Raw genomic sequence first — 144179 nt, forward strand, 5'->3', positions numbered from 1 at the left:
TTTCCTACTTAGGGTTCTTGTTTTTTTTTTCCTTTCCTCCTTTTTTCTTCTTTTGCCAGCCATATCAATGAGAAATGGGCTGATTTTGTATTAATTTTAAAACTAAATATTTAATGGTTATAAATATGCCATGTGTCACCATTTCATTGGTTCATTTTTATTTCTTAACTATTAAGCTTTGTTTCTCCACCATATAAATTTCTTCATTTATCCATGATAAAATTGGATAAAATTCATATGCTGGACAAGTATTTTGATGGTGGAAAATTACTATTTTGCCTATCGGGTGGTAAAATTATCATTTTACCCATATACTTTGAAAAATATCAAAATTACAATTTTTTTCACTTCTAAACCTCAAATCATACTCCAATACTCAAATCATACTCCAATAAGTCAAATGGGGCTAAAAAAACCTTTTTTAAAAATTTCTATTTTGTCTCCAGGTGGCAAATGACCATTTTACCCCTAAATAGTGAAAAATTTGATTTGACTCCAAATTGATCCTCGAACTCCGAATTACCATTTTAAACCATTCTGGGACTTTAAAATTCTTCATTTTCTCTTAAATTCTCTATTTGATCTAGTTTGAGGTTTAAATCAACTTTATTGTACCTCTAGGTACGGTACCAACTTTTGTCAATTTTTCGGGGCTCTCCTAATATGTAAACATTCAGTCAATCAGATGTATGTCATGACAAGTATTTTACAGAGTCAGGCTTGACATCTTCTCCCCCACTTGGATCAACCATATGATCCTTCTTCATGACTGATTTAGACATCCGACTAAATATTAATATTTTAATATTATTTTATTCTAAAAATTTTAACTTTTCTCTTTGGTTCCCAAAGTTCCTTATTATGCCTCAATTCGCATCCGACCAACTTTATTTATCACCATATCAAAGTATGGGGCATTTCAAAGAACAACAACCTAGTTTGTAGTTTTTTAAAGTTGAGTTCGAGAGTACGGTTGTGCACGAGGAAGGATTAGCAGCCTTGTGACGCTCGTTGTACGAATAATGCCATTTAATCATACGTTCTCCTATTTTAACTTTAACCTTAACTTTTAATTTTATTATTATATTTCCTTAATCATTATTCATTATTTTATTCTTGATTTAATATATATATTTTTTCTTATCCTTTTTTTCTCTAATTTATTTTTATTATTTATTTATTTTACTTTTCAGTGCGTGAATGAAATTTTCATCTCGAAGAAATTTTTCAAGACCATCCTTACTCCTTGGTGAAGTTTCGGAATTTTTTCTCACTTGGAGAATTTCTCAAGAAAGCTCATCTCTACAAGCTCCCTTAAGAAGATCCCATCGTCGAAGATTGTCACTCACGAACCAAATATCTTATTAATGCACATGATGCAACTATTAAATGATGATATGATTTTGCAATTTTAAATAATGAAAAAAAATCTTGTATCAAAAAAATCATTCGTAGATCATTTTAACGCTTTGGTCAAGTCTAAAAGTTTTTCCTCACTTAAAAAATTTATCAAGAAAACTCGTCTCTACAAGCTTCTTGAGAAAATCCTACCATCGGAGTTTTTATACCCGTTTGCAAAATAATTAAATCGTATGTGATGCAAAATCATGAATGGTGTAAAATGAATGCATTTATAAATGTAATATTTGACTTTAAACTTTGTGATTATATATTTAATATTTTGCTCTAATTAAATATATGCCTCTTTTTGTTCTTATTAGATTTTAAAATATCGATTTGAACCAATGATGTTTTGAAATATAAAAATAGGACCTTCCCAACACTTTAGTGAAAATCCTAATTAAATTTCTCACCCAGGAAATTCAACTCTGAAAAACGACTCTTCACATTCCAAGAGAGATTCAATCCCCAAAGAGTGGCTCAAAATAATTGACCTCAACCATTTAGTTAACATTTAATTGAGTAAAGAAATTAACTTCAAAAATCTTTTATTTAGAATAATTACCTAAATTAATTATTGATTATTATATTAATTTTTAATTAATTAATTTTAAATAAAAAATAATGAATTAATTTCCTTAAATTATTTTTTTTTTAACATAATTGTTTGAATTAACATAGTGTTGGAATCTAAAAAGACAGGATTTCTTCCGACGCTTCAATGAAAATCCTAACTAAATTTCTCACCAAGGAAAGTCGGTTCGAAAATGTGACTTTTGCGTTTTCGAGTGAAATTCCATCATCGAAAATTAATTCAAAATAGTTAATCTCTTATTATTTATATATACATGTGTGTGTATGTGTATGTATATACATATATTTAATAAATTTATTTCTTTTTTGCTTTAAACCCCCTTTAATTATTTTTTTGGAGAAGAAAACGGTATTTAAAATAGTTATTTGAGTAGGAGGGTTATTGGAACATAAAATTAGGGTTTTCCCAACGCGTTGGTGAAAGCCTTAATTAAATTCCTCACCTAATAAATTTAACACTTCACACTCTCGATTGAAGTTCCATCACCAAATCAATTCAAATAACATATTTTCCATTGAACATTTTTCCTAAATCATATTTGTTTCACCACATAATAAACTTATTGACAAATATCTTACATATATATTTAAAAAAAATTAAATAATCATATATTATAAAAATATATATATTTAGACACTTATATATGTTTCATGTACTAACCTAGTGTTATTTTCCTTATTTTTATTATATGTGTGCATCTTTTTTTCTTCAAAATAATTTACTAACCATATTAACATTAATATATTTTTCCAGTAACTCCTTATTTTGGAAAGATCTGAGGATAAAGGAGCTCGCATATTAGAAGGAGAAAAGTGTTCAGTTTCTGAAGAAGAGAGTGCTAGACATCAACATGCCTTGTCTTTAATGTGGAAGGGTCCTTTTAAGTGCCATTAACACAAGAGTTGATGATTTTGACAAATTATATGTGGAACAACTTCGACTTTTGTTTGCACTGCCATCTACATATTTGTGGGTACATGTCACTGACGTGGGAGGCAATTAAATGAAACTATAATCTTTATGCATGGTGTCGACGTAAGCGGCACTTATCCATGAATGTGTAGATCGGGGTGCAAGGAAAGCCCAAGCAATTCAGTAAAAATTAGAGTCCAGGACACTGTGATCAAAACGTTACTATTTGCAACCCAATTATTTCATTATAAGTCAACATATTAATCCACATGCTAGTTGCAGAAGATTTGAAGTGTTGTAAAGTCTATTGTATGGAGAGATGAAGATTTCAACAGTGAGATGTTGAAGTACATCTATAATGAAGTCAGATGCATGGCTTAGGATGTAACACGCACTATGAATTTTTGCTAATAGTGTTCAAAGAGAACCTATATTGTTATCAGTTTAAATTTCTAGGTAGGGTTTACACTTGATTTACTGTAATGTTGAAGTGGTGTCTTTGATTTCTGTTTAGTTTAACCTCTTTTAAAATTACTGTAATGTTGAAGTGGTGTCTTTGATTTTCATTTAGTTTAACCTCTTTTAAAGTTTAGTAATTAATTCTAAACCATGATTTTTCATAAAAACAACATGACCAATATAATTTGCTATGTAATAATAGTGTATATTTACACATGGCATGTAATAACAACCTATATACAGACATGGCGTATAACAACACAGTACATATGCATGTCGAATGGCAATGATTGCCCATTAAGGCATGACATGTAATAATATATGTCAAAGTAGTCTTTGCGTGTAACAAAACATTCCATAGAGCATAGTGTGTAACAAATTGTGCCCAATGGCCATTTCAAGTAATGACTTATTATATATGGATGGCTTATAGCAACAATTGCCTACTAAAGAATCGCATGTAACAAAATATGCCTAGTACCCATGGCATGTAATAATAGATTATATAGGCATGGTGTGTTTTGTTATTATGTGCTTGCACATTTTTTATTTCTTTCCTAGACTAAAATAGTGAATTTTCCTTAGAGAAAGAAAAAAAGTCAAAAATTATTTCATTATAGTAAATTTGAGGATTAGAAAAATCAAGAAATGTGGGAAAAATACATGCCATTCTTTATCATTGTAATTTAGGTTTATATACATAGTTAATCATTAATCGTGGTACGAAACATAAATAAAACTAACTACTATGGATACAAGTGTAAAAGCATTCTTCTTAAGTCAGTTAAATTTGTTATTTTAAATTTGCACATGTTTGGTCACTTGCCAAGCCCACAAATAATTTTTGAAATAAGCTTCTAAGTATTATTAGATCAAATGGGCTTTTCATCATTATTCTTTATTTATGAAAAATGCCTTGGCTTTTTTTTTTTTGAAAATTAAATATGATTTGCATTATTTGAAAATTGCATAAAGTAAAAAACAAAAATACAAATTTAAGTCTGAAACAAAAGATAAGTATTTTCCCTTTGTTGGCAGCTGCTCTATTTCAATGTTGTTTGTAAAAATCTCAAAGGCGTATTGCTTCCTAAGATAAGGAATGTCAGAATTTTTCACCTTCAAGGTATCCCCTCTCATAATACATGTTATTTCAGCAACTACAAACATTTTGTAACTGTGGCCATCTTGCTGCACTAGAGCACTTTTTGTCTACACAATTTCATCGGATTATATCCTCGATCTAGATGCCTAAAGCTATGGAAGTAATTAGCCTTTTGGTATATGCTAGGCATTAGAGCCATTAGGCAACGTATCTGTCTCTGACGGTTTTCGATCTCCCATTTTGTCGCTCGACCTTTGAAATAGTCCAGCAATGTTATCTCCCACTTGAACAAGTTCATACGCACAAGAACCTAGTGGTCACCAACATTGCATGGTGTGAGGATCCAATCAACCTTATGCCATCATTCCCCTAAAAAGGTAGCCCACAGTCGCATATTTAGTCAAATCATGAGGAATAAACACATTCTTTGCATCTTTAATCCCTTGATTAGTGGGCCGCTCACACATTTCATGCTAGAGTATACACAACGTGTCTTGTCAATTATATTTTGAGTTGTTAAACACCATGTAGTAACCAACACAACACATTTGCATAATTGAAAAACATGATAATATACTTACATAAAACGTTGTGTCAACAATGCCTACATTATGCTTGAAGGACTTATTGTCCGGGCCACGACAACGCTTGCACAAGATGTTGATGCATGCGTCAATGTGTGCACCTATCATCCAAACATGCGGGTCTTCTAATCCTATGAAAAATTCAAGGCCATCTTCCCTTAGGATGCTAATGTTAAGCTTGCACATGTAAAATACTAGTGTTAAAAGGTCATTGGATTCAATTATTTCCAAGCACAAATGCACGAAATGCAATGTTTTCATCTTACCTCGCATCATTGTCATTTTTCAACGGTCATATTTTCTCTTTAGCTCCATATCCTAGTCGCACATGAGAGAAAACGGGTTAACATAGGGGTTGCTTAGATATATGCTGTTCAATCTCATCAACTTGATTACCAACCAACTTGTAGACGTCAGTCAAGTCTGATGCAGACCTAGCATGAGTCGGTTGTGTGGTTTGCACCAAAGGTGGATGTGGGGTTTGAAGAGGTATGTTGTAAGCGAGAGAGTTGTACAAGACCACTTGGAGTTGCTTGGCACTTGTGGGTGAATTCGCATGAGTTACCTCTTTACCACATGCCTTGTGGTTGCCAACACCTTCCACACTTTGCTCCACACTGGCATCATCCTTTTTGCCACGATCAACAACCCTTACAACACCAGCAACACTGTCACCAATGACATCAACCCTGTGGCCATCGCCATAATTGTTAGGCACACAATTGTGTTCAATTGTAAACTAACTCTACAAATGAGAGAAATTAGAACAACAAATATGTAAACCCTAAAAACAACTCAAGTACATCATTAACTGTACTAAAAAAAAAAATGACAGAAGACAGAAGTTTCATACTTATCAGAAGAAGAAGTCGATAAGCCAACATATAATCTAGTCCTCTATCACTAGTATCTCTTCCTTGAATTGCGCCTCAACTCATCTTAAATGACGTGTATCGTCATCATTTGCCTTCCACTTGCGCAACTGCATTCACAACGAATAAGATGTTAGTCGATAGTAAAATTATTAAAGTAAGGCAATGTTCATAGGTTGACAAAGACAATTTAGCGAGTAGGTCTTCTCTAGCTAATCTATTCATTTAGTGTTGCCTAATATGGCCTAATTTAGCATACCATTTTATAGAATTATTGTAAACATTATCATGAATAGCAATGAAAGAAATAGAATCATTGACATTATTATAGCTAAAATTATTAATGTCTAAAATCATTGAACCACCTTGAATAAGCCACAATCATAATAAATTCTTCCTAAGCAAATCACAACTTTACTATTCTCATAGGCAAATCTAAAATCTAAGTTTAACATGGTAATAACCAAAAATAAGTTTGGTCAGACACCTAGAGTATAAAAGACATCTTAGAGAAGCAAAGTTCAACTAGTTTAATAAATGTATCTCATACACTACACCAACTTATTTATTTTAAGGCCATTCTCATAATAACGGAGTTAATCTTTTAATAGAAGCATAATAAGTGTAGACTTTAAACATTTTTTCAAATTTATAGCCTAAAACAATATTACTAAACAAGGAATTGAAGAATTATGACTCTTCGCTTAATAGATCATCGACTATTAGTATAATTTTTCTACAATGTCACCAAATAATTTATAATCATATCATATATGTCATAAATGAATAAAATACCATTAAAGCATATATTATATATTTGAAAATAATCATTAATATAATAATTTATTTATATAATAAATAAATAATAAAATATGTTTTAAAGGGCATATGACTAACATATACTGGTTTAATTTTCTATGAGAAAGCTTCTACTTGAAAAGAGTCATTTTTCAGCTTCAAAGTTCTCCATTTCTAGCGAACTTTCAAGTATTTTCAAGGGAAAATATGTAGGCATAATATCTAAAAAAATCTCTAAATTTTTCAAGAAAATTCAAATAAGTTTTTATTTTTTTATTACATTCAATTAAGTCCCTATACTTTTATTTTGAACCAAATAAATTGTTGTATTTTATTTTTATTTTGAGTCAAATAAACCCTTATGCCCTTATGACTAATGATTAATTTAATTAAAATATCACTTATACTTCCATTCCATGTGATGTTCATGTGATATGTTTACATCTCATAATGGATGATGATATGGCATGTTAATGTGACATGATGACATTACCATGTGGTCATTTTTACCCTTCACATCAATGTCAAAAAACAATTAACATTTATTAGTCAAATATTAGTCATAAAGACTTATTTAACTTAAAATAAAAATATAAAAAACTTGATTGAACATAATAGAAGAATAAAGATTAATTTAATTTTTTTTAAATAATTTAATAATTTTTTCCATTATTATGTCAGATATGTGTTAATTAAATATGAGTAAGAGGGGTGGTTAAGTTCCAAATTAAGATTAAAGAAAAAGTTGTAAAGGACAGAGCTAGGAACCTTGATTAGAAATATGAAACGGATGAAGTGTCACAACTACAGCCATAAATTTTGGTACAATCTTTAAAAAAATTTGTTATAATAATTAGAAATCTAGTTTGGTTTTGAAAAAAATAATTGAATCAATCATAATGATTCGGTGGCACTCGAGCATTTATCTTATTGGTTGGTGCATAGTCTCTCTACCTAAAGAAAAAGGTTCGAATTCCCTCTCTCCCAATTATAAAAAAAAAAATCATAATGATTCGATGTACTATTCGTTCGATTTTCATTGCAATAACAATTTGGTTCAGTTTTTTATTAAGCAATTTGAGCTTTTTCGATTATTAAAATTTTAAGATCGAATTGATTATTTATAACCTCAAATCATAGATATCCCATTAAATCCAACATATACAAAAAGAAAAACATTTATGTTAATAGACATTAAACGTCCTTAAAAAGCTCAAGTATTAAGGGGATCATTTGAATTTTTACTTTTGTTATTCAAATCGGAACACTTTTAATTAGTGATACATAATGTATTTATGATATTTGAATTAAGTTAAAATTTATTATTTATGTAGGATCATGTTTAAATGAATTTGAGCAAATCCTCAAATAAAACGAACTTGGATTCAGAAGAGCTCAAGCTCATCTTTAAAATTGATTTAGATAAGGAAAAACTGCCCAACAAGTCAATTAGCTAGGAAAAGGATGAGGTGAGATAGAATTGGACCATAGTGGAAGACGAGTCAAGAAAAGAAAGACAAAACAAACTACTTATCCGTGGATCAGGTCTCATTGTTTTTGTTTAATCACATGCCCATACCTTGTTTGTTACTACAAGTTACAAGTTGGAACTGGCGTTCGCGTATAACTGAAGCAGAAATGGCGAGCTTGGGCTTTTGACTTTTGGTCAAAGCTTCATTCTCTCTTTAGTTCACGACTTTCTAGATCATGTCGCAGAGCCCATTGAATTGAATCCTACCAATCTGGGATTTCATTCCTTTCTCATTTTAAAATATTTTTGCCATTTTATTCTACTATCACCCTTCTCTACATAATCTAGAGTAGCTATTTGAGTACTAAAAGATTAAATAATTACAATTTTTTGAGGGTTTACCGACATGAGTATTATAGTCACCAAATTACAACTATACACATATTAATATATATATATATATATATATATATATAACTAAAATTTTAAAGAAGAAACTGGAGGAAAAATACCTAATAAAAGGTGGACAACCAAATTGCACTTGCTAGGAAAGCAACAAGCAGCTGTAAACGCCAACGTATTTAGACCAAAAGGAAAATGATTAGTAAATCAGGCAACTCAACAAGTATAGACACGGTAGGCGTCAGCTATATATGCACCATATCCATTCTCTCCTTCAGCAAGCTAAAGTTCTTGTTTTATTTCTTTTCCAATAGTCAAAAATCATTACAATCTTTTTCTGATTCATTCGTAGCTCCAGAAGCAAATTAATTAGAGCAGAATGAGTGTGGAAGTGTTAGACAGTGCTACAATCTTGGCCTTCATTGAAGATGAAGAAGCATTCCACGTCTCTATAAGAGATCATTTTGCTCTCCTTGACACCGACAACGATGGAATTCTGTCTTACGCAGAGATGTTGAAGGAGTTGCAGAGTTTGAGGGTCTTTGAAACCCACTTTGGCATCGATGTTAAGACAGACCCAGACGAAGTTACTCATGTCTATGATTCTTTGTTTGGGCAGTTCGATCGTAACTCCAACGGGACGGTGGATTTGGAGGAGTTCAAGACGGAGACAAAGCAAATGATGCAGGCCATGGCCAAGGGAATGGGATTCTTACCTGTCCAAATGGTGCTTGAAGAAGGCAGCTTCCTCAAGAAAGCAGTGGAGAGGGAGTCCGCCAAAGCTTGAATTATTTATTTCTTCCTTCACATGTTGTTTCAAAACATTTTATAAGTCTGAATTAGTTCCAATGAAAAGTTTAAATGAATTAAATGCACCCTTTTTATGGAAAAAAATGTATTTGAGTTGTTATTAATTTTCTGTTATTGGCAAATTAAAGATGGCAAGATTGATTATATATTCCTAACTATGCCTAATTGTGTATTGTATATTTTGTGTGTGGTCTGATAACCATTTCATCTAAGGATAATGATATGTGTAATTTCTTTTATGTCACTTTGTCATTTTATTCTCTTATTTAGAATCATGTAAAATTATTAGTGGATTAATAAATATGTAGCAAATTCAATTTGAAAATAAATCAGTCCAACAAGAAAAAGAATATTAAATTAAAAATAAACAACAATGTTGTCTCCAAAGTGAGTCCCATATCATTTTGTTCTCTATAATTATAAAAATTTACTTCTTAATCTTTATATTTTCAATGTTATAATGAAATTCAATTTGATCTGTCTTGTTAAATAAAATAACAAATTTAGATTTTATGTCTAACAAAATATTATGAAAAAAAAATCAAATACATAAATGTAGTAGCTTTATCAATCTTTCATAAAAATGTAAAAGCTAAAGAAAAAGTACTCTTACACCAAGTTTATAATGGAGTAAACACAAAAAAAAAAAAAAAAAGTATTTTTGTTGGCCATTTTTAGAATAGAGAAACTTTGAGCAATCAAGGAATATATAATATTTTCCTCATTTCATAAATCTCATATTTTATTTTAAATTTAAATATGAGGCATTCAAATTAAAACTTTTAAATTCTAATCTATGGAAATTTCTCTTTAAAAAAAATACTTATTTGAAATTTGCCATTTCAATTTAAATATTTTATTTATCTTTTAAACACCCCACACCCTAATGCAATCTGAAATTTATTTGTCTAAAAAGGAATAAAAATTATCATCAAATTATAGCACAGATGGTGATGCTTGACCTAGAGCATTGCAAAAGCAATGCCACATTATTGATGAAAAAAAGAAAAGCCTTGAATGGAAGGAATCTAACATTTTTGTGGTGGTGCTAGTAGTGAAGAAGACGCAAGTGGTTTCTTTAATGGAAACGAAGGGACAAATGGAAACAAAAGAAAAGAAAAAAGAAGATAGTACTACTGCTAGTTATAACTAGTTAGTTGTAGACAGGGTGGGTGGGTGGGTGTTACTTGAGGAGAGAGTAATCAGTCAATCTATGGGTCCTTGCTTCTCATTGTTTTTGAAGAGCTGTCTAGTTAGTCAAGGGAAGGTGACTTTCACTACCTGCAGCAATACTTGGAATTTTTAAAGTAATGATGGAAAAGTTGCACCGCTCGAAATTTATTATGCAAGTAAAGTTGAAAGGTGCCCAACTTTGGCTTGAAATTCGAGGTTAACGTTTCACCATAGGAGCATCAAGAATGTTCCCTTCTTTTCTCTTGGCTTGTGAGTTGCGACTTACAACACGTTGTGAGCCCATTGGATAATTTGCTTTTACAAACCGAAAGGCAACACCAAATCTTCATACAAAACCCATGTTCACACACAATAAGGAAAAAGAAAAGAAAATTCCTATATGCTTGGGGTCTTTCTTTTCTTTTTTATTAGATTAGATTCTATTATATTAAACAAGCCCGGTGAAGAGGAAATTCAAACTCGGGTTGCGTTGATCGTTTAAAAGGGAAATGGAAAAGGAGAAAACGAAACCGTGGCAAGAAAATTCAACTGGCTAGAAACTAGAAACTATTTGGCATAGCCAGCGGCAAGCATATTTGGACTAAATCGAAAGGACAAGTTAGTCAATAACCGTATAGCCGGTAGGTGTCAACTATAAATATGCTTGACGTCCAACTCCCATTTCACCAAGCTAAAAAAACAGTTGCTTGTATTTTTCTTCTTAATAGCTTTTGATTTACGGCCTGAGAAGCAAAAGAGCAGAATGAGTGTGGAAGTGTTGGACAGTGCTACGATCGTTAACTTCGTTGAAGATGAAGAAGCATTCAACGTATGGATATGCGATCGCTTTGCTCACCTTGACACAGACCATGATGGGCTCCTCTCCTATGCAGAGTTGTTGAAGGAGTTGCAGAGCTTGAGGGTCTTCGAAACTCACTTTGGCATCGATGTAAAAACAGACCCCAAGGAGCTCGCTCACGTTTACAATTCTCTGTTTGTGCAGTTTGATCATGACTCGAATGGGACGGTAGATTTGGGGGAGTTCAAGGCAGAGAGCAAGAGGATGATGCTCGCTATGGCTAATGGGATGGGATTCTTGCCTGTTCAAATGCTCTTGGAGGAAGGCAGCTTCTTGAAGAAAGCAGTGGACCGTGAATCCACTAAACTTGCTGCTTAATCTGGGTGTTTTTTTTTTGGTGGGAAGGGGGGGGGGGGGGGGGGGGGGGGGGGTGTGGTGTGGGGAGAGCCGCGCTGGGATCGGAACCTAAATCCTTCTTCAGAGTACTCATCGACGTTTTTGTCCTTTCGTATTTGTTTCTCTAATTTCCTATGTTTCACAAAACTAACTACTTTATGCTGAATAAATCTGAGTGAACTATTTTGTTGTTGCGGATGGATGAGTTTCATAATGAGATGAATACATACGGTTTTTTCAATTTGCTGGGGAGTACTAACGTTCAAGACAGAAAGTAAATTTACAGGTTAATCTTAGCAAGAACAGATTCATTTCAGATATCAATACAAAATTAAATTTTACTTGGACAAAAAAGATATAGTTCAATCAGTTTCATGGGTCCTCAATTTCCTACTCCCTGCACCAGCCGTCATGGAAGAACCCCAATATACACCGGTAGAGTCTGTTTAATTTTTGTTAGTGTAAACCGAGGGGTGATTGCATGAATGAGGAGATCATTCAGTTCATTTAGAGCGTGAATTGATGCAAACATTCCTGAGATGGAAGTGCCTGGCAAGTTTAGATGGAAAGTCGTATCTATGGGGGCAGAGAAAGAGAGAGGAACTAGAACAATGATCTCAATTATGATAGTGATGATATTCCTACACCAACAACAATAAAAATCAGCTACTCTACAACATGCTACAAAAACAGAGACATCTCAGGAGCTGGAATGAAGTATAGAATGCCTTCTCCAAACAGCTCAAACAATGATACCAATGTACGTCCAGAATTCAAGTCATCCTTCCAAATTTGATTAAGTATGGCTGACTTCTTCAAAACTTTACTATCTTTTCCACCTCTATTGACTGATCTTTCATCATTAGGCATCTTTTCAGAAGTCGATGGCTGGTCCACATCAAGGTCACTTGATGGATGTGGAGCAGCTGTTTCCTCTTGCACGGAAGATGGTGACGATTTGGCTGAAGCCATGCCAATTGGGCCATCTGTTGCTATTTTCTTCGAGGCTGGGTCATGTTCCAAGGGCTCCATGCTTGCTTTGCGTTTATCTTGAACATTTTACAGGAAGCAAGAATGAGGTTAGAATGTCACCTCAAGAAATACGATAAACACTGGATATCAAGCATTCCTAATTTGTGTGCTTAAAAGTGTTCGTTCAGGATTTTGAATGCAACAACAGAGACAAAAACAAAGCATGGGATCAAGCCATCTTGTGGAATCAGCACTTCCTAGTTGAATAACTTATCGATGACATCAATCAGAGAACATGTCGAGAGGCAAAAAGGAAGTGAACAAAGTCAAGCCAAATGAACAAGGCAGAAAGTTTTTCTTTATGGAACCACAAGTTCGCATCTTTCTTTTTGGGTTAGAAGCCTCATTTGTGTGTATCCAAGCATGTCAAAACATGGAGCTAAAAATGTTTTGTAGCCAGAAGCACATTTTATGGACGCCTGTGATTCTTCAAGCATTTTTTTCTCTAATCCTATTTGCCGTGCATTGTTTGAGCCCTTCATCATGAGAAATTTGTATTCACACTACTTCTGGTGGTTAAACATCTCTAACTAGGAGCATCTTAGAACAAAGGAGCTCTTACTTGGCACTGCAGTGACAATTTTTTCTCTGGACTTCCAGACAGCATGGCCTGGAGGTGATGGCAAAGGTGGAAAGATCTTGAGGCGATCATATATGCATTGACCCGCTGCAAGCTGGAAAGTGCACAACTGTGTCAAAAATTTCTGTGTTCACTATTTAGCACTATACAAGGACAATACTCACCAGTAAGGCCCCATAAACACGCCAAGCTTCATGTCTCTTCACCTCATTCTTTTGCTTCTCTAGTAGCAACTCTGGTTCAAGGAGTTGAAGATATGGCTCGAGATTTGGCAGAATAAGAAGGCGAACCTACTCGTGAAGTAAGATGTATCACAAATGAATAAAATTCCCAGAAATAGCAACAAGATGTTCAAAACTCAAACAGGAAACAGTTTGAAAGGGAATCCTGACAAGTCTTATCATGAAAGGACTTGAAGACAGACAGTAAAAACTTTGCATAAAAAGCAACAGCCACCTTTACACAGAGATACATCAGTCATATTTCTTACTTCTTTACTCAAATTCAGAAAAAAGAGAAAAATAATTAACAAGTGTTGATTCTAAAGCCAGTCTGGGATAAGCAATAAGCATTTATGGGAAAAAGATTATGATCATCTTCTTTTCCATATTTTGTCAAGAATTAATGCTTATATGTCATGGTTAATAATTTACAATTTGTTGATGGAGAGAAGCATTGACTATCTCCAAGTTGCTGGGAGAAAGTAAAGGACAGAGAAATATGAGGGAGTAATTCTTACAGAGATATTCAATTTTAATATTAGTTTCCAAAAACAGCAAAAATTTCACAGGAAAAGGAACAATATTCCTCAATTAATTATTTATATTCCAATCTTGAGTGTAACTTAAGAATTATAAAGAAGGGGAAAGTGAGGAAGGTGAAGAATGCGGAATCATTTCCCTTCTCTTCTTCCACTACTTTTACAATAAACTTTTAATAGAATTTAAATAGGTTCATAAGAAGTTATGCAAAAAAGAGGATACAAGAACACAAAGGTACACTTAACATGCACCAACAGTAAATGCAACATGTGATAAGAGAATATACCACATTGGGTCCTAGGGCTGCCAACCCTTGAATTGCGCCATAGTGTTGCGTCAATGCCCGTTTTGGGTCCAGAAGTGCACTGAGCAAAGTTTTGGTAAGACGTGTCTGAAGGGTATTATAAACATGCCCAAATCTGCAACAGTTTATGAAATCTAAATTCCATATGTAAGATTGACCCAAAAAAAAAAAAAGAAAGAAGAAGAAAAGAAATGGGATATTTGTATGGAAATTGATGCTAACATAGAAATGATATCTGTCTTTGTGAATAAGAAGCAGGATAACATCAAAACTGAAACTGCTGTGATCACCAAATCGGATAAAAATGTCATCCAAATGAATTGACTGAGCTTAGGTCATCTAACAGAGGTCAAGTATCTAATTCACTCTTTAACTATATGTAAATGTCAGGCACGATTAATCCATCGCGTGACAAATTTCTTAAGAGGATCACATTTTGTAGTTAAAGTTGTAAAAGATTTACTTCTTGCACCAGAAAAAGGAATGACGGAGAGAAGTTGACAAAAGGTTTTCAGATGATCCAATCTGGGTGCAGAGTTGTGTCAATGGCCCAAGGAATCAGGGCAACGATCAACCCACTGAAATTCAGCGATTGCCACAAGTACCTTCCTCAAACCTCAGTTTTACACAATTTGATATCATAGTTAAAGTCTAGAAATATAAGTGGATTTTATCAACTATTGATTGAGAGAAATTTTGATTACAGCTAAAACATCAACGAGAAGATGACTAGAAGTCAAAAAAAATTCCAACTCAAGACCTTTTCTTTAAATACAAAATAGAAAACACTTAAGAAGTTTCACCTTTTGCATATTGAAGCAACTAAATTTGCTGTAAAATCTCTAAGTTCCCAGTGGTTGTCAGCAATCCTGTTCCCTAACTTTTTTGAAACAAGGCAGGTCACTACAGATGGCATCAACTGGTGCAGCTGGCAAGACAAGAAAAAAAAATGTTCCGTCTTAGTTTAGAATTAGTAAATCCTTGACAGAAAGTACTCCCTACAGAGCTATGCCAAGAGAATGATTCACTTAGAAAACCAGTAGGTGAATATAGGGGTTTATTCCGTTAGATAGGAAGAGAATTAATCCAGTTACATGCAGCATTGAATACCTGAAATTTTCTCAGAAGCACCTTTTAGACGTTATTTTATTCAGATTTTGATTAGCAAATGAAATAAAATATAAAGAATGCTGTGATTACTAATTACCAATAAAACTGCTTGATCAGGTGGGCTTAGAAGAATGAGAAGCCCACTTCTTTCCTTTGGAAAATGAAAAGCTCTTCCCCACATTGATTCAGTAATATATGATTTTAAAATGTTTGGATTTTTTATCTTTCTTCCTTTTTTTTTTCTTGGGGGAGGTGGGTTTATTACAGAAGCCAGACAGATTCACAATTCCCAGTCTCTAGCACTAAGTGGTCATGACAAAGGGTGCCATTCAGGTGGGTTTGAATGTAATGCAGCTGCCTTTTAAGGACTGAGCAAGACAGAAGACACTGCTGCATCCACACTTACAAGTGCCACAATCACATAGCTCTTAGTCCATCCTAATGCTCAACTTAGTCAACAGCAATTGCAATAAATTTACCAATTTATATTGAATTAGCTTCACAAATATATTTCCTATCAATGCATAGATCCAATAGGACAAAGATTAACTTACATAAGTTTCTATGTGTATGTGAGGATTCTGGAGAAGACTCCAAACAACACGCATCAAGGCAAAAAGAAGAGAATAATCATTCAAACCACGAGAAACCTGATATTATTGGAGCAATGAACCAACAAAATGAGCAAAATATGTATAAATCCTTCCATTCATCTTTTCAAATCAATATTATTGCCTTAAATCCAAAAATTATTACCTCATCAGCTATGAAGTAAGTAAAATAAGGAACTAGTGGATGAAGTCCTGAATCTGTAGCCAAACTCACTAATGCTTCTTTAAAAAGAGCTGAATCAGACTTTCTGACAGTAAGCTCTGTGATTTTATCGAAGTAGAGCTACAATAGAAAAAATATAGACCAAATAAATAATGGAAAAAAATAAAATATATAATACAAAATACTAATAGTAAATTATATACCTGAAGCTCCCTAGATAGTACATGCTTAACAGGTAATTTAATGTCAACTGGAAGTTCATCCTTTTGTTCATTAGTCTTGCCATCAGAAGAAGCGGCAATTACTACAGATAAAACAAGACCAAATGAATTATTAGCTCCCACACTTTGGCTAATAGAAACAACATAATTGAAAATCCTATCCAATATAAATTTTCTCTTGCTCCTGAGAAATTCTGAGAAAGAATGATCAAACAAACAAATTGATAGGAAAAATCACAGTATCTGATGATAACAGAAACAACTTCAGAAATTCATAGGCAACATACTACAAACATGCCAATAAGTGCTTAGTTTCTCAGAGATGAACATTAAAAAGTGATACACATGTGGCAAAATGCTTGGCCATGACAGCTCATTAAGGGAAAAATAAATTAATATTTTGAATGGTCTATGCTGACAAACCAAGATTCCAGGAGTGCCAGATTAAAATTGTGAATAAAAAACTACTGCTAATGCTCTGAGTTTGAGACAGACCTCCCACAGAAGCATTTTCTGGAATAGCAGGTTGAACTCCTTCAATAGCAAGCCAGTGACAAACAACTGCGGTGTCAAGAGGTGCTTTTGGTAAAGGAGCTTCAATAACCTACATGTTGGACAAAAACATGAGACATCAGCAAGCACTCAACCCATTGCTCAAATAGCAACTAATATAGCTAGAGATTTCTTACATCTTTCAAATCCACATCCTTATCATCAATGTAAAACAAATCCCTATGCCCAACAGCCCTTTTGAACTGCAAAGGACCTCCAGATGCAAAGCCATACACTGGCTGAGGCAAGACAAAAACAGAGTGAGATTAAAGAGATACAAATTCTCCGAAGATTGAAAAAGATTATAACCAAATTACATCAGAAGTAGTTCTATTCATTATCATATGCGGGTCTTTATATTCTCTATCACATCCAATCGCCAACATAACAGAAAAATTTGATCCTACACATGTCTATGTTGAGATCACGCGACCTGGTCAAAGAAAACTCATTCAATAACTATTTATGCTTCAAGCCAGGCCTCATCCATATATGTTGACTGCAGTTAGCTATTAAATAGAAAATAACATTTTTCACCTTAATAGCACATTTCCATCAGAACTTGATGAGAATGCACCACAGCATCAGCAACATTCCAATTAAAGCCAACAGCTATTTGAATAACTAAAAAAAGAATCTTCAAATTTGACTGTGAAGATTATCCCAAAACAATAAACTCCGTCCAGTTCCACTTCTACCCTAGTCCAATGCAACTATTTGCACGCATTCTTATACATGTTTTAAGGTTAAAAAGGGACATGTGGACACAAGCACGCAAAGCATACAAACACGAACAAGGAAATTCATATTAGGATATATACACACACTAAAAGGCACATGAAGTTGTAATGTGAAAGGCATAACTAACCTCAACGTTTCTTAAATTGAGTGCACAATCAACATCATCTGTAGTCATTGTAGTTCTCCTTGAGTGACGCATACATTTAATTGCCTCCTGGAAGTATATCAAAAGAAATTATAGTTACATATTTTCATCATCTCAATTTTTGTTGAATTATGCTTTCTTCTACGCATTTAGAAAAAGAAAAGCAACCTAACTCCGCCCCCCCCCCCCCCCCCCCCCCCAATCATATTTAAGTGACCTAATACCATCCAGAGTCAGGAAAAATTAGAACAGTAATATGTAAAAGAAGAATTGGTAAAAAAAACCTACTTGATTTCGAAGAAGGAATTTCAAAAGGAAAAAAAAACCTGCATAATCTCGCGCATGCGATATTCGACATCGGGAGCAAGAGAAAGCGCAGCATCAGCTGACAAATTATTTATGCCAATGCTTTGAGCAATCACCTCGATCGTCTCCTTCGCCACGATGCTCATTTTCTTTCCCTAGTTTCTTCTTCGCCGATTTTAGAAAATCATTTTTTCATTTATTTGTTTCTTGTTGTTTATTGCCCCTTCCCTCTCCTTTAATTTGCAGCAGAGAGAGGTACCGGGCTCAGACTCGACACGGCTTCCGACTTCAGACTCGAGAGTATTTTGGAAAGAAAAAGCGGTCGGGTTTAGCGGGTGACCCGAATTTTCATTTTTCAATTGGGTTGCAGACCTGGAGTTTTAAAGTCGGGGCTATGTACTTGGGCCCATTAAACGGTTCGGCTTTTACCGCATCTTTATTCTATATATCTTTTTGTTTCTTCAGCCTAAACCCAAAACAAAAAGGTTTACCATCCATACAACTGTGTAGTAGGTTTGGCCTCTTGGATTTAGTCTCGTCGTCTCATGCATACAATAACCTTAGAATGAATCCCCCCAAATAAATTTGATGTATAAAATCTAAAAAGTATAACAATATATAACTTAGTTTGATTTATAAAACGCAAAAGACCAAAATGATGGATTTTTTTTCTAATTAATACAAGGTATTCAAATTTAACTTTTTCACTTTATTTAATAATTGATATATATATATATATATATATATATATGTATGTATAGTCTGATCACATTCTTCCACTCAAAATAAATCTAATCTCAGATTCTTTTTCTTTTTTCTCTTTTATTTTGGTTGTTGTTTTATTGCTTTAATCATATTTATGTTTTTAACTAATTTTATTAGTTTTAAGAATGATTTAAATTTAATGAGTGACTGAATCTGCATAAAATTGAACTAAAATTTTTACACGTGAAAGTTGATATAAAGAGAAAATTTTCATTTTTTTTGGCAACAATAGGTTATTATACGCATTTATGACAAAAACATTACGTCATGATATTTGAGTCACATGTTAGATGAATTGCACCTTTTGGTGGGCACTTTTTTATTTATTTCCAGACCCTGCAGTGTATCCATGTCTTTTTGTGATGATGCCATAAAGAGTTGTCGCCACATATGCATCCATGTTTACACGACTATACTAAGTAATTCAATTATTTCAAACCTATATATATATATAGAGAGAGAGAGAGAGAGGCTATAATTTAGCTCTTAATTACCACCAGGTTGAAGAGATCATTCCTCTCAAGTGTCAAACCAGATCATCTCGAATTGCCTTTTTCATATCTTTTAAAGAATATTCATTTGTATAAGAGGTTGAAGAGGCATCAACCTATAATTTTTCCGCAGCTTTCTTCAACTTAAAGAAGAAAAGGACGTGGCGACGTAGAATGAATATTTGTGATGAGGAAGCCGAAGGCAGCCTAAATTTAGGCTCAAAACATAGGTTTGATGCATGCAATAAAATTTTATTAGTAACTGTATCAGTCTAATCTTGGATAGGTATGTACATCGATCTCAACTTGCTGGCTGGGGTCAAAGATACTAATGCTCTTATGCAATTCATTTGAATACATACAAGGATGCTTGACTATATTGTATACCTGGCCACCGAGCTAATGCTTATTCTATTTCTATATATGTATGTATGTGTTTTAAATTACGTGATGTTTTTATTAATTTCCACTGGATATGGAATTCATCCTATACATGGGCTGGCTTTTACTTTCAGGGCTGTATCACTTGGGTAGTTCTTTCTACTTTCACGTCTCCACTTCGGTTCTTGATCCACTTATTCAACTGATTCAGAGTGCTTGCAGTTTGTAGAGGATGATTAGCTACCATAGTTAGGAAGGAAGGCTTACCCGGACAATTTTCACTGGAATCCTCAAACTAGTCATGAGGATGGATGGAGGTGGTGTTGATTAATTATTGTAATTTGGAGATTGTATCTTGGTTTTAAGGAATCTTTCAACCCCTTAATACAAACATATATCATTGTCCAAATGTCCAGCCTTCTCATTATTACCAAGTTTGACTTTAGGCAATCCAACTTGCACTTGGACTTGCACTATCACTAGGGTTTGCAATTTATCGAGAGACAAACCAACACTAGTATTACTATTGCTTGTGAGATTCCATCGAGAAACTGTCATAATTATAAGCATCCAGATTCATGTAATTGCCTAATTAGCCTCAATTTCATCATCTTCGTCCTCTATTATTAATTTCACTCCATTCTAAGTCGTAATTTTCAATTTACTTTTTCACGTCAAAGAGAAATAGACAAACCAGTAATCAAGAGAAAATGTCAGGGACCACTTGTGCTCTGCTATTGCTTAAGATGCAAGCAAGCATATCCATGGCCCGATCCTTCTTATCTGCAAGCCTTTAGAATATTTGTATATTAATGAAAATGCAGTGAGTGCTTGGCACATGCCAACTCTTTTTTTGTCAGCTTAAAATTTTAGTTCAGATTCCATATCATTGAGTGAATAGTTTGCATCTCATGTCATAATTCTTCTGATGTTTTGGAATCCTAAGATTGAATATCTAAACCAACAATTCCCTTGTTGAAAATTGGAATTCAGTGCACAACCTGTTTCGCCAATGCACATATACCTTGATATTTTTTTGCAGCATGTTGAGATGGACAAACTTGATCAATCAATCAGGACCACTAGATGGAGTCCATTGCTGACCTGTCGGCTACATTAGTGGATGCTATTTGTCCCGGTCTTTCATGTCCCATATCATCTTATACCCCAAAACATTATGTCTTGGTTTAAGTCATTGTCCATACATAAAAAAACCAGACAGATATATAGCTGCACTTTCTGTTAGCAAAAAACCCTAGTTGTCTTAAGATCCAAACATAGCAAGTCATGATCACCGATTTGCATTATCACAAGCAACTGTCGGTCACTCCAATCTGCACTAAATGCTTCAAATCTTTGTTTCCACTTTACCACAACAATGCATGAGAAGATGTTTGGCATCTGATAAATGACTAAGGGACACATTTTGGAAAAAGTAGGAGTCCATGGAAGATGAGGGACAAGTGGCTGTCAACTTGTCCTAGCAATCTCAAAACCTTTGCAGGATAGTTATCTTACTCAGTGGTGCCTAAAGTAATTGACATGTTTTTCAGGATAACAAAATGAGCAGCTGAAATCCGAGAAGAGTCGCTAAAAGGGCAGGAGCAGTAACCAGAAAGCAACAGACATAACCCCAATAGCAAGAAAACTTTTCTTTGGCCAATCTGCTGCAAGCCATGTGCAAAAAGTGTTATAAAAGCCAAAAAAAAAAAAAAAAACTATGCCGTCTCTCAAACCAATCTTTTCTATCTAATCTTTACTTTTATCAGTTTCTATTATTTTGTGATTTTAAAGGACTAAGTCCAGCTCTAAAGCTCTGAAAACCCAGCAGGCTTTCTATCTTAATTACAGCTAACATATGTATTATTGTAATACTAAATAGATTAGTTGTTTACTTACAGCTTTATTAAGTATTATCTAGTGAAGCCTGGCCTTCTTGAACAACCGACTGAAGAATGTCACAGACATTTTTCAGCTTTATTTTTCTTTTCTCAAAACCAATGATGATTCAAGGAATCTCTAGTGGTTGTCAATATAATTGGAGACAGCACATTTGAGAATTCTATTCATTGGATTTGATGAACTGAGAATTGAGATGGGCATCACTGGCGAGCTGGTTAGAAGCGTCTTCTCTAGGAACAGGTCCTTTGGGACTCAAGACACCAGCGTAAGTTTTCTACCTTTTTCTTCAAACCTTGTATGCAGTGAATTTTTCTAGTAGTTAGTATCTGCTTAGTCTTCTAGCTGTGAATACTTGAAAATTTTCAAGTGTTAAATTCATCTGGCATCTTCTTGTCCTGATCCAATCAGGCAAAAAGTAATGTGAACGATAAGAAAAGATGGAGTTCAGTCAGATCATACATCTGCGGAGATGAATTTAATTCAGTCCTGGCAGAAGAAGATTCAACATCAGTTAAGAGCTCGGAAGCGACAGTTACACAGCCTATACCAGAAGGCTTAAGGGACAAAGGAGACATCCAGAGTGATGAGGCCAAGCCAGATATAACAGAGGACAAGCGTAACTCAATTTGGAAACTGTTCCACGAGGAAGACGCAGCTATCGTTATTCAGTCAGCATTTAGACACTTTCTGGTTGATTTCCTGCCAAATTCATCAATTGACATCTTTTCTTTTAAAATCAACATAATTTCATTCAGGAAGTTTGGTATCCCTGGCATGCTTGAGTAACATGGCAAAGAAATCTGCGTTAGAAGTGAAAATAATTGTTCATGTGGAAGTTCATGTCTATCTACCTTATTGAATTTTATAGTCTAAAATTCCCTGTTATTTTGGTTCTTGAATGCTAGGCTAGGCGTCAAAACAGAGAAACCAAAGCAAAGGATGATAAACAGGAGCCTCGCCAAGGGAATGAAAGCCCAAGTGGGGAGTCTATCGGTACGTCAATTGAAGTTCAAACTGGAAATTCTGTGGAAGTTTTCTCAGCTCGAGAAGAAAGCAAGGTAGTACATCACCGAATGCAACATAAACCCAAAGCTCAGGTTTTAAAGATAAAGGTATGAAAACAGCAATGCACACTTCTTTTGCAAATTCCACGAGTTCAATGGATGATCTTAATGTTCAAATACACAGTGCTGCTTACCCAAGTTTCAAGAGTGGTGTTCTAATCCCAGCAATTGGGATTTTGCTTAATCCCTATTTGGTTTACAACCTGAAATGACAGGAAGACTGGGATGACAGCACGGTGAGCAGCAACATTTCGAAAATGAGGATTCAGAACAAACTGGCAGCAATGACCAGGCGTGAGAGAGCTCTGGCCTATGCATTTTCGCAACAGGTAAAGCTAGCATATTTGGCTACGGAAGGAAAGAGTAGCACTAGTTTAAGCTGAACTAGTCTAACTTTATCCATTTGTTTTATAGCTGCGAATTTGCTCAAAGAAAAAACAGGCAAAACTTGAAGGAATGGAAGAGAACATGAGCTGGAGCTGGCTAGAACGGTGGATGGCAACCCGTGTTCCTGAAAGCTCATTAGTTGAAAATAATTGGAGCAAGCAATTTGAACCGATGGACAGCAATGGAAAGTTTGTTGTCAGGAAAAGAATTATAGATGTAGCAGGTGAAGAGAAAGAAAGTTGCGGATCTAACGAAGTATCCGTCCACCTAGAAAGCTTATCGGTGACAACTCCCAAGGAAAATGATGGCAACAGTCCATCAAAGAACAGGCTTAACGCTACAAGAAGCATATCGAGGCGGAAAACTGGACCAAGCTATCAGCTATCTAAAAAATCTGGCAAGGTTGGACGCTAATAGCTGTATGTTTACTTTCTGGTTTCTGTCTATTAACTTGATTATAATACTGCCGCAGGTAAACAAGAAAGATGGTTCAAAGGATTGTGAGAAATATAAAAAGCACAAAAGCAAGCAGTTAGGAGCCCAGAAAGAAATCAAATGCAACGAAGCTTCCGATCAACTGTCGCTGAATCCTTTAACCTCTTGACCTTTCGGTTTTTAATCCCGTTTGAGAGAGAAGTTATTACTCCTAGTGCTAAGAACCACTCTGTGTTATACAGCTTCGACATAATGGTTGGGTTCCCCTGTAAATGCTGTCACTAAACCATCGTTTAATCTGTAAATTCCATGAGTGTTAAGTACCAACCAATAAAGGCTCTTTAATGTAGCTGAATTTGCACACTGCATGTGTTCCATATTCATGGTAGCAATGAGTGAAACCTACATCTAATCAATCTGCCCCCAGGAGCTTAATGCAAGGGTGCATTTAACCCACAGCTCCTACTAAAGCATGGATCATCGGTTTCAAATGCAAATTTAAAGCATAAATCATCTTTATCAATCACAGCGCCGAAATGCCCATAATAAGCTTCAATTCCATTATCATCTCTACGGAAGGAAATTTGAGATACGGAAAGCATTTTTGAGTAAAATTAACTACACATCTGATAATGACACATTCACCACTTACAACTCTAAACTTACACCTTATGTGAGCAATCCCATATTTTAGGCTTCTTAACAGCATTCCACTATAATCAAACCATATCTCTCTTCTAACATTTAAACATCTCATTCAAGCAGAAGCAATTCCAAAACCCTAGATCTTATCAATATCTTCATCTTCAAACTCAATATAGTCATCACCACCTCCTTCATCCTCCTCATCAACAATGCCTTCATTGAGTCGAGTGTTCTCTGGAAGCTCACCATACGCTTTCAAGAGCCTTGCTTCATCGGGCATGTACTTTAGGATCACGTCAGCCTTGTCATCCTGATAGTCACGAAGCCCAACAAGAATTATATCACCAGCGGCAATCCAAACCTTCTTGTGCATCTTTCCACGGATATGGCAAAGGCGCTTAGTGCCATCAATGCACATGGCTTCACATCGGCCATTGCCTAGCATGCGAAGCACTTGGGCATACTCTTGCCCATCTTCCTTGAATACAAGTTCACGCTTCTCATCATCCGCTTCATTCTTTCCTCTCTTCCTGTTCTTTCCTCCCTTTCCCTTGTTCTTTGGCATGGTTTCTTCTTCTCCCTCTGTTGTGCCTAAGAAAAAAACCAGATATTTTACATTTGCCAAAAGCTAGCAACGGAATGAAAATGAAATTATTTCAATAACAGAATTTCACCACATTAAAACAGAAAAAGTGTATATACGCAAAAATAAACATAAACATACCGTGAAGTAAGATGGATATTAACAGGAAAATTATCAGGCAAAAAACAAATTAGAAGTTCAATAATTCTCATCTCATGATCCAATTTTCTAGGGTTGTAAAATTAATGCAAGTTATTACAATTTGGTAAAAGTTATATGCTTTTGTCTTAAAAGCCAAATTTTGAAAAGTCCAACCCAATAATTAAAAAAGCACAAGAAAAAGCAATTAGGAAAAATAATTCCACTAAATATACATAAAACAAAAATTAAAAAAACGGAAGGGGTATAATCATGCATGGGCTGATTATATACATAATTATTATATGATCAAGAAAGTAAACAGCTCAAGCATAACCCTGAAAGCTAAAATTTGGGAAAACAGAAAAAAAAAAAGAAAAGAAGGTAATTTCATCCAAGATCTATTTACGGTATTATTTACACAGAAGGCTAAAGCAATTAATTGACGCAAAATTGAAGCAAATAACCAGCGTGAAATTAATCAAAGATGATGAAGAGATATAGAAAAAAAATACCTTTTTGCTTAAAGAGGTGAGGTAAAGATAAGAGAAGTTTATAGAAATGAATCCGATTCTTCCACAAATCTCCCCCAAACCCTTGCGCCAAATTTACCTCAAAGAAAAGTTGGGTGGTAATTCAGGCCGGGCCGAGTTCTGTCAAAGCAGGCTCGACTCTTTCTATGGTCCAATCTATATCGTGGGCTTTTGTTTTGTTCTTTCTATGCCATGTCATGTGAATTTCACGTAAATATTTATTTTTATTTATTTTTAAATAATATTATTATTTATAAATGTAAATGTTTTTAAAGTATAAAATTTGAAATATAAATAATTTAAAAATTATTCAATACTATTAAAATTTTTTAAAAAATATCTTTTAATGAAAGTCATTTAATAAATTAAATTTTTTATTTACAAATTGAATAAGTTTACTAATATTTATAATACAAATTTTTAAAATGATAATTTAAAAATAAAAATACTATTAATACTATTTATAATACTATTAAGGATTTCTTGGTTTATAATTAAATAACAAGCAAAATGTCTTGTCAACAAATAAAAATAAAAAAAGAAGAGAATGTTAGTGGATGAACAGGTTAGCTCGCTCTAAGAATCAAGATGTTACCGTGAAACTTCTTGCTCTTAATTTATTATCTAATCAAATACCAACAAGACCATTGTGCTTTAATTTGCACATAGTCCCCACGACAGTATTCAATCACTCCCACTTCCACCACAAAACAGGAAATGTAAAATACAAACCTTTCATCATGTTGCCCAACTCACACAAGCAAAATTCCAATTGCTCAAATATCAAATAAATGGTAAAGTCTATTCACAAAATTGATTATATGTGGAAGGAAACATGAAATTATGTATCAGTCCCTATGATATATATCCCTGGCCCAGGAAATTCCGACTGGATAAGATCTGTGTATCTTTGTTTTCATGGTGGGGACTTTTTTGACAGGGGACTCTAGATCATTTTGCTCTGAGTTTACTGTTGGTTTCTCACTCACGGCTGACTCATTGGTTTCAGCAAGGAATTGGAGTCCCTGAAATTTATCCTGGGACCATTTAATTGGAGAGACGAAATAGAACTGTTGTCAAGAATTATAGGATTGACTTCACATACCTTGACTGATTTCTCCTCAAATTTCACGGCTGAATCAACTGCAAGCTTTGCACCAACATCCTGCCAATAAGCAAGAAAAAACTAAATTAATATCTCAGGATGGAAGAGTATAACAAGTCAATGGGCATATAGATGGCACCCAGAGCAAAAATGTACAATCTGAAGCCATACTACCACCTTACACAACGTGACATGTGATAACTGGATAGGGATACAGGACATGCGGTGCTACATAATACAATTATATCAGTATTCTCAAAATCTAAGATTATGACACTCAAGATTAGCCTAAAACATAATGAAAAAGAAATACATTAACAGGTACAAGGTGAATTGAGAAGTGTCAATGAGCTATTAAAAAACATTTTTAGACCAACAATTAGCTATAGGTTACAAATTAAGTTTTTCCACAACTAGACCATGCAATTGAGGGACCAAATAAGACAAATAGAGGAACAATCAAAAAATCAAATCCAGCTCCCGCCAATGCACACATATTTGTTTCAAAATAATCTTTATGTATCTACTCTGCATTTTGGCACGTTGAATGCATCTGTCTCTGATATGGATAGAAGTACAATAGTGATATGAATTCCTAGTATCTGATTTCATAGAACATAATGATAAAAATATGGCATATACAGATTATCTAACCTGAAAAAAGGGTTATTATTTAGCCCCGACAAACAACAATTTTTATGTATCCCTTCTGTATTTTAGTGCATCTGTTTCCAATTTGTATATATAATACTGATATGGAAGTGGGTTTCTAGCATCATTACTTTGTTGAGCATAATGCATACATATCAAAATGAATACTGTATACAAATTATCTAACCTGAAAAAGTTTAGCATTCGCTCCATCTTTTACTCCTTCAGCAAATTGGCATAGATACCAAAGACCTGAATTAGCTACATCCTGCATGGCAGAGAGGAAAAGATCAAACAATTTATCACTTCAACACAACTTCATAATTTAGAGTATAATAATAATCACAGTATCAGAAATAACCTGTTTGCTTTCAAGAAGCTCAATTTTTCCTTCCTGTTGGGTTCATTAACAGATGAAGCATCAACTAAGTTGCAAATAACAATTCTGGCGGACCTGATGATTAACCATGAGAAAATAAACACAACTCACCAATCCAGCTACCATTTGATGAATCATTTCAACATTAGAACCAATTTGAGAAAGGTTTGACTTCATCTCATCAACCTGCATGCAAGTAGTACTTCATTTAATTATGAGCAGGATTTGCACTTTCTCTTTTTCTTTTCTCATAAAGAGAATAAGCAACCCAAACGCAAGATGGAAGAATAGATGCCAAGTTGACAGAAGATTTAGAATGCTGCACCACCCATAAAATATATGGTATAATTTCATTCTGTTTGCAAAAACTATAGACATAACAATAATGTGCATGCATCAATTAACATAAACTCCCAAACGAGTTTCCTTAATTTCCAACTATCTATCCTTACAGACACGATACCAAGAGAAAGAAATAATAAAGTAGACAAATAGTTAGAAAAGAGAGTCTGATTTCAAACTCTACGAAAAGAATCTAGATTCTGACAGTCACAATGAAAATATTTATTAGAGTTGGAAACCCCTATTTTTTTATATCTACGCGTGAGATAGAGGACAGCTAAATCCTTTGGCAGTTTTCCTCTATTAGTTATTTTTAATAAGCTTTTAAAAATTGATGAAAGTCAATCTTTGGATAGTTTTGTTTCAATGTGATAGAAAGGAGAAAAAGATAAACAACCACACTACTTACACCCCACAAACTATTTCTTGTTAAAGTAAAATAGATGAAAGCTTTGAAAATCATCTTATCATCTGTAAAAGCAAAGGAGAAAAGCACATGGATATAACTCAAGCTAAAATGCAAGTAGAAGGGACGAAGGTTTATTTCCTCAAAATGCAGATTGTGAATCTAAAAAAGGTTTCTTGGAATTTAATTTAATGCCCCACCATATTAGATAGCAATATCTAATATGATCTAAGGAAGTGGAAGTGGAAGGACATTTGACCCTCTATTGGTATCCACTGTCCCTACGAGTAGATATCATTGTCACTACAAAATTATGCTAAAACATATTCTTGCTCAAAACAAAAGTAGTGTTCACTACATTATTTGTGATGAGCTGAGACGTTTCTTTCTGCTCCTCCAATTTCCAATCCAAGCTTTCCAACCTCTTCGTTAGATGTCTCTTTGTTGACTGCATGATTGAAGTAACAACACTATCAAAAACTGAAAAGTGTGTCAAACAGAGAATTGCTATAAGGATTGGTGTAATTACATAACAGGAACACCAATCTTACTTACATTTAATGTTTGAGATACATTATCTAACTGTTTTGACACGGCTGTAACAGCATCTGCCATATTTTGCTTTGTCACAAACATTACGTCAGAAAATGACAAGCCCTATATGATAAATGATATAAATAATACATCAGAAATCTACACATGTTAGAGTGCAAATCCAAACAGCTTGAACAAAAAAGACATTTCATATTTTGATTCATCAACAAAATTTATTAACCTTCCACCACATGTAACAATATCCTAATGCTCCAAGTGCAGCAGCTGGCACAAGATAAGAAGCAATACCCCCTGTGCGCACAAGAAAAAAGAGTGAGCGCCCAGAGGTATATGACTCCTCTATAAAACAAAAAACTTGAACTTCTAATTCTTCACAGAACAGTATAAATTTATCCCCAACTATAATCAAAATAATCTAGAGTGAGACCAAGAAACCGAAAGATTTAATAGATAATGTTTATCATTCAACTATTGTAAAATTAAATAAAGAGGACCAGCAGTATCTAAATTGAGAAGGAGCAAAACAGGAAGTAGAAATAGATAATTTACATTACTTAGAGCTCAAAATGGTTAAATAAATAACATTAGAAAAGAAATAGATGTACATACCGCCAGAGTCTGAATTGCCATTAAGGATGGTTATCGGATTGGACGCTGTCAAATCCTTGAGCTCTTGTGCCAATTGTTTAATCTAAAAGTACCAAAAGAAAAAGTACACACATGGTTAAACACAAGCATAAAGAGGACAATTAACATAAATCACTCCCACCCCAAAAAACAAAAGGGAAAGAAAAAAGTTGTAAAATTTCATCGGCATTTCACTCTAACGTGGTTTACCTAGTTCTATATACATTTGGCACTTGAAAAATGATCTTGACGTCAGGAATTTCGATACTTACTGCAAACCAAAAAGTTAAAATTTTGATGCAGTTTTGACTGAAAAAAAGGTAAGGAAAATTGGGAGTACCTGAGCAGCAAGAAGCGTGTGATCGTATTTATAAGGAGAGAATTCGACTTCATCGACGCCCTTGAGTAATTCCTGAAGCTGTGAAATGAGTTCAGATAAACGCCCACTCCTCAAAATAATTGAACCAGTCAAACCTAATACCAAAATTTAAGAAACCAAGCTTCAAAAAGATTGGAAATGTAAAGTAAAAGTCATTCAAAGGAAAGACGCGATCAGACCAAAAAGAAAGAAAGAAAGAAAGAAACCTGCGCCCATGAGAATTAGAACTTTGGAGGTTTGGACACCGGCCTGCAACGCCATCTTTCTTTTCTTTGGTCGGTGTCTGAACCAAAGAGGGCGGGGAGGAAAGAAAAGAGGGCGGCCTTCCTACTTTGTTAAATGTTTGGAAAAAACTCAGAAAACAAAAGGTTAGTAAAAGTTTAAATGTGTATTCTCGAAAATACCCTCCTTATCATAAGAAAATTGCAAAGTTTAAATGACTGCGACAGCAACCTTACGATTTTGATTTTTTGGCAGTCAACTAAAAAGAAGAAAAGAGAGGAAAAGGCTCAGGGGTAATTCAGGCATTTTATGACAGAAAATAACGTTTACGTTACCTGGCAGCAGCAAGAAAGCCCACCCTTCCACGTCTTCATTTATCCTGTCAATAAAAACAACGCACTACAACCAAAAATATCGAAAAAAAAAAAAGAAAGAACAAAAAATTGCCCCGCCATGGCGCACCTTACTTTCCTCTTCTTCTTAATCTCAACTCTCTTCCTATCTTCACAAGCTAAACTTCATCTTCAGCCATCAAGAAACCAAGAAGAATCCTTTACGTCAATCCTAGTTTCTCAACAGGGCCTCGATTTCATCAAGGACTTGCTCATCAACAAAGCAATATCTTCAATCATCCCTTTGCAGCTGCCTGCCACCATTGAGAAATCTGCGAGAATCCCGTTCCTGGGCAATGTTCATATGGTTATTTCCAATGTTACTATTTACAAAATCGATGTTTTGTCGTCTTTTGTTAAGCCTGGGAATACTGGGATTGCCATTGTTGCCTCTGGGACTACTTGCAACTTGACCATGAATTGGCATTATTCTTATAGTTCTTGGCTTGTTCCCATTGAAATTTCTGATGGAGGAAGGGCTTCTGTTCAGGTATTTTTTTTTTCTTGGAGTTGTTATATTCTTTATCTTTAGCTAATTGGTTGGTCAACTTATCGAGCAGCTTCTCAATTTTTTTTTTCGAAACATTTTTTAGATTTTGTAAAGAGCTGATAAACAAGTTTAATAAAAATTCTAGATAGACGAAAGATGATAATTTCAATTTGACAGCACTTTTCACTGTAGCTCTAGCCTGGCCAAACAGGCACTAGTAATGTTTTGTTTTTCTTTTACTTGACTTTGCTGGTGATTGGTATGTGTGCTTTTGCTTTTTGGGGTGAGATATATGCAGGTTTTTAAGTTTTGGGCTTATGCAAGTGGGTTTCATTTCTTATGCTAGAAAAGAGTTGTGTTTTACATGTTCATTTGCTAATTCATCACTTTGACTTTTGTTGACCTTGGAGGGAGATTGTGTACCTTACGGGGTAAAGTTGTGGGGTTTATTGTATTTGGCTTCATTTACATGATGTTTTTGGTTGCAAATTTGATTCTAATTTCATGCAGAGCACAACATACAATTCAAGTATGAACTTTATCGCTTCTGCAGTGTGTTGTGCCCATTAAGGACCTGATTTTGTTGAGGTCTACTCTTGGCTGTTGAGTGTTAGGTTTGTAGCTTAATGGTCTCGGTATGGTTGTTATTAACATGTTTCTTTCTTGCAAAAGTGGACTGCATATGGATAGCAACCATGTATGAGTTCAATATGCCAGTGATACTTTTGTCTGTTCTCAATTTGTGCTTATTTGCTCATTTGTAATGTGCTCTTTAACAAAGGGAATCTGATGACTGATGCCTCTGGGTAAGGTTGAAGGCATGGAAGTGGGGCTTACACTAGGCTTGGAGAAGCATGAAGGAACTCTGAAGCTGTCCCTCATGGACTGTGGTTGTTATGTGGAAGAAATCACCATAAAATTGGACGGAGGAGCTTCTTGGCTTTATCAAGGGTATGTTTTTTTTTCAATCAATTGACTAATTTGTTCTTAATTATATTTGAGGTTTGTTTTCTGGTGAGATAGTCTATCATACCCCAACCCAAGGGTCTAGGTTGTGGCAACGCCACACGCCCATGAGGTGAGCCCATGAGCATGTAAGGCTAAAATGGTTTATTTCAAAATACTATTTATTCTAAATAATACCTCAAAAGTTTCATTAAACCAATCTAAAGTTTTGAAATATTCTATAACAAAAGTATCAAAACCACCATCCATAATAACCATAATAATAAGTCTAAATGTTTAAATGAAATGCATAATAATGAAGTCCTTGCTAAGGCGCACTCTTCCCAAGCAATCTCCAATGCTCATTCCTTGATATTTGTTACAGTGTTAATGAAAGTGTGAGCTGAACAACCCAGCAAGTAACAAGATCTAAATAGCTGGACCAAGCATAAGAAAACAATAGCTAAAATCACCATTTGCAGTTCATGATATTTAATGAACAAATCATAATTAAATTATTTGGAAACAATACGATTTATAAACATTTTACAATAATCATTTTCATTTTCTTTTGGCTCTATCAAAATCCACATTTACTATCTACAATCCACAATTCACAAGAACAATTTTTAACAGTCTAGATAACAGGTTTAATACACCAGTTTAACCCCTGCCAACATTCAACCTAGGAATGCAAATAAGAAAAAGAATCCCTAAATCTTACTTTTTGCATGGAAAAATGATCAGAAAAGATGATTCCTGCCTCCCAATGCACCAACAACTGTTACTCTCTCCTAGGGTGCTTTCTAACCCTAAAACAATGAGAAGAAGTGTTTTTTTACTTAAATTAAATTAACCTCTTAATATCTAATTGTGCTTATTAGCATAGTAAGGTCCAAAATTAAACAAGTTTGGCTGGGATTTCACATCATTCCCTCCTAAAATAAAGTTTATTCCTTTAAACTTGACCTACCATTTGATTGAAACAATTCTGGATATTTTTCCTTCATCTTAGATTCTTACTCTCATGTAGCTTTCCTCTCAGAGGGATAACACCATTGCATCTTCACATAGGGAATGGTGTGTCACCTCAAAACTTGCTCCTTACAATCCACAATCTTTATAGGCTGCTCGTGTTGGGAAATCATGCAAACAATTAAGCAAAAAGCAACGGAATTTAAAACTTTTCCCAAAACGAGATCATACTTTAACGTTGATATCTCTAACTATGGGAGAAGGAAGTTTTTAACTTCAATACTAGGTTTGGCTGAATAGAAGCACGTGAACTTTTGCCTATTATAGTGTGATGATGAATTGCAAGCTCAATCCCCTCCCCCGCTCTCTCCTTCTCCTTATATTAACTCTAACCAATCAACGGAGCTCTCTAATGGTTAGTTATTGAGAATGTTTATGTAATCTCATAGGATTTGGAGAACTCTTTTGTTGTTTCTTAAGATGCATCAAGGATGGTAGTGTATTTGGTGGCCATTTGGAAAAGGGCCAAGTGGTAGTATATAAGCCATCGTAATTGGTGAAGGCTCTGCCCTTAGGTCAGAACATCAGCAAAGCTTTTGTGGTGGTGGAGCAAAACATCATCAGGAAGAACAGCAATTGAGGGTTCTTTATTTCTTGATCTTACCTATCTGCCTCTCTTAGTTTTGCTTTATAGTAGAAGGAATAAAAGTCATGGTACTTGGAAAATGTTTCCACTTGGTTTGCTTCAGAAAATTTTACCAGAGAAGGAGCCTTCTGATTGGCGTAGATAACTTCATCAAGTTAGAGTCCTACATCTTGAGAGCACTTTTCTCCTGGATTTCCTTTTTGCCTTATGTTAAAAAATATTTTATTTGTATATTAGATTTTATACCTAAGACTTTACTGTGATTTTTTCCTTTTCTCTTCTGTTGCAGTTGCATATATTATCCATCTATTCAGATCTTCTGATGAACTGCAACTTTAGATTAGTGAATGTGATGGAACTGCATTTTGTGACTCATGTAGCTAAGTGTCTGGTTGATCTGCACCGTGAGCAGTGTTTAAAAGGACTGATCTTCTGTATCATTTCAACATTAATAAGTTGTTGCTTTTCCTTTTGTTAGAACAAAAAAGAAAAGGCTGATGGTGCTGATTTTACTATCTTCATCAAATTTCTGTCATGAGAAAATAACTAACTTTCCATTGCCTTGCACATTTTGGGTATTTTTTTTTTGTTGCGCAATCTGATCAATGTTATGTTTTATGGTGATTCAATGCTACGTTTTTCATTTTTCAGGATGATTAATGCATTTGAGGAGCAAATAGGATCTGCGGTTGAAAATGCTATTACAAATAAACTTAAAGATGGAATCTTAAAGCTTGATTCATTTCTGCAATCTCTTCCAAAGGAAATTCCTGTAGATGATAATGCTTCTTTGAATGTATCTTTTGTGGAGAATCCTCTATTGAGTAGTTCTTCCATTGAATTTGGCATCAATGGGTTATTCACAGCAAAGGAAAAGGTTCAAATTCCCAAACACTACCGCCAGACCTGGCAACCTTCTGTTTTCTGCAGCGATCAGTCTAAAATGCTTGGGATTTCATTAGATGAAGCTGTGTTCAACTCTGCGTCAGCATTATACTATGATGTAAGTTGGAAAACTATGTAGAACTACTGAAGTATGGTGTGTAGCTCATTTAAGTGGTAAAATAATGAACAATGATTACCTGCATCGTGTCTGCTTTATCTTCATGATAATTGGTAGTTACCATAGAAATGAAGTTATTCACGTTAGGCAATAGGGCTTTAATTAGATTATACCAAGACATCTGAGATAGAATTAGTAAGTACCTAATCTAATTTGTTGACTTCTGATTGCACTGAGTTCTTTAACTTATTATAGCAACAATGAGCAAATCAGAGTACACGTTGGCATAGATAAATATGTCTTTCAAGTTTATGGTATTGGGCTGACTCACGTTCACTTCCTAAAATATTTTAGTTTTTATGCTATTTATCCAAGGTTTAAGGTAGTTAATATACTAATGAACCCATTATTTTTTTTGCAATTTTATTAGGAGTGAGGTTAAAGACTCCAATTAAAAGTGATTTATCAAAAAGTAATTTATGTATTATTATATAAATACTGCAAGGAAAGAGAAAAAAATTTTCTTCTATATTTTAAGATTTTATTAAAAAAGTCAAAACCTAAAATATTCTTTCTGTCTAAAAATTCAAGTCCTTCCCCTTCTCAGTCCTTGGCTGTGTTTTTTACTCTCTCAAAACAACTTATCTAGGCTTCAATTGTAAGTAATTTTTAAACCAAATTAAGTTTTTATATGCTTCATGTCTAAATATTTTTTGTTTAATTTGATAATCTGGGTTCATAATTATAATCTAGCTAATAGAAAATAGTATTGCATCTCAAATAATATTTTGAAATTATGAGTCTTTCTTTTTCTGATTTATTTTGTCGATATCTTATTTGATTATTTGATTTTTGTATTTAACTTTATGTACTATGTGGATGCTTATATTTAGTTTTGATCAATAAATAGAAAATTATCATATTGTTAGTTACTGAACTTGATAATTTGTCATGTAAGATCATATTTTATTTAATTCTAATATTTTAATTTATGCTAATGAGTAGTAATTTTTAACAAGTTTTATAATTTTAGATAAATAAGCCATGAAAAGATATTTTAAACGAAAAGAAATTGTCCCACAAGGCTCAATTCTTGAGCAACGATAACAAAATTCTACTAATGATGGTACTTAACAATATTCTTCTGAGCAAAGTCGTGTTGAATTTGATTTAAGTACTTTCCTAACAGATCATGGATCGAGGAAAAAAAATATTTGAGTATCATCCTAATGACACCACTCAGAAAAATTCTTGGGTCCGTCCTGTTTATGGTCATTGGTCTCCCCCACCCCCTTCCCCTCTTTCTTTGTCTCTTTGCAAGTGTGACTGTCCATCAATCCATCTGTTGTATTATATTATTGTTGAGTTGAAGGTTTTCTACTTGTGGTCAGGCAGAATTTATGGAATGGATCGTGGATAAAGTGCCGGATCAGGCTCTTCTAAATACTGCTGGATGGAGATTTATTATTCCCCAACTGTACAAGAAATACCCAAATGATGATATGAATTTGAACGTTTCTCTGTCTTCTCCACCATTGATAAGGATTTCTGAGCATAATATTGGTGCTACCGTTTATGCAGACGTGATAATTGATGTGGTTGAAGCTGGTCAAGTAATACCGGTTGCATGCATTTCATTGGTAAGTTTCTTGATTAAAATGTTATGGTTTGAAATTTCTTAATTTTCTCATTGAACCTATGTCTCTCTTCCTCCTGTTTAACAAAAAACACAACCCAATAAGCACCCCTGCCTCTGCCTGCTTCCAAAGAAGAAAACAAAAGGAAGCAAAATATTTTACGTGGGAAACATAAAAGCTTTTGATCATTATAATGGACGAGAACAGCAAAAGCAAGTTGCCTGGAGGGCAGCCCAGTGATATATCTCAAGTATGGATGTCATTGAATTGGGTTTATTACATTCTGCCCCTCATGACTTAAGAAATTGTTTGCTTTTGTGGTTATATTGATATATAAAATAGTTTTCCGTGAATTGGATTTGGATAGCAAACCATTGAAATTTTTACCGTACATCAATAGGCGACTTGTTCTTTATTTGATTGGTTAAGTTTGCAACCCTGGGAAAGAGGTTTTGATGTTTTAGTCAGTGCACAGCCTTGAAGATGCTAGGTTTTTGAGTTGCATCATTGTGTTTCCTTTTCCTTCTTCACAGGTTTATCCATTTGTACATGGTTTCTTCTCTAGATTTGTGTAATTCAAAAGCTTGCAACTTAGAAACGGGAAACTGCTGTTTGAGATATTATATCCATTTTTGTGACCAATGTTGCTGCATTTGTTATGACAGGAGATCCGTGGCTCAGGTTCAGTTAAAATTGTGGGGAATAACCTTGGTGGGAGCGTGAAGTTGGATGACTTGGCAATGTCATTGAAGTGGAGCCAAATTGGCAATCTTCGAATGTATCTGATACAGGTTGTTGTGATGTTAGTATTTGATCAAATTAACATCATCATGCATGGTCGTTGGTAAAAGGTCTAATGTATCTTTACTTGTTGCAGCCGGTGATGTGGACACTAGTCCAGACTGTCGTCATACCATATGCAAATTCATATCTCGGAAAAGGTTTCCCTTTGCCCATCATTCATGGTTTCACCCTTCAAAATGCTGAAATTACTCTCTCTAGTTCGAAGGTCACAGTTTGCAGTGATGTGGCATATTCAGAATCACACAATCTTAATCAGCTTGGAATCTCCTTTGAATAGATTATTCGTTCATATTAAGCAACCTTGAGATGTCCTCAAAATGGGTTACAGGGAAGGAAACAAATTGTCAATTTCCCACTCATGTACAGTTTTATTTCAGATGCAACTCCAGTCAACAGAATGCTCGAAGGATGATAAAACTCATCGAATGTACAAATATATTACCTAAGGCACAGCTCAATTTGTATCACATTTTGTTTTATGATTTGCAAATCATTTGCAAAAGATGTTGATTGTCTCTATTCTATAAATTAATCAAATGAATTCAGGAACATTGACGCATGACTGGAAAATATACTTGAAACCCTTGATGAGGTTTAACATGCTCCATAATATCCTCCTTCAAGGAAGTTGGTTACGCTTTGGTACCTGGATTAGGAGAACTTATTACATAGATACATCTCATAACATCAAATCAAGAAACACGTCATTGAAAATTGTCTGTATGCGTGTTCATAATTTTCATTAATATAACATGGCAATTACGACTATTAAATTGCGGATTTATAGAGGTTGATATGATAATGTCTTAACAATGTACTAGTTCCTGCTTCCTCTTTCTGGTATTTCCTTGTTATCTCAGTGTGTGGATCTGTTAGTTTGTTTCAAATAGCTACACACTTCAATCTTGGCAGCTTATTTTTATTGTCCACTTGTTTTTCTGTTTCCATCTCGTCAAGCACTGTTGTGTATTTTTACTTTCACAATAGCAAAACTGATATCAACATACAAGGTTCTTAAGTGTGAAGTTATAAGGAGTCCGAGTCATTGCAGTATTTTTGTGCCTGCTTCTCTAAACTTTCTGGACATGCAAGTGTCCATATGACATTGGGATTAATGTATTTATATATATATATATATTTAAATGTGATAAATAGAAGTACAAATTAAATGGAGGGCCTCATCTTAAAAATCAATCGTGGATTTGAATCAGTCTATCATCAGCTTCCACCAGCTGATCTACCAAACCTGAAAAGGTCTATCCTCATGGTTTTAAGTCACCTGCTGATTGAAATGTCGAGTAGAGTAGAGTAGAGATAATGATGGCATCAACTACCAGTTAGTTCAATAGCTCACCAGGGGCTGGAAAAACATTCAAGGAAGAGAATCGTGGGATTTACAAAATAACATAGGTCATTTGGCTAAAGACCAAGACAATGAGATACGTTAGTATATTATCCTACATTGCATAGCCATGTTAAGACAAAAGATCCAATTGGCTAAATAACGCGATATCTTCTTCTTTATGCACACCTAAGCCTGCAACTATGACAATGGAAGCTTTTAACCTGAGTAGGAGGTGAGCAATCAGGGGGTGGAACATGAGTTCCAGGCCAGGGGACCTATATATGTGAAGGCATGGGTTCTCAAGGCTGGTTCCGCACGAAGGCATGCGATGCAAGCTCTTGGCAGTAGATGGATAGGCTGGTTGGTGCCACATGGATTCCAACATGGTTCGAGCCTCTTTGATTTGAGCAAATTCTAAGCTTGGTTCTTTATTTGATTTCTTGACAATTTACAGCAAAATCTGTATGTTATAAAACAAGCATGGAGTATATTTCGAATACATACACATTGGGCTTTGCCTTCTCAAAACGCAACGTTTTTGGTTTCTGTTCCCGGAGAAGTCCTCAAATATCTCCCTCACAAAGAACAGCCTGTGAAACTGATAAACCTCAGCTAAACCCACTGCTTTTCACTCAACAATCTTTTCAAATTTTTTATCTGCGTTTTCCTCTCAATCCCGTCTTCAATAAAACATGCAAGTCTCTCTCCCCGTTTCACCCTCCAAGCTCCCCTCAATTTTCCCATTCCACCACCCCATTCCTCGCCCTCACCATCCCCACAAAAACCTCGCTTTCCAAACCCAAGCGAGCCCCTTCGACGCCCTCAAAACCTCAGGCTATTTATCCACAATCAGCCGTGCTATAGAGGAAGAAGAAGAGTACCGCAAAGCCAGAGCTACTGTCACCAGAAAGGGTATTGAAGTCGAAGGCTGCTTCATTGAAGGACTCTCTATTGGTGGCCATGAAACCTGTGTCATAGTTCCTCGATTCAAATCTGCTTTTGATATTGGGAGATGCCCCTCTCGTGCTATTCAGCAGAATTTTGTTTTCATTACCCATGCTCATCTTGATCACATTGTAAGTTCCACAATTTTTTTTTGCTAAACATGTTATCCTTAGCCATAATTTTTGGTCAATATATGAACAATTCCATTGTTTCAACATGAGAATTTGAAAATTTTGTACCCTTTCAGTTGTTTTGGTTAGGTCGAGTTATTTGCTTCATATTTGAAGTTCTGGGTATTACTGTGATCCCCTGTGGTGTATATTGGTTCAGGGTGGGCTGCCAATATATGTAGCTAGCCGTGGTTTGTACAACTTAAAGCCTCCCACAGTATTTGTACCTCCATGTATCAAAGAGGATGTGGAGAAGCTGTTGGATATTCACAGGACAATGGGACAAGTGGAACTCAATCTTGATTTGGTCGCACTTGATGTTGGTATGTTACCTACATCAAAAGTTTATTTGTGTGTTCATGTTTTATCTTGAAGATGACTTTGCATGTATTTTTTCAGGTGAAACATACGAATTGCGAAATGACATTGTCGTCCGACCATTTAGAACTCACCATGTTATACCAAGCCAGGTATGCCTTACCAACTATTCTTCCAAATCACATAAATTTACGTAGAAGAGAAACTATAGAATATGAATTTGGAGTGTTCAAACCCTTGAGGCAATAATGCCAATATATCTTTGAGTTGTGAGCGGAATGTGCATGAAACTCTGTGGCTTTTTAGTTTCTGCCCTTGGGAAATTCATTATAGAGGTTTGAAACACAGATTAAGATGAATTTCTTTTCTTAGTTGTTTAAATTTTGGATACTTTACAGTCTAAAGTATGAAGTTACTTGGTCTTTTTCAGGGTTATGTCATATACACTATTAGAAAAAAGCTGAAGAAGCAGTACATTCATCTGAAAGGGAAACAGATTGAGAAATTGAAGAAGTCTGGTGTTGAGGTTTGTAGCTTTGGCAAAATAGAGTGGCCAAATATTCTTTAGTTTTATCATTTATTTGACTTTAAACCTTCCTTTACAGATCACAGACATCATTTTGTCTCCAGAGGTGGCATTTACAGGGGATACAACAGCAGAATACATGCTTGATCCACGAAATGCAGATGCCTTGAGGGCCAAAATTCTTATAACTGAGGTAAGTAAATAGAATCTTTTCCATAATTATTTTCCCTTTTTACTTTTGTCCTGAAATTATTTTTGTGACATCTGTGGTAACATTACCTACTTCATGTTCCAACTAGTACTATAATCTAAGATCTGAGGGAATGTTTAGTGAAAAATGGAATTGGATGAGACAAGTATGATGCTTTCTAAAATCCATGATTAAAGTGTGAGATGCTCTTGCCTGCATATTATGTCACTTGCATGCCTTCACTTTGCCTTTAGCAGTTATAACAGATTTGAGCTTTGGCTTAAACTAAAACATAAGACTTAGCCTATTCTATACCTGGATTTTCTTAGTCATTTTCTTGCTTCTAATATCTAAGGCACAGTAATCATTTCATTAGTAAAAGTTGGTTTCCATGACTACTGACCTTATCCTATCTAATACTGGAACCCAACTCTGCTAAGTCATAGGTTGTCAAATAATTTGCACTGATTTTTTGTGTTCTGTATTAATTTAGACTGAAGTTACCTGTGATCTATCATTTAAGTGGCCCTTCTCTGGCCATAAGATTTTGAAAGTTGCAGCTGTTATAAAAAAGAGAAGATAGTTGACATGCTCATGAAAGAGAAAAGGAAAAGAAAAAGCCCCGCTTATCTTTGCATTGATCTCATGTTGGAATCATGACATGCAATGTTAATATTCTGTTCTTTTTCCCTCCCCTACTTAGAGCAACATTCACAACTTTGTGCAATTTATAATATACGGCATTTCTGATTTCGAAACATTTTTAACAGGCAACTTTCCTTGATGAAGGCTATAGCATTGATCATGCAAGACAACATGGTCATACTCATTTATTTGAGGTATGTTCAATGTTGATTCTCCCATTCTATCGTTACAACACCATTAATGACTTTTAACTTTACGTGACATGAAATTCCAGATCATTGAACATGCTCAGTGGATCAGGAACAAGGCTGTCCTATTAACTCATTTCTCATCCCGTTATAGTATAGAGGTGATCTTTTAATTGAATTACTAGTCTTTGTTCCATTTTCTAGAAAGGGTAAACATCTAATATATCTCTGTCAGCTGATACGCTGCTTAGATGTTACAATGTGATTGTCCTCTTACAAGGGAGCCAGAGGCTGATTGACATAAAAATCTTGGAGAATACCATTCCCAATAGTTTAGCTAAATGGTTTATCATCTGAATTGAGGTTCACTCCATCTTGCGTAATGGTAGATGATGCTAAATTTTATACTTAAGCACGTAGATGATATGTGGACCAGCTCTCTCCACCTTTTAATGTGTGCAAGTAGTTCACAGAAATGTTGCATCAGATAGAAGTTTTCTTTAACCTGCATGGGGAAATACAGCTTCTGCATTATTGCGGGAAAGAACCATATTCTAATAACAGTAAGTCATGTGATGATCATCATTCCATATTGCAGGACATTCGTCTAGCTGTTTCGAAGCTGCAGTCTAAAGTGTCAGCAAAGGTGGTTCCTCTAACAGAGGGTTTCAAATCAATGCACTCATAGTCGCCTTTTTCAGAAGATGTGATGAATTAGAGACTAGAGTATAGAGAAATGAGTAAAAAAACATGCAATTTTCCCCTTTTGTAATATATTGAATGTATGCATAAAATTTTTTTTCTGACTTTGTAGAAATCTGTTCACAATGTGCATTATTGTCAAAGTTTTGTGGGTTCTTTGAACTGATTAATATAGGATAGGATAGCATGATGAACTAGGAGAAAACAGTAGTGTTAAGGAGTTGTAGACTTATTTTATTCACCTTAAATCAGGGAATGGTTGTACGTATCATATCTGTAGCAGTAGTGCAGTGACACGTCTATGTCGACCAGGTTGGCCCTGTGAGTGCAATGCTCTAATCCTTTACTTGATTTGTGCACTGAAGCTCATCAGGCACCACATCTTCTAAGGGACTGTGCATTGGATTCTCATCAATGAATTTGCTATGAAAGCATCATTCGACACATATATGAGCTCTAATGTTTTTGCCCATTTTACCATTTGTGCATGCTTTATTTTTAAGATGTCCAAGAAAAGAGTCATGTAGGGCAAGGTCGTTCTGTGTTACAATCCTGTATCCTGACATTCAGACGCAGGAATTCCTGTTTGGAAGTGCATTATGATCGCCATGATGTAGGCTATACTCGTAGTCATTACACCTACGGTGACTACAAACATGAAGTTGCCTGTTGTATCGACAAGATTGGGCAATTGGAGCACGTCTTTAGCGTACTCAGAGTCATCTACAAAATTATAGACCGCTACCCTTGGCTCCAGATGATGTCAGGGCAGAACAAGTGGCCATAAAAGCAATTCTCAGTGAATCAAAGGCACCTTAATGGTAACATTTGCATATTACGTGTGCATGAATACCATGCAGTGACAGCATTCAGAAGGGTAATTTTTGTAAAATTAATTCATTTCCGGTTCCAGTTTAGTTTGAAAATTAACTTCCCAAAACCAATTTATAGGGGAAAAGGAATCAGTGACACCTGTACGCATCCAGCAGAACAATCTTGTCACTGAGACACCTGACTACAACCCAAGATCTCACAAGTCTTACGGAGAAGATCCCTTGGCTCTTTGTATCTTTCATGATTTTACACTTCCAAGCCATTAATCAGATGATATCATACATCCGACAGATCATGGTCCAAAGAGAACCATCATGACATCTTTCTCTGCTCTATAGCAGCAATAGCTCTCGCTGATAATCGATCTTAAAGAATCTGAAGCTCAAAATTTCTCTACAATCACATAATGCCATTTTCCTCTGCAGTTTACTATTACCAATAAAATAATAGAACAAGAAAATAAACAAGATTCTACCACAATGACCCAACCATTTCGCTTCATATCTTAGATTTGTGATTCTGAAAGGTGCCAAAGCAACCAACCAAAGAACCGGCACCCAATACCCCAAAACAAGAAAGTTTGACCCATCAATCTGTTCTAGGAGGGGGAAGCAAAAAGTAAACATGCATTTGTTCCTCCAAAACCAAAAGAATTGGACAATGCAGCTCTAACTGGCATTTCCTTTGAAGCAGTCAAAGGCGTGAAAGCATTGTTAAATATGGGATCTGGCTTAGTGACATTAAGTGTCAAAGGTGCAGTTCCCTGCAATAAGACACCACAATCACCATTTAGTATAGTTTCAAACTTTCTCAAGTGTACTAAACAGAATATTTCCAGAGAAGAGGAGAATAGTTGGCACCATTAATTAGTCCACATACTGAAGGAAAAATACATAGACAGGACTCAAATTGGTTCATACAAGTGAGAATTCCTATTATAATCTTGTCACATACTTTCTGAAAAGCTATGTCCAACTGATAAGTGTTTGAAAGATGCTTTCATCTAAATCATTCAGGAGCAGCTGAACAGAAATACTTACATGGTGTATGGCTAAAACAGTAAAAATTGCTTCAACAGCCCCAGCTGCACCAAGAAGATGACCAACAGCACCCTGAATATATGGTGATTGTAGCAGTTTTAATGGGGGAAATGGTTGATAAGTAGATGAAAGCTATTAGCAGGAAAAGAAAACTTATTGAAATCAGTGACGTGGCATGGCACAGCACTGGAAAAGGCAATATAGCTTTTCCTTTTTCTCCCTAATTCACTTCCTCCCTTTTTCCCTCACACCTTTTTGTAAGGGCAAGAAAATGCATAGGACAAGTTGCTGTCTCGCAGATTTGAACTCACAAGCAAAGAAATCTCCTTAGGTAGAGTTGCACAGAGTTTTATTGAAAATGCAAGTAGCAGCTAGCAGAAATCACCTAAGATATTATTTCATGGACAGAATTTTGTCTCTTTTAAACTTTACATCATCTCCATGGTACTTTATTCCTTTCTAATTTGTGGACATTAATGAAACAAGTAAAAAGGACACCAGACTGAAATCAGCCAATTTCAAATTATCTAGTCAGGTTTGAATATTGATGCATAAATAAGTAATCAAGTGTCATTTTGTCTAAAACACTTAATCATGCAAAATTTATGGGACAAAAGATGTGCCAAGTAAACATTGTTCACCTAGATATCTTAAAAGCCAATCTGGTCAGAAATACTGAATTTTACCTTCGTGGAGGAAAAGGCCAAAGCACCTGACGCTGCATGGTCAGCAAATGTGGATTTGATTGCATTGGCTTCAATTGCATCACCTAAAGAGGTTCAAGGGATGTAAACCACATGCAAACCAGTTTCAATTCCAAATTAAAACATCATAGAAAGCAACTTAGAGGTTCAGAAGGTTTTTACCCAAAGGCGTAGAAGTAGCATGAGCATTCACATAATCCACTTGATTAGGATGCAGACCAGACTGCGAGGGCATGATAAGTAAGCATACGAAAAAGCACAATCTTCTGTTATGTATGAGGGATAGTAGGCATATTTTCAGGGTATCCACAGGATCAAGCGACAAAGGAACTAATTAAACAAGTGAACCAACTACTAAAAAACTCTAGAAGCTGAACTGCTGCTCCTTATGGCCATGAAATCATTAAGGTCCACCAACAGATTTTTCTACATTTTCAAGCACATAGCTCTCAAGCAAGGTTATATCAGATGCAACCACATATAAGTTGCATTGCTGCCTAACATGCAGCCAAGCCCAGGAGATATGAACATAAACATAAGAAGTTAAACTGCAACTATCCTGTATTTCATCCTTAGAAATGACCCCTGGGATGCAGCAACCCCCTTGAGAATGTTATAGTGCTAAACTGGATTGAACACATCCAAAGTCAAAAGTAGTTGTGAATACTACTTACTTGGCTTATCCAAAAGAAAAAAGAATATTACTTGTTTCAAGGCACGTGTCATGGCCAAAATGGCACCTCTTCCATCAGTATGCGGTTGAGTAATGTGATATGCATCACCTAAAGGTCACTATTTGGGTTCAGAAAACAATGATTTTTAAATATTACTACCAACACTATTGTAGAATACTTTCAGTTTGAAAACAACCTGACATCCCATATCCACAAATCTCTGCATAAATTTTTGCTCCTCGTCTTTTTGCATGCTCAAGTTCCTTCATAGCAAAGGAGCATAAAAAACCATTACAAAACAACGGCAAAGATTACAGCCAATAACAAGGGGACGGGGTTTGAAATTGAAATATGGAAGAGAAATCTACAGCTCAATTACCTCTAATACCAAGACACCAGAACCTTCACCTATCCTGGGCTCAAAAAGTATGATAAGTTAGATAATAGAAAATAAGAAACAATGGCAATCAATGAGCTAGGCACAATTAACCAGCCAAACTTTACTCACACAAACCCATCCCGACCACAGTCAAAAGGTCGTGAAGCTTCTACGGGGGAAGAATTGTAATTTGTAGTCAAAGCTCTAGCCCTGGAATTGAAAATAGTAATTGTTATCAGCTAAGTAGAATATGAAATGAGTAAAACAAAGTACTACAGCATTCTAAAGGGAAAAAAAAAGGGGTTAATAACTCCCCTACTCCCCAGGAGACCTTCTGTCAGACAAAGAAGTATCCAACTGAATTTAATGCCTAATTGCTTACACACATGTCTCAAAGTCTTGCATTAGAAGTCTCTCTTCTATTATTATTTTTTAATATAAGAAGTCTAATTTTCAAATATCCATAAATGCATTGTGGAATGTTGACAGAGTTTATGTAAATCCATAACAGCAGATGAAATCAATGAGCATAACGGGCTAAGCCATCCTACTATTTTACATCATGGTCCGACTTAACCAATGAGAACTGAAGAGAGTCTTATCAGGCATTAATTTTCAAAATACCGCAACAATCAATTTACTATTGTCACATTTTGGCCATCTAGATACAATATTTCACAGATCCATTCCTGCTGTAACAATTCGATCAAATTTAGAAGCTTTACTTAATCGAACATGAGAATATCTCTAGTTACGGATCCACTGACAAGGAGAAATGACATTTCTATAAAAAAGTTTCTGCCTCGTACTGTTCTGCATATTGGCCCTCCATAATCTTTCATACCCTCCTGAATTTCTATCAAAATTTTCAATAGCCAAAAAAAAAATATAACAGCAAAAAAAAAAAACTGAAACTAAATTTTTATCAATTACCTGCAAAATCCAGCTATTGATAAAGCATCAATACTGGACTCTGTGCCCCCAGCAACCATAACGTCAGCATCTCCAAATTGAACCATCCTCATAGCATCACCAATAGAATGTGCCCCAGTCGCACAAGCAGTCACTGCAGCATGGTTTGGTCCCTATATTCAAAAGGGTGACTAGACATGCAACAACAACTTTAATTTTAAGAATACCTTTATTTTTGTTACAAAATCATAACAGAATTATGATACAGCAGTCAACTGCTTACTAAGGACAATGACCCCTACATAATCATCATGCATGACAATGGTAGATTAATCAAACTCATTGTCAACTAAATCAATCAATTTTAGAATTACTTAAATTTTATTCAAGCTCAAGCTTTTTGTTTCCCAGAAATGACCTGACAGACAAACTAGAAAAATTGTGGACACGAAGCTCCATTCTAATCACAACAGTAATGGGCATTAAAAGGAAATCTTGTTCCTTGACTAGGTTTGGATCATTATAAGGCCATAAGCATATCATATGTAGAAAAATGCATATACACACCTGGAATCCATATTTCATGCTCACATGACCAGATGCCATGTTGATTAGAATCCTTGGAATGAAAAATGGACTTAGTCGACGAAGACGCTGTATTAAAAGAGCAGAGATTTCACTTGTCATAACTCTTTCCATAGCCAAGTAGTTCATGTTCCAGCCCATAGCTGACATGAGGAAAGTAATGATGATGACCCTATGAGCTAGGATGACAATAGAAATACTAATGATCATGACGACAAAATACAAGCAAGAAACCAACCTTCTCACAAATCATTTGTGCTGCATCCAATATATCACTGATACTTCCAGTCCCACCACCTATAGAGACTCCCTGGTTACCCACAAGTTAATAAAGAACAAGTTACTAAACAGAAACTAAAGAAGATCTATATATTGAATATTATCACCAATTTATAAGTGCTCACCGTTCTTTCCTTCTGCTCTTGCTCAGTGGGTACCCATTTTGCATCTTTTAAAGCTTCATCAGCAGCACATAATGCATAGCTTATAAATCTTGCAATTGATCGATGTTCCTGAACAACAAGTATCATTGATTGTAGCATGCAGAGAATTAGAAAATTCCATCAGACATTTACTTGTCTTACATAAACGAAGACTCAAAATTAATCTTCATTAGCATAAATAACTAATCCAGTATCAGGTTAGACAATGCACATCAATTTAAAAAAAATAAAACAACTTGGAATTCTCAGATGTCGAAACTTTGGAACAATCACAACAAGGTACGAAGGAAACCTCTTCGCAAGCAGATAGTGTGGAAAATAGTCAAGTCATATTCAACGCCCAAAACAGCTTGCAAACTAAAACATCCTTCGTAATTGCAACGAAATCAATGTTTTACCATCTCCATATCTTTAATTGCCGAACTTTCTTGCTTGGCCAGTAACTAAGCAAGTATTTGCATGAATCAGTACCATTCAAGGTAATGTCATATCCACTTCAATATTTACTTAAGAAATTGTTCCTTAGAGTTCTAAAAACTAAAAACTTAACATCAATGCACGCACCCAATTTCTACTATTTTTTTTTTTTTGAGAGGCAGGCCCAAATCCTACTTTTAAAACACAAAATTTATTCCTTCTGTAATTCAACACACAAGCCAAAACCTCAACCCACTTCAGAATGCCACATCACAAAGCAACAAACAACACAGTACAATTAATGGGTCATCAACCAAAATCAGAAAAAAAAAAAAAAGAGGATTACTTTAGAATTAAGCCAAAGGTCCTCATTGAATTCACCAGGGTTAGTTCCACATGGCACAATTGCAGCAACTCTAGAAGTTAACTGATCAAAGGTAAGCATCTGAGTTTCTCTATCAAAAGCATTCATCTTTAGATCGTCTGGGGTTAGTGCCCTAATCCCACACTTGCCTTCTATCAAATGTTTCCATGTTGTTTCTACCCCGCAGCCAAGTGGGGTCACCATGCCAAGCCCTGAAACCCAAGAACCAAAAATGCGAAAACAAAGTCTTTACCAAAACTGAAAATTTTTTGTAAGCAAAGAAATGGTAGTGGAGCGAGATGTAATACCGGTGACGACTACCCTTCGGGGAGAGGAAAGTGGACGGGAAGGGAGAGATGTTGAAGAACAAAGGTGACGAGACAGCTGAAAACGACATGTCGTTTTGATTTTACGCCAACAAGGCCTTGCCATGGCCACCAGTTTGGTTGGTCCGAGACAGGGTTTAACTTAAGCAACTGCTAAACCCCGTAGAAGGGGAAATCAATACCATCAACCCATCAAGTAATCATTCCGGCTAGGCGATTGAAACCTGGCAATTATGATGTTGACACCTGGCCTTTTATGTTTGAGTTGTGCGAAACGACGACGTGGCCTTTTTTTTTAATTCAATTTTTTTATTTGATTAATTTTGCTGGAGAGAGAGGAGAGAACTACGCTTCGAGGGCAAGATCGAGACAAAAAAACGAAATAGAAAGGGGAGAAAGAAAATAAAAAAATGTTATCAGAAAAAGAATCTTTTTCTGAATTTATATATTGTTATAGAAATGAACAACGCAGCAAGGATTTTACGTTGTAGGATGAAAACGATGTTTATAAAACTGTCAATGTTTGATAAAAATATAAAATAATTTAAATAAAAAAATTTATATGAAAATTATACAAATAATTCTAATTACATGTTATTTAAATGTAAAACAAATATATTTTTTAATAATTATTATATGCTAAGATTTGACATATTTAATTGAACTCAATAGTTTTTTATAAAATTAAAAACATCTATCATTGAATCAATACTAAAATCACGAATGATTTTTTTTCAATATGAATGATTAACGAAGTTTTATGAAAATCATTTGACATTCGATTATGATTCTCGTCCTTAACAAATTACTGACTAAAAGTTTTTTATACAAAAAATACTGATAGCAAGCAAAAGAGTGTACGAAAAAAAATAACTTTCTATTTCTATTTGGTAAAAAAAAAATAGAACAGAAAATGAGTGGTTGTGTGGTCTTGGGAAGTGAGATTTGGGGAATAATCATAGTGCAATAGATGTTATTTAATCTCTAAGTTTATTAAAATTAGTTGTTAACTAATTGTTGTAGGGCATTTTACTGAACAAAAAAATTATTGTAAAGATAAAATTATAAAATTTTTAAAAAATAAAAGTATATTATAAAAATTTTAAAACTTTTGAGTGGGCATGAGCCCTACTAGCCCCATTCCCTCCACCTTTGGAAATGAATGAGGTGTATATATAAATCGTAACATTTGAATCCGAGAGCTCGACTGATCAACTAGAAAAAGGGAATCGACATCAATTTTTTTGTCTAAATTTAATTGACCACTTAATTTGAATTTATTTTTTCTAATGATATCTTAAACTTGAGTTAAATTCATTAGAAAAAATAAGTTTTAATCTACGAAACAAAATTGAATTTAGGCATACAATTACATGCGAAGAATTATTAGCATTCCGTTACGCTTGTTTGAAGAACTATATCAAAACATCATTTGTTATTTAATTTTAGCTTTAAAGAATAACCCCTAACTAATTATCAACCCACGCTATGCTGCTGGAGTTATTAATTGATATATAATTTAAAGATCATTTTGTATGTAGATTATTCGAAATAGTAAAATCATTTGATTATGAAGTAGCTATGGAATAGGTTAGGTAGGAGTTTATTATAATAATATCATACATTACAAAATATATAAAAGTTGTTTAATGTATGGTGATGAACAATTGAATGCTTTATTGTCCAAAAAATAAGACAAACTTTGATATGTACAAATCGTTTCAAAATATGCAACATCAATTTTTGGACAGCATCAAGCAAGTAACATGGCGTTTATGAAGCAACAAAAACTCATGTCACACCAGTGATTATAGATCTTCAGCCATGTTTGTCTCGTCCATGTTTAGCGTTGCAAGAAATATTAAATAAGAGATGGTCCATTTAAGATAAAAAAAAATATGATAAGAATATGCAGAGAGATTATTTTGCTATTGATCTTTGATGAATAATCAGCAATGAAAACAAATTATAATGCAATAGATAAGACATAACATGTGTTAAAGAAAAAAGTTGTTCTTTTTTCCTATGCCTTTGCTACAATAAAAATGAAAATTGAAAGTTTCCCATAAAAAAATGACTATAATCGTTTACATGATGGCAGGTGAGTATAAAGGTGAGTTTCTGAATAAAAAAAAAATTGAGCAAATCTGGAAGAAGAGAGCCATCAATATATCGATTTTCTTTGACCTTTTCAAATCTTTTACAAAAAAGGATGAATAAAGAAAGGGAAATGAATTTGGATAACATATTTGAACCTTTTGCAACACTCTTTCACATGTCTATCGCTATCAAGTAATTATTTTCTTCAATTAAAAAGATGGAAAGAACAAAAAAAAATTAATTAGTTCAAAGGAAAAGAGTGAATAGATTATCTAATATAGAAACTAGCAACAAACTCTCAAAAATAGAAACAGCAACATTATGATTGAGAAAATATCATAAATGTATATTATCAAACTCAGAAAAGTACCCAACACAAATAACTAAAGCAAATTAAATGAAAAAGTTATGTTGTAGCTTTAATCAAAAACAATATATAAGGGTTTGAACAATATGATGATGAAAGATTCTGAAATCTGTTCAAATGAATAGAATTTAATGTGAGCACAAAGAATATTTATGTCACTAAACATGCTGTAACTTTAGATGCAAAACCAAGAGCATCCAATACATTATGTCCGAGCTTCAAAAATAAGACAACAAGCAAGATATGATATTATTTTGTGATCTCTAAAAAAAACCAGCATAAAAAAAAAAACAAAGTTCAATTATTCATAAGGAATAGCACATTTAGTTTCAAAAGTCAAAAGTGTTAGTGAAAGGATAATAATGTTCCAAATTCAACTACAAACTCAGAACACATCTAAGCATGTGCCAACACTCTTCAATTACACTACCTTTGGAAACTGGAATTATACCCCTTTTTAAGTGATTGCCCTTCAAAATGTCAAAGCTTAAAAAATAAAACCACAAGTAAGATACTGAAACTTATTTTTCATATGCTACGGAAAAACCGAAGTAAACAAAGAGAAGAAGTAAAGAATGGAAGTAGATAAATAAAGCAAATAAAGGAAGAAATAAACATAGGAGACAAACACTACATTGAAAAGACCACAAAAAAGTGAAAAAAAAATTACCTAATATTTGACATCCCCATCCCCATTTTAATTCCACATCAACTACCCTTGCATGTCACCCACGTGTGGTTAGAGTCAATTGTATAATGCCCTTTTGCCCCCACAGCACCTCCAAAACTATTTTTAGAGTTTTCTGCATCTCTTGTGTTGAACATTGAACCTGCAATGCAAAAAACTAAAGAAGTTTTAGGCCAAGTATTTAGACCAAACATTCAATGTAAAGGATATAGTGACGTTAAACTTGGATTTCGTTTATAACGATGCATGGGAAGATGGTCAAAACTTGGATTCTTAAGATATGCGGATAAATACAACAGTTGCACATGATTTTATTCAAGCTAGCCACGAAAAGATCCTAAACATAAGTAGAAAATGTTGCTGTTTTGAATTGTTGGAAGTTATGCTAAAATCAATTCAAGATGGAATTGCTAGTTCAAACTTATGTAATGGGTTACATTTCTGTCAAGCATATGCAAACTCACCGCCATAATCATTGAGGCAGCAAACATTGGAATTGGACAAAAAATCCACAATAGCAAAGTATTGGCATTGTAAACCATATTCACACACACCTAATAACACCGGAATGATCTTTATGCCTCAAATCCTCCACTTGTGATTTTGAACCAATACCTTCAGACCAGAAAAACAATTTCCAGATGTAGAGAATTTAGACAAAAGCTCAAAATAGAAAACAAAATAAGGAATACAAAAAGGGAGGGGCACGTAGGAAAGGAGTGCAAGTGTCAATCCCAGCTTTATAATATATTTGCCATATTGTATAGGTACTTGATAGAATGTTTACATACTTGAATAGCTCAGAAATCGTTAAAAGACGATATTGTACCTAATGGTACAATTAAGTTGATTTAAGCCTTGAACTAGTTCAAATAGAGATTTTAAGATACATTCAAGAGTTATTGAACCTTAGAATCACTTAATATGGTGATTTGGAGTTCAAGGATTGATTTAGAGTTAAATTGGAATTTTCATAACGTAGGGGTAAAATAGTCATTTTGCTACCCGAGGGCAAAATTGGAATGGTGGATGAAATTTTGATCAAGTTTGACTATTGGAACATAATTTGAGCTTGAGAAGTGAAAAATTTTAATTTCGACATTTTTTTTAGCATAAGGGTAAAAGGGTCATTTTACGTGTCTATGGTGGCAAAATTGAAATTTTTGAAATTTTGCACCACCATGACACTTGTCAAGCCCTTGAATTTTACCTATTATACTTTGGATAATTGAGATATTTTATGTGGTGGTGGGAGAATGCTTAATTATTAAGTTTAAAAATGGACCAATTAAAAGGTGACACATGGCAAGCTTTAGTTATTTTAATATTTCCTTAAAAAAAAAAAACCAGCACAAACCTCTCTTATTTCATTCTTCATGGTCGGCTAAGACAAGAACAAAGAGAAAAAAGAAGAGAACAAACCCTAGTGAGCAAAGATTCAAGGGAAAATTGGTGGATTTCAAGGAATTAAGAAAGTAAAGGTAAAATGTCTTGATTTTAGCTTGTGATCTACCTTTCCTATGCATTCTTTTTCATTTTCCATGGTTGAGAATCAAGTTTGCATGAAGATACCTTTGTTGGCCGGACATGGGGGGAGGGGTTTTGATCTTGGATTTTGTCAAACCTTGTTCTATAAAATAATTATGACGTCATTTACATGCTCAATAGAATGTTTGCAGATTTAGAAAAGTTCGAGGAATCGTTAAAAGACGATATTACCCCTAATGGTACCATTGAGTCAATTAAGCCTCAAACTAGTTCAAATAGGAATTTTAAGGTGAAATTAAGAGTTTCACAGTTCATGGATGACTCAAAATGGTAATTCGGAGTTCGAGGATCAATTTGGAGTCAAACTGAAATTTTCACTATCTAGGGGTAAAATGGTCATTTGCCACTTGGGGACAAAATGGAAATTTTTAGAAAAGATTTTTTTTGATCCATTTGACTTATTGGAGTATGATTTGAAATTTAGAAGTGAAAAATTTTAATTTCGGTATAATTTGGAGTATAAGGGTGAAATGGTAATTTTACCACCCTAGGGGCAAATCGGTAAATTTTCACCCCAACACTTGTCAAGACCAAGGGATTTTATTCATCATGGAAATGGATAAACATGAGAAATGTGTGGTGGAGAATTAAAGAATTAAAAGTCAAATATTTAAAATTTGAGCCAATAAAGAAATGCCATGTGTCATGTTTTTATTATTTTATTATTTTTTTATAAAAAGGTAAAAAATCAGCCCATTTCTCCCACAGTGATCAGCCAAACCAGAAGAGAAGAGAAACCGAGGAAGGACAAACCCTAGGTGGGAAAAATCAAAGAGAAAGTGTTGGAATTCAAGGATTTGATCAAGCAAAGGTAAAATTTCTTTGATTTTGCTAGTGATTTACCTTACCCATGCATTTTTTCTTAATTTTCATGGTTAAATTACATGTTTTCATGATAAAATTATGGCTGATCAAAATGGGTATGGAGAGAGAAAGATGTTGGAATTGTTTGATTTTGAGTTATGTTGGTGTTTAGAGTTAGTTAAACATGTTTAGAAACAAAACAACAAGAAAAGAATCCATTTTCCCCATGAACCTTCAATGGCCGAAAGTTCCAAGAAGAAAAGTGAAGATAAATTTGCCTAATTGTGTGTTAATTAGTTGTGCTTGGTGAATTGAGGGATTGGAAAAGAAATGGAGAAAGTTGGAATGAAATTGGACGCATTGGCCAATTTATTGGATGAAAAATCGACTTAGATCAATACCGGGTCTAGATGGCTACCTGTGCATTTTTCATTTCATATCATGCATATATATCGAGCCTGAAATAGCTTATGACTGTTAGACACAATTTAATTGAAATATGTGCCATGGATTATGGCTAGGTGGTGAGCCATTAGATAAGGGTAAAGGATTGTACCCGCGGACTGAAAATAGGAGTATATCGACTCCTAGAACAGTGAGTAAACTTACTATCGTCTTAATTATCTAGAGTAGATTTATTTAATTGTGTGATTTTATGAAAAAATAGTTTAATTGGAAAATTATTGTATTTTATGGGAAAATGAGATTTTATAAAATAATTTTATAAAATTTTTACAAATTTAATAATGATTTCAAAAATAGAGTAATTGGAGACCTATACTATGATTGTATTGTTTATCTATGATTTTACATTAAATGGCTTATGATAAATGTGGGTATGACTGGTTATTTTTATGATTTCAAGAATATGTGAACTGCTTTGATTTGCCTTGAATGTGTTAAGTGAGTCATGTCATACTATTGTGATTTTATTGATTGGTAGATTATAAATTGGGCACTGCAGTGACGGGGGTTCCGTGGGCCAACCTAATTAGAGGGGCACGGTTCTCAATTATTGAGCTTACCTCGATTGGAGAGGCGCGTAGGATAACTCCCGATGTAGGATTTGAGTACACTTCACGCTGGCCACCACGTGAAACTGGGACTTAGCCAACGCCGATGAACGGCTGTGTTGTCAGAGGTGAAATGTGTTTGTGTGTGTGACAATAAACAGCCTTAGCGGTCTCGGTAAGATGCCTTCGCCGGGTATCCCCGAGAATGGATTTTTGGCAAGGGCCAAGTTTTTGAAAAGTGCATAAGCCATATTGAGTAATTGGATGAAATCCAATTATTTATATGGATTGGGATGAATTATTTTAATTGTCTCCTATTACTCGACTTTAGATTATTTTGATGATGTTTGTCTACTCACTGGGATTTTATAATCTCATCCCTTCTTTCTATACATTTTTCAGGCTCAGAATAGGCAGTAGACTGTCAATTGCATCAAGAAGTAAATTTCGGAGCTGCATCCTAGAAAGTAAGGGTTTGTAACCCTACATTTTCTTAGTCAGTTGGGGGCCCACGTGTCACTGTAAAAGTAATTTTATTCTTCAGTTATTTGATTTAAAGTATGTATGAATATATTTAGCTTTTACACCATGTTTTTGGCGAGTTTCGGTATTTTCGAAGAAAAATGACGAAAATGCCCTTGTGAGCCAAAAAGTAATATTTTATTTTTTTGATTTGAAAATGACTTATGATTTTTTTTGAAATGTGAGATTTAATAACTGTCGCTCACTGGGGAGATGCAGAAGCTGATGCTAAGCCTTACGGGGTTTCGATCGGCATTTGGGGTAATAAGTGCCTATCGAGACGTCACGGCGGTTGTCACGGGCTCGATGGGAGTTCCGGGTCGTGACAGATTTAGCTAGATTTCATGTTATTCTAGTGTTTTTAGTTGTTTGGTGATGTTTAGCATAGAAAACAAGCAAGAAAGTTCATGCCCTTCATCCACACCCATTTGCTGAATTTTTCAAGAGAGAAATTGGAAAATGGACTTTGATGAATTTCATGCTATTTAGGTATTTTTAGTTGTTTTATGATGTAAAGTATAAAAATCAAGCATGAAAAACCACATATTATTCATGAACCCTCCATGGCCGAATTTTTTCAAGAGAAAATGTTGAGGATGATTTTGCTATAATTCATGTTATCTAGCTTATATTTGATGATTTGGAGTATTGGAAGTGAAATGAATTTATTTGGAGTTGAATTGGATATTTTGGCCAATTAACCGGCTTATAGTGTGAATTAGGTCAATACCATTTCAGCCCTATACACAATTGAACCTACGTAGAACACCGTATTTAGATAATAATCTGAACATTTCACATCCCATTTCATGCATTCATATAGAGCCTAAATTAGTTTTATAACGGTTTAGCACAAATATAGTAAATTGCTTGTTGTGCATTATGTCTAGGTGGTGAAACTTTCGAAAAGGGTAAGGAGATTGTACCCGAAGACCGGGATTAGGAGTACCTTGATTCTCGATATTTGTGAGTAACCTTATTATTGTCTTAATTATTTAAAGTAGTTTTTATTCGTTTTTGTGATTTTATAGAAAAATGAGTTTAAATGGTAAATCTTTATGTTTTATAAGTAAAATGTGATTAACTGAAATGAGTTTTATAAATCATTTTGAAATTGAATGATGATTTCAGAAATTGAGTAATTAGAGACTGTTTGATTGTGTTGTAAATTTATGGTTTGAATTGAATGGCTTATGGTGATATTGGCATGAATGGCTGAATTGGAAATCGTGTTGAAATTATATGAACTGTTTTTTTTGCCTTATTAGGCTGGGTAATAATATAATTGCCATGTCATGCTGTCGAAACTTTTATTGATTTGGTGGGATATTGATTAGTCACTGCAGTGGTGGGTTTCCGTGGACTAGCCTAGTAGAGAGGGGCACGGTAAACCCGATTATATTTTACCTCGATACGATAGGCGCAGGGGTATCTCGTGAGGTAAAGCTTTGGAGTTCATTTCACGTCAAACCACCACGTGAGGGTGAACTCAGCCAACGCCAAGGAACGACTATGTTTTAAAAGATACAAATATGATTTATGGATATATGTCTTTTCTTTAACAACCTTGGCGAACTCGGTTGGATGCCTCTGATCAAGGTACCCCCGAGAATGAGTTTTGGCACGAGCCAAGTTTTTAAGACATTCATAAGCCATGTTGATTATTTGAGTGAAATAAATTTATTTTATTTAGTTGAAATGAGTTTGAAACGTTATGAATCATAGTACGATAAACTATTTTAAGTTGTCTCCATTTACCTGACTTTAGATATTTTAGATGATGTTTGTTTATTCACTGAGTTTATATAAACTCACCACCCTCATTTTCACTCATTCTAGGCTCAGGACAGTCAGTAAATAGTTGATTACGTCGAGGGTTATTATTGGACTCGCCTCCTCAGAAATTATAGGTCCACAGCCTTTGTTACCTTTGGTCATTCGAGGACCCACACGTTATTATAAATTAAATTACATACTCTGGTTATCTGTGTTACCGTATATATGAATTTATTTTGCTTTTACACTGTAAAAATTATTCACGTAATGTTTTGTAAATATTGTTTTATAAGAAAATGGAATATTTTATTCTATTAGTCACGATTTCACTCTAAATGAATGTTTTAGACATAAAAACTTGTTTTTAGTTATGAAATGTGTATTTTCCCCCATGTGTTATATTTTCAGCAAGTTTCAAAATTTTTGAAAAAAATGACTAAAATGCCCTTATGAGACAGAAAATATTTTTTTTATTTTTTTATTGTTTCAATTTGGAAATAGCTTATAATCTTTTAAAATATGATGTATAGTAATTATTGCTCACAGGGGAGGTGCGAAAACTGATATTAAGCCTTACGAGGTTTCGGTTGGCATGTTGGGTAATGAATGTCTATCGGGACATCGTGACGGTTGTCACGAGCTCGAAGGGAGTACCAGGTCGTGACTGCAAGAATTAAAAAAAAAAAACCCAAAGACAGGGGAGATCTCAACAACCATCTCCTAAATGAGCCAAAATTTTGAAACCTTTAAAAATTTGGTGTGGGAGCAGAAAAGGTGCTGCTGGGTTCAATCGAAGAGTCTCAAACATTGGCCATTCTAATGTGACTATTGATGCATTAATTCCAACATGTAATATCAGAAGGAACTCGAAAGCTTTTAAAATTTGGTGTGTGAGTAGAAAAGGAGCTAGGTGTCAAACATTGCCTATTCTGAAGGAACTGAAGTTAGGAAGAAAGGAGAAAAAAATGAAAAATCGAAAATACCTTTTCAAATTGATAAAATATCATGAATAAGTGTTAGATGTAGAGAAGGTATGTAAGTAGGTTAGATTATAATTTCCTTAATTATTTTAGTTTTTCTTTTTTAGTATTATTTAAATATTAGAAACTTTTCTTAAGTTTTTCTAACACTTTTGATAAACATTAAGAAGAACCTATTCAGCTTAAGAGTACTCAAGAAAATCATTTATTTCCCTGGAAAGACTTCGTCATTGGATTATTTTCAATATGTAAAAAATATTTGGATAATGTTATGAATATTTTTGTGAATATTCATTTATGTTATCTATATTTAGTTTTGGATGTAAATTACATTGGATCAACTTTAGGATTTAATCCATCCATCTAATCCCTTAGTATTATCTTTATCTTGTAAATTCAATCTAGATAAAGGGTTATTAGCTTATAAATGGGCCCTTTCACTTCATTTGTAAATACACATTTGAATAAGATCTTCTTACGCCCTCTAAATATTAATTTTTATATTTCTCTTATAATTGTTCTTTCGGATTTATTCCATAACACATTATCAGCACGATTCTTTAATCTCTTTAGTATTAGAATTATTATGTTTTCATCATCTTCAAGCTTCAAAAGGATTTCAATGATTGGGTTTTGATTTCTGACTTTAAAAAATCTAATAAGTGACTTGATATCTCTTTAATATTTTCATTCCCTAAAAATCAACCTTAAAATGAATTTTACTATCATGTTGTATATATTATATTTTGTTTCTTGATTGGAAAGTGAATTTTCTATTATATAACTATTAATGAAAAATTATGAATGTTCATTCCCTGATGTGAATGTGACAAATGAGCTACTAATAAAAAAATTATAAATCCATCTATTCCTTCGTCCATTCTTTGAAATGAATGAGACATCATTTAATAATTATAGTCATAATCATGAATTCATCCATTCCTTGAAGTGAATGCAACATCATTTAAAATTATGATGATCATAATAATTTACACTATCACTATTTTAATTATAATTTTACCATCAAAAGTGGATAGATAATTTTATCATCAAAATCTAAGAATAATTTTACCACTAGAAGTTGATAGATTATTTTACCATAAAAAGTGGATGGCTGCCTTAACTCACTAAAAAATGGATAATCCACCAGAAATGGATAACCTATCATATGTGGATCAACCAACAAAAGTGGATGTATACTTGTAACCTACCACAAGTAGATGAATACTTTCAATACACCAAAAATGGATGAATAATGAAAAGATAAAAATAAAAAAAAATGATAAAAGGAATGTAGAAAACATATTGTCATTGATGAGGCAAGAAAGACCATTGGTCACGTACTTGTTGTACGTCTTGAATTTTATCAAGCATCATCGAAAACTACAACATCTTGTGATGATTTTAATCATGGCCAAGTTGATATAGCACATCAAGATATTTGTCCACCGTGAAAGAGGAATTGATTATATGATTGGTAATAGAAATATCCATTATTGATTTTCTTGTTCTGAAAAAGGAATTGACCGTTTGATTGGTAATAGAAATATCTGAGAATGAACTTAATAGTGATTAGTATATTTTAGTATAACTATATTTTGAAGATGCTTTAATATGCTTTTATTATATTTAAATGATATGTTCTTATTATGTGTTTTAATTCTATATTTAATATTCTTTTATGTTAACTTGTAAGTTTCTTATTGTATATATTTTGTTTTATTAAAAAAATATATAGATATTCATATTGTTGGTTCCAAGATCTATGATGTAAATATATGTTTAGTCGACATTGCTATAACACATACTGTATTTAAAGACAAGAAATATTTTTCTTACTTGACAACAAAAAAAAAAACCAATGTCAATTTAATATCTGGTAGTATCAGATTAATTGAAAGCTCCAAAAGAGCTAATTTTTTACTATCTTGGGGAATAAAGTAATAGAGGATGTATTATTTTCTATTAAATCTCAAAGAAGTTTATTAAGTTTTAAAGATATTCTTCTTATAGATATCATATTGAGACAACGAATGAAAGAGACACTTAATACCTCCATATTACATCTATTATCTCAGGTCGAAAGTGTATGTTGAAAAAAAAATTTTACTCGATTTGTTCTTTGAATTAAACTATATAAATATTAGAAACCCATAGTAAACCAGAAGTTTACTAATGATTTTAATATTTAGCATGACCAGTTGAACCATCTCAGATCAATAATGATGCAAAAAAAAAATGATTGAAAATTTATATGATTATTCATTGAAAACCAGAACAATTTTCAATCTAATGAATTTTTGTGTGTTGCTTGCTCTGAAAGTAAATAAATTATAAGACTATCACTAGCTAAAGTTTGGGCTGAATTTCCTACTTTTTGAATAATATTCTAGGTTATATGTGGATTCATATATCCACTATGTGAACCATTTAGATATTTTACAGTTGTAATTGATGAATCAACTAGATGGTCACATGCGTGCTTATTATCAGCTTGTAATTTGGCATTTGCAACCATTCGTTTGCAAGTACATTTTCCTAGTTATGTAATCAAGATTATTTGTCTTGACAATATTGGTGAATTTACATCTCAAGCCTTTAATATTGCATATTAGTTAGAATAACTATTGAACAATCTGTTGCTTATGTTCACACACAAAACGGTCTAACAGAATCGTTTATTAAACACTTCCAACTAATTGGAAGGCCATTACTTATGAAATTTAAACTCTCAATGTCTACTTGGGGGCATGCCATTTTGGATGCATCAGCATTTGTATGCATCAAGCTAAATGAGTAATTATAAATTCTCCTTATACAATTGGTTTATAGTCAAGAACCAAATATTTTTCATCTAAGAATTTTTGGATGTGTGGTATATGTTTCAATTGCTCCACTATAACTCATAAAGATGGGTTCTAAAAGGAGGTTAGGAATATATGTTAGATACAAATCTCCATTTGTAATTAAATATTTAGAATTATCAATAGGAGATTTATTCATAACAAAGTTTGTCAATTGTCATATTGATGAAACAATTTTCCCAACATTAGGGGGAGAAAAATAAGTAGCTGCAAAAGAAAATTTTTAGAATAAATTATTATTATCTAGTTTTAATCATCGCATAAATCAATATGAATTTGAAGTTCAAAAGATAATTCTTTTGCAAAATATAGTAAATCAGTTGCTAGACGTATTTACTGACCTAAAGGGAATAATTGAATCTTATATACTAGCCACAAATACTCCTATTAATATTAATGTCCCTAAGACAAGGCACACCAGAAGCGTGGAGACCAATCGGTTTTAAAAATAAAAACTTCAAAAAAAGAAAAGGAGCAAATATTCAAGATGGTAAAAAAAAAAAAAGGAAGTAGAAACTTTGGAAGAGAACCCTGACATAATTGATAAACGTTTCAAAAGAAATTCAAGTACCTGAAATTAGTGAAAATAAAGAGATCTCAATAAATTATGTCATAATAGAAAAAGATGGAATCGGTAAATAAACATCGACGATATTTTGTATATAATATAAAGCTCAATATTATGAAAGAAAAACAAGGATCTTGAATTTATATTTACTAAAGAATGTAACACATAAATAATTGGCTAATGAGGAAAGACGCAATTAAGGAGGAATTGAATTTATTTACAAAACATAAATTTTTTGAACCTGTAGTCTGTACACCAAATAGTGTTAAACTAATGAAATATAAATGAGTATTTGTGCGAATATGAAATGAGAGAATTGAGATTATAAGACATAAAGCACGACTTGTTGCACAAGGTTTTACCCAAAGATTTAGTATTAAATATGAAGTGATATATTCTCTATGGTGGATGTAATTACAATTCTATATTAACTAGTCTGACAAGATATAAGAAGATTGAAATGTGTCTAATGAATGTAACTACAACCTATTTATATGGCTCACTTGATAACGATATCTATATGGAAATCTCTAAAAGATTTAAGTTGCCTGAAACACAAAATTTGAGTTCTTGAAAAATTTATTCAATCAAATTAAATAAATTTTTATATGAATTAAAGCAATCCAGACACATACGGTATAATCGCCTTAGTGAATATTGTTGAAAAAAGGATATAGAAATAATTCTATATGCCCTCATATTTTATAAAAGGATTTAGATATGAATTTATTATAATTGCTATTTATGTTGATGACTTGAACATTATTGAAACTTCTGAAAAGTTACCACAAGTCGTGGATTACTTGAAGAAAGAGTTTGAGATGAAAAACCTTAGAAAAATAAAGTTTTGTTTGGGTCTTTAGATTGAACACTTGACAAATAGAATTTTTATCCATCAATCTAAATATATAGCAAAAATGCTAAAACGATTTTGTGTGGAGAAAGCATATCCATTGAGTTCACCAACGGTCGTAAGGTCATTAGATGTGAAAAAAAGACCATTTCCGACCTCGTGAGGATAATAAAGAACCTTTTATTCCTGAAGTACTGTATCTTATTGAAATTGGAGTACTAATGTATCTTGCTAGCAATATATGACTTGATATATAAATTATTGTGAATTTATTAGCCAGATATAGTTATTCTCCAACTCTAAGTATTGGAATAGAATTAAAGATATACTTTGATATCTTTGTGGAAAAATAGATATAGACTTATATTATTCAAATGCATCAAAATAAAATTTAATTGGTTATGCAAGTGCAAGATATTTATCTATTCCACACAAAGCTTGATCCTAGATAGGTTCTTGTTCACATATGGAGGTATGGCTATTTCATGACGTTCTATAAAACAAACTATAGTTGCTACTTTTTCTAACCATGCAGAAATTTTAGTAACTCATGAGGCAAGTTGTGAATGTGTATGGTTAAGATCTATAACTCAACATATTTGAGAAATGTGTGGCTTGTCAACCAAGAAGGAAATTTCAATAGCGTTATATGAGAATAATATTGATTGCATGACATAGTTAAAGGAAAGAGACATTAAAGGCAATAGGACAACACACAGTTCGTCAAAAATTCTTCTTTACTCATGATCTCCAAGAAAAGAGTGAAATTAGTGTTCAACAAATTCAGTAAAGTGACAATCTAGCATATTTATTTGCCAAAGCCCTTCTTACTGCAACATTTGAAAAGTTTGTGTAAAAGATTGGAATGCATCATTTTAAAGATCTCTATAATGCGGTAATTAAGGGGAGTAAAATATACACTGTACTCTTTTCCTTTATCAAAGTTTTTTCCACTAAGTTTTTCTTGATAAGGTTTTTAATAAGGCAGTATTTCAAAAACGTATTCTTGAAAATATTATGTACTTTTTTTTCCTTCACTTAGATGTTTTTCCCATGAGATTTTTTCCTATTAAGGTTTTAACGAGACATATTCTTAATACAATGGATATTCAAGGGGGAGTGTTATGAATATTTTTGTGAATATCCATTTATGTTATTTATATCTAGTTTTTGGTGTAAATTAGATTGGATCAACCTTAAGATTTAATCCATCCATTTAATCCTTTAATATTATTTTCATCTTGTAAATTCAATCTAGATAAAGGGTTATTAGCCTATAAATAGGCCCCTTTATTTGTAAATACACATTTGAATAAGATCTTTACTCCCTCTAAATACTTGTTTTTATATTTCTCTTATAGTTGTTCTTTTAGATTTATTTCATAATAGATAAAACTTTTTTCTCTTTTTATTCCTTTTTATATTCTTTACAAATTTGTAGTTTTATGCTATCATTATCTTTTATTATTTTTCTTAAAATTAAATAAAAACCATTTAATATTAAAATCTTTTCTAAATTCTTTAACACTTTTGGCAAAATTTTAGATAATTTTCTAAGCTAATTTTTTTTTTTTGGTACACAAGATGTAGAAAAACGATCTACTTACATTTATATAAAATGTACTTCCAATTTATCATTCTCAAGAGAAGAATAAGGTCTAGAAAAGGAGTATTCAGCACCGTAGTCCCAAATCTACAGTTTTGAGATAAATTAGCAAGAAAATCAACACATTCATTCCCTTTTCTAAGGATATGGAAGATATCTTTAGCCCATTCTTCCTGAGTTAATGAAATAGGATCTTGAATGAGAGTAGAGTGTGTATGAGAAGTTTCCACACTTGTCTTCAAGAATTGCAGAACCAAAGCAGCATCAAATTCCATAAGAACTTGGTTTAGATCCATGGATTTTGCCGAAAGAAGACCTACTTTAATACACCATGGTTTCACCATCAAACTATTCATTGCACCAATGTTGGATACAAAATCCGCCAATCCATTCTCCCTTACTATTACATATGAGTCCACTCGTAGAAGCACATCCCGAACCAGACTTGACAACCCTATTTGTATTAAGAATGAAGTAACCCATATCTGGTGGTTGCCACTTAACCCATCAAGCCACCCGAGTAGTGAGACTTTTCTTTTGCAATGCTCTTCCAACCTCTTTGGCCATCATTCTTGCACCATTCTATACTCGGCTTCGGGAGTCAACAACATGCTGAAAAATGTAGTTATTTTGACTCTTCCAAACGAACCATAAGATCAAGGAAACCTAAATACTCTAAGACACGTTATCAACTCAAACAACTTTACTAGAACAATTAAGAAATACCCACTCCTTAATATCAAGATTAAAAAAGGTTGACTCATTTGTACGTAGTAAGAGCCAACAACTCCAAACTTGTTTTGCAAAGTAGCAATCTTTGAATAAATGTAAAGTCGACTCATTACCATCCATGCAGCTCAAGCAAAAAGCTTGATTAATATTTGTCACTTCATTCTATTTCCATTTGTGTTGAGTTTATCTTTGAATAGCAACCAAATGAAGAATCGAACCCTCTCGGTACATGCCAATCTCCAAATCTAGTTATGATCATCCATCAATTGAATATTTAAGCCATGGGTTTGCAAAAAGTGGAAAACAAATTTAGTTGTGAATAAACCATTGCTTTTTCCACGTTAAAATTTCCTATCTCCCTAAGCATTAATTCTTAGACTTAAGGTTGCCCTTCTTTCCAAAATCTTAGCCAAAAGAATTAAATGATGAATTGAATTAAGTTGCCATTCTTTTTGGTCATCAATAAAATCAATCACTTTCAAAACTAGCAACTCATTACTAATCACACTAAGGGCAAAATGGATGAAAAGGGCAACTTTCACCCACTAATCATTCCGAAAGCTAATCCTAGTACCATTTCCTTCCTAAGTTTAAGACTCTCTTACACTTCAAAATACCTTTTCAATTGGAGGAAAAGTTATCACAAACAGATGCAGAATTGAAATCACAATTATGGTGATACCTATTATGCAAAATTGAGCAAGACAAGGAATTCAAATGATTCTTAATTACCACCCAATTTTTGAAAGTAAAGCCAAATTTGAAGCTCTAGTCGATCTCACCCTCAATCCTCCATGTGCTTTAGGTATACAAATTGTATCCCAATTCAATAAATGATTATTAGAACTTTCCTTAGTACTTTTCAATGAAAGAATATGGTATATTCTCTCTAGGTGGAGCCTTAGTTATGGCAAAATGAAATAAAATAAAATGATGATCTGAACAAAAACACGAAAGATTCACCATTTTAGCTTCAAGAAACTTTTCAAGGGCCAACAAAATTCAACAGTACTTTATCAAGACGTTCCTTGATCATAATTCTACCATTAATTTTTCGGAACAACGTAAATTTGGTTCCTATTACCCCAATATCCGAGAGCTGATATGCATCCCACCTTTCCACAAAGGCCAGAGCATGGTTAACACAAAATTTAGACCTTCCATATTTTTCTTTCAAGCTTGCTATGTCATTAAGATCACCCATTAAAATCCACAACAAGTTCAGATTACTCGAGAAATTCTTTTGCTCATCCCAAAATATATCCTTTAATTGACAGTGTGGTTGTACATAGGTTGCTAACAAAACCCAAGTTAAATCCAATTCATGCACCCTTAAATGCATAACTTGACTGGTTGAGCTAATCACACGGATGCCCAAACCTCTTTGTTTCCAAAACAGAATAATACCTCCCTCATAGCTAGAAGCAGCCACTACAAAGAGGAATCAAATCCTAACTTCTTACCGAAAGCATTAGCTATGTCGGCATCACCACATTTAGTTTCCAAAAGAATAAGAACATCAAAAACATACCTTCTCTTCAAATCTCTGCAATTTCTAAGGCATTTTTTTTTAAAGAATGCCTTTATAATTCCATGAGATTACCTTTATGGATAATGTAACTATTGCATGGCCTCTGCCTGTTTAACAAGCACCAATTCTCAACCTTCACTTGAGCTAGCTTGACCACATTATTTCACCGATTCTTCCATCCTACTATCAGGAGGTTTAGGTGTTGGTTGATTCCCAGTACTCATAAGCGAACCCTTTGCTAGTGGGCCCATATTAGACTTGGCAATTCGTGTTAACGTGTTGTAAATGTGTCAGACACGATTAGACGTGAAACACGTTAAGGCTAAATACGAACACGACACGTTTAACATTCGTATCTTAAATTTGAAACACGTACACGTACACGTTTAATACACGTGTAACACGACACGACACGATTAACATGTTTATTAAACGTGTTAATATACGACACGACACAATTAATAACACGTTTAACACGATTAACACGTTTAACACGATTAAATAAAAATATTTACAATTAAATATAATTTTATTATTTAAATTTAAAATCTATAATTATAATAAAACAAAAATAATAATAACATCAAATAATCACTAAAAGTTAAAAATTAGGATTGAGCATGTATAATTACATTATACTCTTTATAAAATTAAAAAAACTTATTAAAATAATTATTTAAAACTATTTATATAAGATTAAAATAGTTTTTAACTATTAATTTTTAATAGGTTAATAAATGTGTCACGTATACACGTTTAAATACGATAACACGATTAAACAAGATAACACGATTAAGTAAACGTGTTTAAACGTGTTTGTCGTGTCAGATACGTTAAGACACGAAAATTTACGTATCTTAACTGTCTGACACGATTAGACACGAAATACGTTAACACTAAACTCAAAACCTGTTTAATCCGTATCTTCTCATGTTGTGTTCAAAATTGTTAGGTCTAACGCATATGATGTTCAAAGTTAAAAGTATGTAATCGAGTTGACTCCAATAAATTTTGTTCACCCAAATTACTTCCTCCTAACTCTAAGCTTAAGCTACTCATCTTGGGCCTTTGTACTGAAATTTTTTTGAGGCTACCAATCACCAAATTTTCCTTGTTCTTAATAGCTTGGGCTTTAAAAGAAAAAGATTTCTTAGGCAATAACCCAATAGCTTTCATCAACTTTTCCTCAGCCTTTGTAATACTCTCATTGCTTGCCAATTTTGGAAGGTTCTTCTTTCCAAGAATTTCAGTCTTTGACTTCTTTAATTTTTTCTTAAATCGCCTCAAAGACATTGCTTCTACACTTGCCGTGTCTACTTAAATTTCAATCCCAGCAAGACTCTCTTTGACATGAGTAACTGTAGCAAGTTATTGACTTTCCTCCACCAAGACTTCAAATCGATTTGAAGAATCCTCAATATTTAATTCAACCGATTTCTTAAAAATTTTTTAAGAAAATTGTCACTCACAACTATCTTAAAATTCCATCTTTGGAGGGATTTTATCTATTTACATATTTATGTCTTATTTTTATTTTAAATTTATTTTATATTATATATTATATTTTTTTATTTAAAAAGTAAATGAAAAATCTTAATTTTAAAAATTATTCTAAATTCTCCAACACTTTTGGTAAAATTTTAGAAAATTTTTTCACATAGAAATTTTCAAGAAAACTGTCACTTACAATTTTCTTAAAAACCCATCATTGGTTTGTTTTCTGTGTTTTTGCATAGTTAAATTTGAATGCATATGTAAGTAAATAAGTATCATGATGCAATTGGTAAATTATTAAATATTTTAATTATTATTTTTTACATGTTTTAATAATTATTTAGAAATAATCTTCTTTAAAAGAATAACAATAAAAACTTAAAAAAAATGAGATAGGGAAAGTTGAGAGGTTTTTTGCAAGTAGGCATGGAGGTGGTGGAGCAACTATGGGTAACAGGCAGTCAGAGTTTTAGGCACAAGGTTTTGTGGTCAATCTGATCTGGCTTGGTGGAGGAGAACTCTTCATACGGTCTTCGTAGATAATCTGGTGAAAGGTATTTCTTGGGCTAGTATCAAATCCGTGTTCGATCAATTTGGGGTGGCTTTGGACATTTTTTTTCATCGTGGTATTTGGAATTGTAATCTAACCTACGCTTTTATAAGATATTGTTTTGAGAATGAACAAAATTTAGCAATCTGTATGGGAGATGGAATGATGATATCTGGTGGAAGAATTGCAGCGAAAAAAGCCTATGATGTTGAGTGGTCTAAAAAATCTCTGTCTGCTCCTTGTGGCAAGGCTCCAAATCACGTTAAGCCTTCATTCTCAAATGTTATAGCTAGTTTTCAGAAGAAGTTGGGAGATTTGCCTAAGGTGCAACCACCGAAGGAGGTGAATAAAATCGAAGAATAGAAGCAAGTCAATGTTTTCATCCCTAGAATCAATGATGAATGGTTGCAGAGGAGTACTATTGGATTTATTAAAATGGAATATAATGCTCAAGGGCTAAAACAAAAATTGGCTAAAAAAGGAATAATGGTTTGGGTAAGAAAGGTGGGGTGGTCATCTTCTAAAATAGGGAAAAAATGGAAGTAATCACTGTTGATTATTTTGATTGTTTTATGGAATGGTTTAAAAGTTTGGTTCCTTACAGAAAAACATGATAAAGTGGAATTTTTCATTTGGGTTAACGTTGAAGAAATTCCATTGCACCTTTGGCATATGAACTTATTCCAAACCCTGGGTAATTGTTGGGGAGAATTAGTGAAGGTGGATTATGACACCTTGAATCAAAATAATTTTAGTCATGGTATGCTTCTTGTGAAAATTAAAAGTTTATGTTCGATCCTAGCATCGTTACAAATTCAAATTGGTCATGCAAAAGCTTAGACTGCGATTAACAATATTGGGGGTACTTCATATTAATATATTTGATGGGGGATGGAGGTCTGGCTAAGGGTAGAAATTCCAATCAGACCAAGAAAGGTGATGGAATGATGGCTTGTCTGGATCTTGGTAATTAATGTCCAGGTGGATAATTCTTTGAAATCTGAAGAATCTTTGGAGAAATTTAAGGATCCAAAATTATTTCAAATCTCAAAAGATGTTAATCTTGTGGCTAAACAGAACTGTGTTTTGGTCAAGGATATTTACTCACAAATAGCTAAGGGTTTAAAAATAAATGAAAGAGTTAAGGAGGACTCAAACATATTTATTGGCAGGGGCCGAGCCTCCAAAATATTTAAAATTTCTTTTATAGTATATAAAATTTAAAATTTTTTTAATATATTCTCTTAATGGCCCCCTCAACAATTTTTTATTTAATAATTAATACAAATAAAGAATAAAAAAAATCTCACATGCTTTACTCAATTTTAATTTTTTTTATTTTTTAATTTATATTATTATTTATATTTATATTTTTTAATACTATTTGCTCATATGTTATAAGTTTCTATAGATTTGTTTTTTCAAATTTTTACGAATCATCAACTATATTCTTTTTTTTTTTGTTATATCATATGCAAGTTCCATCTTCTACTTGTCATGTGCATCTTTTTTCTGTTATTGGAATTTTATTTTTCATGATTTTAATCTTTAAAAATTATAAATTATTATATAATTCTCAAATATAACTTGTAGTATTACATTGTTGTTTAAAATTTTATCAATGTATGATTTTTTAATTAATCTGTTTATATAAGAAGAAATTATCTTACGTATATATTTTTTATATGCTTTACGTTTTATATTTAGTTGAAAAGAAATTATCTTAAATATATAGTCTTTAAATAATTTTAATTATATAAGAGGAAATTATTAATCTTGTATATTTTTTTAACTATTTATATTTTATGCATTATAGTTTTATATTTGTATTATAAGTTTAGATAGAAATAAAATAAGAATATTGGATATTGAATGCATTAATTTTTTTTTCAAGTTTGATTAAAATATGAGTAGGTTGAAAACATTTAGTAAATTTTTTTAAAAGAAAATATGCAAATCGTCCAAATGATTCTTCTACACTTAAACCATTACGTGTCAGTGCTTAAACTCATGAATAAAGTAATGTCAATCAAAATGTCTAACACTCAATTTTAAAGAAATGGATTTTTTCAGTATATAATTTTTAATTAATGAATTTGAATTCAAAAAATATAGTTGAGCACAACTTTTCTGAAAAACTATTGTAAGTCTTTTTTTCTTGATTTATATATTATATAAAATTATTTTCTATTATCAATTTTTTGATTATTGATTAAGTTCAATATATTAGTTTTTAAAAATTTTAACCTTTATTCGTCTATCTCTGGCCCCCAACAAAAGTTAGCTAGCTCCGCCCTTGTTTATTGGTGTGAGGGCGTGTGTTCACAACAGTTATAAAAGTCCTCTAACTAATGTTTCACATGAAAATAATTGCCACGTTTATGATCAAAATTTGCGCAAGGGAGCAGTTATTATGGATTCTCCCATTAAAAAGCCACAATCACATGTCCCTATTTCAAATATGTTATTTAAGGTGTTTGTTGATTGCGAGGGGCTTATGGATTAAAAAATAAGTTATTTGCAATTGGCATTAAAGGTAACAAGGTGAAAAGTCTGAAAGAAAAGGAGAATCCATTACACGGGGATTATTATGGGTTGGGAAAAATGTTTGAGGCTTTAGATATTACCCCATTGACCATTAATAACTCTCACATGTCAATCGAGGAAGAATTGCAATTAAATTCATAACACTTAGTGAATAATGGCAATTTTGACATGAGAAGTATAGCTAGATTAATAAAGGCAGAAAATGAAGGTTAGGGCAATAGGATGAAGGATGATGATAGTAATAGGATGGACGTTCATTGTTGTGTTATTGAATAATGTAGGGAAAGAGTGATGGTGAATAAGGATAACAGTGTGATAAAGAGAGGGAGGAAGAGGCCCAAAGGAAGGAAAAACTATGAGAATAGGCCAAAAATTCTAGATGGTGTTAAGGTGTTAAACAGTAGCACAAAATGGGGGGGAAATTCAGAAAGAAGTTTGGGTAGTAATATTTTGCCAAGGCAGGAACAAGAATGTTTACATGAAGTAGAGATAACTTGTTTAGTATCAGAAAAATTGGGGATCCATTTTGCTAATTCAAAAGATGATGTTGTGCAAACTGTAACCGCACTAAAGAAGGAGGAGTTGGGTATGGCTATCTCATGGAGCTTATCCAGAGTTCTAATATTTGTGTGATTAAGTATTTATGAATGCATTAACATGGAATGTTAAAAGGATGTGTAAGGGAGAAAATAAGAGATCCATTAGAGTTTTAAGTAGTAAAGTTAAACTGGATGTTGTATTCATATAGGAGACTAAATTAAAAAATTTAGTGCAAAATATTTATGAGTCAGTGTGGTGTAGTGATAAGGTCAAGGGTTTGAGTGTGGCATCGAATGGTTTGTCATGTAGGTTGATGATGATCTGGAATAAGTCTTTTTTTGATATGAAGGAGCATATATTGAATAAACATTTTATTATAGCGGTTGGACTTTTGCATGAGAAGCAAAAACGAGTTGGGTTTATGAATATCTATGCTCCGAATGATGAGGCTGAGAAGGCTCTTTTATGGGCTACCTTGTTTCAAATTATTCAAGCCAAGGATGTATGGTGGTGTGTGGGAGGTAACTTCAACACAACTAAGAATGAAGATGAAAAAGTGGGTAGGTGTGATATCTCTATATTGGCCTCTGCTTTTGCAAATTTCATTCAAGATGCTTGCTTAGTGGATTTACCATTGTTGAAGGGTTATTATACTTGAAGTTGTTGAAGGGAAGTTGTTACTTTCTGCAGGGTTGATTGTTTCTTGATGGATGTTGATTGGTTGCATTCTTATAATGATATGGTATAGGAGTGCTTGGCTAGTTCCTTATCTAATCATAATCCAGTGTTATTAAATAGTAAGATTGTGATTAAGGCCTAATACCTTTTCATTTTTTTAACTAATAGTATGATGACAGTTCTTTTCAAGACTTAGTTAAACAAAATTTAAGGCCTTTGTTGCGGGATTGGAGTCTTAAAAGATATGAGATGATCAAGCAGAAAATTGATACCTTGGAAATTGAAATGCAAGAAATGTAGGAGGATTGGCAAAAAAATGCTAGTGATGTTGTAATTAGAGAATAAGTCTTGAAGAAATGAGCAAATTTATGGGAACTCTATAGATTTGAGGAATGAAAATGGAAATAGCAGTCTGTTGGCTTCATTAGTTTTTGATGATAATAAAACATTCCCATTTCATTTGTGTCTAACATTTCTATCTAAGTGTGCAGGACAAAAAGTCATATGAAAATAATAAATTAACCTCTCAAATGTGTATATAAAAAATCATGAAAATGAAGAAAAACGATTGATCAACAATAAGGAAGGTCTTTAGTTAAATAATGAAGAATGTTGATTGACTAAAATTTAAATTGGAGAAATGGTGGGCTGAAGAGTGTTGAGAAATAGAACCGACTTAGTCAACCAAGATGTGAGTTAGTCGACTAAATGCTTTCTGCCAAAATCTGGACTTCAAGACAGAACCAACCTAGTCGATCAAGAAATGAGTTAGTCGACTAAATGCTCTTTACCAGAATCTATGATCAGAAGACAAAACCAACTTAGTTGACCAAGAAGAAAGTTAGTCGACTAAGAGCTTTTTGTTTGCAATTTGAACCAACGCACTAGAAGACAGATTAACAGCTAGAACCAACTCTCAACTATTTTTCCAATGGCCATAAACTGCCAAACTGCCATCAGAGCTATTTCTCCAAGTATAAAAGGGTATTCCAACGGTTAGAAATCAGTTTTTGGAAGTTTTGAAAGAGATTTGAGTGATATAGATATGAAAAACCAGAAAATCTCCTTTGCACTTTTCTGCACTTAAACGCCAATATTTTGTATTTATATTCTGCACTCAACCTTATACCATTTAGTTCAACTTGTGATCATATGTACTTTTTTTTACTTCTTTTCTTGTATTCTTAGAGTAAGAGAGTCATTCTAAGTGGTTATTTCAAGCTAGGTTTGCTTGAATGTGTTAAGGTTCTAACTTAACCTTGAAAAGTTAGGTGTTGGGTTTTAGTTTAGCCCGTGAAAAACTATTGTGAAAGGTTTTGGCTGAACCTGGTAAAGGCTATTGTAATGCTTGGTGAAAGCTTGTGAATTTCACCGCTTTTAGTGGATTGTTTGAAAAATCTTTGGTTGGATAATCAAGAGAGTGGATGTAGATCTTAGACCGAACCACTATAAATTCTGCTATCTTGTTTACTTTGCTTTTGTTTTATTTTCTTTCTTTCATTTATCTTGTATTTGTCTACATTTAGAGATAATTTTTGAAAGAGGTAAATTGTGCTATTCACCTCCCTCTAGCACATATTATTGGGACTATTACAGTCTAGGACTAAATGGATTTATGAGGGTGATAGGAATACAAAATATGTTCATGTGATGGCGTTAGAGAGGAAACGAGTAAATCATTTGGAAAATATTATGGTGGACAATGTTGTTATGGAGGAACCAACTTTAATTAAAAAGCAAGTTATTAAATCACTTTCGAAACCTATTCTCACCTAGAATGACTATGAAAGTGGCAAATTTTCAATGTGGAATCAAGTCTGTAAATGAACAATCGGTGATTGAGTTGAAAACTCCTTTCTTGGAGTCTGAGGTATGGGAGGTTATTAAGGAGTGTGATCTGAACTTTTTCAAGACTTAATGGAAGATTGTGAAAGATAAGGTAATGTGTTTTATCACTAATTTTTATGAAAGCCTTCATAAAAGAAAACACTATAAACATATATGTATATATATAATTTAAAAAAAATATCTATGTGTATTCTTATATATGTATATACATGTATATAAAAGAATTATATGTATAATTAATTTGCACATATATTATTAATATATCATTTATATATATTATATTAACTATATACATTATACATAATATTTTTTATACATTCGAATATTTGGTTTATTAATTGGTGCATGATGTCCCTACCTAAAAAGTAGAATTTGAATTTTCCTTCTCCCAATTAAAGAAAACATAATATTATATATATGTATAAATAATTTATTAATATTATTAAATTATTAATAAATCTATCATTACTAAAGTTTATTATTAATAACTTATAAAAAAAAAGATAATTTTGTTGTCTTTGGGTGTTGATCTTGTGTGTAAAATGACGAACATTTCAAATCTTTACCGTTTATGCCAACCGTTCATGTTGCAAACATTTAAGTGCTCTTTCCCAAAACACTTCAGATCTTGCCTCCGCTCCTCTACCTCCAGCTCAATCCGTTTAACCCAGTGGAACTCCAACTAAAAAACTTCCTTTAGTGGAACTCTTGTGGGTATCCTTGAAAAATTATTGCCAAAACACATAGTTATAGACCAAACGCCAAAAGGAGCAAAGCTTAGAATTGCCTCACGGACTCATCAACCTAACTCCCTCTGTTCAAAATTGTTGAATTGGTAAAACCAATTTCCAAGTTTTCAACTTTTCTTTCATAAAAATTTTCAGTGGTTAATGTTTACTTTTAGTTTATTAATATTAATCTGAATATTGCCTTGAAAATGTTTGCTAATGTATTAATATTAAAAATTTTCAACGATTGTTGTTGGAATTTCGAAGGTGTCCGAAGGACAGGTGGGGTCAGCAAAGAGTAGTAGGAAGGGCTGGGATGAGCAACCAGAGAAAGGTTAGGGGAACAAAAGGAGAAAGGTTCTTCTAGGAGTAAGCCTGATCTGCAAGTTATTTTGCAAACTTAGGTAACCACATTAACTTTCTTTAGTAGATTTCTATGCTTCATAAATTAATCATCAAAAGCCCAACGAAATGTTGAGGCTTATTTGAAGTCGATATAATGTTTTTAATTTCTGATCATCTAAAATATGCATTTGTTTGTTTGATTTGGATCCAAAGGATAATACTTGATATCTGCTTTAATGTTATGACTTCAATTTAGTATGGAAATTCTTCATTTTTTGCTTCAAAAATGACATCTTTGAATTTTTACCGTATGTTTGTTTTTTTAGTATTATGATCATACATTTGGGTTTTTTCATGGTTTTAAGATCTCTGTTCAAGGTTTTATATATTGATTTAAGCATGATAAAGGTTTTGGTTTGGTTTGATTGCTGGGTGATTTAAAAAATAGGGAGGACTTGGAGAAGCTTTTCTCTAAGACACAATATGTTAACTGGACATATATAATTTTTTTCTGATTTTAATTATTTGCGGTTTGATTATGTTATTGTACTGTTTGCATTTTTCTAAATTTTAATCTTGTATCTTAATATCTATTTTGATCTGCAATTATGCTTTAACATTCGATAGTAATTTAAAATGAATATTATTTGACTAATGTTGTGGAATTGACTTCTTCTATATCTAAAAAATGCCATAGTTTTGATGCTGCCATCCATTTTGCTGGCCTTAAGGCTGTTGGAAAGAGTGTTGCTAATCCCCATTGTTATTTTGACAATAATTTGATTGGAACCATCAATCTGTATGAGATCATGGCCAAATATGATTGTAAAATGGTATGAGAAATTCTTAGAAACCTTATTTTCTCTCTGTGAGTTCTCTTTGGCATAGTATTTAATAGTTGTACATGCAACTGCTACAAAGTTGATGATACATTACTTTGATTCCAAGAAGTATCCATTGAGCTGCTTTTTGATGTTTCAAAAGTTCTCATTTTTTTATTCTTTGACAAGGCCGTTTTTATCTCTAGGACTAGCAGTTTTTCAATTATAACTATGTGGAAAACCAAAGAATCAAGTCAAAAATTATATATTTCTTTGTAGAGGTTCTTGAATATTTTGTTATATCATTATGTAGCAGAGGGTTAAAACTTTAGTTATGTTTAAATTCTGCATAAGTTACATTATTTTTATGCAAAGAAATGATAGTAGCTTCTCTTGTTCCACTTTTAATTCCACAATAGTTTTAAGTGGCCCATACCCTTCAGCTACTGCTAACACAAGATTATACTTTTTCTTTCTTTGGGAAAATAGATGGTATTTGCATCCTCTGCAACCATCTATGGCCAACTTAAAAAAATTTCATGCGTTGAGGATTTTGAGGACGCACAAAGGTGAACAAGAGTATGTCCTAAACTGTGTCATTTCTTACTTTGTAATAGTTACCCTTGTGTTAAGCTGGATAAACGCCCTAGATTTGTAATAATAGTGGTCTCTCTTGTCCCACTCTCAATTCCACAATAGTTTTAAGTGGCCCATATCCTTGTATCCCTTTTTGTTTGGTGGAGTCAACATTGTAATTCATCTCATGTGCCTTCTGAACATCAAGTATATATTTTTCCTTCATGTATATACATACAATATAAAGTTATTAGTAATGATTAAATTGATTTTTTTCCTAACAAGATTGCTCATTTATTGACAGATCCAAGACTACATCCATGTTATGGACTTAGCAGATGGTCATATTGCTGCACTTAGGAAGCTTTTTACTACACAGAATATAGGTAAACAATTTATATCATTACATCTTAACAAATTTACTTTCATATATTTACCAATATGAATTAGTAAATTTACAGGTTGTTTAAACTTTTTTTCTAGGTTGCGTTGCCTATAATCTTGGAATCAGCTATGGTACATCTGTGCATGAAATGGTTACTGCTTTTGAGAAAGTTTCTAGAAAGGTGAATGCTCTCTCTCTCTCTCTCCTTCCTATTTTTAAATTGCTGTTGCTGAAAATATTGCTGAAAATCCCAATTAAACTATGCTCAAGAAGGCTGGGAGATGCGACAGCTGTTTATGCTTCTATTAACAAAGCTCAAAAAGAACTTGATTGGAAGTATATTTAGAATTCCCATCTCTTTTTAAAATTTTATTCATTATAGTATAAGATAGATAAAAAGCAAAAAAAAAGCATAAGATAAATTCTCTTTTATATAAACTTTATGTATATATATTTTAGGTTTTTTTTTTTTTTGCTCAATATATATGTCTCAGGTTGTTTTAGCAAATAACCATCTATCTATGAGTAACGTATAATTCATAAGGTTTTTTTTTTCTTGAAGGAAATGTGTAATTCTACATTATCACAGAAGTATGGTGAAGATTCATTCTCTCAGCTAGAATTCGATCTACATGCTTAAAATCTTAAAATCTTTTCTTTTATTGGACTTTGATATCCTTTTAGTATGGCATCCAATAGCACATTTAGTTTTATGATTATATTTGTTTGACATTTTTAGATATTGTGTATTTATGAGGATTTCTAATTGCATGAACTTGAATTCAAATTTTAGATTTTAATGCGTCTTTTTTTTTTTAATTTTGGGTGTCAATTGATAATTTATTATTGAAATTTTAGTTGGTAATTTTCGTTAGAAAGGCATTATCGACGGAATATTTCGTCGAAAATTACTAACGGAATTTTCAAGGAAATTTTTTATTGGAAAAGCATTTCCAACGAAAATTTTGTGGGAAATTTCCAACGGAATTCTGTTGGAAATGCTTCTCCAATGAAAAATCCATTAGAAATTTTCGACAAAATTGGTACAAGACAATCAACGGATTATGTACTTTTTCCAATAGAATTTTCCATCGGAAATTTCCAATAGAAAGTATTTTCAATGATGCTTTTATTGACAAAATTTTCAACTAAATTTTTCGTTAGAAATCTATCGGAAAAAGGTGTTTCCAACAGAATTTTAAATTTTTCCAATGAAAACTTCCGTCGGAAAAAGCTTGTTTTTTGGTAGTATATATCCATGAATAAAAAAAAGCCAGAGAAATATGTAGATGATTAGTACACTAAGGAGACATACTTGAAGACATACAAAGGTATGATAGATCCAATGCCAAGCAAGGATGAATGGAGTCAGACTAATTTGGATCTAGTTGAAGCACCAACTGTGTTTCGACCTCTAGAAAGGCTCAAAAAGGCTAGGAAAAAGGCACCAGATGAGCATAGGAATCCATACACAGTCTCAAGGGCAAATAGGCCAGTAAAATGTGGTAATTGCCATGAAAAAGGTCATAATGTTAAGGGTTGCAAGGCCAATGCGAGAGGGGAAACACCGTAATAAAGAAGAATGAGGAAAACTAAATGAGCAAACACAATTTGTAGTAGCAGCTACTGCTATTTCTCAAAACAGCACATCTCACCAACAACCAGTGCAAGGAGTTAGTTAGCGTTGATTAATTGATGCCTAGCTAATTCTAACCTTTTTTTTTTATAGAAGTTATGACTTTTGATAGTTTTATAGTGGTTTTGTCTCAGATAATTTTGCATTGGATAAGAAAGTGAGTTTTTTATATGTCCAAAGTGATATTGCTTACATAGGATAATGATAATATGCTTACCTAGCAACTATTAAGGTGAATTTTGTGTATATTTGATACTTTTTACATAATGTAAGATTTTATTTTGATAAATTGGTTATATGATGAATTTTTAAGGTATATTGAAGACCTAAGAATTGTTTAATCCAAGGTATTATTATGTTATGGCTTGCTTACCTTTGAAATGTTTTATTTTTTAAATTCAAGCCAAAACAATTTTGTGGGAATCTCCAGCAGCTATGTAACTGCATCACAATTTGCAATTTTTTTTATGTGCAAACACAAGTGGTGTTGTCCATTATGCCTGCTGGGAGTGTTTTTATCTTTCCAAAGTAAGCTTGCCTTCACTGTTGGGTTGCTTGTGTTACTTAGTTTGTATCACAAATTAACTCTCTGTGTCCTTGCTATATTACCATTATGGTTCTTTTGCCTCATTATGTTGCTTGGTACATCATTGTTGTACTGCTTTCCTCTGCCCAGTGTTTTCTAATGTGTTTTTGCTGGGCATTATGCTATGTATCCTAGTAGTTATTGATGCTTATACTGTTATGCTTCATGAATCTTTGCTCTGCAATGCGTTTACTGTTGGATATTATGCTGTTCTGCTTGAAACTCTGCTCTGCACTGTCCATCCTGTTGCTATGCTTGGTGCTTTATTCAACTCTACCCCTGCTCCATCCCACGTCAATCTAGCTCCTCGTTATTCTGCTCTTCCATTTGTTGTTATGTTGCATTACTGCTGCTATGGATGGTTGCTTTGCGTTTTTATCCAGCTATTACTATGTCACTATGCAGCTGGTTATTCTCCCAATACTTGTTTTCATTAGTTTAGTGCTAGTTTTTGTTTCTGTTGCATTATTCTTCCACTTTCTGTCATGATTATGTATTGCTAATTGTGTTCCAACACCCATGAGTGAACACTATATCTTTGTACATCTAATTATCATTAATACAATCTTTTCAATTGGTTGAGAAAAAAAATTGATGAGTAGCAAAGTTTAGAAACAAAAGATATTGAAACCACGAGTCCAAAGAACACCACAGCTAACTTTCTTTCCTGCCATGGGGCTTGTATGTGAGCTGTGCACTTCTGCCTCACCTGATCACAACCGATACTATTAAGTTTTAACCACAGAACACAAGGCTTAAGTTGCTCTTATTATATTGAAGCGTTCCTCATATTAAACAATTTGATCAAATTAATTTTTTACTCAACTTCCAAACCTTTTTTACAAAAATTTGGCCTCATCGTTCAACTTAAATCTAATTTAAAGTACCTGATCACATACTAAAAACGAATAATGAGAAGCAAGTCTAAAAAAGGATGATTAAGACCCATGGGATACTTTGTTCATTTAGCAAGTGAAGACAAATGGGATATTTAGTCATTGATGTTGAAAAGGTCAAGACCATATATATATGCGGTGAAGAATTTTGACAACAGTGATCGCCAACATTCATCTTCTTGGAGAAAAATTGTTTTTGAAGGATTCTCTGATTAGGATCAAGCATTAATTTTTTTTTTTAATTAAACAAACAAAAAATAATAAAAAAGATTGAAACACAAAGGTTCTTGTTGTCTTTTTATAAAAAATTACCTGACAATTTAAGATCATTACTACTTTTGGGAAAAAAGCAAAACACAAGATTTTATATGGTAAAAAAAATCATATGAGGGTGCTATGTGAGAAAAGACTATAGTACAAAAAGTCAATATGGAATTTATCCAGAAAAGCAAAAACAAATCCAAAACATACCTCAAAGGTTTACTTGAGTTGGGCTTGAATCTCTTTGGACCTATCTTAGAAGCTGGGCGAAGTTTCCAGTGGGCTTCGATCCAGGTTGGGTCGAATTAGGCCTGTTGCTCCTCTCTGCCTTTTTTTCTGTTTCTCTTATTTCTTTTTCAAAACGACACCGTTTAGGGTGCCTTATTTAAACCCTTAAAGCCCCTCTTCTCTTTCTTTCTCTACCATTTTTAGCCTCTCACAAAAACCTTCCCAAAACTTGAACTCTAGTGCCAAAACCCAAAATATGACCGTTGCCACCATAATCTTTGTCAGTCACTGCTAATTGTCGGCACCAAAAATTTCCCAAAAAATTCTTTTGACTCCTCTCTTTACTCTCTTTTCGTTTAATTTGAATAAAATCTTCAAAATATGTTCTTATTTTCCTAGAGCTACAAAAAACAGTCACTCATAAAAGCTTAAATCTTCCTTCAAAAATCCAAAATATCTCGACTTTGGTTTGTTTGCTCTAAGATTGTTTTGTGTTTGTGTTTGTGTTTGTTTTTATTTTTACAATTATTGTGGGTGTTTTTTTTTTTTTGTGATTTTTCTTTCTCTTTTAACTTTTTTTGTTGGTTTCTGTGTTGTTAATTTTATTTTTTGAAAAATGGTTTCTTTGTTGTTATTATTTGTTGGAAAAAGAAAAAGAAAATTTTGTTGATTAACCGGGTCACCTTCCCTAAAAAGGTTTACTTAATCTGAAAATTTTGAGTTTTGTAGTGATGGAAAAAAGTGGCATTTAGTGCGGTTGTAGGGCGATGGAAAGGCGACAATAGGAAGGTGATGGCTGCAAGTGGGTAGGGGTAGCTGTCCGTGGTACTTATAATTGTCGACAACCCTTGCAAGTGGCACTTGCAGGGACGATTGCCTACAGCTATGTTGATTTGATTTTTATGAATTTTTTAAAAAATAAACTTCACATAGACTTTTAATTATATGATATTTTCTTACATATCATTTTAAAGTTTATATATAAAAAATTTTGTGTTTTAATTCTATTTTTATAAAAATAACAGTGTTAAATTTTCAGTTAAGTTTTTTGTAAAAAAAAACAATAAGACTCTTATATTTAAAAGCCTTATATGCTTACTATAATATTCTTATAGTAAAAACTTTATATATTTACTATAAGATCCAAATTCAAATCCAATTTGATAATTACAAAAAGCTAATAACTTGAATTCGTTCAATTTAAACTTGAAGATTATTTAAATTCAAAATGACTAGAACACAAAATTACTTGATCCTAAAACGATCATAAAAACTTTATTTTTACTTTAAATGAAATTCTGTAACTTGTGCCATCCATTTGTCTGCATCATCAAAATCCAAATTATTTACTAAATATATTTATATGTTTACAAAATTATTTACCAAATATGTTCATAAAAATCTAAATAATTTATGAAATATGTTCTTATGTTTACCAAAGTATTTACTAAATATGTCCACATCATTCATTTGGAATTTATATGTTTACTATCCATTCATTTTACTAAATATATTAATTTAATAATCCAATTTTGACTTTATTATTTATAATTAAATGTGCACTTGGTAAGCTTAAAAATTTACTTGCAAAATTTTTGAATTCTACCAACTAGAGAAAAATAATCTTTCTTTCTTGTTAGTTATTGGTTACTTTTAACTCATTATAACTTTACTTTTAATTTTTTATTTTTTATTTTAAATCTTAAAAAAATAAACAATAAATAGAAGTATCAAAAGTTACAATATAAGAGAGTGTAAAGGATCGGTTATATATTAATATAAGTTTTGGTTAAAGGGAATTAAAATCTTCATTTACACTACAAAAACTTAAAGAAAAACTTTATATCCAAAAGAAAAATAATAGTGCTAAATTAAAGCTTCTTTGTTTATTCTTCTCAATTTTCATAGTAAAAAATAAAAATAAAAAATAGAAAGAATTGGTAATTTTTGTCCATGTAATTGGAATGCCATCTAGTCATGTAGTAACATATTTTAATTTAGCGTTTTGTCCATTTGAAATTTAGATGCTAGCAATTATATTTAATTTAAAATTACTATTTGCATTTTCTTGTATTTTTTTGCTTTAAAAATGTAGTACTAAGTATTATTATTTTACTAAAATTCATTCTAATATGTTCAACTAAGAAAAATTTGGGAATTTCAAATGCAAGAAAGAAGATTTTGAAATATAAAGATCTTATTGCCTTTTTCGTAAAATATTTAACATCATTAGACTCTGTGGGAACAAAAATAAAACATAAAGTTTTATATGAAAAAACAACCTGGTGTTATGTGAGAAAATGTTATACCACAAAGAGTGTATGTAGAGTTTACTCTTGTTTTAATTATTTTCTGAAAATTTTATTATTTTTTTACTTAAAATTTTAACATAATAAAAAGAAAATTATAACATGACTAAATAGAATCCGATTATATATATTTCATGGACCTTAAGAATAAAAAAAGGAAGTTAGGCCCAATCTAAAGAAAAGAAAATTGAATTGGGTTCAAAACGCAATTTGTAAATCAAACCCAATCTAACTTGACTCCAAAGAAGAGATAGTTGGTCGAAAGTGACCTGGACTTAAGAATGCCCAAATCATTAGCATCAACAAATATAAAATAAAATATGTAAATAAAAATGAAAACAAAAAAAAAAATGAAATAAAAGGAAGGAGATTAAATCTATTGGACAAAATGAGCTTTCTACGTATACAAGATTAATCATATTCATAATCTATCTCTAACTAGTTAACAGTATTATAGTCTAAAAAGTTAATTAACCAACAGTATTGTGGTTTAACTAGCTAACTAACCAACTAATATTAATGTATTCTAATTGTATCACTGAATTACGAAATTTGTACAATTATCTTAACACCTTCCTCAAGATGGGATAGTAGATGCCAACTTGAGTTTGAAACTACGTCTTGAAAACGATTAGTGGTTGCACGACGATCCTAATAGCAAAACCTCATAGTTTGCATTTAATATTGGACACACAAATTGTATTTTTTTTTCATCAAAATGATTGCAATTGGCTTGGCAACTTTAGATTTCTCCATCTTATAGCCATGATTAGCAAAAACAGAGGTTGAAATATGGATCGAAAATAAAAATTAGCAAAAAAAATGACCTTATAAAAGTGTAAATGTGGTAAAACACATGAGAATACGTATTGATTATATGACAGAACGCATGGCTGATTATGTAACAGAACATGTGGTTGATTATGTGACCAAACATGTGACAAAGTACATGATAAAACACATAATAAAGTATGCGACAGATTACGTGACAAAATACATAACAACACAAAACATGTGGTAGGCAAATGACGTGGCAGAACATGTTACAAACATTTACTTACAAATGATGTGACATAACACATGCAGTTGACATGTCAACTAAGCTACCGTAATAAAAGGCATTATTACATAGGCAACCAACTCATGAGACATGAGCTGTTAGTGCATGAGATGTGTGAAATAGGGATTGTTGATGCTCAAGGTGACTTTGATACTTGTTGCTTATGAAATTACCCAAAAAATAATTCTTTTTCTTATTTTTCCTTGCCTTTTGCATTTTTAAAAAAGATTCAAATATAAAGGGGAAATTTTTTTTTTTGGCTTTGAAAACAAAATGTTTTTGAAAATAACCTTTCAGATAAATTTAATTGTTTTTAGCCACCAGAAGAGATTTTGGGATAAAAATACCCTTAATGAGACATCTTCGGTGACGTGCACTCTCAAATAGGTGAAAAATTAGAAAATAAATATGCGAAGAATTTATGAACATCTACTTTTGTGCAAAACATCTTATTTTTTCCCTAGAAGCTTTTGCAAAACAAAATAATGGTTTTTCAGATATTTCGAACATGGCATTCAGATAATACAAAGGGTGATATTAAATTGAATGAAGAACTAGTCGTGATGAATCGAAAGCTTCGAGAATGATGTGAAAGCAGAAATCCCTGATACGATGGTGAATCGAAAAGAGAAAGATGTGAATCTGAAGCAGAAAATGGTCGTGCTACAGAAGGCCATATGGTCTGTGTGAAGGTAGGGTTTTAGAGTTTGTGAAACGGAATGGTGGGAATGTGTGACACGGCATGGTGGGAATGTGTGACACGTCATGGTGAGAATATGTGAGACGGGTGTGACACAGCAGGGTATAGAGTTTGTGACACGGCATGGTGGCAATGTGTGACATGTCATGGTGAGAATATGTGACATGGCAGGGTTTAGAGTGTGTGACACGTCAAGGTGATAATGTGTGAGACGGCACGGTGAGAATGTGACAGGGGTGTGACACGGTAGCGTTTAGAGTGTGTGACATGCCATGGTCAAACATGTGACACGACAGGGTTATAATGTGTGAAACAACACAGTGATAATGTGTGACACGGGTGTGACACGACAGGGTTTAGAGTGTGTGACACACCATGGAGGGAATTTGTGACGCGACAGGGTGATAATGTGTGAGACGGCACGGTGAGAATATGTGACATGAGTGTGACATGCCATGGTCAGAACGTGTGACATGGCAAGGTCATAATGTGTGAAACGACACAGTGATAATGTGTGACACGAGTGTGACATGCCTGGTCAGAGAATATGTTTACAGTGTCATAATGTGTGAAACGGCACAGTGATAATGTGTGACACGGGTGTGACACGGTAGGGTTTAGACTGTGTGACACGCCATGGTGAAAATGTGTGAGACGGCACAGTGAGAATATGTGGGACGGGTGTGACACAACAGCGTTTAGAGTTTGGGACATGCCATGGTCAGACGTGTGACATGGCATGGCTTGAATGTGTGACACGCCATGGGTTTAATATGTGACATGCCATAGTGTGAAAGAAGGTAGGCAAATGACGAGGAAGGCATTTGGACTTCCATTGAACGAATGAAATGAATATAAAAGGCCATTTTGTTTTAATTAAATATTTTTTTGAAATCGTAAACGTCTGTGTGAAGGAAGTAAGAGAGTTTCATTCATTCCTGAGTTTGACTTCGTTCTTTGCAAGCTTAACTACATCATAGTAACAATGTCGGTTATAAGTGAAGAGGTTAGTCACTCTAAAATTAATCTTTCTTCTATTCGTTGATTTTTTGCTGAGTTTGTTTGCTTAAACTGTTGATTTTTTATTGGTTTGTTGGGTTATTTGGTGTTTTTTTTACAATTGTTATGCTTTGCTTAAACTGTTTTCTTCCTGGTTTTTTGTTCGTACTAAAATGTTGAAGGGGGTTCGCGTCTGCATATGGCGTGTTGTGGGTTAACTGGTTTTTTAGATTTTTAGCATGTCATGGCTGTTCTTGGCATGTTGTGGGTTAATTGGTTTTTTTGATTTTTAGTAGGTCACGGCTGTTCCTGACGTGTAGTGGGTTAACTGGATTTTTTGGTTTTTGACGTGTCACGGCTGTTCTTGGCCTATTGTGGGTTAACTAGATTTTTTGGTTTTTGGTGTGTCACAGTTGTTCCTGGCGTGTTGTGGGTTAACTGGATTTTTTAGTTTTTGACGTGTCACGGCTGTTCCTAGCATGTTGTGGGTAAACTGGTTTTTTGAGTTTTTAGTGTGTCACAGCTGTTCCTAGCGTGTTGTGGGTTAACTGGATTTTTGGGTTTTTGGCATGTGACTGTTGTTCCTAGCGTGTTGTGGGTTAACTGGTTTTTTGGGTTTTTGGTATGTGACGGTTGTTCTTGACGTGTTGTGGGTTAACTGGGTTTTTTTGTTTTTAGTGTGTCACGACTGTTGGTGTAACAAGTCAGTAATTACATATTTTGGCGTGTCACGACACTAATATGCATGGTGTGTCACGACATTTGACTTGATATGCATGACGTGTTACAAAATTTTACTTAATATGCATGGCGTGTTACAACATTTATTTATTTCTTCAGTATACCTTGTATCCACATTATGGGTTAACTCACTCGTGCATGTGTGCCATGTTTTGCAGGTGCAGTCCAATCAGTATGAAGATCTTGATAGTTTGCTTCTTGTGCTGAGGGAGAAGTGGGCGTTCAATGTCGCTATCAACACCCACTGTAAGTGGTCGCAACTGCATTACATCAACAAGACTCTCAAAGAGAAAGGGGAGTACGATGTAGTGAAGTGTAAATGTTTCGAAATGCTACTGGACATATATTTACAAGGCTGCTTCAGCACTAGTCTCCTGCATAACATCATGATTCATCGAATCAATGAGACAGACGCAATGAAGCACGAGCTATGGTTTGCCATTGGCAACACTAAGGGGCGGATATCAAAGTAGGAGTTTTGCCTTATCACCGGACTAAAGTTTGGTCTAATGCCCGATGTATTCATATGACCATAAGAGGTCGTTGCGGTCGAAATTCATGCAAGATTTTGGAACGGGTAGCAGAACATTAAGCTGCAGGAGTTGCTTGATATTTTTCGCAGAGGCAACTTTTAGAGACCAGGCGACGCGACCAAGATGGCACTTGTCTTGTTCATGAATAACATTTTATTTGGTCAAGACTACAGTAGACGAGTGACGCCTTAGCTATTGTCATTGGTGGAAGACATCGATGCTTGGAATGCCTTCCCATGGGGTCACTATGTTTGGAGGTTGACCGAGGACTACCTTTTGAAGGAGTTCGAAGTGCCTGACTCAAACTCACAGAAGGCTACTCGTTTACGGTACAACATTTACGGATTCGCATGGGTGATACAAGTACTATCACTAAACATTTATCCATTTCATTTTGACATAAAAATTTATGGTTGCACTTGTTTATCATTTACAGTATGATAATGTTACATTTGACTTGCAGTTCTGGGCAATGAAGGCAATTTTGACCTTCCAAAAAATAGTTGCCCCCTCTGGTCTGAAGAACGTGTAGCCACGTATGTGCAAATGGCAATGCAATCAAAAGTCGAAAGGCTTCTATAAAACAGTTGAGCAGTTGGAGTCATCTGAGCAGGTGAGTGAACAACTACTAATTTATGCTGTGCATTTGTATAATAATTTTGCCTAAAATTTAATCACAATCCCTATTTTACAGTTATGGGCAATGGAGACCTTGGAGCCCACCTCGGAGAAGGTCAACCGGGAGTATTTTATGGACATTGATGTCCTGTTATTTGAGGGCCACTAGTATGTGCCAATAGGGCACTTGGAGGATCGGCCAGACTGGGGCTTAAGTGCTCTAGAAAAGAGGAGAAAATTAAAATAGAATAGAGCCACTAGTGGCATCAAGCGGAGGCGCACCGTCGCTGCTTTAGTGGATGAGCTGTTTGGCCCTGAGTTGATGGAGGAAGGGGACGACCATGGCAATGGCAATGAACAGCCGGTAAGGACGGTTCTAGCAGTTTGTGTTCAACAATTCCATATGTGATTATCAAACAACATATTTGTGTTTGTAGTTGGACCATGCGACAACAGCTCCTTAACCACTGACAGGTCCTCTTCAGACGCACACTGCTAATGAGCCATTGTTAAGATCGATTGTAAGAATTTGTGTTTAACATTTCTACATATATTTATCGAGTAACACAGTAATTTCTGTCATTGCAGTTAAGGGAGGCGACGGTAGCTCATCAACCACCAATCAGTCCTCTTCAACCGCACAGTGGTAATGAGACGTCGGTATGGATTTTAAAGTTGTAACTGTTAATGTTCAACAATTCTTTATATGATTATTGAATAACACAGTAATATATGTTATTGTAGTTGACCCATTCGACAAGGATCAATGATGGAGTAGTCACGAAGCGTCAGTTACGACGGATCATGCATCGGCATAAAAAAGACATGTCAGAGCTTAAGGCTTCGATTCAGTCATTGACTCTGGCCATGCAGACGTTTGAGGACCTTGTCATTGCTCGTATTTTAGAGGGCCTGAAATCACAAGTACAATATTCTATCTTTGCTCATATATTGGTCGTTTATGTTTAGTAGGTGTAGTTCTATTTTTGTTCTCGGTTTATGGTTTATGGTATTTTATGAGTTAACGAATTTTCCTATTTATCTCGTTCTGTAGAGCGGTTCTTCATCTCACGATGCTGGTGAGGATGACGATGATGCTGATGATGGGCAGCATGATAAAGCTGCTGTTAACATTCACAATGATGTTGTTGGCCGTGACAGAGATGATGCTGTGGTAGGGGATGTGACCCTTCAATCAGATGATGCTGAAGGAGTCCATGTTCCTGAGGCTGATTCGGTTATCAATGCATCTGCGGGAGGGGAGGGGGACCTTCACTCTCTCGTGGCTGAAGGAGTCCATGTTCTTGAGGCTGATTCGGTTATCGTTGCATCTGTGGGAGGGGAAGGTGACCTTTACTCACTCGTGGTTGAAGGACAACATCTTCCTGAGTCCTATGTAGTAGTCGAGGCAACAGAAGAAGGGGATGGGAACCTTGCATCACTTTAGGTTGAAGAGGATCATCTTTCTTAGAGCATTCTTAAAGCCAGCGGGACACGATTGTTGTCAGCAGAGTCTGATGTCCATCATCGTGTAGCACATATTTCAGACCCAACTGAGTAGGCACGGGTCAAACTGGCTAGCAAATACATGTCAAGCCCGTATGTCGACCCTTCAGTGAGCCGTTGGTATATGAAGGACGCACTGGTGCAAGCATACGAAGCTTTCAAGAAAGACGAGTGTGCGAGGTAAGCTCATAAATAACATTGCAAATACTATTTTTCAATGAAGCATTAATCCACAAGGCTTTTGAAATTCATTCTGTTGACGTTGGGATCTTAGGGGATCAAGGTGCTGAATTTTTCACAACATTAGAGGATCCTAAAGAAGAAATGAATAGTGAACATATAGATGCATGCCTCAACGTACTCTATAAGCGGATGACAAGGCTGAAGTCAAAGCTGTACACTACCCATGCATGCGTGGTTGACACGATATTCTTCGTAACTTTATCTGAAAATTTTTCAATTATGAAAATACTAAGTTTTTGATTGCATTAAGTGTAAGCTAATGTATACATGCTTAACAAAACATCATCCATCTGCCACACACCGCATTTCCAACTGAAGATGCTTACTCCACGATGGAAATTTCGGATGAGTTACGGGGGTATGTGGAGGGTGAGAGGCCGACATACGACAAAAAATGGGAAGATGTTGATTTCATCCTCGCACCTTGCAATGTGGGCGGGCATTGGGTGGTAGCAAAGATCGACTTGGTGAGGTGGACGATCAAGGTGGTGGACTCTGCAAGAACTTTGGATGCTAAGGATAACGGAGTGCGTGAGGCTTAGATGACACCCCTTACGACTATTATGACAATCATCTACCACCAAGCCGGTTATTTCAACAAAACACGTCGAAAGACACGGGATTTGACGTCGATGCCATTGGATATCCATTTGCCAAAAGTTAAAGTGCATCGGTAGAACGATAGTGTTAGTTGCGGTATGTTCATGATAGGGTACATTGATGATATGTTGCAATCGAAAAATATCAAAGTTAAGCAGAATATGATTGCAAATATGCATCGCTAATACGCTCTAGAAACTTTTTCCAACAGTTGTGAGAGCGAACCTTGAACATATCGGCCATTGTGTGTACATCATTATTTTTTTGTATATACAATTAATTTTATTAATTTTAATATTCGTACATTTTATACATTACTTTCACATTACTTCTTCTTTATCAATTAAACATAAAATCAAGCTGAAAAGTGAAAAGCTCAAAATAGAGAGATAAACTTCATACTTTAAAAATCCAAAAAATCCCTAGATCCAAAAGCTAAAATTTTATTAATTTTATCAATTTTGTGCCGTGTCACCCACAAGACTGTAACAAGTCAGCGTGTTAGGCCATAAGTCTGCATGCACTCAGCGTGTCACCACAATTGGTTCCTGCCATGTCACCCCACAAGACTGCAACAACTCAGCGTGTCACGCCAGAAGTCTGCATTTACTCAGTGTGTCACCACGATTGGGCCCTGCCGTGTCACCCCACAAGATTGTAACAAGTCAGTGTGTCATGCCATAAGTCTGCATGCACTCAGCGTGTCACCACAATTGGCCCCTGTCGTGTCACCCCACAAGATTGCAACAAGTCAACGTGTCACGCCAGAAGTCTACATTCACTCAGCATGTCACCACGATTGGTCCCTGCTGTGTCACCTCACAAGACTGCAACAAGTTAGCGTGTCACACCATAAATCTGCATGCATTCAGCGTGTCACCACAAGCATCTACTCCCACTCAGCGTGTCACCACAAGATGTCATTCACATCTACCAATTACAACCTAATCTCAACCCCCATACCAGATGATCAAAACTGCCACGTGGCATTTCTTTTATTAGCTTAGCATAATTTAGATGAATTAATTTAATTACACGTGTTCTTTTTCTTTGTCTATATCTTTAAGGATAATTAATCTCTTTTGTTTGATTTTTTATATTTACATGTCATAGAACTCATATTATTAACAAATGGAATAATTTGAAATTAATAAATAAATTTCTTTTTTTATATAATGAGTATTTTTTTATATTAAAAGTATAAATCTATAACAAATAATATTAAAGTTTTTCCAATTGTTCATTAACATGAAATTCTATTAAAAGTACAAAAATCAAAATAAATTATAAAAAACCACAAATCCTATTGAATTTATAAATAAAAACTTTACTCTATTTATTAATATATTTTTTAAATTAAAAATATAAATTCATGACATATAAATTATATAAATATAAATAAAAGTGCTTAGCCGATGATATTCTCGAAACTTTACTTATTTTCATTTTTAAAATAGACATATATTTAGCAAGGTTCGAAAAAGAAAATTGAACTTTGAGAACTTTAAATATTGAGTATGGTTAAGCATCTGAGAGCCGGAATTACTCAAATAACAATTAAAATATCAGGTTATATTATTTATCTTATAACAGATGTTATTTTTTTCTTTCCTTAAATATCTAAAATAAAGTAATAATTACACTTGAGGTCAGTGAAGTGAATAACAAGCAAGAAGAAAAACAGAGGCAGAGAATATTGATGAAATTTAATTACTCATGAAATAGAAAGGAATCTGATTGTAAGAACATAAAAAGTTAAATCTAATAAAATAGAAAGGAATTAAATCAAATCATTAATTATTTAATACAAGTGGTATAAAATGTGAGAAATGGGGTAACAGTATAGGGACTTCGCATGTCTATTCAGTGTTCAAAACTATAGACAAAATGAAATGAATACTCAAATAATATATCTACAAAATGAATAAAAAAAATAAAGACTCATCTATAAGAGGAAACTAACAAACACTAAAAAATATGAATGAATGTAAGATACTGCAAAAGGAAATTGTGAGAAAGGTATTGCACATGGGTTACACATTTAGTTAGGCGGACAAGTTGTCTTCACCCACAACACACCTTACATTTTCAGACATTGTCCTTCATATTGGACAGTTGTTTCGTGTGTGACCGGTTTATTTGCAACTTGAACATGCTTTGGGTCGTCGCACTTATGGAGGCATCGATTGACTTGGAGATGGTGCCAGATTTGTGGATGGAACTGCAAATGGGGATGGGCAATTTTGTCTGTTATGCCCGTACCTCTTGCATTGGGAACATCTCCGTGCTCGACTACCTTCACCAGCTGATAGAATCCTTCTCCTCCTAGGTCTTCTCGCTTGGCTTCGCCAAGGTGGTGGCAAGATGATAATTTGTTTCACATGAGGGGGGATGTCCCACTCACTAAGATGCCTTACCGGCCGAATGGATCCTGAATAACCCTTCAACAAAACGATTATCTTGTAGTAGTTAGCGTAAAATTCAATGGCTTCGCGTTTGCATTTACTGAAAAATACAATAAACTCAATCTTCAAGCACAATGTAAATGCTATGTCAATTAGGGTTCAAATAAGAAATAAAGATATTCTGACCTTATTGCTACAATGGCATGGCTGCATGGTAGTAAATCTGTTTTAAACTCACAACATGAACATGTCTTTCTGGATAGGTTTACAAGTTTGTCCATCTTCCCGTCTTTAACTTCAAACTCCACTCGATTGATAAGCTTAACTACAAAGCGATGTGTATCATTGAACCGTTTGCTCAACTGCCTAGCAACCCAAGGGCTGAGGGGCGTGGTGACGTTGACAGCCTCCTCGTACCAATCATGGAACCAAAGCTGGAACATGTCTTTGATGAACTCTATCAAAACAGTGATTGGCATTTGTCTTGCATGCTTCAAGTATGAGTTAACACATTTCGCAATGTTGGATGTCATCATTTGTTATCGCCTTGCCGGTGAACATGCAAGTGCCATCTCTCAGGTCCTATTCTCATAAGGTCAACATGGGCTCCCACGTGAATCTGCTTGAGCTGGTTCATATGTCTGTTGAAATCAAAAACCTTATAGCAATCTCGAGTAAGGGTGAAAATCATACAAACGTCGTCGTGTTTGAACTTGTTTTTAAAGTTTTTTTTTTCAAGTGGTAACCGCATAAACCGTGGTGCGCTTCTGGGTATGCATTTTGGATTGCTTTCTTATTGTCGATATGCTAATCAGAAATGAACATAGTGTTTTCAGGACAACCAACCGCATCACGCAGTTTACTAAGAAACCACGTCCACGAGTCTTCATCCTCAACATGGCTGATACCAAACGCAACTAGATACACGCAGTCTTTCGCATATTTGCATACAGCGACAAACAGAACATCCTTGAACCTGCCTTTCAGATGTGTCGCATCAATTGCAACCGTAGGACACATTACATCCCTAAACCCTCGAATACATGCCCTGTATGACCAAAAATAATATTTGAATTTTTTTGCCTCACCAGTAGCCACTGCAGTCACTGTGCCAGGATTTTCTTATTCCAACATATAAAAATACAAGGGTAGTTATTGAAATGACTCATTCTAGATACTGAAAACAAGTGTCTCCACATACTCTTTCGCTTGCCAAGCCTTACCATACAAGCATTCCAATCCCCACTGAACATTCATCTCACAAATTATGTCTTTAGGTTTCAATGCTACTCCATTAGCCCGAAGCTTGTGTGACATAAGTTCACCAATTATCTTCGCACTCGTAGTTGGAAATCGCCCTTGCAAACCATAAACAGTATAGGTGTGTACTTTGTGGAATGTCCGAACTTGCCAATACTCTCCTCTGTTAGCTAACTTCGTTGCACGCTCACTGAACTTGCATGCCTTGTCCTTGCAACCAACCTCATAAAGACCTTTACATGACCTTTTTACTCTTATCGCAAACTTCTCTTTTATAACCAACATGTTCAAAGCTCGTTTCAACTTGACCTTGGACGAAAACATTCTTCCTTTGTATAAGCGATCATCGGCACATGTCGACTCCTCAGTGGTAAGTGTTTGGAAGGAAAACCTTTCTGCACTTGCAGTTAGCCACGTACGAGATATCCCTACATTTTCCCTTTCTTGATAACTGTCATTGAGCAATGTATCAAGGGAATGAATCCCGTTCTCATTAGCGATGGGGTTATTGTATATGGGGTCATCACACTGAACATCTCCTACATCAACACCTCCAATAGGTTTCGTTTCGCCTTCAACATTATTGCAAATTGGAATGTCACTGTCATAAAGCTAGTCATCGTTTGAATTGTCATCATGCCATTGTTCAAGCCCATCATCTGAATTGTCACAAACTCTTGTGCATACCTCAATTGCCATTGTTGTGGGTTACGAACCGAATGCTGTGGTATATGTGAAGCATTATAAATCTCATTTTGATTGAGTTGATTACCATGTTGTTCAACTTCTTCATGTGACATAACATTTGTTTGGCATCCCTTAATGCTGACATACACAGCCAGAACATTCCTCTGTTATAGCAGAATTAATGTAACATCCTCATCGTCCTTGATAATTGGTCGTGATAGCTCTTCGGGTGTACTAATCAATGCACGTAACTAATCTAGTCAATTTCTAAGTTTACCCCAACAACATCTTCAACCAGCTTCATCAAGCTTGCAAGCGACAAATCACTCATAACCTCCCTCATTCGTGACTCACCACCTTTGTAAATGCCATCCACCCACTAACCACCGTGTCTTATCACAAGTCGAACAATTGGAACCCCTTTGAAATTTTGAAAAAAAAAATTGTCAATCATTTTACACAATACATGCCGTGTTCAAAAATTTGTCAATCATTATGTTACACACCATGCATATAACGTAAAATGTGGTAACACGCCATGCATATAACGTAAAATGTTTTAACACGCCATGCATATAACGTAAAATATTGTAACACACCATGCATGTAACGTAAAATGCATATAACATAAAATGTGATAACATGCCATGAATATAACATTAAACATTGTAACACGACATGCATATAATCAATGTCGTGACATGCTAAAATAACGCTAACACATGTTATAGATGCATGGCGTGTAACAACCCTGGGCAATGTTTCCAATCCATGTACTAATTTACACCAAATGTTTCAGAAATTTAAGTGTGTTGCAGCAATAAACCCATTAACAGGTACCTTGATGTCATCTCTGCTATAGGGTCTATTAATCTACGACAATATGACCAAATGCTGAGAAATAGACCACAACCCGATGACGATGGTGCTCAACAGAGAGTTGACAGAGCTCATACAGTTCAGAGATCTGAGAGAGCTGACGACGATGGTGCTCAACAGAGAGTTGGCAGAGTTGAGACAGTTCAAAGAGTTGAGAGAGAAAGATGATCGAGCTCAAACAACTGAGCATTTATTTTTATTTTTTTCTATTTTCTCTCTAACGGGAGGGAGATAACTCAAACAACTGAGCATTTATTTGAAACGATGTTTTTAAGGGTATTTTGGTCTACTCATGCTTCTTTTTGGCTAGAAACAGATAACTTTATATGGGTGATTATTTTTGAAATCACCTTATCACAAGGTCTTTTTCTCACAATTTTCTCAAATATAAATGGTTGCCTTCTATTTTATTACCTCCAGCATTTTTTCTTTTTTGAGTGATTTTTTCAGGTATGGGGATGAGTTAGAGATAAGGTTTCGTTTATTGTTGAATGAAATTAATTAGTTATGAGATGAGGTCTTGCTATTTTTTTCGTTTGCATTTAACATTCAACACTTTTATTGTGGTAAATTTTTGAGTTTGTATTTGCTATGTTTTAATTCTTGGCATAATATATAAAAAAGCCTCTAAACTATTCGAGAAAATTCAATAAATCCTTATACTTTTGTTATGTTCAATCAAGCTTTTACATTATCATTTTAAGTCAAATAAGCTCTTATATTTTTATTTTGAGTCAAATAACCTCTCATAACTAATGATTGTCTAAGTTAAAATGCTTGTTGTCATTTTATATTGCAAAATGCTGATATGGCATACTAATATATCTTAATTGATAATGATGTGACATGTTAACATATCATACTTGATGATAATGTAATATGCTAATTTACATCATAATATAAGCATGTGATATTTTTTACCCTCCACATTATCATCATATCAATGTAAAGTGGATATAAAATGACAAATGGCATACTAATCGTAATTAGTTAATTATTAGCCATAAGAGTTTATTTGATCTAAAATAAAATATAAAAACTTGATTGAATGCAATAAAAGATTAAAATCTTGTTTAAATTTTGATAAATAATTTAGAAACTTATTTAAATATTATGCCTTAAATCTTTGTTTAGTGTTATATAGTCAAGTGAAATAACTCAATTTCATATTCTTTGAAGTGGGGCTTGCTTTTTGAGCTTTCAAGTCTTGGCATCTATAACACATTTGTTGAGGTATCTCTATTTGGGATACATAAGTTTGTGCATTACTTTAGGTAGATGCCATTATTACTAAATCATAGATTGTGAAGTTGTGATGTATTTCTTTTCAAACATTTATATTTTATTTTCATTTGATATAATATTGTAAAAAGTTTATTAAACTATTTAACAATATTTAAATAAGTTTTTTTTATTGTGTTTAATTAAGGTTTTATATTTTTATTTTGGGTTAAATAAACTTTTATGACTAATAAATGACTAACTATCATTAGTCAAAGCATCACTTGTCATTTATGCTCACATGACTCTGACGTGGAGGGTAAGAAATGTTACATGACCATGTTGTCATGCCAGATTAGTATGCCACATCATCTCCATTATGACATCAGCATAATATGGTATAAAATGATAAGTGATATTTTGACTAGCGAAAGTTAGTCAATCATTCGTTATAATGACATATTTGACTCAAACTAATAGGATGAGAATTTGATTGAATACAATAAAAAAAGAGAACTTATTTAAATTTTCATAAATAGTTTAAGGACTTATTTAGGTATTATGCCTTTTCATTTCTATTAAATTATATTGAATATATTTGAGAGATTGATTGTGTTTTAGAATTGATCAAAATGATTAACGATGCTATCTATTGAAATTGGCTCATGTTTTATTTGAAGATGTATTTTTTTTTGGAACACTTTGGACAATGATTTGGGTCATTCAAGAAAAACTTAAAATCTTATGTAATAGACATTTTGGCATTAAATTAATATTTTTTATAAAAAAATTAAAAAATTATCGGTAGCATAGTATGGGCACCAAATCTAGTTGATATCTACATCTGAGTCAAAATTCTCCTTTACTAGGGAAGAAAATGTCGAATAGCCTGTGGATCTAAGATTTAGTATCTGTTTGGCCTAATTTTTTTTTTTCAGCTTATCAATCTCTTAAAAGTAAAAACTAAGTCAAACAATTTGAGAAATTCTAAAAAAAAAAACTACTTTTTTTAAATAATAAAATTAAAAAAAAAGAGCTTAAAGAAAAGCTCAAGAGAGGAATTTTCTCTTTTCTTCTTTTAAAAACATATCAGTTTTTCTACAAATACCCATCTCTCTCAATCAATCTCCCTTTCCTCTCCCTCCCTTTGCAAATCATCCTTCCTCAACACAAAATCACAATCTCACTGTCTTTTACATCGTTCTACAAAGACTACTAAAAAAGAAAAAAAAAAGAAAACAGAAGATCTAACTATAGAATAACAAAATCTAAGATTTTTTTGTTCTTACAAAGATTAAGAGAAAAAAAATCCAAAATTCAAAATTACATTCAGATACTATTTGAAGCTTTTCTCTTTTCTTCACTAAAAAATGTAATACTATTTTTACTATACAAGTTTAAGAGTTGTTCCATTTAGTTATGAATTTTTTTATTTTAATATTTGAAATCGTATATAAACTCGAAGCAAATTTGTTCCGCTTGAGTTTATTAAGTGATTAAAGATTCCATTTATACCCTTTATGACAATTTTAATCAAAATTAAAACTTATATAATTTATTTTACTAAACAGTTTATCAAATAGTTTTAATTTAATTTTAAAAATTATTATTTTTTATAAGAGCTTCATAATAGTTTTTAAACTAAAAAAAAAAAACCGAAACCAAATAGGCTCTCTGATTAAAAGTTCTCATTTCTGTGGCCCCCTTGTGTTGATCACTGTCTCAAAGAGTTTCTGTAATTCTGACCAAGTCAATACCAGTATATTAGGTATTATCTCACAATTAATTACTCTAAACAATCAAAACGGTTGATTTTGTTCCATGTATCTGACCATTTGGAAACATTTCGACATCACCTAACCTACTTAACGCGTCTCATCCAATAATAAAACTGGGGAAGATGTTCTTTATTCATTTTCAATTTACCAAAAGTAGTGAGCCTGGCTAGCATTCAGCAATAACCTCACAATTTTAACACAAATGTTAGTAATACCCTCAATTTCTTGAATAACATTTTTTCATTTGTTTAATCAATGACCTCCTTCAAATTGCACTTGACTTAAACATGAGAAACAGTGAAATTTTGACTTCCAATTTCTTGTTATCCAGTAGGCTTGAAGACTAATGCAAGCTTCATTTAACTTTGCAGATAACATCACAATCATTTTATGTTGGAACTCTAATCATGTGGTCAGTTGGTGCATTAGTGATTCCAGTGTTGTCCTATAAGCTACACATAGTGAAGATTGAAGATAACATTAAAAATTGTGAAAGAGACTCAAAAGTCATTTTCCTTTTATCACGAAATTATTAAATGAGTTTCCCTTTGATATAATGGAGATTAATATGCAGCAAAAGCAAGGGGTTTTGTAGTAAATCAGCTGATTTAATTTTTTTTAATCAAAGCAAAGTTCGTGATTCATGAACCCCTTTGAAATGGATATCAATGTGTTATTAAAAAGGGAAAAAAATCAACAACTTGCTTTTTGGTCAATCACTGTCTCATATTATATATTCCCCAAAACAATTATTCCCATGAACAAAAGGAAAAGCAAAATACAAGGAATAAGAAGTCATCCATTTACACTGAACCTTGGTTTTTGTTTCTTAACTATGGTATAAACTGTGGGCTAATACCAGATGACGCCATGACAATGACAACAAGTGTATGATGAAATGATGTCAAACACAACCATGATTGCTGTTATGAAATATTATATATATATATATTTACAATTGTCAAAATTAATTGCAATTGCTATTTTATCATTGTTATTGCAAAAGTATTGCAGAATCATCTACAGCAGCCTAGCTAGCACAATTCAAAAAGATTCAATTTTAATCCACATTTCTAGGATTTCATTTTTCCATCCCCAAAGTGCTCACCAGGCTAAAGCCCATGATTTTGAATTTCCTTTTGTTTTTTTCTTGGTATCCATGCATATTGGAATGCAACTATGCATGTGCAAGTTGGTAACAAAATGGAGAGAGAAGAGAAACAATATGAGTGGAGCAGTACTGCTGATAGCATGGGTGATGGGTCTCCATCAAGTGATATAAATACAAGGAATTGATTCTTAGATGGAGTGCAAATTTGGGTCCCTTATAAATAAAAGGGTTCCTTAATCTTGAGTCCATTATCAATCTTAATAAAATTTGATAGTATTAGATATATGGCCGGTAAATACAAATATCTGATCTGAAGAAAAAGGATTCAATCCAAACTATCAAAGGGTTATGATTCTATTGATCAGATAAATTAACCCATAATTGGGACAGCTCAATCCAAATTGAATAAAAGATCTTCTTCGACTGAACTTTTTGTCTCTAAGCATACATTTGGTAGCGCTCTTTCTCTGATCAGTTCGTACGTACTCCAAATGAACTGTAAAGGAGCCTTAAATAAATTAAAACCAAAAAAACAAAAAATGCTTGGTATTTGCTACGTTTAGTTCATTTTCTATCATTTCAAAAAGAAGGAAATAAAAGAAAATTCCTCCATGGAAAGCTTTGTATAAAGTAGGGCAACTTTGTCGGCATGTTGGCCTTAACTAGACCCCACAATTATAGAAAAAAACATAAGTGAAGAAAAATGCCCTTCAAAAAAGGAACCCAATAAACCTTTGTGATAAACACGAGCACTAACAACACCACCACCAACTTGCCATTATCAAAACCCATTTACAAAAGGTGGCCTTCCATTCCTCCTCTCCACCCCTCACAAGAATCTAAAATTCCTGAGAAATCAAAGCCTCTTACCATTGCCAGACACAAAAGAAAAAAAAATGTGGCGTATGCTGGTGGTTTTGCGACGAAACCTCCAAAACATCAAGAAAAGCCCCCGAGTAGCCGATGAGAACATGGTTGGAGGAGTGAATACTAATAATAATAATGGAGCTGAGATGCCAATTTTCATCGACAGAAGACCCCGCGGATCCTGGAATGGTCTTTCTGTCATTTGCAGCGTTGTTAGAGCTCCTCTCTCTTTAGTTTCTTGCTTCTCTCAACCCCATGTTAATGGGGCTGATGGAGTTTGGGTGTCGAGTGAATTTGCTCAGATATCAGAGATGAATCATTTGATGGTAAGTGACAGCATGCGTTATGCAATCTTGATGTAAAAATGAGATGTAAATAAATGGTTAGCATTGCTTCTTTTTCCTTTTCTTTTTCTTTACGGGAAAATCAAGGAAGGGGAATTTTGCAGTGTGTTGTGCTAGTTACTTTGCATGGATTGACAGAAGAATTATTGTTGGTTTTTCTTTTCTTCTTTTTGTTTTTGGGCCTTTTGGATTGTGATCCATGTAATTTTTCCCCTTCCATATATAATAGTTGTACGAATGATAAATATATATACATATGTTAGTGAAAAAGTACGAATTATCATCTCTGAAAGCAGGTTTTCATGAGTTTGTCTTCGTTGGCTTTTGCTTAATTTACTTTGGTTAATTTCAAGATTCTTTGTTTCTTCAAATTAGAAATCAAATTCCCAAGAAAAAATGAATCAAATCGAATACGAATTTTTTGCCCAGGATTTGAATAGAAAAATCTCCCACAAGCCTGATCTTATGCTCGAAACAATAAAGTAATGGCACTTAAGAAAACCAAAAAAAAAAAAAAAAAAGGTTTCAGTAGTGGTGATATGTGGTTTTTCTTCTACCGGCTCGCCACTGCCGGATATCATTGCTACCAGTAAATAATTAATTAATAGAGAGCGTTCAAGCATGCACGATTTTTGGTTTTCGAACAGAAGCAATGTACAAATTTTTATTGAAATTCAATGTGGTTTGTTTTATTTTTATAATAAAATTGTACATATTAGTAAAAGTTATAATTACAATAAAATAATTTTCAATACTTTTTTATTTTGGGAAGGGTAAGGTATGCACCACTTAAATATAATTTTTTACCAAGTGAAAAGAAAGAATATATACAAGTATAATATTTAATTAACACACGTTTTAGCAATTTGGCTTCAATTATTAATGGAGGAAAACTGCTCCAAATTAATTTTTTATGACAAGAGAATCTCTTTAAACTAGTTAGGAGAATGAGCTCGAAGGACTATAAATCACCTATATAGATTAACTCCTATAGGCCAAATGTTTTGTACTTAATTAATTTGAAATCCATATATATATAGCTGAACGCTTTACCTAGTCTTGTCATTGCAAAATTAAAGCTGGGATGCTCTAGCCTAACCTTAACTTTTAATCCCAGCTTATGTATCGAATCAATTCTGCAGAGTGCATATTAAGCCCCTGCTTTCCCAGACACCAACTATCTCTTACCACGTCATTGATTCCAAAAGACAAAGTTAAAGAGAAAACAACTTAAAATTGAATCTAAAACTCTTTTGCAATGAAATTAATCAAATTACTATCAATATCATGTGATCGTGTACCCTAAAGATATTTTCTACTGAGTTATTATATTCAAATCCTAAGATAAAAGGGATGAGGTACTTTATGGGACTAAGATAAAAAATATATTTTTCCATCCTATAACCTAAAATGATACAGACAAAAAAAATTGTCGAATAATCCCATTAAATGTATAAAAATTCTACTTAAAGAATAACAATAATGCTCATTCATCAACACTTTTTATAGCACAATTTTTCTCTTTTCTACAAAATATGATTCGAAACCAAATTTGCAAAATGGGGTGATTATAACATTTGAATTCATCCGAAATTTCCATATCCCCAAAGAAAAAAATCAGTTATTGTTGTGATAATCATGAGAAGGGTGTGCTGGATTTGCATAAGTGCGCAAATGAGATATTAGTCTCCAGAGAAGACTCAAAAAAGAAATGATGTGGTTGGGTTTATGTCCATATTTAGTGGGACATAAGAAAAATGAGAGTCAACTGCTCCAACTCCATGTTTCTTCTCATAATAATGGGAATTTTAATGTGCACTAGTGGTGGTGAGTGCCACCCCATAGGATTAATTTTAGTAGAAACTTTAATTGGCTTTTAGATTTTTCTTCGATTCTCACTCACCCAAATTTTGTTGGCCAGCACTTAATTCTTTTTATTCATTTATTTTTGCTCATTTTGTCAAATATGAACTATATTTCAACATCACCATAAGAGGTAGTTTACATTCTTGTAATTTTTAAATAGTTTAAAAAAGACCACATGAACCTAGAGAAAAATAAATATAATATTTTTTTTAAAAAGGAATTTACTATATTTTAAGGGCAATGGAATGGCTTTCCTCTCTCTTTCTCTCTTTCTCTCTCTCTCTCTCTCTCTCTCTCTCTCTCTATATATATATATATATATATATATATATATATATATATATGCGTTTTATCTTTAATAATTTGCATGTTAAAGATAAAGAGTGAAACTACACCGTTTAAATTTTAAGTAATGGTTTATAACATCTAGCAACACTTTCTATGAGAAATGTGTGTACCATATCTTAAGTTTGTAACCCTCTATATCCATTTAGCAATAAGTGTTCTATATGAAACCATACACTTAATTTTGACATTAATTTAATGACTTTTTTCTTCATTTTTTTAATCAAAATCTTTATATTATTCAATATTAACAATAAGAGGTTCTTATAGTATAAAGGAGATTATATATATGTGTGTGTTGAAAATTGGGCCAATTAGAGAAAAGAAAAGATAGAAAAACATTTATCTCATTCTAGTCTGTACATTTAGTATTTGATACTAAATAATTACGAGGTTTAATATGTGCGCATGCCCATCATTCTTAAATCCCATCTGCTCCTTATCCTTATCTAAATTTGTGAGTCATTTTGTAGCTTTCCAACAAGTGGCACTACTTCTCAGTCAATCATACATCTCAAAGAGTTCATCTAATACTTAAGTTGACAATTGAAACATTTCATTTTCATAAGAAAAAAAAATACTACTTCTCTTACTTAAAACTTTACATTGATAATAAAATATAAGTTTATATATATTTTGCTCAATAAATTCAGGTCATTTTATTTAGTATCAAATAAGCTGATACAAAACTTGACTAGAACAAGGGGTGTGGTCAAGACCTAGAAAACAGACAGGAAACAAACAATTCACTGTCAACATAAAACACGCTTAGACCAGCCTGACACCTTAACTCACAACAACATATGCTGGACACCATACAAAAGAAATAACAGGACATTCTCCTGCACACCGTACTAACAAAAGCATTATAAATATCACTACACCATACAAACCACAAAAATATATGACATAGCATAAAAACATCACTACGAACATAAAGACCTCTTCCAGTGTACAGTGACATTAATTCAATTAGTGAGGCTAGACCACCTCTTTTAGTGGGAGTGAGAGAGCATGAGGAAGGTGTGACAAAAAGAGGGAGAGATTCTTTAGATGAAGTCTAGTGATGGGTACCAGCTAGTTATGTAATGGAAAGGTGTTAGTGAGAGAGACAGTTATTGGTCTCTCTTGGGATGACCTTTATGCCTCTTAAACCTTTTGGAATGAGCATAAATAATAGATAGAGGGCGGAACACGTGTTCTTCAGCATGGGTATGGCCTAGACTTTGAGTCTGGTCCTCAATAATAATACATATAAATTTTTATAAAAGAAATTGTGAGAAAAGGTCAACTTTATAAATATATTTTAAAAATAATTTTAATATAAAGTTAATTATTTTTATTCAATTTTAATCATGAAATGATAAAAATGCTCTTGAAATTATTTCAGACAAATTAAGCTCCGATTTCTCCCTTTCACCATCCACGCAAATTAAATGCTTTGTCAACCTTTTCTTGCCATCCAGGTCTCTCAGCTCACTCAGCTCTCTTTAATTTTACCAGCATCGCCATCACTCTCTGATCTATCTCTAGTGATCTTGGCATATCGTCATCGATCTATAAACCAAAAAGTAGAGATGACATCAAGGTATGGTATTGAATTACTTGGTTTACATTTACGAAACCCCAAAGTTGATGGACAATTGACGGAGAAAGAAACTTCCACCTACTTGATAAAATGGAGGTGCGAACTGCATATTTTGTGGGAAGTAAGGATAGGATGCCAGATAGAATTGAACAAATAAAGCATTGATTCTTTAAATGTTGCTATTGCCTTCAAGCCGTCGAGTGGTGGTTTTGGTGTGCTGGGGGCGACTAGCCATTTGGGGATTTTGATTTTGAGTTGTTTTCGATAAAACTCAAACGGTTGAACTGATCACAAAGATTTGTAATTTCAATTCGAGCCTTAAGCTCGAATAAACTCAAGAATTTGAAAATTTTAAACTTAGGGTTTCATAAGGGAATTTTTTCTATTTTTAGACGAAACAAGTATTTTCGATACGAAAAAAATTACGTTTTGATTTATGAAATATGTCAAAAACACTTCAATCGGTGCCCATTCTTCAAAAAAATAAAAAGACATGGAAAGAGTCGAGAGAATTTGAAGATTTGCTCCTCGAGTTGTCTTAAAATGACTCCTTAGAGTGTTTAAAACCGCATGCAGAGTCATTTAAATGTTCTTACATGCCATACGAAGTTATTACACACCATGTCTAAATATCCTCAGTTGCTATACGCCAACCCTAACAATATTTAGTTCAAACACACAATGCATCGTCACTAAGTTGCTACATGCCATGCGTAATCACTAAATTGTTATACTACATGCCTAAAAATCAATGATTGATACATGGCGTGTAACAATAACATTTGTCACCAGATCCTATATGCCATGCTTATATTACCAAATGTTGCTACACATCATGCCAACAAATAGAGTTATTACATGCCATGCATAACAACTAACAGTTGGCCTACATGTTCATGTGTTTGATCGAAAGCATCTTCTTAAGAAGCACTTGCATTCATCCAACAACTTTAAATTCAGATGCAAAGTTTTGAGACATTAAATCCGGAGTCTTGATACCCATTACTATGGATAAATGTATAAAGACTAAATGTCTCTTCAACCGCCTTCTTGGAAAATTGTTTCATTTTGTAGTTGCTCCATTTTGAATATTCATTTAATTATATGTTGTCTATCTAGATTCATCCTTTCAACTAGTATAAATAGCTATGTAATTCAGCACATAAGTGAAGTCATTAGTAAGTCATTTTCAAAATACAGTAAAGTTATATTAATTCCAGTTCACTAATATTTAGTGAATTCTAGTTCTTTCATATGATTTCTCATGTAAACCATAAACCATAAACCTTAAACACTCAACCTTAAACCAATGCAACGATGCAAAAATGGACACATGTCCAAATGATTAATCTTTTTGTCTCCTATTCCCACTTCTTCAAGCTTAAAGTAGTAATAGGAGACATGAAGATTAATCTTAGACATTGCGTCCATTTTGGCTTCGTTCTACTGGTTACCCTATATTAATGCTCCATTGCGTTGGTTCATTGATTCTGCGAAGCATTATTTTGTGCAAGAGATCGACGAAGAAGTGGCATTTGGGGATTTCTGGTTTCACATCTTCCTCCTTTGGAGTCACCATGATCAGTTCCTCCTTTTGTTTCACATTAGGGTTCTCGTACTCTTTAAAATTCATTTGCAATGAAATACAGGTTATACTTACAATTTTGTTAATTTTTGGACAAAGACAATAAAATTAGAATATTTCATGAAATATTTTGTTGATACGTGTGATAAATTTATCCGTAAATTTCATCATTTTTATTTAGAAATCAATAAAATTAAAAATACAGTAACAAATTCAATGAAATTGAAATATAATGATAAAATTAAATATTAACCTATAGTATAATTGCAAATTTAGCCTCAATCTCTCAGAACAAAAGAGGTTGGATAAAATAGCAAGTTTTTTATTTAAAATCACTTTTGTTTTCATTTTCAATTTAAAAAGAGTAATAATGACAAGGCTCTGTCATTCTATGCTTGATTGAGGTAAGTTGTGGAAAATGCTGTAGCAAGATTGAAACCTTTCACTTCACTAGCTGTCCTCTTAGCTATCATACGTTTAGTGGGAAAAAGAAAGCTGTTATAACCAATGAGAATGCCGAAAGTAAATTCTTAAAGCAAGATCCATCCATTATCGCTAATGAAAATTAACATGAAACTTACAAAGTATCTTTCGAGCTCTTTTTTTTGTCTCTATCTTTTGCTTAATCAACACGATTTGGTAAGTGCTAAGCACTAATTTCCTCCAGATTTTCCCCCTTTTCCCACTTTTTGTATGCACTGAAAATGACGAGCAGAATAAAGAATATTATCAAGAAATGATGGAAATAATTGAGCTTTGATAATGACTAAGCTTTACTTGATTAAAAGTACCATTTTGCACGACTATTAAAATTAAAATTTCAAAGTTAGTGGTGTTGAAATTGATCCTCTGTATGTAATGTTACACATTGAACACCGCCTTAAGATTGAGATGAGAAAAGCTTGTAATTTCCAAAAAAAATTATTCTTATAAAAAGTTCGATACAATAGATGCTTAACACGTTGGTTAAAGATTATTAAAGATATAATATTTAAAAAAAAATCTTAAATTAATAAAAAAATTCAAATAAGTGTTAAAAAGGTGCTGCCTGGAGCAGATGACTTACAAAATTAAAGTTAAAGGAAAGCAGAGCGGCACACCCAAAAGCATAAGTTGTGATTGCTGACGGTGGTGAAATTCCTCCGTAATTGTTTTGCTTATGTTCTAGTGACATAAAACTCGAGTGTCTTGTTATTCCTACTTAGGCCGTGATGAAAACTCGAAAATGAACAATTTTTGTAATTGTGAGTGTTTCGTTTTAATTAATTTAAGGTGATTTCATTTTTTTAAAGATAAAGGTGACTTCATTTAAATAATACTTTTTTATTTTTTATTATATTTAATCAAATCTTTATATTTTTATTTTAAATCGAATAAATTTTTATAATTAATGATTGAATATCTGTTGTTAGTAAAAATGTTATTTATTATTTTATATCATGTGACGTGTTATGCTAACAAGACATAATGGATGATGATAGGATATTTTGATGTCATATTTAAAGATTTAAATTTAAATTTATATTTATGAGACATCTTTTATGAATAAAATCATATAATTCGTTTCAGATTGGATTTTAATTTTTATAATAATATTTATAATAATCACTAGAGTTCAACTAAAATATTTTGATATTATGACAATGTCCGAAATTTTCACGTAAACCAAAGATATTTTATCGATAACTATAAAACTTAAAATAAAGGGACTAAAATATGGTTTATTTTAGCTTTAATGGCTTTCTTGAATGGAGAAAAATGTCTCCTGGATACGTGAGAGCAACGTATATACTTGTGATAGAAACAGTTGAAAGTTGTAAGGTCCAACATTGGATTCAACCATAACTAATAATTAATATGATGAGGCAAACAAGAACTCTGCCTATTTTTATTCTAGCAGTACAATTACAAGCATAGCGTCATGAGTTAATTTTGTATAGGGTTATCACAAGGTAGAATTGCTTAAGAGATTAAATCTTTTGTATCTTCAAGGGAGATGTTTCACTTTCAAATATTGTAATGACACTTGGTGATATTTTTAGAAATACTTGTTAAATCTTTAAGGGAAAGATCTTTTAGGAAAGGAATGTCTTTATTTCATGCATTGTAATGGCTGTTGGTGAAATATTTATAAAATCTCATAAACTATTTATAAAATCTCATAAACTCTTTATAGAAGGTGAGCAATCAGTAGATTGTTGCGCTACCTCACTAGTAAACAGAGGCGGAGCCTCCTTATAGGATGACCCTCCAAAATTTTAAAATTTTTTTACATATTGTATAAAATTTTTCAAATTTTTTATAAATTTTCTTAATGGCCCCCCAAAATAATTTTTTATTTAATAATTAATACAAATAAAGAATAACAAAATAATTTTATATGCTTGACTCAGTTTTAATTTTTTTAATTTTTTCTTTTAATTTATATTATTATTTATGTTTATTTATTTATATTTTATTTACTCATATGTTATAAATCTCTATGGATTTTTTTTTACAAATTTCTATGAATCATCAATCATGTTCTTTTTCTTTCTTTTTTATTATGTCATATGTAAATTTTATTTTCTACTTGTCATGATTTTCATTTTTCTGTTATATGGATTTTATTTTCTATGATTTTAATCTTTAAAAACAAATAAATTATTATGTAATTCTCAAATATAAATTGCAGTGTTGCACTGTTGCTTAGAATTTCATCAATATATTATTTTTTATTCAAAATAACCAATTCATTCTAGCATGTATGTTATAAACTTTAAGTAACAAGGATATACATATAAATTAATAGAATGAAATAATTGTATTTCTTTCACTATAATTTTATTTATTATATATATATATATATTTTTATGGCTTTCAAAATAATTTTTTTTTAGTAATTAGTTTCAATACAATTTTTTTATTATATATATTTTCAATGGCTCTTAAAATAATTTTTTATTTAATAATTAGTTTTATTTTTCAAATTGTTTGATAAAATTATAGTCATTATGGTTAACATATTACTAGTTAAGCCCAACAAATAAATTCTAAATTAATATGTTAAACCTATCAATTTTTTTTTTAAAAAGTTGGTTTACTAATTTAAACCTATTAAGTAGTAATATAAATCTAAGCCTATCATAACATATTATATTTTAACAGTCCAACCTAATAGCCTATCCTAATATATTATATCTCAATAGTTCAATCCAATGACCCAATATGTTAATTAGTAATTTAAGAGGCAAATAAAAAAAAAAAAGCGAGCTAGAACAAACAAAGTAAAGACGTAAGTCATTTGAGTTTAAAAAATTATTTTCTCTTTTACTCTTGTGAGCAAAGAATAAGAGAGCCTCCTTTTATAGTTTTACTCAGTCATATATATAAATGACACCAGCATTATAGTTAATGTGCATTTTTTTGTATGACTAATATCTTTTGAATTTTATTTAATTTTTTAGATTAGTGATAATTGAATTATATATAAAGTTCTCTTTAACTATTTAACATCTCTTTCTGTTTGGCCCCCCTTTTGAAAATGCTCTAGCTAGCCTCTACTGGTAAAGGTACGTTTGTAACTAATCATCTAGAGCTATCCCTATGGCCGGACGATGGCTCATGTTGGTTCTTTTGTATTTATTTTAATATTAATAAAATATTTTTCTTTATGCGGCTCTTGTGATTGTGTATATGGCATTTTTTATGCTCTATAATTTCCCTGTGCATTGCCTTAATCTAATTTGTGGTTGTTATTAATGTTTATTAAGATATAATCGAGTTATTGGTTGGCTTGTGTGTAAATGTCCACTCAAGTGTTGCACGGACTATCACATACTTAAGCGAAGGAGTGTAGTTTATGATAGTTGGTATTAGAGCATGGGTGAGACGTGCTGAGTGAAACAACAAACATGATGACCACGTGGAGTGCACCAAAAGACCATCAAAGAATTGATGAGTTAGAGGTCGCGGTGGTGGCAATAAAAGCTTAGATGGTCTCGCGTGAGCAAATAGATGAAATTGAGACATTCTAGTGAGAATTGTTCGAGATGATGAATACCTTGAGTGATGAGACCAAGTATGTGTTGAGCAATTTGCAAGGCAAATTCGGAGAATTAAAAGCTTAGGTAAACCTCTTGATTATTATTGAAAGTAATAATAGTGCAAACCTAAGAGATTGAGGGAAAAGGGCGAAAGTGCCAAAACCTAAGCGATACGAAGCGGCTAACGATGCATATGAGCTGGAGAACTTCTTTTTTGATATTGAATAGTGCTTTTGAGTTGTGCATATAGAATCGAAGGAAGATAAGGTGGCGATGACTGTAATGTACCTTGTAAGGGATGTAAGATTATGGTGGCGTTCCAAATTTGTCAATGGCGAGTGCCATATCCAGAAGTGGGCGGACCTTAAGCAAGAACTGAAGAACCAGTTTTTCCCTAAGAATGTAAAGTACATGGCTTTGCAGAAATTGCGAGAACTAATGCAAACCAGGGTCAGTACGAGAATTTGTGAGAAACTTCTTTACCTTAATGTTGGATATTAGGGGCATGATTGAGAAAGATAAGTTGTTTTATTTTTTCGAGGGTTTAAAGCCATGGGCAAGGACAGAGTTATACCAACAAAAGGTACAGAATTTGACTTCAGCAATGGTGGCTGCTGAACATCTTATTGATTATAGTAATAGTTCACATAAATGAAAAACCTTTCCATTGAGAATCACTAGCTCGAGCTCCAACAGTGGGGCGAAGTTCTTGAGAGTTAATAGACCTTAAGTGGGGGAGGAAAAAAAAGACCACTCATGAGGGACACACCACAAATTGAGACTGTAGGGTCAAATTGAGAATTTTTTTTTTTAAAAATAGACAGATTACAGAAAATCATAAGGAAGGTTGTTTTCATTTGTACTTTTAAAGAAGCTAATTGTTTTGCAGATTCTTTAACCCAGCTAGGTACTGATCTATCTAGTGGTAAGAGAGAATGTAAATTGTTTCCCTTTTTTGAAACTGTTTGGTAATTTTTGGATGATGTTTAGCATTGAATGTTATGACTATCTTATGTCATTGAGATATCAAAACTTGTGAAGCTTAAACCTATAAATTATGTTAATTGAGAAAAAAAATATAGTTGAGCACTTTGATAACTATGCGAATAATGGTACGTTAAATTCAATGGCTCAACCCTTTGAACTCTTTAGTTTTTGTTGGTGCAAATGGGGTTTAGATGAAATTCAAGGAATAAAAAAAAATTGATTTCAAGGTGAGTATTTCAATAGACGTTATCTTTAAGACTTATTTTACCCTTATCACTTAGTATGCAAAGGAGAATAATGAGAATAAATTTAGGGATACAATGAAGTCAACGTCTAATTTTGCTTTGCACTTTATGAGAGTAGACCACTAGATATATTCGAGGGTTTGCAAAGTTGATCGATCTTAGAGCTTACTTTTTATAGCAAGTAGATTATAAGGAATTTGAATTCTTTTGATGGATAATGGGAACTCAAGTGTTTATATTTATTTTCAAAACATAACACTTCTATTACGTTTTATTTTTTTGCTCTTATCTTATTTATTTTTAGTGTGTCAAAATGGTTTGTAGCAAGTCCTTTATGTAAACTTGCAAGTGTCTCTTCTCAAGACACAACCCTTTCATCAAAGCACCTTTTTGTCTTAAAGACACTTTTTTATTTTACAAGATACAACTTTTGGATAAAAGTATTGTTTCAAGAATTACCTTGTGAAAGGACTAACATACATTTCATAAGACACAATATTACAATATGAAAAGATAACTTTCCATTTAGAGAGAAAACTTTTTATTTTGGAAATACAGTAACAGTTTTCCCCATATGCATGCTTATGGAAGATTGCGTTATCATACAATTAAATAATTTTTTTCCTAGCTCTTTCCAACAGAAGTCCTTTAATTTGATGAACATGGAAATAAGTGACTAAAGGTAAAAGGCTACAAAACAAAAAAAAAAAATTGGGTAAAGATTTCAAAAGTAGGATTTATATTATAGCCATTAGTTGGTACAACCTCATCAAACTTTTGATGTCATTGTTTAGGTGCTTGTTTTATTCACACAAGGATTTTATAAGCTTACTTACTTTCATTTCTTGACCAGGAAAGACAAACCCTTCCAATTGTTCCATATACATCTCTTCATCTAATTCACCATTTAGGAATGCCGCTTTAACATCCATTTGGTGAATTACAATCTTATGTATAGATGCAAGTGCTATAAGCACTCTAATTGTAGCTATTTTTACGTCCAATGCATATATATCAAAATAATCAATACCTTCCTTTTGTTTAAAGCCTTTGGCCATTAGCCTTGCTTTAAACTTATCTATGGTTCCATTAGCTTTCATTTTCTTTTTGAAAATCCATTTATAGGCTATTGGCTTGGGATCTGATGGAAGGTCTACCAATTTTCAAGTTTTGTTTCCCATTATCAAGTCCATTCATCTTGTATTGCTTCTCTCCAAAATGAAGCATCTCGAAACCTTATTGCCTTTTCATAATTTGAGCTTCATCTTCTACATTAAAGTAGTAAGGTAAGTATTCACATATTTCTTCTCTTGTAACTTCTACTAAGTACATGAGGAAATCAGGTCCATATATCTTTACCTTTCTAATTCTTTTACTTCTTTGAAGCTCAATAGTTTCCTCATCATTTTTCGAAAGTTTATCACTTTTCGTTACTAGTTCTTTGGATCTTGGGATTGAATTGAACCTTGTTTCATAAAAAATAGCATCCCTTGATTCTATGACTCTATTAATGGAATATGAACCATTGGGCTTCATCACAATGAAATGATATGTATCACTATGCTCAGCATGTCTTATAAATATACATTTAATTCTTCTTTCATCCAATTTCCTTTTCTTTGGTTCCAAAACTTTTACTATGGCTCAACATCCTCTAATTCTTAAATAATTAAGGTTTAGCTTTCTTTTTTTTCATAAATCATAAAATGTAGTTTTACTCATTTGTTTGGGATTATATTTAGTATATGGCAAACCATTAATAAAGTTTCATCCTAAAATCCTTTTCCCAAACTTGAATTAGAAAGCAAAACAGTGACCATTTTCGTAAAAACTCAATTCTTACGTTCTACTACACCATTTTATTTCGGTGTGTGTGGAGTTGTAATCTCATGAATAATACTAGTGGACTTGAAATACTTGGGATCATAATATTCACCTCCTCTATCACCTCATAAACATTTGATATACAATTCAAAATGCAATTCAATTTCATTTTTATATATTCTAAATTTTCCCATTATTTCATCTTTAGCATGCAATAAGTAAACATTGCAATATCTAAAGAAGTCATCTATAAATGTTACAAAGTATTTCTTTCCACCAATAGATGGAGTACTACACATGTCATAAACATCGAAATGTATTAATGCAAGCAATTTGGAGTTTCCTTCTACTTTAGGAAAAAAGCTTTTTGTGATTTTAATAACCATGCATGTCTTGCACATATAATTTTTTCCATCAATATTAGGTATCAACTTTAATTTTGCCATATCATGCATTTTTCATGAACATGACCTAATCTATTATGCCATAAGCTAGACAATGTTGCTTTACTATCATGAACATTAAATGAGTCATCAATATAAGCAGAACTAGTAGCATTCTTATTAATATTAAGCTTGAACATATTTTAACGGAGGTATCCACTACCCTCATATTGTCCACTTTTTGTAAAGATGAACTTATCCACCTTAAATACTAATTTGAAGCCATACTTATTCAACAAGCCACCTGACACAAGATTCTTTCTAACTTCCAATACATTATAGACATTGTTTAGTATAAGTATTTTTCTAAAAGTAAACATAAGTTTCACGGTGCCTTTTCCTTTCACTTGTGTAGTCGAAGAATTTCCTATGTACAGCACGGTTCCCTCATTAACCGCTTCCAAAGTATTGAAGAAACTCTTATCCTTACATATTGCACTAATGTCAATCCACCATGTTGCATCACCTTGGAGAAGATTGCATTGTTGATTTAATACACGCAAGTATACGTATTGAACAAGTAATATAGACAGTAAGTCTAGAATCGTATCCCATAGGGATTTTCTCTTAATTGTTTACTAAGTACTAAAATTATGACAGATCAATCTTATTCAAGTAACTCAATTTTGTAGACAATTAATCAAAACTAAATTCAATAAAAAACTAAACTAATTAACGAAAACTTAAAGTTCACTAGAGAAAGGCAATAGATTAAAATCTAGGATTATGGGTTCATTTAACACTTTATTTGACATTTGTTTCTCTCAATATTTACATTCATGGGTGGTTTTGCTAATTTAGAATCTAAACTTATATACAAGTTTCTATTGAAATGCTTGCACAAATATCTAACTTAATTGGGTCACTCTATGTCTGTAGTAATTAATTAAATAAGGTTCCTTAAATTAGTGTTCTAATTTGGCTATGTATAGAATTTAGGTGTATGTTTGCCCTAATTGCGAATCAGATCACCTAAATGATATGAACATACATTATTTAAACCTTAGTCCAATATAAAATTATTTTGTTGAGTCCCATTCAGATTCACAAATCGTTCAATTGTTGAACAGATTTGAATAAATAAAACCATACCCATTCATAGTAAATAAAAGAAAAACAAATATTCAAACAACATGTTGAAATCTACCACAATCATAGAAAGATAATTTAGCTCATAATATCTAATAAAAACATTGTTCAAAGAAAATTAGCCATTAATCAAAGTCAAAGAAATTAAGAAACACACAAAAGTAAAAAGAGAAACTAATAATTGAAGCTTTTCGATATTAATTCTCTCTCAAATTCTTTTTCTTTCTTGCTTTGTTTTTGGCTCTTTTTCTCCAAAACAGTTGCTTATCTTCCTCTCTTGGAAACCTTTGAAAAAGGCCCTTTAAATAAGCTTCAAAATCTCTAATTTCCAAATTCCCGTCACAATTCTAATTTCAGAATCTCGTCTGGCGCCATGGCTTTACCCTCCATGGCTCCGTGGTGTGGTGCTTTTGGGTTCTACTGTGATGCTTAACTTCCTTGTCGCACCGCGACACCACTCTCCTCAACGTGAAAACCTTTCACTCTTGAGTGCAAGTATGGGCTGTTTCACATCAGTAGCACCATGGTGCTCTGTTCTCTTGATGCACTAATGCATCACGACACTGCAGCCTTGAGCAACTTAAGGCCATGGCCTTCATTCCATTGTGCTGCCTTCTGTAGAACTGCAGTAGTCTAGCTTCTTCTAATATGATTTTCACCTTGATTTGTTCCAAATTGGGTGAAGTGGTAAACATGAAAGTTGTAGCCCTATCTCTTAGATTTCCATTGACTTAAGAATCACATCAATTTAACTACTGTAGTTCAAGTTATGATCAAAACACTACAATATATACAAATGAAGCAATCACTATACTTATACGGTTTTTCATCCAATAAACCTTTCTCATCAAATTTCCTACAAGAACAATAAGAGAGCTTAACAATAACTATACTTAAAGTAATTTAAAATAAAATACCATAAAATTGAACTAAAAATAACTTAAATTAAACTAATCAACATGTAATTAAATTTAACTAAGAAAAACACTTAAAATACTAAAATATGAACTTAAAATCTCAAAGACCTAGTTACTTAAGTCTAAAAAATGTATTAAAATAACTCTATATAATAGAGTTATCAGATTGGCCTTTAAAACCATAGCCATAAACTTATTGTTGTTTACACCTTATGTCTTGTTTTTCAAAAGTTTACATTCTGCCTTGAAGTGTCCAAGTTTGTTACAATAGAAACATGGCCCTCTTTTGTTCCTTTTGATCTTATGACTTTTGTCATTCATACCAATGGAATGTTTTTTTTTTTTGTTGTGCGAGATCAGCTTGTTTGATGGTTTATGTTCTATCACATGAACATTTAAAGTCTCGAGATTCTTTTCATTAGAAATTTTTTCCTTTTCATCTTGCTTGACTTCTTGTTTTAGATAATTTTCTTCTATTCGAAGATGATTACCTAGGTCCTCGAGAGACATTTCATCTTTTTTATGTTTTAGAGTTTTCTTAATGTCTCTCCATGAGGAGGGAAGTTTATCAATTATTAAAGATACCACAATAGGTCCATCCATTTTAAGATCATATTGCTTAAAGCTATTTAGAATGCATCCAAGCTCATGTAATTGCTCCATAACAGAACCATTTTCCACTATTTTGCAGTTATTTAAATGACTAACTAGAAATTTCTTGTTACTTGAATCTTCAGCCATGTATCTTGCTTCCAATTTGTCATAAAGTTGCTCTGCATTAGCCTCATTTTGGTATGCATCGAACAATGCATCCGGCATTCCTTTAAGAATGTATCCCATGTATATGTAGTCATCATTATCCCATTTTTGCCTTAAACGAGTTTGATTCACAAATTCTTCATTGGGTCTTGGTGTATCTAGAACATAATTAACCTTGAAAGTTGCAAGGAGGAAGCGCATCTTCTTTTACCATCGACTAAAGTTTACTCCTTCAAAGGAATCTAGCTTGACAATGTTGGTAGCCATCACTTTAAGTGAAGTCTTTTTGAATTCCAATGACACGAAAAATAAGTCTTAAAATTATTGGTGCAAATGGGGTTTAAATGGAATTCAAAGAACCGACAAAATTGACTTCAAGATGAGCTTTTCAATAAACGTTATCTTTAAGACTTATTTCTTTCCTACCACTTGCTATGCAAAGGGGAATAATGCAAATACCATTAGGGATACAATGAAGTCAACGTCTAACTTCATCTTGCACTTTACAAGAGTAGATCGTTAGATACACCCGAGGGTTTGTAAAGTTGTTCGACCTTAGAGCCTACTTTCTGCCTCAAGTAGATTATAAGGAATTTGAATTCCTTTGATAGATGATGGGAACTCAAGTGCTTATGTTTTTTTTCAGAATATAACACTTCTATTGCTCTTGATTTTTCTAACTTTGTCTTATTTGTTTTTGGTGTGTTGAAATGGTTGGCATGTAGACTTGCAAGTGTCTTTTCTCAAGTACACAATCCTTTCATCAAGGCACATCTTTGTCATAAAGACACATTTGCAATTTACAAGATACAATATTTAGATTAAGGTATTATTTCAATAATTACCTTGTGAAAGAACAACCATTCATTCCATAAGGTAAATATTACAATATGTAAAGATAAACTTTCATTTAAAGAGACAACATTTTATTTAGAAAATATACCAATAGTTTTTCCTATATGCCTACTTATGAAAGAGTATGATATCATGCAATCAAATAATATTTGTTCCTAGTCCTTCAGTTTGATGACAATGGAAATGAGTAGCTAAAGGTAAAGAGCCACATAAAAAATAGAGTAAAGATTTCAAATGTAGAATTTATATTGAAAATTGAGAGAGAAGGTAAAGGTGCACGAGAGTAAAAATTAGTAAGAGAGAAGATCAAAACTCAAAGAAAACAAAGTCTCATTTGTTACTTTAGCACCTTAGAATTTCTTTTTGAAAAGTGATAGCTCTTAACATCTTCACCAACATGTTATTTCAAGTCTTTAACTTCTATTGCAAGAGACTCTCATGACATAAACGATAGGTGAGGGTAAAAAGAGCTTGTACAAGTTCAAAAAGGCACCATTACTGAACAAGGTTTTGGTAGCATCACTAAACATAGAACCTAAATTGCTTACCCAAGCTAGAAAGAAAAATGATGCGCTAAAGCAAAAACTTGGCAGCCTAAATAAAAATTGTGCCACAGAAGAACCAAAACAAAAACATCAAACCAAGCAACCTCTAAACAGGAAAGGGACAACAAGAAGTCATCCTTAAGTACTTACAAAGACTACTTGTAACACCAAGACAACCCTTAAAAAAGAACCAGCCTTTAGCAGCCCTAGAAAAACAAGGCTGGTAAAAAGAAAACACACCGAAGCAGTCTACACACAAGAAGATGATTACTAATAAGATGAAAAAGAGGTCTTTGAATTTAAGACCAACTCTACTAATCTAAAGTCTTTGTCCATAAAAGAAAGTAACCTGCAGAAGAAAGAGGCCCCTTAAGCTCTCAAAGGAAGATAACCAAGAATCATCACAGCATCTGTAAAACATTTCCTTCCACAAGTGACCCTAAACTCCAAACAGCATTGACCAACCAAAAAACCACCAACTTTAAAACTAACCTCCATCTTGTTGTAATTTTAGAGAAGAATTTTCCAGAACAATGAACCAAAGAATGAATAACAAAGTAAAGAGAAGAAAGAAGGATCGAGTAGAGAAGGAAGAAGGATCGAGTAGAGAAGAAAGAAGAATCGAGTTAAGAAATCTGAAAATTTGACTTAATTACCAAAACTTTTCATTTCAAGCTTATATATGACATTAACAATAAAACCACCTTAGGCTCCTCAAATGTAGCCTTGAGTTTTCATTCTACCAACTAATTAGGAAGCTTCACACAAAAATCCAAGCGTTGGATCTTGTGCAAGTAACATCTAAGAGAACAAAATATAAAACATGCTACAAATAGAAAGATAAAGAAGAAACGCTTGAACGACAATGTTTCAATCAACAAGGGAATTTAAAATAGTCCAAAACAACATAACTAACTTGTGTTCAAGTAATAAAAAAAAAAAGTAAAGTTAAAACATAACCGTTTTGCACCCAATAACTATCATTTTCCTTCAATCTTCCGCTGCTTCCCTCTTTCCTTCCAAAATAACTTTCCCAACCAGATAAATCGAATTAATCTCTAATGCACCCTCTTGATCTAGAATCTACCATACTCTTAAGCAATTTATCAGATATTCAAACCTCTCATTGTTTAAACTTTTAGTCAGTATATTAGCTAATTGACTCTTTATTGGACAATAGAGTAATTCTATTTGTTTATCTTTCACTACTTCTCTCAAGGCATGATATTTAACCCATGCATGCTTGGTTCGAGCATGCAATATAGGGTTTGTAGCAATGGCAATAGCAAATTTGTTATCCGTATACAACGCAGTTTTGTTATCTTTGCTAAATCCCAACTTTGTTAGAATATTTCTTAGGTAGTGAATATAATTTGCAACTGCTGTTGTTACAATGTATTCAGCTTTTGCTAATGATTAAGCAAGTACTTCTTATTTTTAGAATTCCAAGAAAACACTCCACTCCCAAATGAGAAACAATATCCTCTTGTACTCTTGGAGTTATCCATTGAACCAGCTTAGTCACTGTTAGTATACTCTTCTAGTTTGTCACTCTCGAATTTATAGTACTTCAGCCTAAAATCCAATGTACCTTAAGCATACCTTAACAATCATTTAGCAACTTTGAAATGTACCTCAGTAGGTTTTTGCATGAATCTAGATAGCAGGCTAGTAAGGTACATAATATCAAGTCAAATGATAGATAAGTATAGCAAGGATCCAATCATGCTTTTGTGTACAGAACCATCTAACTCAACAGCTCCATCATTCTTACTTAGCTTATCACCAGTTGATAATGGTGTATGCACAAGTTCGTAATCATCCATTCTAAACTTCTTTAACAAACCTTTGGCATACTTAGACTGACATAAGAAGATTTGATTTGAGTGCTATTGAATTTCCATCCCAAGGAAATATGTCATAAAGCCAAGATCTATCATTTTAAACTCAGTCATCATTTTGCCTTTGAACTCATTCAAATACTTAGTGTCAGGTCCTTTGATTAACAAATCATCCACATACATAGAAACAACCATCATAACAAGGTTATTTGACCTTTTAACATACAAGGTAGGCTTAGTGAAGCTTTTGACCAGACTTTGATTTCTAAAATATTCATATATTCTATCATACCAGGCCCTTGAAGCTTGTTTCAAGCCATATAAAGCTTTGATAAGCTTATATTCCTTATTTTCAGACCCCTTCATGTTAATGTATATAAATGTCTTCTGTTAATACTCCATTTAAGAAAGTTGACTTTATATTTAGGTGGAATATCTTTTAGCCTTCTTTCGCTGACAGAGCAACCAGTAATATGAATGTGTCATGTCTGGATGTAAGAGTAAATGCCTCAAAATAATTCACTGCTTATACTTGTGCAAATCCTTTCACAATAAGTCTGGCTTTATACTTGTTCACTGTACCATCAGGGTTTAGTTTAGTCTTATAGATCCATTTGTCTCTAATTACATGCTGATCACTAAGTTAGTCAACCAATTCCCAAGTTCCATTCTTCAATATCACACTTATTTCAGCATCCATAACCTTCCTCTAGTTGACATCTGCACTTGCATCAAAATAGTTGACTGTATTTGTAACAACTACATTACACTTATTGTAAATGTCTTGAAGTGTCCTAGTGCCTCTGACAGTTAACCTTTCATATTTAATATCAATGTCTACATCATCAAGTAACTAATTCTCATTGGCTTGATTTTTGCATACAGAACCTTCAACATGGTTATTTTCCTAATTCCATTTTTACCCTTCATCAAGTCTAACATCCTTGCTAATGAACAACTTCTTGGTTTCAAGATTATAGAGTCTGAAACCCTTAGAGGATTCACTACAACCAAGATGAATTACTAGAATGGACTTATAATCCAACTTGGTTTTTTTCTCATCTAGAATCTTTGCATAACATATGTAACCAAAGGTTCTAAGATGACTTACAAAAGGTTTAACACCATGCCATAGTTCATATGGTGTTTTATGAATTAGTGTTGTATAAGTCAAATTCAATAGATAGTTTGTAGTATTTACTATTTCTACCTAAAATACTCTTGGCAAGTCCTTTTCAAACATACAAACACTTGGCCATTTCAACTAAGGTCCTGTTTTTCCTCTCAAACACACCATTTACTAAGGTATATACGTCACAGTGAGCTAATGTTCAACTCCTAACTTAGTTAGAAAAGCCTCAAATTTAGTTGATGTAAATTCTGAGCCATTATCACTTTTAAGCTTCTTAATTAATGACTCAGCTTGATTTTCAACTTGTGTTTTAAACCTTTTAAATGCTTCAGGGCTTCTAGCTTTTTTTCATAAAGAATATCTAGCAATACATAGTAAAATCATCAATGAACAATATATAAAAGTTGATATTGTTCAATGGCAAAGTCTTTATAGACCCACATATGTTAGTGTGGACAAGTTCTAGCTTCTAAGATGTCTTAATCACCCTTGCTTTGGGGAATGGTTACCTGCATTACTTGCCACACAGACAGACACCACATAGTTTATAAGGTTTAACTATCTCAGGAAGTCCTTCAACAAGCTCATCAGAATACATTTTGCTCATTGACCCATAATTAACATGATCAAGCCTTTTATGCCAAGTTTTTGACATATTAAAGCTATTGTAACATGCGTTCAAGCTTGGTTTCAGCAAATTCATGGGGTAACATTTATTCTATATTCTAATTGTCAATAGTTTAGCACCATTAGGATAAAAAATGGTACACTTCTTATCTTTGAACAGTATAACATAGTTTTGGTCATCTAGTTGCCCTATATTTAACAGATTTTAATTAGCTTCAGCAACATAGTGCAAATCATTTATGAACTTAATACCAGAAGCTGTATTAACACTCATAATGCCAATACCAAGTATACTCAGATAAACACCATTTCTTATTTTCGCTCGAGCCCTAAAGCTCTTATCTAACTCACTGAATAAGCTCATATTACTTATTAAATGATTGGAGCACCCACTGTCAATCAACCATGTATTGCTAACAACTATTTCTCCATATGTCTGAGCCATGAATAACATCCCCTCAACTTCACCAGCTTCTTTAGCTACAACAATTTTCCCTTCAGTAGATTTCTTTGCTTTACATACTCTTTCCACATGACCTAGTTGGTTGTATGCCCTACACTTTACATTTGGCCATTACTAGTAGTATTTTATGGTATGATTTTTCTTTTTGCAATGGGTGTAGAGGGGATACTTATTAGTGTTTTTCCCCAGCTTTCCATCAGCAGTCTTGCTACCCTTGCTCTCAAGCTTCTTTGAACTTCCACCTTTGATCCATAAGCCTTTGGATTTAGTAACCAAAGCATTTTCAACAGGTTCTTCACATTAGAAAGCCCTTATTTGCTCTTGAGCCGATAAGGCACTAATCAATTCATTGATAGAAATCTTTGTTAGATATTTTAAGTCTTCTAGAGATGATATTTTAACTTTAAATCTCTCTGGAATGCTAACTAAACTCTTGTTCACTACTTTCTTATCAATGACTTCTTATACCAACTGCCTAGGTTGATTCACCAACTTCAACAACTTATTTGTATATTCTTGACTGTTTTCTTCCTCCCTTATCCTCGTAAGTTCAAATTGCCTGAAAATATTCAGACCTTGTATAGCCCTGGTTCTATCACTAGCTTGGTATTCTTCTTTTAAATTATCCCACACTAGCTTAGGATCTTCATAATTCATGATTTTAGCAAAAATTAACTCTGACATAGTAGATTGCAAACAAATGAGAGCCTTGTACTTTTTAGTAACTTCATCATTGTGTTGTTTGGTCTAAACTATGGTGGGATTAGTATGCCTCTGCACAGGAACTTCTTCATTTTCCATAACATCCTGAAAGATCAAAGGCTTTCATACAGGAACACATCTTCACTACCTAGAAAGGATAAGTCACACCAAAAAAGATTAGAGGAGTTGTAGCACTAAAACCAGCTATAACCATCTGATTTGAAGAAGAGAATGAAGCTTCAAGTAATAAACGATTCACAAGCCCCTCAAGACAATTGCTTTGATACCATGTTGTAATTCTAGAGAAGAATTTTCTAGAATAATGAACCAAAGAATGAAGAACAGAGTAGAAAGAAGAAAGAAAGATCGAGTAGAGAAGGAAAAATGATCGAGTTAAGAAATCTGAAAATTTGACTCAGTTGCCAAAAACTTTTCATTTCAAGCTTATATATGACACTAATAATAAAACCACCTTAGGCTTCTCAAATGTAGCCTCGACGTTTTCATACTACCAATTAATTAGGAAGTTTAGCATAGAAATCCAAGCATTAGGTCTTATGCAAGCAACGATTAAGAGAACAAAATATAAAACGTGCTACAAACAAAAGGATAAAGAAGAAACGCTTGAATGACAGTGTTTCAATCAACAAAAGAATTTAAAATAGTCCAAAACGACATAACTAACTTGCGTACAAGTAAAATAAAAAGAGTAAAGTTAAAACACAACCATTTTGCACCCAACACCTATCATCTTCCTTCAGTCTTCAGTTGTTTCCTGCCTTCTTTCCAAAACAGCTTTCCCAACCATATGAATAGAATCAATCTCCAACACATCCTAGCAAAGCCAGCAACAGCAACATCCCCCAAGGCCGTCATATAGGAGTGTCAACCCAGTTGAGGCAGCCAACGTGAACAATTATTTTGAACCAATGCGGCTTTTTTGGAAATGTAAGCTCCTCGAATGTTCCATGGTGAAAATCATACAGAATGAGTACTTGGTTTTTATACTCTAATAAGATTTCACCATTTTTCAAAATGCATAAAACTCTAACATATGAAACAAGCCATTGTGTTATTATAGTGAAAGAGATCATCCGGTTGTAATGTTTAGGGAAAGCAAGTCCCAATGGTGAATTCTTTGATCCAAGACTCCTTCACACCATATTCCTTCATAACCCAAACCTCTAGTTGTTTATTATCATGAGATGCACTAGCTGAAAGGCAACCTCGTAAAACCATCAGATTGTGCAAACACCTATCTAAACCACAACAATCACGCTTAGGTACCTCCTGAAATTGCTCTGTTGCGAGGTCAAAAGATATGAGCAAGCTAGCCATGGTGTATTTGTTAGGCTTAGAAAGCTAATTAAGCCTCCCATTAACCGTAGCATTTGGCGTTGGTCGAGTGAAATTATAAGGTATCATTCCTAAATTTCTCCAAGCAGGATCACCAACGATTAGGACATGGACTTGAGATTGTATTAAAGTAGATGAAGCAACATTGGTGCCACCTCTTCTACTCAGTTGTCTTCGAAATACTATCCGTACCACCTTGTATTCATTTGTGGTTTGGTGAAAACTGAATCCAATGTGTTCCACCTTTGCTGGATAGTTAACCAATTTTGGGAGCTCTACGTACAGCCCGGTAAAAGGGTTGCAAATGTATATGCCTCGCGAATCATGCATGCATAGCAAGCCATTGCATGAATCTAACAAATACATAGGCATAGGGAAATTGGGAAGTTTTTTTAAGATCACCTTTCCTTCGCCATCGTCAGAGAAATCTATAAAGTAAAGTTGATATGATGACTTAGGCCAATTGCTTTGGAAGATGAAGCTTTGACCTTTCTCAGCCATGTGTGAAAAATGCTTACTAACTAGATGCTGATATTGTATTAAGCTTCGCTAGGCTCGGCAAACCAACATTGACTGCAACAAAGATGTTACAAGGAGGTTGGATAGTATGCGAAGGATGATCTCCTGAGGAAGTTGCTCCATCATATTAGTTGCTAGTTGCTCTGTCTACACAAGTTTGCTCATTTCCATGATCAGCGAAGCTAAAGATATAAAAGACAAAATATATGTAGGTTTTCTTTTCTTCTATTATCACTATAATTTTCTTTAATAAATGATAACATTATTACATAGAGTTATCATACAATTTTGTGGAGCATGAATTGTACTTATTCTTTTAATTTTCAGCATAGTTCTTACCAAAGTTTCATACTTTTTAGGATGTTTAGTGTCATGAAGGCAATTTAATCTTCATTTGTGTTATCAAAACTCCCCTCAATGCAACCTTTGATCATTCAACTTTTCTTTGATTTTGAAGGAATGGTGGTTGAAAGTGAAGCTGAAGAATGGACCTTATCAACTCTGCACTTGGTGGCTTAAAGGAGGAGAGCATGGTGGCGGAAGGATCAAAGCTGCAGCAACAAATTGTCCAGGTAAAAAGATTTTTGCTGTAGCGAGAACCCATTCTTGCTGCAGCGAGAACAGAACACAAAGAAGCAGAAGGATTTTCACTACAGCGAGAATCCAATCTTGTTGTAGCGAAAATGAGGAACTTGTCAACACCATGCTAGATCAGCTTTAGCTTGCTGCAGTGAGAATCCAATCTCGCTGCAACGAGAACATGTCAGAGAAGAGGAATATTCTAGGCTCATGATCCTAGGTCAAGGCTGAATGAGGGGGACTATAAATAGAATTCTTTGGCACAGAAAAAGAGGAGATTCGGCGGAGACATTTTTGTCAAGAGGAGTTGCAACAAAACGGGAAAAGAAGGAAGATTCAAGGGGAGGAGATTTTAAAAGCTGCAACAGATTATTTTGCTCACACTCTCTCTAGATTTGAAGCTTTCTCTCTCTCTCATTTTGTAAAACTATGCTCTTATTGCTGTATCGTGTACTCTATTTCTTTGAAATGTTGAGCTAAACTCATTTATCTAGGATTATGGTTAACTCTATTATTCAGTTGGGAAATTGGTTGGTTGGGTGTTTATTCTTAATGCAAATCTTGGTGTTTATTCAAGCTGGAATCTATTGTTCATTTAATTGATTGATCACCAATTAATTGAGTTTGAGTATTTGGATGACACTTGAAAAAGTTAATCTAAATTAGACTTAGGCTTGAGTAAAGTGTGTTCAAAACACTAAAAAAAGAATGAATGTGAGTCTTTTGATGTGTAGTTAGGGTAGAAATACAACTAATTGCCACACTTAGTTAATTAGGAATTCCTTAACTTCAAGAGCTTAAATTATTTGTATCCTATAGACATATAAGGAGGCAAATAGATTAGGCAGGTGTGTAATACCTTGACAGAGGATTACACACAACTTAAGATCCTAGACTGATATCAAATTTCATTGAGATTAAATAACCAATCAAGACCAATTCCAAATGAAGTAATAGAGGACACCATGATCCTAGGTTATTAGACCATTGATACCATTTCCATTTATTAATTGCATTACTTAGAGTAGATTTTTGTTAATTAGTTTACCTTTTCTATTTAGTCATAGTCCAAAAATTTATTTCTTGGATAAGGTTAGCTTGTGTCAATTTTGGTAATTAGCAGCAATCATTAGACCAACTCCTTGAGGTTCGGCATCCCACTCATCACTTATTACTTGTCACGACCGTGTACACTTGCACGAAGTCTTTGCTAGTAATTTACATTCAATTTGAGCATATTTACATATTGCATAGGCAAGATTATTATTACTTTTAGCTAGCAACAATAAGATACAAGGAAGTTCTGTGCTTTCGGAGATGAAACCAAAGTCACCGGCGCATAATTTATTTGCACTTTGATACAAATAGATAAAACACAGACAAAGTCATCAATGATCACGCAATATTTTAGAAAAGTATATAGTTGGTGTCGATTCAAGAAGACAAACAAAAGAAAACGTTGTATATATTCTATTTAGAATAGGTAAATTGTTGTATATTAACCTAACCTTAACTAGATTAAATATTATTCTGTCACAGTTGGTTGAACCGTACAAATTGGGCCTTTCAAAATATTTTTCACTATATTGGCTTTAATCAACATATAGGACACACAAAAATATCATAACTTTTTTTATTTTTGGCAAAAAACCCCAAGGTTCTCCTTTATCTTTCAATTCAGTTTTACATCGAGTCATTTCCAAACTTAGTTGTTACAATCAATTAGTCCCAAAACTCTTATATTCCAATGAGTCATTTCCAAACTTTGAATTAATTAAATGGAAGTTAGAATCAATGGTACATATCCCAATAGCAGAAGCCGAAAATTAATTGAGGGGAAGGCAATAAAATAGGGGCAACCGATTACAAGGTGCAGGGCGAATGATGAACACATCAAAGTAAATCAAAATAAATTTATAGATTATTATAATAAATAAGAAGCTCAGAACTCAAAGGAAATTAACAGCCATCTATTTCGTTACTTTCACAGCTTAGATATTAACAGGAGTGTCAAGCCAGTTAAGGCTGCCGACATGAGCAACTATTTTGAAATGATCCGGTATTTCTGGTAACGTAAGCTCCTTGAATGTTCCTTGTTGTGGATCATAAAGAACAAATGCTCTGCTTTTATAGTCTAATAAGATCTCATCACTTTTCAAATTGCATACGACTCGAACAAATGAATTAGGGAAACCGACCCTTGAATACTTCAAGCGTCGGAAGTTCTCTTGCTGCAATGTTTGGGGCAAGTAAGTCCCAATGTTAAATTCTTTGACCCAAGATTCCTTCATACCATATTCCTTCATAATCCAAACCTCTAATTGTTTATCGTGATAAGCACCAGCAGATAGACAACCACGTAGAACCATCAGATGATGAAAACACCTGCCTAAGCCACAACAATCAGGTTTAGGCATCTCCTGGAATTGCTCAGTTGCGAGATCAAACGATATTAGTAAGCTAGCCTGGGAGTACTTGTTAGGCCTAGAAAGCCAATGAAGTCTCCCTTTGACCATAACCTTTGATGTCTGCCAAATAAAACGGTAAGATATCTTTCCCAAATTTCTCCAACCCGGGCTTCCAATAGTGAGAATATGAAACTCAGATTGTATTATAGTAGATGCATCAACATTAGAACCGTCTCTATTTCCCAAACTTTTTCGGTATACTGTCTGGACCACCTTGTATTCTTTTGTGGTTGGATGGAAACCAAATTCTAAGTGTCCCAGCTGTGCTGGTGATTTAATGAATTCTGAAAGCTCTATGAAAAGCCTGGTAAAGGGGTTGCAAATGTATATGCCTCGGGAATCACGCATGCATAGCAAACCATTGCACGAATCTACCAAACACATAGGCACAGAGGAATTAGGAGGCCTCTTTGAGTTCACATTTCCTTGGCTATGATTAGAGAAATCTGTTAAAGTAAAGCTGATATGAGGCAGGCCAATGGCTTTGTAAGATGAAGCTTGGATCATTGTCAGCCATGTGCGAGAAATGCTCACTAACAAGAAGCGGATCTTGTATTAAGCTTTTCCAGGCTCGACAGACCAACTTTGATTGCACCAAAGATGCTATAAGAAGCCTCGATAGAATCCCAAGGATGATCTCCTGAGGAAGACGCTCCATCATATTTGCTGCTGTCTGGCTGCTGGTTGGTCTGTCTTGACAACTTTGATCTTTTCCATGATCGATCCCGTCTTTCATCATTAGCGACGGTAGAGATGCAGAAGACAAGTCATCATATATGGAGGTTTTGGACTTCGGGCGATCAAAAAAATGCTTTCGATGCATAATTTCACTTTGTTACAATTTGTTAAAACAAAGAGAAAGTCATCAATGATATCACCATATATTTTATAAAAGCATTCTTGGTCTTGTCCATACAAGACAAACATCATAAAGAGCCGTAAAAATTACGTAGACCACATATATATTGATGTATATTAACCTAATCTTAACTTTAGACTAATCACTTTTCGGCCATGTTTTCTGAACCGCATAAATTGGGGCACCTTTCAAAAGATCTTGCATTGTAGGCTTTAATCAAAATATAGCACCAACTGAAGGGGTTGTAAAGCTTTCGTTAAATTACAGTATTACCTTTCTGCTTATAATTAACAGAGCCTTTATCCTCTATATTAAACTTAAAACATTTTTCTTTTAAAAAAAAGTTGATAAATCTTAAAAATTAAAAGTTAACATCAATTTAAAAAATTATTAGAGTTAATAATTTAATAGTAAGATGTTTTTATTACAATTAATTAACTTGTAAAGAGTAAGGTATTTTTTTTTATATTAGTTAAGAGGCTGCTCTTCATCAGCAAGTGGTACTAACGGTGATGACTGTAGTGGCAGCGCTGCCATCAACGGCCTCAATCCCCGTGTTGAACAAGAAGTTTAAGCTAAAGTTTTGAGTTTCCCCCAATGCAACCCAAATCATGTGTTGTGGAAATTGCCCAAGAATCAACAAAGATAAAATCCAGAGAAAATAAGCAAACAGAAAAACACAAGCGTTTACGTGGTTCGGCCTCTTGCCTACGTCCACGGAGTGAAACTGTTATTCTATTATTGAGAATTTAAAGTACAATAAATTGACCTTTATGGTTCCCCAAAACAAACCAAGATCCCTTGCACACTCTTCCTCAATAACCTCCCAAGAACATTCACTCAAACCACTCTAGCTCCACCTAGAGCAAAAGATAGAGTTACAAGATGTTCTCTCTCTAGAGCTCTCAAAGCACTACTTGTAATTCTAAAGCCTAGAAATTCACTTTTATAGTATAAAAGTCCAAAGTAGAATGTGATTAGAATTCGATGTGGAATAAGAAGTTTAAAATCATACAACTACTTAATATTGTATACAAACAAAAATCCTAATCAAATAAGATTTAGAATTCTAGTCAACCTAAAACTCAACAAATCTCCACCTTTGACTTGAATTCAAACTCCTTAAACCTCTTCCACTAGTCGCACCTAATTGCAACTTCCTAACTCCACCTACTTTCCAACACCTTGAACAACTCTCCAAGCACAAGACTTTCTAAATCATTGGCCTTTATAATTACCACGACTACACATACCGAATCAAACATGGTCCAACACTTGATTCCACAAAACGACCAATGCACCTGTGTAGCCGTCAAGTCAATGGCACTAATTAACTTCGGAAAAGGACCTCGACGACCCTTCCAATTCACTACTGGCAAGATTTTTCGTCCTTTTACCATCGTCTACACCATGGGAACCTTTCATCACCTCCTCGGCAAATGAAATCTCACTTTGGTAGCTACCATCCCCTGTGCACTGTTCCCATCCTTTCGAGGCCTCACATTCTAGACGATACAAGCCATTATGCAAATTTCCCCTCATCAGGACCATGTCGCCTTGTGTGACTTTTACTACTCCATCACAAGCAGAATATCCATACCCTTTGGAGTCTAACAGGCTCAATGATATTAGATTCTTACGCATCTTTGGGACATGGGCCACACCACCCAAAGAGCGCACAACCCCATCAAACATTTTGATTTTCACCACTCCAATACCCATGACCTTCACTATTGACTTATTACCCAAAGTCAAATTCCCAGCCACTCCTTCTTGAAGTAAATCAAAACAATCCTTTTGATAACATATGTGAGTAGTAGAAGCAGAATCTAAATACCAATCAGAATTTGCATCCATATTTTCTGAAATTGTAAGGACATCACAATCATCACCTTCAGTAACGAAAGCACACTCATCTTTGTTCTCGTTACTTTCATCCCCTTTTGTAGGACAATCCCTTTTAATATGCCCATACCCTTTGCATTTAAAGCATTGAACATTGTTGGATCTAGACTTGCCACCCTTAAATCCCTTACTAGTTGACTTCCTCCTATTAGTCTCAATTACTAATGCCAAGCCATTTGGATCTCTATCCCCTTCTTTACTTTTCTTTCGGACTTCACGAGACATTAACGTTGCTTGTGCTTGTTCTAACGTTATTGTATCCATCCCACATATAAGAGATTCCACAAATACCTCATAGGAGTCTGGAAGCGAAGCCAAGAACAATAGTGCCTTTTCCTCTTCCTCCACCTTGACATCAACCTTCTTCAACTGATCAATGATTCCATCGAATTCATTCATATGCTTCATGAGGTCTCCATTCTCCTCCATCTTTAAGCGATACAACTTTCGCCTAAGCTGCAACTTGTTAGAAAGACTTTTCGCCAAGTAAATTTTCTCTAACTTTGCCCATAATCTTAGAGCAGAATCCTCATCAATAACATGATTAAACACATTATCTCCAATGCAAAGTCGAATAGTGCTCACACACCTTTGCTCCAACTCTGCCCATTCAACATCCTTCATGTTATCTGGTTGCCCTTCCTCCTTTCCTAGCAAGGGGCGCATTAAACCTTGCTGCACAAGGAGATCTTTCATCCTTCTCTGCCATTGCGTGAAACTAGTCTTCCCATCAAACTTCTCAATTGAAAAATTCGTAGAACTAGTAACTTTCGACATCCTTGTTGAATCTTGAATTTACAGAACCCGAAGCTCTGATACCAGTTTGTTGTGGAAATTGCCCAAGAATCAACAAAGATAAAATCCAGAGAAAATAAGCAAACAGAAAAACACAAGAGTTTACGTGGTTCGGCCTCTTGCCTACGTCCACGGAGTGAAACTGTTCTTCTATTATTGAGAATTTAAAATACAATAAATTGACCTTTATGGTTCCCCAAAACAAACCAAGATCCCTTGCACACTCTTCCTCAATAACCTCCCAAGAACATTCACTCAAACCACTCTAGCTCCACCTAGAGCAAAAGATAGAGTTACAAGATGTTCTATCTCTAGAGCTCTCAAAGCACTACTTGTAATTTTAAAGCCTAGAAATTCACTTTTATAGTATAAAAGTCCAAAGTAGAATGTGATTAGGATTCGATGTGGAATAAGAAGTTTAAAATCATACAACTACTTAATATTGTATACAAACAAAAATCCTAATCAAATAAGATTTAGAATTCTAGTCAACCTAAAACTCAACATCATGAGTGCCCAACATAAAAAAAAGGGTCCAATTTCACCTTTGGATCGTTCTCTTGATCAGGTTCAATCTGCTGGGCTTGTTGAACGCAGCGTTGAATCTCCCTCACTAGGATCTAAAAGGCTTCCACCTTTTAAGCTTGACAACCAGCAAGCTCCTCAAGCATTGGAAACTATTAATGAACCTAGAGTTTTACCCATTTACTCCAATGAGAATGGGTCATCTCCAACCCTCCTTGCCCATTCAGCGTTCGTCCCAGCTGGAATCAAACTTGTGGTTGATTTAGATTGTAACCCGTGTGTTCAAGCCCTTCCTCAACTAAATTTGGCTTTTTCCCCGAATTCAACCCCAAGTAATTCTAATCACAGTCAGCATCTAACTCACCTAATATAGAGCAAATTTCTGTTGAAGGCACTTCTTCTTCTCATAACCAGGTTGAAGACTCCGAGTCTGTCTCTTTTGAAGAAGATTTCCCAGAGTTAGTCAAAGCTTGTTCAAAAGATAATAGAAACATCAAGAAATTGAGGGAAAACGGAATAGAGAAATTGGCATGTAACTCTTCTTACTTTGCCTCTAGTGCTAAGATTGAAGAGGCGGAATCAACTTGGGCAAGCAACTTAGCCTTGTATTTCGATGCCCGGATCAAGTTTTGATTGACAATTGTTGAACAACGTGAAAACCACTGCTCGGAAGTGAAGCTTTACAAATGATTTTATTATATCATCAGAAAATATTCTTTCGCTATTGATTGCTTTGAATTTCATTTTTTCACTTACTTAAATATTCATTCTTTTCCCGCTCATGATCTTTTTTGTAGTCTTTGCTTCGAGTGTTTAATTTTCATCGTTGTTTTGGTTGGAATTTCGTCTCGGTATCTTTTATGGCCCCTTTGCTTGAGGTTGTGCTTATTTCTCTGCCTAGATAGTCTTTTTCGGGGTTTTCTCCCGAATGCTCTTTGGCATTGCCGCCCTGGTTGGCTCTGCTGCTTACTGTTTTTTGCTAAGAATATCATTAATGCTCGATTGTGGTCTGCTGTTGTGGGATAAGGCCTGACTCTAGATTCTATGTTCTTAGCCTTCCTTGCTTTTTATCTACCCTTCTTTAATCCCTCCCAAGACAAACTTCAGTTTCATTGGCATTGCTGTTGTGCTGAAAAAAAAGAACTCTGACCTAAAACTAATTTCTAGGTCATTTAGGAAAAAATTTGGCCAAAGAGTCAGACCCAATGGCATTAATGTTTTCAACATATTGGTGTTTTATCACTCCGTTTTGATGATTTATGATGTTTTAAATCTCAAATTCATTGCTTAGTCTTGTGTGTGGGTTATTTGTAGCCTACTTTTTTCATGCTAAAGCCAACTCATTATGTGGCTTAGTTCTTTCCCGCTTGCTTGATGATTTTGGGTAAGTAGGCTTCTTGTTATCTCACTGCTTTATGCGGTATTTTAATGAAATGAAATCTTTTTTTTTGTCGAGCAAAAAAAAGATAATAATATAGTTCATGTGCAATTTACACGTTAACTAAACATTAGTTTAGATAAATGATTCTTTTTTTTTTCTCAGCCAAGAGAATATATTCATTAAAATCATTGAAAGAACTATATAGTGAGTTCAGCTAGTAAGACTAGGGATGAACTTCTGATACAAGCATAATTTGCAAAAATAGTAAGATGCACGAAGTATGCAAAATCATCAATCTGTCCTGGTCAACAAAACAACTAACAGAAATCAAAAGCAAGGCCTAGACAAGTCATACATCAAATACCAGCCAAAAAAAAAAAAGAGAAAATTACAAGGAAAAAATGCATTTGGGAATGGATTAGGACTAGCTTGGAGCATTAAACACTGGTGAAGAACAAAAGAAACCCTCTGTCCAAGGATGTTGGGGTCACCTGCAAAGAAATCACCACCATGCAGAAAAGAAATTTGATTTTTCAACTCCGTATTTGGCCAATGAGTCCATGAACGAGTTGCTTTCTTTGAAAATGAGATGAAAAGATATTGCAAGGGATAGTCGCAATGAGTCGATCTCGTTGAAGATGTACCATTTGTTCCACTGTCGTTTGTCCATATCTTTCACCCAAGCAAGAGCAATCTTAGAACCTGATTCAATGGATAAGGGGGATGATGAGAGAGGGGAGGCTGAGATGACTCATAGGCCATAAAAGATGGAAGCTTTGCATAGTTAAAGTTTTGAGCACTAAGTGGACCAAAAAATATGCCAACCATAAACCCTTATGAGTTATGTAGGACTCCTCCACAACTTGTGGGGTCTGATTTATCATTAGCGGAGCCATCAACATTAAATTTAAACTCACGTATTGGTGGTGGATGCTAAGAAATCCTAATACAATGGTGTAATGGACTGAGCTTCAGGAGGGAGTTTCGTGGGATATGCCACCAACAAAAATCATCAGTGGCATCGATCTTTTCACATGCTCAGGTCCAAAACATAGAGTGCATTTTGATTAGTAAAAGAATCTCATCCTCGTCCCCCACCTTTTTATTAAAAATAGTGTCATTGCATGCTGACCAAAGGGACCACAAACCAACATCGCAAATAGTCATTCACCATTTATAGGTGTTGCTCGCAAAAAAGCTATTTGACCATGACTAGATAAAAAAAGACAAAGTCCCCACCATTTGAGAACAAGACCTTATACATCTTAGTTAAAACTACATGAGAGTAGTATATGAGAGCAAGTCTCGACTACAAGGCCACACTAGGGACATCTAAGCTAATCAGTACTAAATTGAACACTTTAGGACACAAGAAAACCTTTGGTAGGTAAGGAATCCATGAGTGAGAGCCAAAGAAAGCATTGCACCTTTGGAGGAACGGGAGTTGCCAAATAGAGTTGAACCATACCAAATGGTTACTAGGATTAGCATCAAGAAATGAGTAGAAAGTTTCAACAGAGAAAGTGCCTTTAGAATTGTGCCTCCAAATGAGTTTGTCACCTTTACCTTAGAGTAGTGAAATTGAGGATAACTTTTGAAGAATCTCATCATAAATTTCCTTTTCCCCTAAGTAAAAGTTACATTTAAAAGATATGGACCATGAGCCACTGTTCCATGCATCAGTAACTTTCATTTCCTTTGAAACAACCAAGGAAAAAAGGTGAGGAAATTTAGAGCAAAGCGGAACATCATCAGTCCATTTGTCAAGCCAAAAGAATGTAGTTGCACCATCCCCCAAAATCCACTGGCATGCTTGATCCCTCATAAGTTCTCAGACAACCTCATTTGAAGATAAGCTAATGATGGATCACCATATCAAAGACATTTTCCCCATGTTTAATGATGATGGTAACCAATGGGTATCTCATTTTTCATATTTTTCAACAATCAACCTCCTCTATAATGCATTTTCATCATTATCATAATGCCACCACCATTTTAGAAGGAAAGTCAAGTTTTTATGTTTAAGGCTTGAGATCCCCAAACCGCCTTATTTTTCAACAATCAACCTCCTCCATAATGCATTTTCATCACTACTGTACTGCCACCATCATTTTGCAAGGAAAGTCAAGTTTTATGTTTAAGGCTTTAGATCCCTAAACCACCAAATCTTTTGGGCTTGCAAAATATGCTCCATTTAACCTTTGCTATCTTTCTATTTTCAATCGTTCCTCTTCACAATAAAACTAGCTTGGATTGCTTATGTTTGCTAATAACCCTTTTTGGTGCCTTGAAAATCGAGAAATAGTAAAGAGAAAGAGAAATAAATATAGGGTTAATGTGTGTTATTCTACCTCTAAATGATAGGTATTTAAGTTGCCATAGCACAAGGCACTTTTTGAAATTGTTGATAACCAAAACCCAAGTACTGACGCATTGAGGATTTGTACCAAATGGGGTGCCAAAATAGGGGAATGGAAGAGACTCTAACTCACAATGGAGAATGTTAGAGATTTCTTTGCCGATTTAACTAGAAGTACCCGCGAGAAAGACATGATTTATAAAAGTTTATACAGAGACTTGAAACTAGCTAAAAGCAATGTAAAAGACAACGAACATTGAGCGCACCTTGTAAATTCTGTGTGATGAACATGACAATGTCATCCACAAATTAGAGGTGCGAGATAGTAATATTTGAGGCGATAAGTGTGATACAGCTATATAAATGAAGAGACTCAGCTCTAAGTAGTGACAATTGTAAGGTCTCCATTGCCATAATAAAAAGAACAGGTGATAGTGGGTCACCTTGGCGAAGCCACATCTCATTTTAAATTCAAGGGAAGGGCATCCGTTAATAAAAACAAAAACTTTGACTGTGGAGATGCAATGATAAATCCAACGTCGCCTTTTCTGACCAAAACTCATTGCTTTCATAACTATTATAAGACACCCCCAATCCACAAAATTAAAGGCTTTTCGAAATCTAGCTTCAATACAATCCCACCCTTATTATGTACTTTAAGCTTCATGTTGTAAATGATTTCATTGGCAAACATAATACCGTTAACAATTTGACACCCATTAACAAAAGCACTTCGATTATCACTAATTAGCTTGAAGTTAACTAACTTGAGCCAATTTACAAAGAGCTTATAAAGAATTTTGTAATTAGAACTCACAAGGCTATAGGGTCAGAACTCTCTAAAAGAAGTGGGATTTTGTACCTTAGGAATGAGAGCCGTGAAGGTCCTTTTCAAGTTTACCGATTATCATAAAATCCGCAATCACAACAAAGAGGTCATGCTTAACCATGACCCAATTTTTCTTGTAAAAGTTTAGGTTGAAACTGTCAAGGTCAAGAGCCTTAAAGCCATCACAACTCCAAACTATGTCTTTTAGTTCATCCATAGATGGGGGAGCCTTTAAATTAAAAGCATCATATAGACTAATTTTCTTGAAATGTAATTCTTAAAAAACAGGCTGTGACCATTGGGTGATGTTGAAAAGATTTCTGAAGTAATCGTAAATAGTATTGTGGATGCCATTAAGCTTAAAAACCCAATAACCATCAACCATGACACTTGCTATGAGATTTCTACATGATCGAGCTTTCGCAGTGCATTGAAAGAAATGAGTATTCTTGTCCCCTTCCTTAAGCCACTGAATCTTTGACTTTTGAAGCCATAAGGATTCTTTTTGCCTTGATGTTGTCCATAATTGATGCATCATGGTCCTTCTAGCCACACATTCACCCTCAATGAGGTCACGCAAGTTCCCAATCATATCATAGTCATCCATGAGATTTTCGAGCTCTAAGATTTTATTGTTTATATTGACAAAAGAAGCTTTGTTCCATTGTTTAAAATGAGACTTTAATCTGTTAAGCATTTTTTTTAAGTAAAAACCTGAAGAGCCATTTAAATTCATCTTTGCCCATTTTTTAATTACCATGTCACTAAAGCCAGGCAATGATGACTAGCAGTCAAGATAACGAAAGCTAGTCGCGGGCCCCAGTCAACAAATACTAAGGCGAGAAAGATTGGATAGTGATCAAAAAGTTATCTCTTAAGCCTTTGTTGAGTAAAATCATGAAAAGATAAGACTCATTCGGAAGAGAGAAGAAAATGATCAAGTTTGCTCCTTTTGAAATTTGAACTATACCATGCGAATTTCTTACCTAATAGTGGTAAGTCAGTGAGTACACAAGTATTAATAAAGTCATTAAAATCATTGATACCTGAACCAATAGAGTTGCACCGTTATCTTTCCTCGGCTTTCCAAACGGTGTTGAACTCTCCTGCACAACACCAATTCAACTAAAATTGGTTTTTGAGAACAAGAAGTTTCTACCAAAGAATACATTTATCTTCAAGGTTGCATGGGGCATAAATGTTTAAAATTACGCAAGGAAAATTTTTAGGAATCTAAGTTTCGCTAAACAGATTTAACCTATCATCAATAATAAAGGATGAAACGGTAAAGAAATTTTTATCCCAAATAGAGAGAATTCCACCAGCTTGCCCATATGTAGGGTTGATAAGCCAACCAAGATTCTAATGTCCTCAAAGGTGCTTGAAATATTGGGAAAGGAAATCGGTACACTTTGTTTCTTGAATGAGTAAAAATTAGACTTTATGATGCTGATCAATTTACAGATAAAACTAGCATTTTTTGTATTGCCTAAGCCTCGGGCATTCCAACAAAGGATGCACATTGGTAAAAGAGAAGTCAACCAACCATTAACTTAATAAATATCCACCAGCCAAAGAAGAAAAGAAAGCCCAGAATCAAGGCAAATGAACAGAGTTAAACATAACATGCCAGAAATGTATCATTAGAAAAATAAAAGAACAACAAATCATCTCGAACCTTAGATAGGTAACTGTGACTTTGGAAGGTAAGTAAGCAAAATTGATTAACAAAAGAGAAAGGTTGAAAGGATTTACATATCATCAATTGAGAAGATGAAAAAATCTCAAAAAATTAATATGAGATTTTAAGTAAGGATTACCTTTGCGATGAGCCTTAGTGTCCATTTTCTTTATAAGCCTTAAAATACTTTGCTCAAAACCTTAAGGATAGTAGCCCACTTGCTTACCAATGTCCCAAGTAGCCTTAGCTTCATTGACAATAACATAGTTTCTGTTTTTGAAATCACCGTCTGATAAGAAGTCATTTGAGAAAAGGCTATGAAAGTTTTCAAGGAGGACTCTTTTGGTTTGTTTACTAATGGCTTTTTTTCAATATTGCTAATCCTTTTGGACCTTATTCTCCCACCTTTAACTACACCGGATATGTCATTAATGAAGGTCACCTTGCTTGTGGTATTAAATAGAGGGAGCTCATCAATTGTATCTACATCTTTCAAGTTGCTAGCATCTTAATCACAAGGTGTCGTGGAGCCCTCTAGAGTATCACCTGCGATAGAGTTGGTTTCAAGATTTTGGTTTGGGCCCTTGTTCAAGCTATTTTGACTTTGAGAATTTCCTTGCACAGATTTGGGTTATGAATACAGTTGAAAGTCTTGACTAGGTGAAGGCTTAAAACATGATGAAAAGTTGAGTGGACATACAGGCTCAAAGCTTGGTGAAGAGTTAATAGGACTTGCAAGCACAATAGGGAGATCAAGGCCCTTTTGTGTCAAGGGCGAGCTACAAGAGGTATTATCATGTTGGATTTAAAAGCCCATATTTTTATCTAAGGCTAAATTTAGGCTTCAGTCACACGATGGGTTGGGTGAACAAATAGAGAGGTCGGGCTTGATAGTTGGGCTTGGAAGGGGAAATGGTTCAATAGAGGTGAGTATGAGCTCTAGAATGTTGGCTTGGTTCATGTGTTTTGAAACAAACCCATTGTTGAGCAGCCCATCTAAATCCACCCTTTTTTCCTTCATTATCTACGACATGAGGTTCATCATGTTCTGTAATGCAGCCACCACTAGAGGCAAATGTTTTTGACGAGATGTTATCTTCCTCTAAACATGGATAATTCTATGATATGGAGTTATTTGGACTTAATTTTGATAGTAATTTAGCTTAGTTCTTGTATTAATGTATAAAAATTAATAAGTTTTATTTAATTATTTTAAATTAGTTATTTTAAATGAGTTAATCTACTCTTAGTTAATTTTATGCTTAATTTGGTGTTAATGTTATTAAAATAGGTTGTTATTGATTTATTTATGCTTTTGTAGGTGTTTGATGAAAGAAGAATTTTAATGGAAGAAGGAGAGCAATTTCAAGGTGCAAACTTCCAATGCACATGTTTCGGTATTTTAGCCATAACTTTCTCTACAGAGCTCTAAATGAAGCAATTCTTAAACCATTGGAAAGATGAGAGAAAAATATACAATTTCATGTTTAGAACTTTGCCCTGTTCGCTTGTAAGATGGTCAAAAATCTTGTCAAAGTTGACACACTGTAGAAGTCCTAGAGCAATTACAATTTCTCTTAATTAATTAGGCAAGGCTGCAACTCACATAGTCTGATGAGGAAATTCTAGTTGAAATTGACTTCTTTCTCCACCCAACTTGGCCTAACTTTAAAGCCTATAGAAACAACCTTTCGGAGGACTTAAAAAAAGAAAGAAAAACACTAGATTGATATTTAAGAGTCAAGTTACAAAGTCATTGAAGTTAAGAAGAATTTGAAGGATTCAAGGAGATTTGAAGATCAAGAATACAACTTTGAGTTTTTCTATCTTTTCTTATATTCTCTTTTTTTCTTGGTTTTGTTTTTAATTTTTTCATTTTATTCGATGATAATGTATGACTTGATGGGGAACTAAATTGTTAATTTAAAATTATGATTGAACTCAATATGTAGTCTGAATTATTTATCACTATTTACTTATGTTTAATAGATTTAAGTTGTTTATTTTATTCTGTTCTTAATGCTTCTAGTTGATTGGCCACCAATTAGATTGAATTGGAAATCTAAATTAAACCTTGATGAAGGAGATTTAGGTCGACCTTAAATAGAATAGCGTATGATCGAATACACTTAGTTGATTAGGTGGTTTGATTTGCATATAGGGTAGACATACACCTATAAGCCATACGTAACCAAAATTATAGCATAAACTTAATGAATCTTTCTTCAATATAATTTGCAAAGACATATAGTAAATTAATTAGGAGAAGTATTTTTATGAGAAACTCGACAAAAACTTGTAAATAATTTAGGACTATAGGTTAGCAACTTGATCCATTAAATTGAGTTAAGAGAGAGAAAGACAATATTCAGATGAACTATTGAGGGATATCATAAACTTAGGTTTGGCAATTACTAAAAGTTAATAAAGTAAATTTGCTACTAGATTTTATATTAGTTTTAGTTTTAGTTATTAGTTTAATAGTTTCAAATCTTTCTTTTTAATTTTAATTGTTTAGATAAAATTATGGTGTGTTAATTTTAGGAGTTAGCAACAAAGATTAATTCAATTCTCTGTGGGATCGACACTCTACTCATCTCTATATTATCTTTACAATACATGCATTTGTATGAGTAGAAAATTGAACAACAAGTTTTGTTCGACTTGTAAGATGGTCAAAGTGGTAAACATGAAAGTTGTATCTTTTTCTCTTATCTTTCCAATGGTTTAAGAATTGCTTCATTTGGAGCTCTGTAGAGAAAGTTATGGCCAAAATACCGAAGCATGTGCATTGGAAGTCTACACCTTGAAATTGCTATTCTTCTTTCATCAAATACCTACAAAAGCACAAATAAATCAATAAGAACCTATCTTAATCACATTAACACCAAAATAAGCATAAAATTAACGAAGATTAGATTGACTCACCTAAAATAACTAATTTAAAATAATTAAATAAACTTACTAATTTTTATGCATTATTACAAGAACTAAGCTAAATTATTATCAAAATTAAGCCCAAATAACTCTATATCATAGAGTTATCACACCCCTAAACTTAATATTTTGCTAGTCCTCGAGCAAAACATAAAAAAGAACCTAACTTATGAAAATCAAATTCAGTTAATGAAAAATAAATATAGTTACTACTACTACTACTACAACAAGAGATAAAGTGCACCAACTCAGTGATTTCTTGTAATTTCCTCAAAAGTATGTCTATCAATAATTAACCTAAGAAAAAATATAGGCCTCATTCAAATTCATGTTTCAATTCTAATGCAAGTGTTAGTCCCAAGTAAATATGCTAGAGCGGAGGTGAATAACACTTTTTGGCTCTTATACAAATTAACTTATAATTGGGGACAAATGCAAGATAAAAGAGAAATTTAAAAATGAATGAAAAACTAAAAACAAAGCAGACAATCACACCAGAATTTATAGTGGTTCGATTCAAGACCTACATCCACTATCTTGATTATTTAATCAAGGATTTTCGAAATCAATCCACTATAAAAGGTGAAATTCACAAGCTTTCACCAAGCTTTACAATGATTTTTACCAGGCTTAGCCAAAACTTTTCACAATAGTTTTTACCGGGATCAACTAAAACACAACACCTAACTTTTCAAGGCTAAGTTAGAACTTATGCTTAATCAAGCAATCCTAGTTTGAATCAATCCCTTAGAGTGACCCGCTCACTCTAAGAATACAAGGAGAGAAGTGATAAAAGTGTACCTATGATCACAAGGTTGATCTAAGTGGTACAAAGTGAAGTGCAGATCACAATTACTAAGATAGGAGTTGAGTGCAGTATATGAATAAAGAGTATTTGCTGGTTTTTTAGCTCTTTTGGACTTGGAAGCCTTAATTACATTTATAGCCTTTGGAAGCCTTTTAAATACTTGGAAAATTAGCTCTAATAAGTGGTAGGTAGTTTTTGACCGTTGGAAACAATTTTGTTGTAGTTCTAGCTGTTAATCTGTCTTCTAGTGCACAATTCAAATTTTCTAGCAGAATGTTCTTAGTCGACTAACTGATATCTTAGTCGACTAAGTTGTTTCTATCTTCTGTTTTGTACTTCTGGCAGTGAGCACTTAGTCGACTAACTTCCTTCTTAGTCGATTAAGTTGGTTCGATCTTGAAATCTAGATTTTTGGCAGTAGATTCTTAGCCGACTAACCCATTTCTTGATCGACTAAGTCTTTTCTGTTTCTCAATACTCTTGAGCCCGCCAACTTTTGATTTGAATTTTAGTTGACCAATCCTTTATTATTCAACTAAGGAGCTTTTGTTTTGTTGATTAATTGTGGCTTCTTATACATATAATTTTTGATATATCCCTTGGAATAATTTATTTATCATTGGCATACAATTCTTGTCATGCATACTCAAGTACAAATATTAGACACAAATGAATGGGAATGTTTTATTATCATCAAAAACTAATGGAGCTAATAGCAAGCACATTCGCAAATGAATTTTCGTGTGTGTGTGTGAAGTCTTTTACTAAGAATATCATGACATCCGAATGAGTTTATACCAACACAAATTTCAAATTAGTACTAGATTTTCATAGGTTTGCTTTTCATCTCTCTTTCCACTAATGTAGACCAATACCAAGCTAGGGATCAATAGGACTTTATAAATTTGTAATGTATGGCTAGGGTCAAGGTATGATAAAGGATATTAATGTGGCTTAAAACTCCCTAAGCACATAATTATTCTAGGACCTATATATAGAGTTCTATTTTCCTTCTCCAAGTACACCTTTTCTTCCACATTTGAACTTTTCTTTCATTCAACACACTTCTTTTTTTCAACACATTGTTTTTCACAATTTCACACCCCCAAACTTATTTTCTTTGTATTGTAGGTAGTGGGGTTATTTTTCATATTTTGAACTTTTTTTTTCTCACATCAACATCACCTTTCCACCTTGTTCAACATTTAGCTCAATCTATATTTCCTAAAATAATAAACATGCTTAGGAATGAAGGTTGCAAAATTAAAAAATTAATTTTAAGGCTAAGCTCAATTATTATGTAGTTTAACCAAGAAAAGGAAAATTAAGCTCAAAAGCGGTATACTAGGGATAAAAATATAAAAAGGTTATCTTTTTAGGCTTAAACGATCCAAAGATGGCCTAAATCATGTCCCTAACTAAGTATTGCCTAAGATTTTGCCTCGAGAGAAAATCAAGTAAATTCTAGAATTCATGACATAATCTAAAATTTACATTAATATAAACCTTCTCTAGATATTCAGAATAATTCAAAGGAAAAGATATAGTGCTCAAAATTGTGAAAATCACATTCTAACAATAATACTTAACAAAAAATTTAGCATGAATCCAAACAAAAACCTTATTCACCAAAAGCTAAAAATTCAAGACAACTAGTTATCATCATTGGATAAAAAAAATCATTGAAAAAATTTGCACAACTTTACTCTAGATTCCTAAGGTTCGCATAAATAATAAATTTATTTACCAACTAATCCTAAATTATTTATAAAAATAAATACGCATGCAAATAAAATTAGATCTAAAACTTCCACAGAATATTCATTATCAGAAAAATAACTTCAACACAACTTAGGCAATCAAGAACACAATCAGGAGAGAACTCACAAACAAACAAACAGAATATTTGATTACCCATTGCAAGCTGAATATGTTCTTATATTTTCTCTGAAAAGGTTGTTGTGATGAGAATGGTTGCTCTGTTGAAAGAATTCATCTGTAACAATCATTCATCCAAACAATGGTAAGTGCCCGATAGGCTCCTAATCTGATAAAAAAGTTGTTGTTTCATACATGAACTGGTACCCCCGTCACTAATAACCAACGTCTTCTTTCCTTGAAAACCATGTTCAGTGACCATGGCTTAAAATCATCAAACCGAGTTGATAACAAAATCCAGTTGGAGTTTTTCAATAGCTCAAAAAATTAGTGATCGAGAAAGGAGATGAGAAAATGAAAGCTAGATAAATGCCTTACCTCATACCCAGTTTTGCCCTCACGTTTGATCGACTTTGATATTTTCTCTAGCTCTTTACAATTTTTGTTGAAACCCATAGCACAAATCTTAAGCTCATGAATGGCTTCATCCTCTATATGCCCCAAACAAAATTTCAATGTCTTGTTCAATGGTAGTGGAGATGGGGGGATAACCGGTTTATCATCAAATTGTGAGTGTTGACCCACAAGTGCATGGAGGTAAGACTTACTCTAGACACCGACATTTTGAGGCCCTGACG

At 33.6% G+C, this 144179-nt stretch overlaps 10 protein-coding genes, 1 long non-coding RNA gene and 2 pseudogenes across 16 annotated transcripts; 7 read left to right on the forward strand and 6 right to left on the reverse strand.

Moving 5' to 3' along the window:
• The first annotated feature begins 8842 nt into the window (after positions 1-8842).
• Positions 8843-9510, forward strand: LOC18612398 (uncharacterized). Its single transcript, XM_018119323.2, has one exon. It carries the CDS (start codon positions 8976-8978, stop codon positions 9381-9383), a length of 408 nt encoding a protein of 135 aa, XP_017974812.1. The 5' UTR covers positions 8843-8975; the 3' UTR covers positions 9384-9510.
• Positions 9511-10978: 1468 nt separating this feature from the next.
• Positions 10979-11768, forward strand: LOC18612399 (uncharacterized). The gene has a single exon (XM_007049179.3). The coding sequence runs from the start codon at positions 11343-11345 to the stop codon at positions 11754-11756; it is 414 nt and encodes a 137-aa protein (XP_007049241.3). The 5' UTR covers positions 10979-11342; the 3' UTR covers positions 11757-11768.
• A 600-nt stretch (positions 11769-12368) lies between these two features.
• On the reverse strand, positions 12369-18629 carry TAFII59 (TATA BOX ASSOCIATED FACTOR II 59). Of its 2 annotated transcripts, none has more exons than XM_088810438.1 (12): positions 18321-18629; positions 17977-18063; positions 17246-17347; positions 17052-17160; positions 16539-16639; positions 16318-16455; positions 16116-16211; positions 15255-15379; positions 14434-14512; positions 13551-13676; positions 13369-13480; positions 12369-12823 (listed from the first exon to the last, which is right to left on the reverse strand). In XM_088810438.1, the coding sequence occupies exons 1-12, from the start codon at positions 18444-18446 to the stop codon at positions 12456-12458; spliced, it is 1569 nt and encodes a 522-aa protein (XP_088666564.1). In that variant the 5' UTR covers positions 18447-18629; the 3' UTR covers positions 12369-12455. The 2 variants fall into 2 exon arrangements, with proteins under 2 accessions (XP_088666564.1, XP_007049242.3); XM_007049180.3 differs by having other exon boundaries at positions 14434-14566; positions 18321-18627.
• A 3049-nt stretch (positions 18630-21678) lies between these two features.
• IQD33 (IQ-domain 33) lies at positions 21679-24074 on the forward strand. The gene is made up of 6 exons (XM_007049181.3): positions 21679-22104; positions 22248-22529; positions 22745-22951; positions 23119-23232; positions 23318-23692; positions 23763-24074. Exons 1-6 carry the CDS (start codon positions 22033-22035, stop codon positions 23892-23894), a joined length of 1182 nt encoding a protein of 393 aa, XP_007049243.3. The 5' UTR covers positions 21679-22032; the 3' UTR covers positions 23895-24074.
• Positions 24075-24262: 188 nt separating this feature from the next.
• LOC18612402 (eukaryotic translation initiation factor 1A-like) lies at positions 24263-26752 on the reverse strand. 2 transcript variants are annotated; one of them, XM_088805944.1, is made up of 2 exons: positions 26730-26752; positions 24263-24961 (listed from the first exon to the last, which is right to left on the reverse strand). In XM_088805944.1, exon 2 carries the CDS (start codon positions 24933-24935, stop codon positions 24507-24509), a length of 429 nt encoding a protein of 142 aa, XP_088662070.1. In that variant the 5' UTR covers positions 24936-24961; positions 26730-26752; the 3' UTR covers positions 24263-24506. The 2 variants fall into 2 exon arrangements, with proteins under 2 accessions (XP_088662070.1, XP_007049245.3); XM_007049183.3 differs by lacking the exon at positions 26730-26752 and adding an exon at positions 25607-25765.
• LOC18612403 (golgin family A protein (DUF1664)) lies at positions 26216-30416 on the reverse strand. Its single transcript, XM_007049184.3, has 11 exons — positions 30275-30416; positions 30030-30163; positions 29672-29753; positions 29283-29353; positions 29063-29164; positions 28866-28955; positions 27871-27945; positions 27742-27774; positions 27568-27648; positions 26730-26789; positions 26216-26649 (listed from the first exon to the last, which is right to left on the reverse strand). The coding sequence occupies exons 1-11, from the start codon at positions 30327-30329 to the stop codon at positions 26473-26475; spliced, it is 960 nt and encodes a 319-aa protein (XP_007049246.3). The 5' UTR covers positions 30330-30416; the 3' UTR covers positions 26216-26472.
• Positions 30417-30692: 276 nt separating this feature from the next.
• On the forward strand, positions 30693-37741 carry LOC18612404 (lipid-binding serum glycoprotein family protein). The gene is made up of 6 exons (XM_007049185.3): positions 30693-31172; positions 31984-32123; positions 34390-34741; positions 36133-36381; positions 37044-37169; positions 37256-37741. The coding sequence occupies exons 1-6, from the start codon at positions 30744-30746 to the stop codon at positions 37457-37459; spliced, it is 1500 nt and encodes a 499-aa protein (XP_007049247.3). The 5' UTR covers positions 30693-30743; the 3' UTR covers positions 37460-37741.
• A 1391-nt stretch (positions 37742-39132) lies between these two features.
• On the forward strand, positions 39133-42482 carry CPZ (Metallo-hydrolase/oxidoreductase superfamily protein). 2 transcript variants are annotated; one of them, XM_007049187.3, is made up of 8 exons: positions 39133-39603; positions 39803-39965; positions 40042-40112; positions 40391-40486; positions 40566-40679; positions 41447-41515; positions 41596-41670; positions 42108-42482. In XM_007049187.3, exons 1-8 carry the CDS (start codon positions 39220-39222, stop codon positions 42195-42197), a joined length of 1062 nt encoding a protein of 353 aa, XP_007049249.2. In that variant the 5' UTR covers positions 39133-39219; the 3' UTR covers positions 42198-42482. The 2 variants fall into 2 exon arrangements, with proteins under 2 accessions (XP_007049249.2, XP_088660318.1); XM_088804192.1 differs by lacking the exon at positions 41596-41670.
• Positions 42483-43421: 939 nt separating this feature from the next.
• LOC18612406 (Beta-ketoacyl synthase) lies at positions 43422-49124 on the reverse strand. 3 transcript variants are annotated; one of them, XM_018119173.2, is made up of 14 exons: positions 48872-49114; positions 48546-48775; positions 47744-47851; positions 47578-47649; positions 47322-47408; positions 46776-46927; positions 45972-46052; positions 45843-45876; positions 45660-45726; positions 45495-45571; positions 44952-45012; positions 44772-44854; positions 44086-44157; positions 43422-43808 (listed from the first exon to the last, which is right to left on the reverse strand). In XM_018119173.2, the coding sequence occupies exons 1-14, from the start codon at positions 48993-48995 to the stop codon at positions 43644-43646; spliced, it is 1413 nt and encodes a 470-aa protein (XP_017974662.2). In that variant the 5' UTR covers positions 48996-49114; the 3' UTR covers positions 43422-43643. The 3 variants fall into 3 exon arrangements, with proteins under 3 accessions (XP_017974662.2, XP_088659262.1, XP_088659263.1); XM_088803136.1 differs by lacking the exon at positions 48872-49114 and having other exon boundaries at positions 48546-48786; XM_088803137.1 differs by lacking the exons at positions 43422-43808; positions 44086-44157; positions 44772-44854; positions 44952-45012 and adding an exon at positions 45054-45415 and having other exon boundaries at positions 48872-49124.
• A 25895-nt stretch (positions 49125-75019) lies between these two features.
• On the forward strand, positions 75020-78156 carry LOC18612407 (uncharacterized). Its single transcript, XR_001927463.2, has 5 exons — positions 75020-75333; positions 75494-75630; positions 77273-77354; positions 77452-77534; positions 77916-78156. It is a non-coding gene; the product is annotated as an uncharacterized LOC18612407 (long non-coding RNA).
• A 22185-nt stretch (positions 78157-100341) lies between these two features.
• Positions 100342-101091, forward strand: LOC18612409 (uncharacterized). Its single transcript, XM_007049192.3, has one exon. The coding sequence runs from the start codon at positions 100507-100509 to the stop codon at positions 100837-100839; it is 333 nt and encodes a 110-aa protein (XP_007049254.1). The 5' UTR covers positions 100342-100506; the 3' UTR covers positions 100840-101091.
• Positions 101092-123531: 22440 nt separating this feature from the next.
• LOC18612410 (F-box protein At3g07870 pseudogene) lies at positions 123532-124660 on the reverse strand (annotated as a pseudogene).
• Positions 124661-127058: 2398 nt separating this feature from the next.
• LOC18612411 (F-box protein At3g07870 pseudogene) lies at positions 127059-128419 on the reverse strand (annotated as a pseudogene).
• Between the last annotated feature and the right edge of the window lie 15760 nt (positions 128420-144179).

This window comes from Theobroma cacao, chromosome 1 (assembly GCF_053813885.1).
Source record: "Theobroma cacao isolate CCN51 chromosome 1, ASM5381388v1, whole genome shotgun sequence".
In the NCBI taxonomy this organism is placed as follows: Eukaryota; Viridiplantae; Streptophyta; class Magnoliopsida; order Malvales; family Malvaceae; genus Theobroma; species Theobroma cacao.

What these genes read in the sequence shown, in the direction of transcription:
- IQD33 (XM_007049181.3), top strand. Translation starts at nt 22,033, where the DNA reads ATGGGCATCACTGGCGAGCTGGTTAGAAGCGTCTTCTCTAGGAACAGG. An exon ending in CAGCATTTAGACACTTTCTG is followed by an intron (nt 22,530 to 22,744) that starts GTTGATTTCCTG and finishes CTTGAATGCTAG; the next exon opens with GCTAGGCGTCAAAACAGAGA. An exon ending in CCTATGCATTTTCGCAACAG is followed by an intron (nt 23,233 to 23,317) that starts GTAAAGCTAGCA and finishes TTTGTTTTATAG; the next exon opens with CTGCGAATTTGCTCAAAGAA.
- LOC18612409 (XM_007049192.3), top strand. Translation starts at nt 100,507, where the DNA reads ATGTGGCGTATGCTGGTGGTTTTGCGACGAAACCTCCAAAACATCAAG.
- LOC18612404 (XM_007049185.3), top strand. Translation starts at nt 30,744, where the DNA reads ATGGCGCACCTTACTTTCCTCTTCTTCTTAATCTCAACTCTCTTCCTA. An exon ending in GAGGAAGGGCTTCTGTTCAG is followed by an intron (nt 31,173 to 31,983) that starts GTATTTTTTTTT and finishes CCTCTGGGTAAG; the next exon opens with GTTGAAGGCATGGAAGTGGG. An exon ending in TTCGAATGTATCTGATACAG is followed by an intron (nt 37,170 to 37,255) that starts GTTGTTGTGATG and finishes TACTTGTTGCAG; the next exon opens with CCGGTGATGTGGACACTAGT.
- LOC18612403 (XM_007049184.3), bottom strand. Translation starts at nt 30,329, where the DNA reads ATGGCGTTGCAGGCCGGTGTCCAAACCTCCAAAGTTCTAATTCTCATG. An exon ending in TCTAATTCTCATGGGCGCAG is followed by an intron (nt 30,164 to 30,274) that starts GTTTCTTTCTTT and finishes TTTTGGTATTAG; the next exon opens with GTTTGACTGGTTCAATTATT. An exon ending in ATTGTTACATGTGGTGGAAG is followed by an intron (nt 29,165 to 29,282) that starts GTTAATAAATTT and finishes TTTATCATATAG; the next exon opens with GGCTTGTCATTTTCTGACGT.
- TAFII59 (XM_007049180.3), bottom strand. Translation starts at nt 18,446, where the DNA reads ATGAGCATCGTGGCGAAGGAGACGATCGAGGTGATTGCTCAAAGCATT. An exon ending in TCAATTTAAGAAACGTTGAG is followed by an intron (nt 17,348 to 17,976) that starts GTTAGTTATGCC and finishes GTCTTGCCTCAG; the next exon opens with CCAGTGTATGGCTTTGCATC. An exon ending in CAGCCCTAGGACCCAATGTG is followed by an intron (nt 13,677 to 14,433) that starts GTATATTCTCTT and finishes CTTCACGAGTAG; the next exon opens with GTTCGCCTTCTTATTCTGCC.
- LOC18612402 (XM_088805944.1), bottom strand. Translation starts at nt 24,935, where the DNA reads ATGCCAAAGAACAAGGGAAAGGGAGGAAAGAACAGGAAGAGAGGAAAG.
- LOC18612399 (XM_007049179.3), top strand. Translation starts at nt 11,343, where the DNA reads ATGAGTGTGGAAGTGTTGGACAGTGCTACGATCGTTAACTTCGTTGAA.
- LOC18612398 (XM_018119323.2), top strand. Translation starts at nt 8,976, where the DNA reads ATGAGTGTGGAAGTGTTAGACAGTGCTACAATCTTGGCCTTCATTGAA.
- CPZ (XM_007049187.3), top strand. Translation starts at nt 39,220, where the DNA reads ATGCAAGTCTCTCTCCCCGTTTCACCCTCCAAGCTCCCCTCAATTTTC. An exon ending in GTCATACTCATTTATTTGAG is followed by an intron (nt 41,516 to 41,595) that starts GTATGTTCAATG and finishes ATGAAATTCCAG; the next exon opens with ATCATTGAACATGCTCAGTG. An exon ending in CATCCCGTTATAGTATAGAG is followed by an intron (nt 41,671 to 42,107) that starts GTGATCTTTTAA and finishes TCCATATTGCAG; the next exon opens with GACATTCGTCTAGCTGTTTC.
- LOC18612406 (XM_018119173.2), bottom strand. Translation starts at nt 48,995, where the DNA reads ATGGCAAGGCCTTGTTGGCGTAAAATCAAAACGACATGTCGTTTTCAG. An exon ending in ACCTTTGGCTTAATTCTAAA is followed by an intron (nt 47,852 to 48,545) that starts GTAATCCTCTTT and finishes CTTGTTGTTCAG; the next exon opens with GAACATCGATCAATTGCAAG. An exon ending in TTGTGGATATGGGATGTCAG is followed by an intron (nt 45,572 to 45,659) that starts GTTGTTTTCAAA and finishes AGTGACCTTTAG; the next exon opens with GTGATGCATATCACATTACT.